The following is a 144,179-nucleotide window of genomic DNA, read 5'->3' as shown; positions in this document are numbered from 1 at the left end:
TTGGCAGCTTTGGATATTTTCATGAGTCTCTGGCTCCCCTGGGTGGCAAAGAGAATAAATTCACATTTCTAGGATTCCTACTCTGCATAAGCATTCTCATTTCTGCAATTCATTTACACTTCGACTCCTCTATATACTCTATAAGAGTATACTTGGGTTTACTCTTAGCCCACAAATGCTTTCACAGACTTCTTTTTCAGGGACCGTCTGCTCTCCCAGCTGTGGTGGTGCTGTGCCTGCAGAAACCCGGTCAGATCCCCTCACTGGTCCTGTTTGGAGTGGCCACTGGGTTTGGGTCAGTGGTAGAGCGAGTGGCCTGAGTCAGGGGCAGCGCGTCACCCTCTTCCAGAAGCAGGCAGGACACAAAGAACCATGTTGATATTATTAGAAGTTTTTGCCAACCAACTGTGCGAACCAGCCCAGACTCCATCATGCTTTTAAAAGCCCTGGCCATGTGAATTGGGCTCATCCAGATTACACTGAATGAGGAAACTGCAGAATTTAAAAACAATTCAAGCCGATAGGCATTTTCATTTTGCAGTTTGTAAGGACATATTTAAAAAAACAAAGGTTTGGCCATATTGTTTTTATTTTATGATGATCCACTTCCTGGAAAGCCATGGCTATTGCAAAAGTTAACAAGTCTTTGGATCCTTGCCAACCTTTTACTGCTCAGAGACAAACTGCAAACATATCTTTAGTATGTGCCACTCTGTTGGGCTTACATTTTTACATAATTGTTGCTCATTCCTTGTTTAGATCTTTGCACTTTGGAAACACTAACCTGCTGGTCCTTTCAGGTGTCCTTACAGGTTCATCTCCTGTGTATTTCCATACCCCGGCAGAAATATGGAGTGCCCTCCATCCTTCTCACCTCAGCTCAGGTGTCAACTCCTTATCCCCCCTCGGCCCAGGCTGGGGTAGGTGTCCCACTTCTGTTTCCAATAGGGTTCTCTGCATAGCATTATCATTATAATGACTACACTGGATAATTATCTGTTTATGGCTCGTGTTCCCTGCTAGACTTAGAAGCTTGAGGTGTGGTCTTTATCTCTTTTTTCTTTAAACCAAGTGCTTCCCAGCACACGGCTTGGCCCAAAGTTTATTAAATCAATATGTGAATTAAAAGGACAGGAGAAGATAAAATAGCATTTGTTGAGGACCTACTGACTTGATACCTTATAACACTGTGGTAAGAATTTAACAAGAGAGTATAAGTAAATGAGCTGGAGACGTAACTAGTACAAAGTGGACATGTTTGTTGAGTGAATGATGGTGGATCCACATTCTGAAGATGAAAATGCTGAGGCTCAGAGAGTTTAAGCTACCTCCTGGAGTCACAGAGTTACAGTGAGAGAGTTGACATTTGAGCACGGCTACCTCTGGTCCCTAAGCGCTTGGCTTCCCCTATACCTCTCTGTAGCCTTCCACTTGCACCTCTCTATATCCCTTGCCCCAGCAGGTAGGCATTTTTTTGTCGATAATCATCTTTGAATCAACTGTAACACTTTTACAGAATGGCCTTCCATGGGAGGAATCCCACAAATATTTGTTGGATGAATGGATGAATGACTAGATTTGGGGAAACCTTCAGTGCTGAACAAATAAACGTGGCTGACTAGTCCATTTAGCGCATGATACTGTATTATTCCTTTGGAAAATGTACTAATATCACTGTAGTGATCCACTAATCAGAAATATAATGTGTTATAAAATAACATTAGGGAAAGGGCCTTAAGAACAATGTAATAGAAATAAAGGTAAAGAAAATAAAGTTAATCTTTCCAGGACAGTGACAAAGTTAAAACCTGCGGTATTCAGAATATTCTTAAGAATCTCTCACAACAGAAAGGAGGCTTTTTTTTTCTTTTAAAGAAAAAATATGTTATTTTTCCTTTTTCTTCCCAAAGCCCCCCGGTACATAGTTGTATATTTTTAGTTGTGGGTCCTTCTAGTTGTGGCATGTGGGACGCCGCCTCAGCATGGCCTGATGAGCTGTGCCACATCCGTGCCCAGGATCCGAACAGGCAAAACCCTGGGCTGCCAAAGCCGAGTGCACAAACTTAACCACTCGGCCACAGGCCAGCCCCAGAAAGGAGGGATTTCAGCTTCCCTGCTAAAATTCAATCCTCTGATTTTGGATTACCTGCAAAGATATCAGCACAGATCCATCTAACATTCTGAAGTCTGCACAATCATGTAATACGAGCAGGACACTGTGAAAGATGAGGATAAGAAAACAGTTTCATGTTGTCTTACTGGGAGAGGATGATGAGGGGGATGAAGTTAATTGGAGTTGTCCTAGGTGACAGATTATGTAATCAAGGCAAGAACAATAACTGCTGCTTATTGTGCTCCCTTTTTGTGGTAGGCACTTTGCTTATGTCGTATCATTTAATTAATCGGTCTCCATAATACCACGATGCAGTAGGATTTCCTTTTCACCTTTAAGATTTCCCAGAGGTTAGGTAATTTGCCCGAGAGGTTGCAGATGCCAGGATTTACCCCCACATCCATCTGACTCCAGACACAGAGTCTAGTGCATGGTCTTCTAATTCTTACAGCAACACTGAATCCACAGCCCGGCTGGCCAGGCCCTGAACCCTGCTGTGGTTCTAAGAGCTGCTTCCCCTTCAGTTCCCTGAGGGCAAGAACATGGGCTCTTCCTTATCTTATCCCCAGGATGAGGCGAAGGCCTTGCACACAGAAGGTGCTCATCCACTGTAGATGAAGCCAAGGGCTACCCTGTATAAGCAAAGTGCAGAGTCGACTAGTTAAGAAAAAATACTGCATGATTTCACTCATATGTGGAAGATAAACAAACACATGGATAAAGAGAACAGATTAGTGGTTACCAGAGGGGAAGGGGGGTTGGGGGTGGGTGAAAGGGGTAAAGGGGCACATAGGTATGATGATGGATAAAAATTAGACTACCGGTGGTGATCACGATGCAGTCTATACAGAAACTGATAAATAGTAATGTACAGCCGAAATTACACAGTTATAAACCATTATGATCTCAATAAAATAACTGAAAGAAAAACCCCCCCAAAACACAAAAAAACTATTTCAAGCTGAAGGTTAATAGGCATTTCCCTTCTGTAATCTGTAAGAACAGCCAGCCCCAGTGGTCTAGTGGGCAAGATTCCATGCTCTTGGGACAGGCCGGTGGCGCAGCAGTTAAGTTTGCACATTCCACTTCGGTGGCCCGGGGTTCACTGGTTTGGATCCCAGGTACAGACATGGCACCACTTGGCAAGCCATGCTGTGGCAGGGATCCCACATATAAAAAAGTAGAGGAAGATGGGCACGGATGTTAGCTCAGGGCCAGCCTTCCTCAGCAAAAAGAGAAGGATTGGCAGCAGATGTTAGCTCAGGGCTAATCTTCCTCAAAAAAAAAAAAAAAAAGATTCTATGCTCTCATCACCGAGGCCCGAGTTTGTTACCTGGTCAGGGAACCACACCACTCATCTGTCAGTTGTCATACTGTGGTGGCTGCATGTTGCTGTAATGCTGAAAGCTATGCCACTGGGATTTCAAACGCCAGCAGGTCACCCATGTAGACAGCTTTCAGCCGAGCTTCCAGACTCAGACAGACTAGGAAGAAAGACCTGGCACCCACTTCCAGAAAACCCTGTGAATGGCAGCAGAGCATTGTCTGATATAGCACTTGAAGGTGAGAGGATGGCCCAAAAGATTGGGCAAGGTTCTGCCCTGCTGTACACGGGATAACTAGGAATCGAAATCGACTCAATGCCACTGAAAACAAAGTCTGTAAGGACATATTTAAAAGCACAAAGGTTTGATGATATTGGTTTTATTTTATCATGATTAATTTCCTAGAGACCCACTGCTATTGAAAAAAGTCAACAGGTACTTGAAATCCTTCTTGAAAACAGCCCAGGGTTCCTCAATACTAGTTTCCCTCCCCACCACTCCTGCCGAGCACCCCTACATTTCTTAACTCATGAACACACTTTACTCTGCCCAGGGAAGAGATCTGATTCTATTCAAGGACAAATGTGATCCTCAAGGACATGTCATAGGTTACAGTAGTAAGGGTGGGGCTGTACTATCAAGAAACAAAGTCCTTTTCTTTCATCTCTGCCAAGAGTAATAAGGCTAGAATACACTTGCTCCTCTTTAAGAAGCATCAATGCCATTGGAAGACCAAGCAAGGCCAGCGCATGGCCAGAGGTTTGCTCTAGGAGAGAGGGGCATTTTTTCACTTCCTTGCGGCTGATGATGTGTGGCAGGACTGGGGTTGCCTTCCACTGGTTAGGCCTCTCAGCCCTTGGAAAGCCAATGAGGAATCAGATAGGAACAGAATATGTGCACAGTGTGTAGGAACCTTAGCAGAGGTGGTCAGGGACTTGCATTCTGGGACATTTAGGAGACACAACCAGTAGCAAATGAGGAGGCTGGAGACAGGAAGAGAAAGGCAGAGGTCAGGAGCTAAAGATAGACTTTCCTGACTTTTTGTCCTGGGCTGACCCTGTTCTCTCCCTTCAGAGACAAAAAGGAAGAATTTATACTCTCAAAAACAAAAAAAGGTTGATAAATGGTGAACTCCTCAGAAGAGAGCCTTTGCAAGTATAAAATAAAATGCAACAACATATTTACGTATTTTTGTTACCGAGCCCTCAGGGATTGGTGACCGGCATGTGAGTCCTTTTGCCAGGAGCCGCTCGCGCCAATAGAAGAGACCAGGTTTGGAAAAGCAGAGCAGAAACGTTACTCGTCGATCAACAAACGGAGGAGGCAAAACTCGTGCTCTAAAACACCTCTCTGCAGGGAAGGTGAGCAGGGTTCTTAACGGGATGTGAAGGGGGCGGGGTCTCCACGTCATCGCTGGGGGCGGGGGCATCTGGGGCATGCACAGATCTTCCCTTCTCGCGCACGGCACCTTTTGCACACCTTTCCTTTTGTGCATGGCAGTTTTTGTGCATAGCACCCCATCGCCATCTTGGACCTCTGTGGTTTGGACCAGTTCTGCAGTTTGGCCTTCTGGCAGTGTTCTGCCTTGGTTTCTATTTAAGCCAGCACAACTTAAAAACAAAGAACTAGACATGGAAATTGTTTTACGGACTTCTCTGGGTGAAGCTTTTTTTTTTTTTTTTAATAATTTTATTTTTAAAGATTTTTTATTTTTTCCTTTTTCTCCCCAAAGCCCCCCCGGTACATAGTTGTGTATTCTTCGTTGTGGGTTCTTCTAGTTGTGGCATGTGGGACGCTGCCTCAGCGTGGTCTGATGAGCAGTGCCATGTCCGCGCCCAGGATTCGAACTAAGGAAACACTGGGCCGCCTGCAGCGGAGCGCGCGAACTTAACCACTCGGCCACGGGGCCAGCCCCTGGGTGAAGCTTTTTTTTAATGAAAATAATTTATAAACTTCCTCGGGAAAAACAGACTTAACATTTCACAATTTAAATACATAGCTGGTTTCAGGGCCATTAGTCAGCATTATCAGCTTCCTAACGGTAATTGTGTTTTTCCCTCTCCAGGAGGTCGAAGGGACACATCTTCTCCAATGCTTTACTCCTTTCTCCTAACATACCTTAAACCTTATGTTTGCTGATGTAGAAAGCATTTGGAAGGCATGTGCAATTATTTTGGAGTGCCTCATCATTCAGAATTGGCAAGAAATACCCTTTTCGCTGTTTCTCCTTTATGTTGGGGAATTAAATAAAGTAACTTTAATTTGCATGACTCTTAGTTCTCATGTCTCTCTTTTCCACATTATCTAGTTTCCCACCACTAGACAACTGAGCCTTTGTGATTATATCCGTCCCTGCCAAGATTTGACGTTGCAAGCAGGTAGACAGCTCTCTCGAAGTGTTTAGAAGGAGGGATTTCATTTCACTTGGCACAAATGAGGTAAGAACAGTCTGACTCGCCCAATAAAAATAAATCCTGAAAATCTTACTTATTATACCACTCTCACCCTCCTCAGTGGATTATTAATTCATTTGGGTAACTAAATACATCCTTCGTTCCAAGAACTTAAAGTGCCACCCAACGATGGCATCCATAATAATGCTAACATTTCTGGAGCTCAGATACATTCTGGTTTCACAATCCATCTGACTCATAAAAAATACACCGACACTTTGGTGGCTGTTTCCCCACTAAAATGAAGGTGCTTCCTTTCAACGTGGCAAATTCAAACAGTCTGTACTGAAATGACTCATCTTTATGCACAAGGACTTCGAATTTACCCCATTACAGTTCAGAACAGAGAAGTCACAGGAGACTAACTCTCCCTCCCTTTCCTTTTCCTCACATGTGCTGAAGAAACAAAGAAAAGAGGAATCTACTTCTGGCATACGAATTTAGTTTTTAGGGTGAAAAATCAGAATATTATGTAGGGCAACAGTGATCCTAGTTATCCAAATACTAAATTTCTTTCTTTTTTCTACTATAATAGAATGGTTAAGGTAACCATAAATGTAAGAATCAGTAATTTTCAATATCTGTGTATGCATTCTAATTAATAGTTCATAAATAAGGAAACTAATGCAAAGAAAAGTGGTTAGTTCTATATACATATCTGGAGGAAATAATTTATAATCATAAAAAGACTTCGCAACCACAGTTAAAATTAACTCCTTGGGATGGGCAGGACACATATCCACCATAGCAGGCATGTCCTGTAGCTAGATGAGAGACACGCCATCCCTCCTCACTTGTTGGATTGAACATAGGCTGGAGTTGTCTGACTCATTCATAGCTAGGTTATCTTTCTTCCCAGCTCTTAGCCTCCGTGGTTCAGAAATCAAACATTACTCTAACTTCTTTCCAAAACATGTCCTAAGACTATGCCCTTTTTATGCCCATTAAGCTTAAATAAAATCTTACAGATATTACAGCAGTCGTTCTCAATCAAGGACTTTTTTTTTTTTTCTTTTGCTGCTACTGGCATCTAGTTGGTAAAGACCTAGGGTGCTGCTAAACATCCTACCGTACACAGGACAACCTCCACACAAGAATTATCTGACCTAATGTGTCAACAGTGCCAAAGTTGAGAAACCCTGCATTAGAGGAAAGCTGATAAATGTCTCTTTTTCCCAAGAAGTTTATGATATAGTTTTATTATTTAATCATTCACCAAATATTTATTGAGCATCTGCAAGGCATGGTGAAGAAGAAAAACAAGGTCACCGCCTTCCTGAGCCATACAATTCCCAGAGAGGAAATAAGTAAGTAAGTAAATAAATAAATGAGCTAATTGCAGATTGCGGTATATATTGTAAAGGAAATAAATGGGTAACGTTAGAGAGTAACTGGGAAGTGCTTTAGATAATATGGTCAAGGAAGACTTACCTTTCCAAGGAAATCAGAATGTTTTTGGCAGCAATTAAACTCCCAATTCAAGCTGGCTTAAGCAGTAAGGAAATGTAAGGTTCACATAACTTAAATCTGGAGGTAGGATGGGTCTCAGCATTGGCTTAAGCCCTGGGCTCCAACTTCTCTTCAACTCTGAATGCCAGCTTTCTTTTCAGGATAGTAGCAAGCATGCTGTGCATTCTTGGTCTCATAAGGACAGTGTCCCCGAGGAAGCAGAAGGAGGTGGGAGGAGGGGGAAGGCAAGAGATGGTAACTCACATCCCAGCATTCTAAGTGACAGCGCTGAGAGTCACCTCTCTTTGATTGGGCTGCATAGGCCATGTGCCTACCCCTGAACCAATTACGTGGCCAAAGGGAATGGAATGTGCTGATTGGCTTAAGTCAAACAGTGATGACCCTTGGCCTTAGGTCTGGCACCAGCTACTCCTTGATAAGTGAAACAACCCTGGGTATATCTTTACGGAGGGTGATGTGCTCCCTGTTTGGCATCCAGAAACTTCCTCTTCGGGAGATGAGATTTAAACTGAGCCTTGAAGGATGAGAAGCAACTGGCCTAGCCAAGAGCCCAAGGAAGAGCTTTCTAGGCAGAGAGAACAAGCACAAAAGCCTTGGCGTGCCAAAGGAGGTCAGGGTGCTCCAGGGGAAGGGGTTCACAGTGAGCCTGGAGGGGTGGATATGAACATTATCTTATAATTTGAGTTTTTGATAATCACATTTGTTATAAACTATGATGACCCTTTTTAGGTTAGAAGGAAAAACATATAGTCTTTGTTTCCTTCAGGATTTTTCCATGCATTCCTATTTTTAGGTGATCATTCTTTCTAAGATAACTTAAAACCTGGACAAAACAGATTTTTAAATCAGAACGGATTAACTTTTAAAGAATAAATTTCAAGTTAATATACAAAAAGAAAAAAATCCTTTAGAAAGCAAATTTTGAAAGAGGCTCACATGGACAAGATTTCAGATATTTTAGCATTCAGATGTACTGGCATTATAGAGAAGGTATACAAAATACACCTTGATTTAGAAGAATTTTTATACCCCTTCTGTAACTTCTAGCACCCAGCACCATGCTGAATACAGAGAAGGCCACAAAAATACTGATTGACACCAGAAGTTGAAGGTCGTGAGCATTTTCATGTTTATTATTCTATCTACATGTCCACTCTTTTGCCCATCTCTTCTTTCCAAGGGAGCCTGCCACAGCTTTTTACATCTATTGCACATTATCTCTTTGAATGGCACTTTTTTTTTGGTGAGGAAGATTGGCCCTGAGCTAACATCTGTTGCCAATCTTCCTCTTTTTGCTTCAGGAAGATTGTCCTGGAGCTAGTACCTCTGCCCATCTTTCTCTATTTTGTTTGTGGGGCGTTGCCACAGCATGGCTTGAGGAGCAGTATGTAGGTCTGTGCCAGGGTCCAAACCTGTGAACTCCAGACCGCTGAGGCGGAGCATGTGAATTTAACCACTATGCCACAGGGCCAGCCCCTTGAATAGCATTTTTGTTTGGGCTTTTCTTATTTTTGCATTTTTGTTTTATTACTGTTGTTCTTTGGAAGCTGTCTTGGCTTCCAATTTTGAGGACTCTAAACAAGTATAGGGAAAAACCCAACAATTGCAATGGCAGCTTCTAGAAGACTTAGGATAGTCCTTAATTTCATTTTAAAATTTCTGACACCAAGATAAGTACTGTGAGAAACTGTGTCTGTATTAAAAATGTAATAATCAAAATAAAGTAATAAAATGTAATAAAGTACTGAAAATGATACGGATTCTAATTAGATAAATGCGGTAGTTCATATGACCCCCTACTCACTCACCTGTTCCAATAAATAGTTAAGGTGGACTGACTGAATAAAAGCGGGCTTCAAAAATGTACAACTCAGCATCCACAGCAGTTTGACTTGAGATAGAAGTTCTGGTACTGGCTTTTTCTTGAATGGTATCACTACAATTTATTGAATGTTTACTACCATACTAGATGTTTTATTTATATCTAATCCTTCCAAACTCCCAGCAAGATATGTATTAACTCCATTTTACAGATGAGGAAACTGAGGCCCAAAGAAGAATTTGAAGATTACACAGATATCACATAACAATGACATATGTTTAGTGCCTTTACATACATTTTCAATCATTACATACACCCTATGAAGTGGAACACAGGAAGCCTTAGTAATTATCTCAAGGTCACACACCTGGCAAATTAATAAGAAGTATATATGTATAGCCAAGATCAAGCCCATTAAGTCTAACTCGAGGATGCCTGGTGCTCTTACAAGCTGTGCTATAAACTATATTACTATTGCATCAGGATTTGAACCTGATCCAAATCTATCTGGCTTCAAAGACCAAGAACTATTCCTTTCTGCACAAGTTTCCTCGTATAAAACGTGAGAAGCAGACCAAAAACAATCTCAAAGTTCTATTTCTGTGCAAAAATGCTATGATTCCACGGATTTTAATATAGGGTTTTGATATACAAAAAAGCTGGGGGTAGGGAAGGGAAGAAGTTTTTGTAAGGCAAAACAAAAGTAACTATAGCTGACTATGTTTTCAAATTTAAGAATACGATCACCTTTAGATAGCTGCAATTATCGTGTCCATGTTACAGGCGAGTTAACTGAAGCATTTGAAGGTTAAATAGCTTGTCGCTGGGCCCGGCCAACCATCACAAAAAAAAAGCGCACACAATTTACCTTCCAGCCTTGTCTCTGTGTGAATCCCCTAAGAATTGCTATGGTCTTGAGGAGTTAGATTTTTGTTAACTTTGGGTCACGATTCCTAAGTTTTCCAGTTACCTCCGTTTGCACCGTGCTTGAATTTCCACGTGCCCAAGGGAGAGTGAGCAGGGAGACATCGGGCAAACTTAGAAAGGACACAGAGGGCACAAAAGCCCTGCTAACAGCGGCAGAGTTCCACCTTTTCTTCTTTTTATGCTTGTCCCTTTACTGAAAATAGGTTAATCTGGACATCGCCCTTCAGGGAAAGAAACAAAAGCTGCTTCCGATCAAACAAGCAGCAGAACTTATCTCATGATTTACGGCCAGGAGGTAGGAGGTCGGCTCGAGACAGACCTATCAAAAATAAGCAGAAAACAGGACCATAGAGAGCTTTCCACATGACGTCACCTCTAAAAGTCACTTTCTTAAAAAAAAAATCCTCAGACATTTTATTCCACAACATAATATCCTGTCGATGAATACAAGACCATTTAACACAAACTCTGTTTACCATTAGCGGTTTAAACGGAAATTCCTTCTCCTAATTCATAATTCACCAGTAGTGGGGTAATCTAGACAATAATACAGGCGAATACAAAACAAGCAAAGAAAGATAATAACGCCACCTCTAGAAAACGCGCGCGACAACGCTCGCGGGAACCCGGCCTCTCCCGCAAGTCCCCAAGACAAAGCCGGGTCCCAGCCCGCACTGCGGCCGGGACTACACATCCCAGCATGCACGGCGCACACGGCCTCCCAGAGGACTACGGTTCCCAGTATGCTCTCCTGCCCGCTGCTCGGCCTCCTCAGCGACCGGGGGTCTTGGATATGTGCGCTAGTGGGGTCTGTCTCTGTCTCCGCCTGCTCGATCTTTCTTTAGAGTCTAAGGGTTGGACACCATCGGCCACTAGTAAAGTATAAAGATTACGATTTTCCGAGTCATTCTTCGTTGCCCATTTTATTAGGACACCAAGGAGCCTCTGGCTGGGGCGGGCGGGGGCGTAGGCGGGTCAGCCTGGACTGCTTGAGCCAATAGCGCCAGAGCGGCTTTCCTGCCACCATGGCAACGGCGGCCGTCCCCAGAGGGACCAGCCACCCATTGGGTAGAATCTTTCGAGAAGGCTCGAGAAGAAGGAAGCGGAAGTGGCACGTGGAGGGGCCGGTGGAGGCGCCGGTGAGTAAATGCCGCAGATTCTGGAAAGTTCTGATCAGTGCGATACATAAGGCTGAGGAATTGGGACCTCCCCTTCTGGGTCGGTAGTCCTGCGCCGCCGGTGAGCGAGCGGCTGCACATCCAGGCAGTCCTCCGACCCGCGGAGCGCGCGCCGACACCGCGCCGCTTTCTCCCTTGGTTCCTCCGCTGCAAGTCGCCACTGTCCCCGGGAAGCCGGAGGCACGCCAGACCGGCCGACTGTCCGTGTGTCCGTCCGAGTGACAGAGGAGCGGTCGGACCCCGCGGGAGCCGCGCGTGGCCGGAGGAGCGGACGGGCGCCCGGAGGACGCAGACCAGACCCGAGGCGGAGCGGACCGAGAGCCGGCCATGTCGGTGGTGGGGCTGGACGTGGGCTCGCAGAGCTGCTACATCGCGGTGGCCCGGGCCGGGGGCATCGAGACCATCGCCAACGAGTTCAGCGACCGGTGCACCCCGTAAGTGGGGGCCCTGGGGGAGGTTCCGGAGCGAGCAGAGAAAGCCGGTGGGGCTGCGGAGCGTGGGGACCCCCGGCTTGCGGGCTGGCTCCGGAGCTCCGGGCGAATGGAGGGCGATGCTGGGAGCGGTGCGCACCTCCGGGGGGTCTGGGTACCGCCGCCCGGCGGGGCAGGACGCTTGCCCAGGAGTAGGGGCGGGGGCTTGCTGCCCCAAACCGGAGAGGGGATGTCTCCGGGATGCACGGGGCCAAGAGAAGTCTGAGACGAGTCTGCCAGGGTCGTCACTTTGGGCGTCCTTCCTACTGGGGACCCGGCTGTGGCCAAGCCCGCGACTTCGCCCCCTTTTCTTGGCAAGCTTCAGCTAGCTCCTAACTCGGCCGCCCCCGTTTCCCCACCCGGCTTCTCTAAGCTAGCTGAGCCGCCCCCAGCTTGTCCCCCTCCCTCCGAGCATATCTGCGCACCGCAGAGCCGGGGCTGCCGAGCTTGTTCTTCCGCATTGTGATTCTCGAAATGAACTGGAAGCTTCCAGACCTTGTGTGCTGCTGCTTGTCCACTGAGCAGGCGGACTGTTGTTAGCAACCACAGAATCAGTCCTTTCGTAGATGGATCTTCCTCTTACTAATTCTCCTGGTTGCTAACGTTGTTGGCTTTTGTGCCCGGGATCATTTGTGAAAAATGTAAACATCCTTGTTGCTCATTTTATGAGAGCCATGCAGGAGGAATCGTGCTCTAATTTCTTTATTAATTTTGCACAGTTTGAATAAAGGAGAGAAAATTAAAACTGCGTACTTTTGTGCTAGTACTCAAGAGGATGGGTGTTGTCACTGAGTTAAATGTTATATTTTACTACAGCGTCGGGTGGAGAAAGGCTAACATTTTATTTTAAAAGCAACTTTTTGGGGGGATTTATTTTCTGAAAATCGTAAACATACCTGAATGTGCATTGATGAAAACAACCGCTTCTCAAGGAAATTAATGTAGGTGTTAATTTATTTCTGGATGACTTAAACCCAAGATAAAAAGCATAGAATGAAACATTGAGCCCAAAGGTAAAATGACTGGGCTTATATCACTGTTTTAGTGTAGATGAACATTTATGAAAGTGAACGGAAAATCAGGAAATAAGCAAGTATTTGACAGTACCGGTAGCATTGGGAAGACTTATTCCCTGAGCATCCCGTCCGTTTACCTCTGTGCAAATCTGCAGTCTGTTCTTAGGAAGCTTGTGGAAAGGGGTCTGTATAGAGTATGGTAAGAAAGAAGACTGTATCTCAGGCTTTCATGCCTAGGTGCAGTTTACATCTTTGTTCTCTTTGATCCAATAAAAGAAAGAAAAACTGTTAAAAGGAGAGTAGGAAAAAATTGTATGCAGCTATAGTGACCACTGTGGAACTAAAGACAACAGGTATGGCTCTAAAACGTAAACTGAGGGCAGCATTGGAGTTCCCTTTAATATTTTTGATGAATAGATGTTTGTCTCAATTGCGTTGGCCTCTATTAATTTCTGTGTAGTGTAGTTAATTTGATTCTCCCCCTGGAAAATGAGTAAGTTCATTCTGCGAGTATATAGTTACTCAGAGCTTAGAATGATACTCTGTTTTTGGAAGGTCTCTTAAAGTTCTGGCCTTTGCCTGAATACTTCTCGGGCTTTTAGGAGGCTGTTTAGCACCTGCTCTGATCGTCTAGGTCTAAGACGTCTCTATTATAGCAAATTTAAACGTGATTCAGCCTGGTATTTAATGCACTCGGTATGTTCCCATTTTGTTCATCTCATTTGCCATTACTCCTACCTGCCCTCTAATCTAAAACCTGAGTCGCTTACCTCCTCCTATGAGATTTTTCCTATGCTTGTCTCTTTTGTGCTGCTTTTCCTTTTGTATTGTTGACAAGGCCGTCTCACAGTTACGAGTCACTTCTCATCTCTTCAAAGCTGACTTAATGTAACTGATTATTCACTCCTTCCCCTCAACATTTATACTCAGTACTTGTTCTCCGTCATTTTACTTGGCTTTCTCAAGTGGAGTCTTCCATATGGGACCCTCTTTTGTGCTTTTAACTGCAGCAGCATAACTTAGGCCCACTTCTTTGGGTTTATAGAAGAACTCCTTATCTTACAGAGGCAGCCGGTATATTAGGACAGCAGTAGTATGACGATGATATTTAGATTTATACGGAGTTGGTAACCGAGAAGTAGAGTTACACCGTACTTTTTGTTAATCATGTTAATAATACCATTTAACTGTTCAAAGCATTTTCAGAGTTAACGTCCACTTATTAATAATTGGGGACCTGAAGAATGATATTGGTACTTGAGGTTTTAGAACATGACCCCTGAGCCATGAGCAGACTTTTAGGGGGGTGGGACTGCCAGCTAGATTGGATTCTCAGAGTAGCAGTTAAAATGAACACCCTTGGAGTATCTGACCAAAACTTCAGACTCCAAAATTGTGCTACATTTGTGCCTGCACCCACAACCATGGGTAGGAAGTTTATATTAGAATTTTTCTCTTGTCAGTTAAAAATGTTCACGTTTGTGCTGTTTAACATTTTTGAAACATGTGGTTTGTATTCCAGATCGGTCATATCATTTGGATCAAAAAACAGAACAATTGGAGTTGCAGCCAAAAATCAGGTATGTCCTTTACAAGAATTCTGATCACCTTTTAAGGAGGAGGTTTTAAAAGTAAAATCTGAAGGACATACAAGAGTATGAAATATCTAAACCAATCTGTTTTTGAGTTTTAGAAGTGTAATACCAAGTGTTCTTTGTGAACTCCAAGATGGTTATTCTTTTCCTTCTGTTTCCTTCCTCTTGTTTAAGATCTACTTTAACTTTCTAATCTGCCAACGTTAATTGTTAATAATTTTGCCACTTTTTAATTTATCTAATTTTTAAAAACTATAAGTAAAAACACTTGAAGTTCTTTCATGTGAAGTTTCTCACGACACTCATTTAAGAGTTGAAGATTTCTTTTAGAAATTCTGTGTTTAAGTGTTTTCAGGTTACTTCACAGTTAAGATGTTTGTCTAGTCCTGTGCCGTTAGCTACATGTGGCTATCAAGCACTTGAATTGTGCCTAGGTTGAATCGAAATGTGAAGTAAGTATAAAATACACATGAGATTTTGAAGACTTAAAATGAAATAAGGTATCTCACGAGTATTTTATATTGAGTATGTGCTCATATGATAGTGTTTTAGATATATTAGGCTAAGTAAGTTATTAAAATTAGTTTCACCTGTTACTATGTAAAGTGACTAGAGTGTTTAAATATGTCACTCCCTAAAATTTAGGGCTCACATTGTAGCTGTTGAATTCTTGGGATTGGGGAGAAAAAAGTAAAAAAATATGAAATATGAAATCCCTTTTGAAAGGCTTTAAAAAAGAGACTGGAAAAATTATTTTAAATACAGAAAATAGTATTGCTAAAAAAGAAATAACTCTGGAATGCTATATTATAGCTAGATCGAAGAGATAGACGACAAAAGAGGAAAAAAACAGAAGAGAAACAGGTATACAGACTCAGTGTCATTCTCACGAGGAGAGAGGCACCTCAGTGAAGGAGTAATCTCCCTTTTAAATGTGGCCACTGAGAACACTGATATCCCAGACCTAAGAAGCTTCTGTTGCATTTTTGTAGTTATGTGAGGAGAATAAGTTGAGGCTCAGATCTAGCCTGTAGATTACCAGATAGACTACATCTCAGTTTTAGAATCACAAGGAATTTTAGAATATTAACATTCTTAAATTCCATATTGTTTGAAACTAGTACTGCCAAGCTGTATTCTTCCCTCTAAAAGAAGTAGATGAGAGAAAAAAGTAAATGATAAACTGTTTTGGTATCTTCAAGCTTGTAACTTTAAAAGTCTTAGTTTATAATCTTTGATTTATTTCTGTATTTTAAATAAGGTTCCCACTACTGACATCTTTAAATGAAATAGGCTATGGAGTGAGATTTTTTTTTCTTTTTTATTGAGGTCATAATAGTTTATAACATTGTGAAATTTCAGTTGTACATTCTATTTGTTAGTCACCATGTAAATGTGCCCCATACCCCTTTTGCCCACCCCCAACCCCCTTCCCCTGTGGTAACCACTGAGCTCTTCTCTTAGTCTGTGTGTTAATCTTCCACATATGAGTGAAATCATATGATGTTTGTCTTTCTCTATCTGGCTTATTTTCACTTAACATAATACCCTCAAGATCGATCCATGTTGCAAATGGGATGATTTTGTCTTTTTTTTTGGTGAGGAAGATTTGCCCTGAGCTAATATCTGTGCCAGCCTTCCTCCCTTTTGTATGTGGGATACCTCCACAGCATGGCTGATGAGTGGAGTAGGTCCACGCCCACGATCTGAACCCGCAAACCTGGGCCATCACGGCAGAGCGTGTGGAACTTTAACCATTTGGCTCCAGGGCCAACCCTCAATTTTGTCTTTTTATGGCTGGGTAGTATTCCATTGTGTATATATACCACGTCTTTATCCACTCATCAGTCGATGGGCACTTGGGTTGCTTTATAAAGTGGGACTTTTTAGGGGCTGGCCCCGTGGCCGAGTGGTTAAGTTCGCGCGCTCCGCTGCAGGCGGCCCAGTGTTTCGTTGGTTCGAATCCTGGGTGCGGACATGGCACTGCTCATCGGACCACGCTGAGGCGGCATCCCACATGCCACAGCTAGAAGAACCCACAACGAAGAATACACAACTATGTACCGGGGGGGCTTTGGGGAGAAAAAGGAAAAAATAAAATTAAAAAAAAAAAAAAAAGTGGGACTTTTTAATCAGAGCCTAATCATCAAAAATACATACATGCAGTTGAAAGCGTTATATCATTTAGAAGCTTTTTGAATTAACTTTGCCTTTTCTGCTTTTTGGTATAGATAATTAACCTTCCCTACTATTGGTAGGAAAAGCAGTCCATGTATTTTGTGGCACAAAGTGTTTATCCTGACCACTTTCAATTTATTAGACTATAACAATGAACATTTTAAAAAAAAAAAACGAATCTGACTGTAGTACTTCCAGATCTCCTTATTCATTCATTCATTCATTAGGTGTAAAATTTACAAGTTTAGTGAGGAAAAGGAATGAAATAAAGTCATGCAGTTCTTCATGGTTTGTTCACAGCTTTAGAGATAGTTTCACTGTCTTGAAGATTTTGAAATGTGTTAAAATTTGTAGTGACAGTATTGCCTGTTTCTACTCACTGCCTACCTTCTGGCATTTCTATAGGAAATGGAGAAAGAATAAAGTCTGTTCATTGATGGGGAAACACAGGGCTCCGAGGAAAGTTACCCATATCCTTATGGTTTGAGTTGTACAAGTGTCTATAAAATTCTGTAAGTACTGATAGGTATTGAAATCAGAAAAAAATTTAAAAGCTATCATTTCTTTTGCAGCAAATCACCCATGCAAACAATACAGTGTCTAACTTCAAGAGGTTTCATGGGCGAGCATTCAATGACCCCTTCATTCAAAAGGAGAAGGAAGACTTAAGTTATGATTTGGTTCCGATGAAAAATGGTGGAGTTGGGATAAAGGTAATATAATTGAGCAACCTTAGATTCTTTAATAGGAAACTAATTCATCATAGCAAAAAGTATTTAATTGTTAATAAATGTTTAACTCAAATTTCTTAATTGGACAAGATGGTCTTTTTATTCTTGTTTTTGTCTAGCTTCTTTTAAACTGTAGGTATATGTTTAAATTGTCTTTGAAAATTATTCAAATGGTATATACTGCTGTAACTTCATTTGTGTTTCTTGTAATTTCTTGGCAATTGTAAAATTTAGATTTATTTAGTGGTGTTTAAAAAAATCTAAATTGTGTTGTCATATCTGAAACAAGTCTGTTCCAATACAGTTCAGTTGTTTGGAGACCAAAAGTGTAATACAACCAGACAGCTTTTTTAAACTAGCAGAGGCATTCCTGTCTTAAGATCTACACGAAATAATATTTATTCCAGTGATTCATCTCTTTAGTTAGAGTAGAAATTGACTGCCTTCTATAATGTTTTGACGAGTACTTGGATAGGGGAAAAAGGTGCCCTGGCTTTTTTCTGCTCTTCACTTCTAGGAAAAAGTTCTTTCTGCCTTTTTTCTTTGCTTCCCTTTCTTTTTCCTATTCCCTTTCCTTTCCTCCTCCTTTCCTGTTTTTGGTGAGGAAGTTTGGCTCTGAGCTAACAACGGTTGCCAGTCCTCCTCTTTTTGCTGAGGAAGATTGGCCCTGAGCTAACATCCGTGCCAGTCTTCCTCTATTTTGTGTGTGGGATGCCACCACAGCATGGCTTGATGAGTGGTGTATAGGTCTGTTCCTGGGATTCGAACCTGCAACCCCAGGCCACCAAAGTGGAGCACACGAACTTAACAACTATGCCACTGGGCTGGCCTCCTCTCCTCCTCCTTTCCTAAACAGCTATAACAATAAAGATTTTTTGGAGGAGAGTATGTAGTAATATTTGGAAGTTAATAGTGGCTTGTAGCTTTAAGTACTACAGTGTTCAAAACGTTTTCTTTCCTCCATATAGGTAATGTACATGGATGAAGAACATCTGTTTAGCGTGGAGCAGATAACAGCCATGCTGTTGACTAAGTTAAAGGAAACTGCTGAAAACAATCTCAAAAAACCAGTAACAGATTGTGTTATTTCAGTAAGTAGAATTCAGCAAGGCAATGTTTTATTTTAATTTGCTTTCTTTGTTACTCTTAAGTATCAAGTGTGTGAAAGCTGTTCTATAACTAGAGGTTAAAATTCTGCGGGATTGTATTAACATAGTGTTCAGGAGCCTTTCAGAGTAGGTTTGAGCGGTGTTTTCAGTCAGAAGTTGCAAAGGTTCTTAACTGGAGGTGCAAATTAGATCTTCTGTGGGGCTTTTTACAGACTGACTCATTGAATCGGGATATTCTAGTGGAGGTAGTCAATGCACTGTTAGACAACTGGTGTACGGGAGCTTTCCAGAATTCCATTTCTTAGTTGAGAACCAGTGCGTTAGAAATTTTGAGGTATAACCTACCAGTAATGACGAAGTCTAGATTTTTAACACTGGCAAGCCCACTGCCTTCAATGGACAATTAATAGATGATCAAGGAGTAGTTAAAAAGGACAAAAGTCATCTTTTATTTCGACACTGAAAAGGTAGTTGTAAATTCCGCTCTCCCAAGTGTCTAGGGTTGCTTCTTGATCTGCTGTGGTTACACTCTGCACCAGGACCCCATCTATAACGGACTTACCTACCCCAGAGTCTTTGTATTATAACATGAACAGGGTGGCCTGCCCAGATCATCAGAAGCCTTTACGGCAATGTACCCTGGATATGAAAGAATAGAGGCAGAAGGGCTAACATTTCTAAAAGGTGTTCTACTAAAGGAGTATCTGGCTGTTGTTTGGAGAAACAATATTAATCTCTAGTAAAATTAAAGAATTGAGTTATAAGTCAGTGGTTCGTCATCCATCCTTCCCTTTTTTTGCCACAGAGTTTTTTTTTTTTTTTCTTTAAATAACCTAATATGGAACACTGGTGGAAGTGGTGTTCTACTTTGAAAGGTGAGCAGAGACTTACCTTTCTCTTGCCTTGGTCTCTTTCTGAAGCATCTACAAATACTTTGGGAAAAAATGTGAAAGCCACTGTACTGAGTTTTATCTTAGGTACTTTTCAGTTAACTGAGTCTATGAATGTATTGTTAGATGTTCTTCCTGAAGAGTGTCCTAGTTAAAATGCTGTCCTAGAAAGCAATCAGAAGAGTCTGGCTAGAAGCAGAAGTCAGCACCATAAGAAACTTCATCCGTTGAGCTGTTTTTTGCTCTTTTTCCTCTTAGGAAAATTAACAGGCTTTGCCAAAAAAATGTTTTTGTAATCTTAACAGGTCTGCTGAATTAGCAGGTAGTACATTGTCTATTAATTTTTGAACTCAATAGCAAAACTAAAGGGCAATGGCGTATGCTAAAATTAGCTCTGTATTATATTTAAGTTCCTGTAGTCTTTACCTATAGTTTAATTATATTTAACATTAAATGTTAACTTAGAATTATAATTTCCAAATGTCAGTAGAAATTTAAGACTTATTTGGAAATGATATTTCATCCGCTTAAATTTAAAGCTTTCTATTAGATTTAAGTTGCTGTCAATATGTGTTATAAATACTCCTGATTAAATTTTATTTCAGGTTGAAATTTCATAGTATAATTTTAGGGCAGTCTTTTCAAAAGTAGTTACTGTTCTGAAAGTTAAGGAACTTGTTAGAAACAGAGTCTAAAGTTCTACTCCTGTGTCATGACTTGGCTAGGCACCCCTTTACCCAGGCTGTTGTGGATTTATTACAAGTGGTTGTGAGGAATTTGTATGTATTTTGTGTTCCAGATAAGTTAAAATTCTTTCCTTTCTTGTTTGTAGGTCCCCTCCTTCTTCACAGATGCTGAGAGGCGATCTGTATTAGATGCTGCACAAATTGTTGGCCTGAACTGCTTAAGACTTATGAATGACATGACAGCTGGTAAGAAAAAAACTATTTTTGTGTAGAAGTGAATATATTATCAAAGCTAGAGTTAAAACACACCAGGTACCATTGCTAAAGACTTTTTCACTTAGATAGAGAAACGCAACCTACTAAAAAACATGTGTTAGATTTGAAAGCAAAAGTTCCAGCTCTTCAGATGATTATGTTTAGTGAGAAGTTGGCACTTTGTCAAATTTATGAATCTGTTTTCATTAGGAAATTCTTTTATATAAATTTCAACCCTCTGAATTGGTTGTGTTGGATTTAGTTTTTCATTTCCTTACATTGTTTTTATAGTTAAGAAAGAAATTTTCCCAAAACCTTACAATTTTAGGTTTTACGACTACCTTAAGTATAAGTATTGATTTAGTGTAAAATATTTTTCCTCATGTATTTCCCAAATATCTGTAGTTAGGTACTGGTCATTCATCTTCTATCAAATACTGATTTAAGCTGTACATTGTGAGGTGTTGTGTTAGGTGTGGATGTAGTGGTGAGCACAGCAGTGACTGTCATCTCCTAGAGCTTTTACCAGTTTATTAGGATTACAGACAAAAAGTTAGTTACAACTGAGTGTATTCAGGCAAAGTTAAATATGACTTTTTTCAGCATGTATGTCCAGCAGTTTTTTAAAAACACAAAGTATTGATGAAGCTGTGTCCTTAGGTATACATGTTTAGAAGTGTGGTGCTTTCAAAGTTTCAAAGCATTCTACACAGATACTTTAAGGTAGATCAGTTGTTTGCCTTGGATCTAGAAAAAAAATTGGTAGGAACTACAGTTGCTGTAGCTGCATATTAAATTCTTAATTTTTTTGGATAAGCAGTCTCCTGGCAGGTTGTGGTTAAATGTAAGTACTGTGTAATGAGTCTGATATTGTTTGTGGTTACATTTCATTGTATTCACACCATGTGTGCTTTCTCCGTCACATCTCTTCATATATTGAAAAGTGATACAACATTGTTCTAAAATCAGAAAGAGAAAAAGTAATTGATGCCAAGAAAATTAATATGAAGTCAGCTATAAAAGGCATGTGTTCGCTGTTAATTGTTTGAAGTATAGTCAAAGTTTCCTGCACGTGTGATTATATTGGTAATAATGAAATTCCTAAGAAAATGTTAACCAAAAAATTGAAACATACTTTTTTTTTATAGTTGCTTTGAATTATGGAATTTATAAGCAGGATCTCCCAGGCCTGGATGAGAAACCTCGGATAGTGGTTTTTGTTGATATGGGACACTCAGCTTTTCAAGTGTCTGCCTGTGCCTTTAACAAGGGAAAATTGAAGGTAAAATCATAAGCTGGAACTAAGTTACCAAAACATATTAAATGTGTTATATTTATCATTACTTTAAGTCACTGAGCTGCTTGACTGTGTTCTTTTTGGAATGAAGAGTTTGGGTAGTGATAATAACAGGGACTTGTTCCCTGAGATTGATCTCCATAAAGATGATGTAATTGTCTTAGCATGCTCTTAGTATTCTTGCTTAGGAAAGAAAAGCTTTCTAAGATTATCTTCTGTGTAATCATTAAAAGGCAAAAATACCTTAGAGATTTTGCATTGCATTTGAATTTTGTAGTGACGTTTCTCCTAACTGATTTGGATTCTATGTTGTAATTTAAATAGAAGTCTTGAGTCTGTTAGTCTTCAGTTGTTTGAATAGCAATATTTAAGATTCTTGGTACAAATATGATTGAAAATAACCAGATTATTTGTTGTTTTAACTAAATTAGGTACTGGGAACAGCTTTTGATCCTTTCTTAGGAGGAAAAAACTTTGATGAAAAGTTAGTGGAACATTTTTGTGCAGAATTTAAAACTAAGTACAAGTTGGATGCAAAATCCAAAATTCGAGCGCTCCTCCGTCTGTATCAGGAGTGTGAAAAATTGAAAAAGCTAATGAGCTCCAACAGCACGGACCTACCGCTCAACATCGAGTGCTTTATGAATGACAAAGACGTTTCAGGAAAGATGAACAGGTATGTCTTGAATTCTTCCAGATTAAATGGAAGGAACTTCTTGCTGAAGCTGACAGCCCAGGTGTCAGTTCTAGCTGTGGTGGCGTGAGTCTTGGCCCACGTTTCAAGATCCTGTGGTACATGCTGGAAAGGCTGTTAGAACTAGGCCACTTCTGCAAAGAGGGTGTTAGAAAAAGCTTTGCTGAGAGCCTTCGTGATGAAGTCTTTTTAGTATTTTTCACTTTTTAGTCTTTCTTGGTTAGTAATTGAATAACGGTTTCACAAAATATTTTACAGAAATATTTTGGAGTGGAAATAAATATTTAGAGTAATGAGAATGAGATCACATAAAACGTTAAGGAGTAAAATGACAATCTTAGTATAAAAATTATTTCTTTTAGTAATACCAGTAATACTGACTTTTTTCTCCGTTCCCTTTCTGCATCTGTTTTGTATATTTATTAAAGAAAAACGTTATAAATTATAGTACAGTTAAACTTGGCCCATGTGAAATCCAGGGGGTGTGAAAAAAAATGAAATGCATTGGGTTGATGAGACTTTCTGTTAAAGAAAGAAATAAGATAAGATTTTGGCCTTAAGATAATTTTTCCGAAGATTTGTAAAGTGTTTCTCTTATTTGCCAAGGGCACAATTTGAAGAACTCTGTGCTGAACTTCTGCAGAAGATCGAGCTTCCCCTTTATTCATTGATGGAACAAACTCAGCTCAAAGTAGATGATGTGAGTGCTGTTGAGATAGTTGGAGGCACTACACGAATTCCAGCCGTGAAAGAAAAAATTGCCAAATTCTTTGGAAAAGACGTTAGCACAACGCTCAATGCAGATGAAGCAGTGGCCAGAGGCTGCGCGCTGCAGGTACTGCTTCCTCAGCCCTTCTTTCTCGTGGTGCTCGTTCCTTCACCTGTTTCTCCTCTGCTTCATTGTGGTGGGGTCGGAGAGCAGGCAGAGCCCTGTGCCCGATTAGAATCACAAGGGGGTTAACTTTTAAATAAATCAGTGAGGCTGTGGGGAGACAAAGATCTTCAAATCTGCAAGATCCAGGAAATTGAAGGTTAAAAGAACTATCGAGCTAGTGTTTCTCAAACTGGAGATTAGGAACAGGCATGATTCTAAGGGGGAATCACAAAAAAACACAGCTCTTAAAGCATTAATTCGCTGTGTGATGGTGACACTTGTTGCAAGGCACATAGGAGGGAATTAGAGTGGCAAAACTGGTGTGATAAGAAATTGATTTGGGGGGATGTTTGAAGGGTTAAGAACATTGGTTAACAGGAGGTTTTAGAAAATAGCTACTCACCCCTCCCAACTGATTTTAACGTGCTTATCAAGTAAGAACGCAGCACAGAGGTGTGAAGTTTGTTTGGCAAAGCAAAAGCACCAAACCTAGAAGTTACTGAGAAAAGAAAATTAATGTTAGTTTGTATTTAGGATATTATAGTAAAATAAATCCAAGTATTTTTAACTAAAGTTTCCAGTTAACATGTTTGAATTTTGATCTAGTTAGCAGTTTTTTAATCTAAAGTGAGATTCTGTAGACAAAGGTATTTAGACTGACTACACTTTAAAACTTAGAAGAGGAAGAATGTGTAGATACTGATTGTTGATGGTAATCCTTTCTATCATCAAGAGCCACCATGTTTCTTGGGGTTTTTGGTTTTGCTTTTTCCTTGGTAGTGCAATATGCCTCCTTAACTAACTCTAATTCCCCAAATGGTAGAAGTTTATGGATTCTTTAGAAGAAGAGCTGATTTTGGCCTTTCTTTTGACAAGTCCTCTGCTAATCAGAGGTTGACTTTCGGTCTATTTTGTCGTTTTGATGAGTGGTCTAAATCCACCTGTGTGTTGGTGGATTGGGATTGGGGATTTGGGCACCTGGATTTGGGTGTTATCTACACTAAATTTGAATTTACTGTTGCTTATTTTATTTATAAAATTACTTGAAAATATGAGCATTTTGGGATTTACTTTTTTCCAGCTCCTTAGACATTTGAAAGATGGTGTGGACAGAGCTGTTTGTGGGTGTGTATACAGTCTTGAGTCTTGCCTTGGTATCCACAGGGGATTGGTTTCAGGACACCCCTCTGATACCAAAATCTGTGGACACTCAAGTCCCTTATAGAAAATGGCTTAGTGCAATGAACATGGTTGGCCATTGTATCCACGGGTTCCATTCACTTCTTCTATATCCTCAAAATTTTGATCTGCAGTTGGTTGAATCCATTGATGGGAAACCCGGGGATGTGGAGCGCCGACTGTATACATTCAGGAGTGATACAGCTTGTAATTGGAATTGCTGTCAGCAAGGCATTTCTGGAAAGACCAGTACTTTTTCCTAAGCCCCTGTGAAACTTAATTAACAATTGCTAGTCTAAGATTCATTGTTACTTGTCTTTTTTTTTTTTTTTCCTTTTTTTGAAAATTAGCCCTGAGCTAACGTATGCCGCCAATCTGCCTCTTTTTGCTGAGGAAGACTGGCCCTGAGCTAACATCGATACCCATCTTCCTCTGTTTTACGTGAGGTGCCTGCCACAGCATGGCTTGACAAGCGGTCCGTAGGTCCACGCCCAGGATCCCAACTGGTGAACCCTGGGCTGCTGAATGGGAACATGTGCACTTAACTGCTGCACCACCAGGCTGGCCCCATTACTTGTCTTTTTATCTAGTGATTGGCATAGTATTTAGATGACAAATCATTTATGCTTAAGGTGATGTATAGTGTTAGCAGTTTTTGAATTTGAATTTAAACCTACCCATCACATTTGAATTCAGTCTTCTATTAAAAAGTAAGTGAAATTATTCATGTGCTCAGGATAATCATTTCTTTTTTTTTTTTTTTTCTTTTTTAAAGTGTGCAATCCTCTCACCAGCATTTAAAGTTAGAGAATTTTCCGTCACAGATGCAGTTCCTTTTCCAATATCTCTGATCTGGAACAACGATTCAGAAGATACTGAAGGGTATGTGGCAGAAAATAACTTTCAGATGTTGTGTTTTAATATAAAGAGGAGAAATTAACAAATGACTTATAGTAGAGTATCTGATTAACGGGGATCTTCCAACAGTCAAACCTATCAAAACATGTCTCATTTTGGTATTATAAATGGTGAGATAGAATTGATCGAGATTGTAGAATGTTCGTGTTCTCTTTATGTAGCACAGCAAGCTTACATACTTGAAATATTGAATGCCTTTTCCTTGCCTCTAGTGTTCACGAAGTGTTTAGTCGGAACCACGCGGCTCCTTTCTCCAAAGTTCTCACCTTCTTGAGGAGGGGGCCTTTTGAGCTGGAAGCTTTCTATTCTGATCCTCAAGGAGTCCCATATCCAGAAGCAAAAATAGGTAAGCAATGAATTATGCAGATTTACTCTTTTAAAGACTTAGTGTACAAACGTAGACTTTTTCTTGTTTGTAGCAATGTTGAGTGGAACGTAATTCCATATGAAGACATTTTTGATTTAGAATAATGGTGATGGAGAAATCTCTTCATGTTATGGATGAATAAACTGGCCTGTAGAAATGAAATGACCTGCTGGTGCTGCTGTTACATCCAAGCATTTATATCTAGGAACACTTTAGTATTTTTTCTGTTCTAATGTAGTTGCTACTTAAAAGATTATCATCTACTTTTAATATTAACCTTCACTTTAGTTAAAGTGAAATGTTACTTGCAGAATGTTACTTCCAATTTAAAAGCTGGCTCAGAGGGGCTGGCCCCGTGGCCGAGTGGTTAAGTTCGCGCGCTCCGCTGCAGGCGGCCCAGTGTTTTGTTGGTTCGAATCCTGGGCGCGGACATGGCACTGCTCATCAAACCACGCTGAGGCAGCGTCCCACATGCCACAACTAGAAGGACCCACAACAAAGAATATACAACTATGTACCGGGGGGGGGGGGCTTTGGGGAGAAAAAAGGGAAAAAAAAAAATCTTTAAAAAAAAAAAAAAAAAAGCTGGCTCAGAAACTGTTGAAACTGCTTCTCAAGTGTACCTTTGTATTGTTATCTTTTCGAAAGTACATCTTTTTTGGTGCATTTTTCTTTGAGAGGCTTAACACTCCATCTCTCTTGATCCATAGTGGCTCTGGAAATCTGGGAGAGCTGCAGGTCTCTTCTTGAGCGGCCACGTCTCTTTCCCAGGCTGTGGGTGGAATTTGCCTACACTGCTCCATCTTTTCAGGACTCGCCCTTGCCCCATAGCTTTTCCATAATGAAATGGTTTGAAGGAGTCAAACCTGGCCGGTTGTGCTTGCTTGCTTAGTACTTAAAACTAAAAATGTTCTGACGCAAGAGTTCTTTTTTTTTTTTTTTAACAGTTTTTATAAATTTATTAGGAAATTAGTTTAAGAAATCGTTTAATATAGTTTAAAATTTTGACAGGTTGGATTCTATGTGTTATGTCCCCATTGTGCAGAGAGTAAAATCCAAGCCAAGCCCTTTAGCATGGCATTGAATTTTTCATGTTATCAGCAAAACTGAAAAGCTTGCAGGTACTTAAAGAACCATCTTACATCTCTCTCTCCTGTGAGTCTTCTTGGATGTTCCAGACAGAGTAAATGCTGTTTCTTTAAGTGGGTCTTATGGCAATTATTTCCTGAACTAGTGATTTGATAATTGTTGAAGGTCGACACCTTTCACTAAGCTGGTAATTAAATTTGTAACTTATTATGTGTTTGTGTAGGCAGCTCCTTAAATAAGGCTGTTAAATCCTATATGGTGCTTTTCACATAATAGGTTCAAAATAACTTAATTTTGCTCTAGTGGTCTCTGGAATAACAATACTATTGGTGGAGATAATACTGACACCTAGTACTTGGCTCCATAGTTTTAAGTGCTCGTTGTAAACACTTATTAACTCAATCCACAGAAGGGTAGCTAGGTTAGGTAACTTGGAGCAGGTCACAGCCAGGATTCAAGCCTAGATACTCTGGGTCAGGGTCAGTTATCTTGACTACTACTCAGTAATGCTCTGGAACTACTCTGTTACGCATAATGATTTCAGGCTTTGATACAGGTTTTAGCTTACCTCCTTTTTAAGCATAGAAAAATGTTTTGATTATTCAATCAGAAAAACACTGTTCCCTGAAAGAGCCTGTAGGATTAAAATGCATCATGTAGTTGATCACATCTGCCTTACACTTGCTAACAGATGTTCATGTCTAGTTTGTGCTCACCCATCTGGAGAAATAGGGTAGGAGGAGGCAGGGACTACTTGTCATCAGTATCTTACACACAGTATCTGTGTCATAAGTGTTAAATAAAAACAGTCACAAGAGTACCCTCGCTTTTGAAGGTTTTTATGGCAAATTAAGACTAATCCCCAGTATTATAAGCATATATACTTATAAGTCTATTTTAGGAGGTTATGTTTATAGTATACATTAAAGGACTTAAATTTAATTCGGTTGGTAGAGAAAATGGGGAGATTTTTGAATAGCAGTACTTTCAAGCTGTATTTCTTAGCCTTTGTCTTCCTTTCAGAGATTTAGATTCAATTCTAAAATTGTCAGTTTCTTTTTGTTCTAGGCCGCTTTGTCGTTCAGAATGTTTCTGCACAGAAAGATGGAGAAAAATCCAGAGTGAAAGTCAAAGTGCGAGTCAATACCCATGGCATTTTCACCATCTCTACGGCATCTATGGTGGAGAAAGTCCCAGCGGAGGAGAATGAAGCATCTTCTGTTGAAGCAGACATGGAGTGTCAGAATCAGAGACCACCAGAAGACCCAGACACTGATGTAAGTTTGTGGATAAGCCTTGGAGTTTGAGTATATAGTTGACTGAATTCTAAGCTATAGGGAAGGGACAGGAAAAGTTAAAATATGTTTTTCTTAATTTGGTTAGTATTTTGGGTAATGGTAATAATAGTAATTGTTAGATGATGGTAATATGCACCCTGGAATTTGGTGAATTCTGATTAAATTCTGTGTGCCTTTATTTGAACTGACAATTTAATTAGAGTAGGTAAAGTTTCTCTGCATTGTTTTTTTAAAGACAGACCACATATCGAGAAGTCAAATGTTGACTGATGATTAAGAAAAAAGTATTACAAAAACTATTTGGTGAAATATATACCAAACATTAAAGCCGATTTTTTTTTGTTTAATTGTATGGCAAAATTGGCTTTGGTATTACAGAACTTAATTGCTTTTATTTACATACTTTGTTATATTGTGGGAGGAAGGAAGAGTATAGAAAGTTGTAGAGTATAGGAAGTTGTATATTCATGTTTTTAATTTAGACTTCAGTTAGCATGTGTGTTAGTTTACATGGTCAAGAGAAGAATTTTAAGAAACTTTTAAAAATAGATCAGTTATTATAGTTTGCTTCTGGGTAAAAATCACAAATAGCTAAAATGAAGCAGGCAGTATAGTATTTTAGTTAAGATGTGAGAAAGTGTGGTATCCTGTGGTCAGAGAACTCTGTTATCACTGTTACCATTCCTAGAACATTTAAGGAACATTAACATCTGAGCCTTACTTTTGTTCTCATCTAGGAAAACTTCAATGTAATGAGTTAAATGACCAGTGCCATCTACTTTCTTATTTGGCTACAGATATCATTTTTCCAATGCCTGTTATATCACTCTCTTTGTACCTTTTGAATATGTGTATCAGGAGTGCCTTGCTTCTAAATACTTCAGTGTCTGCCTTAGAATCTTGAAGCTCTAAAAGAAAAATACGAGAGACTTCAGGGTGGGCAGAAAACAGTTAATTAGAATGTTTCAGGCTTCTCCCAAAGATGAGAAAAGATCATAGCAAGCACTGCTTTATTGGCGGTTGAGGTCTACTAACATGTAGCATATATTCTTTATCCTGAGATCTTCTGAGCTGTAAATAGCTGGATCACAAAGAGAAAGTAGGGGCAGAGAGGGTCTTTTGTATCTATTAGCTAAAATGATGAACCTCCAAATAACTGATCGTTGGCTATTTTATATAACTGTTCAGTTCACTGAAATGGAGAAATATCAAGATGCGTGATGGCTGCTGGTGAATTTAGGTTTGGAAGCTTGTTTCTGAGAGAAAGGCCTGGAGTAAACCTATTTCCTATGCTTTTGAGAGTTAATTTCTGTTCAAGGCTAGGTGAAAGTTTCTTAAAGGAGAGTTCTTGATGGTCATCGCATCAGTCAAAATGGCTACTACTTGTTTTATTTAACTATATTAACTGTCATTCAAAGAATTTCTTACAGGTTTAAAATTTCTGAGAAGTTTTCAAGTATTTTGTGTTCATTTTGCTTGTATCCAGTATCTTTTCCCCTCACCTATTAAGATTTCAGAAATTGAGTGTACTGTCTTTGGTGCCCTATAACCTTTTAAATTTATACAAGTACACCTGCTTTCTACATCCTTTGTGCCTGGGCTTTCATTTCAGAAAAATATCCAGCAAGACAACAGTGAAGCTGGAACACAGCCCCAGGTACAAACTGATGGTCAACAAACCTCACAGTCTCCCCCTTCACCTGAACTTACCTCAGAAGAAAACAAAATCCCAGATGCTGACAAAGTGAGTGACTCTTCTAGTTCATTCCATTAGACAATGTTGCATCATGTGATCATTAATGATATCATTAAATCTGCAGTTTCAAGAGCAAGCACCAAGTTACCTGATTTTATGTAGGACTTTTTTCTGTTAATTTTCTGTGTGTTTTTCAACTAAAACCAGTTAGAGGTACTCAATCTCAACTAAGGGAATTGAATATCCTGCTTTAGACCTGAGAGCTTCTCTTGATTAACTGCCACTCCAAGCAGTAAGAGGCGAATGCGTAGCATTTGTCGTCTTCTCTAGAGGCAGAGGTATCTGCTAATGTGAGGAGCAGACATAGATACATCCCAGTGCTGTGTGGTTAGTTTTCACTTGAATTGGTCTGATGATAAATACATGGGCTATAGGAGTCTAGTAAACCTTTTTCTCCTCTCAAATCACCTGTCACATTTACATAACTTAATTATGATGATCTTGTAATAACCAGATCTCACTTCAAAGTAATTATTCTTCTGCCCTGATTCCACAGTATGTATTGGAAGCTAAATTAAATGCTTGTGTTGTGTCCCTTGAAAAATGACTGCTTGAATCAAGCTCAAAATTGATGATCAGATGGATACTGAGAAATTTCCGTTGTTACTCCAGGTCACTCTGTGTTTTGCAGAACTTCATTCTTTGTGCAAGTTGCATGTAAATTATTAACCTTTCAGTAGCGGTTTTTGGCTTTCTCTTGCATTCTGATAGAATTCTTTACCTTCAGACGAATTACGGAATTGTTCATTGGGATCAAAATACACTTCACACTTTGTAAGAGTTTCCAGTTTTTAATCTCCATGCCCTGTTTGATCCACTGGATGTCCTAATATGAGCTATAGGTCCTGATTCTGAATTCTGAAAGCTGCCTTCTTTTTCTACTGTTAAAGACTTATATGATGATGGTGTAGCAGTATTGCTTTATTTGCAGTAATAGCTCCTTAATTTCAGTGTCACTCCATTTAGTGTTGAGCACTAATTGACTCATGCTGTTAGTCTCAGTACCTGTCTAGAACGTGACATTGGGTACCATCTCATGTTCTCAGTTGTGGGTGAGACCACTAGTGTCAAGCCCTTCGGAACATTATCACACACCCCCTTGGAGGGTTTCTCATCCATGCCGTGTCAAATGCCATTTTGTGGTCTATCGGTTTTGTCAGTAGGTGGTTTCATGTACTTCCAGATAGTCTTAGCTCGACTTAACTGCCACATATGTACTGTCATCCATTTGTTTCCAAATATATGTTACACTCCTGTGTTTTTCTAGGTGTAGGTGTCATCTGATTCATTTTTTTTCTTGTGGTTTACGTCCCCAGAGCAAGCACAATATATTGGAGGATTCTCATGTGCACTGGAGGGAAGGAATAGGGACTGCAGGCTGATTGACTAGATCATTGCTAGTGATACAGCTTACAGCCCTTCACAGACATGTGATTTCTAAGGAACACTGAAATAGAAGTCTGGGAAACACGCATTCTTGTCCCATCTCTGTCTTTGTAATTTTAGGCAATCCACTGAACCTCTTTCAGTCCCTGTGTCTTCTGTAAAGTGCCTACAATTTTAACATCCCTTATAGCTTCCCGGATTATCCAGTGACGGTGCTGGTTGTGCCTCATGGGCTAGTCTCTTCCCGTTTAACCATCCCAGCCAATCGGTACATGTGACACACCTCTCGGTTATCTTTTAATCTGTCATATAGCTGAGTTTCCTAAATTATATTCTTTGTCATTTGTGCTAGTACACACCTGCAGAAATGGAAATACATGGAGAAGGCTTAGAAAATTAAAGGCCCTAGGAGATACTTACTTCTTTAGCCCTGTATTTACATATTTTGAAAAACCTGTGGTAAGCTGTTAGCATTTGCTGCATCATTCCATTTGCTATTTTAAGATTCTCATCTCTTTTTACCTTGCCGAGTTGCTTATGAGAGATGGTATGACTCAAAGGCAGATAGTAGGAATAAGGAGAGAGATTATATATATATATATATATATATGTATGATCTCCAAATTCGGTAGGGCATTTTAAAAGGCACTCAACAATGTACTGCTAATTGTAATGAAATCAAGTATAATACTGGGACATAGAGACTCATATATTCTAGGAATAGAGTTGACGCTAACGATGTTTAGAGTTGGTCAAAGTCTATCTTAGGTTATTATTAGATTCTAGACTATAAAGATGTGGTACTTTAATAATAATATTTTGACTTTTCAGTCACAAACACTGCTTAACGGGATTAGAAAGTAAACACCTATGAAGAAGGGCTTTAGCAGGAGAGGTTAAATTTAAGTTTAGTATGAAAAGAGAAAAATATCCTGTTGGACTCTCAAAGGAAAGCGTTGCATGTTTGAGTATAACTGCAGCCCAGATTTAAAATGAGCAGGTGGGAATTAGATGATCTTAAACACTCTCCGAACTTTATAATTTTAGGGATTTTATTTTTGCCTAAGTCATCGGTATGATAGGGAGATTTTTTTTGTTTTTCAAGGATTAAGAATTTTCTCCTTTTTTTCCCCCCCTTCCCAAGGCAAATGAAAAGAAAGTTGACCAGCCTCCAGAAGCTAAAAAACCCAAAATAAAGGTGGTGAATGTTGAACTGCCGATTGAAGCCAATTTGGTCTGGCAGTTAGGGAAAGACCTTCTTAACATGTATATTGAAACAGAGGTAAGACTTGAAGTAAATATTTTTGTTTTAGAATATGTTAATTTGTCTGGCCCTATTACTCATATTTCCAATAGATAAATGGCTATAATTCTTTCCCATACCAATTTTTATGCAATTTTAAGGATAAGATGAAAGCAAAACTAATGGTTTTTACAGTTTAATTTTTTTAAATCAGTTTTTTTTATATTTTTGCATCCTTATTAAAGTGCTCTTATATCATTTAGATAGTTCTTCTTGGTATAAAATTGATTGCCCACGTTCTTGTGAAGAAGTTCAATGCCAGTATGTCTTTGCACAAAGCACTGTCTCTGGGCACACTAAATATTTCTGTGAAAATGCCTTATGCTTCTTGGTAGTCTAGAATATGTAAAATAATTGAGATTGAGTTGTTGGTTTTTGTGGTTTGTTTTGTGAGAAAGATTGGCTCTAAGCTAACATCTGTGCCAATCTTCCTCTATTTGTATGTGGGATGCTGCCACAGCATGGCTTAATGAGTGGTGTGTAGGCCTGCACCTGGGATCCAAACCTGTGAACTGCAGGCCACTGAAGCGGAGTGCGTGAACTTAACCACTATGCCACCGGGTCAGCCTTGAGATTCAGTTTTTCTTTACTGAGATGGGAACATTGTGTTTAGAAATTTATTTACCAATAAATTATACTCCTTTTATTTGTATGTGACAGATAAGTGAACTATAAGTAAATTTATTTATCCTTGGTTTAAAAATGTGGTGGTAAAGTGGTATGACCATTATACATTGGCCATTATTAATCCTGATATGAGACAACCATATATCTACATAAAAGAAAACAAAATTCTATAAAAACATTAGATTTTTTTCCCTAGCGTTAAATCTGAAATGTGAAAGCTATGTAATTTATTACATAATATTAAAAAAACCACAACAACCTGTTATGTGTATTTAGAAAATGAAGGACTTTGTAGGATTTGTTGAAAGAGTTTTATGAGGTATAAATTAGAACTGCTAACACTAATTTTTTTGGTACAGTTGTTGGTTTTGTTAACACCAGAGTCTAAGTAGTTAAAATATAGTTACAGATAACAGAAGACTAGAATTAACCTTTTCTGTTTTCTCACAGGGTAAGATGATAATGCAGGATAAATTGGAAAAGGAAAGAAACGATGCTAAAAATGCAGTGGAGGAATATGTGTATGAGTTCAGGGACAAGCTTTGTGGACCATATGAAAAATTTATATGTGAGCAGGTAAGTTCAGAGCTCTTTTTTATTCAGATAATCTTATTTAAAGTGTTTAATATCAAGTTTGACATTTAAATCTCTATTAGATTATATAAATTGAGCTTTTTGAAAACAGAAAACGACATAGAAATTGTATAAGCAAAGTCATGGAGAGAGAGGCTCACTAGTGGTGTAAAGTTTTATTCTATTCTAGTTTGTCCCAATGAGTTTTTAGTTTTTACTGTCCAGAAGAAAGAGCCTATCACACATTTATTCAGAGTCTGCGACATCATAGTTATGGGAGTTAGAAAGCTAAATGAGAGGAAATCCTTGCCTTCAGAGACCTTAGACTTTGTTTTTTTTAATCACTCTGGTCCCTTTGTTGCTGTCTGTCATTGTTTTATGCCATAAGTCTTGTTCATCCAGTCATTCCGAAGTTTATGAGGCACCGTTATTCCCCTTAGCCCCGCTTCTAAACTCCCAGAGTCAGTATGGCTCTGAGTAAGTCCCAGAAGCACATCACACGACTGTGAAAGCTGGGGCTTGGAAAGAAATTGGCTAGGTAGAAATTGAGGATGTGTTAGGGATAGATTCTGAAGTTAAAAGAATTTAAACCCAGCAGTCTGTTTTCGTCCTAAGATCCTTGGGCTCCCTTGTAATATATTTCAGTTCTCGGCCCTCCCTGACATTTCCTGGGTTTCTTATGTATGGTTGAGATTCTGAAGTAGTGATGACCCAAAACAGGCTAGACCTCCTGAGGCTAGAGTAGAAATACGTACTTTATATGAATTGGTTAGGAGTGATTTTCTCAGCTGTTCAGTGATTGCCTTGTCAACTTGTCTAGTTTCCTTTTCAGTGTTTGATAGCTGTGGAAGTGAGTAGAAAGCTCCTAATCAAGACCTAATTGTTTTGGAGAGAAGGAAGATAATTGCTCTTCCATAACCCCTCTTCAGTGTGTAGATTGTTCAGTATTGGACTTCTAAGAGACAGCGTTGTAAGTCAGTAAGAGCAGTTTGCAAAAAACTCTGAAATGTCTCTGTGCGAAAAACAGAGAAGCCAAAGAATAACTGTCAGTCCCTCGTGTAAAACACTGTGCGGAGCTGACGGTAGCCTGTTTATTGCTCCTTGATGTTTTTCGGTGAAGAGAATCCCGCTGATCAGGGTGCCTTCCTAGAAATAAAAGTACTGCTTAGTGCTTAACACTTGGGAAGGTGGCTGTTTGTTGTGAAAACTTGTAAAGTGAGATTGCCACTGATGCTGACCCTCACGTTTCATATATAGGATCATCAGAATTTTTTGAGACTGCTCACAGAGACTGAAAACTGGCTCTATGAAGAAGGAGAGGACCAAGCTAAACAAGCGTATGTGGACAAGTTGGAAGAATTAATGGTAGGCCCTTCTCTCCACCTAGGAAGCTGCACCTGTGTTTTAGGCTATAGACTTTTAAACTGTAATGATGACATATTAATTTATTACATTTTGTTTTAGAAAATTGGCACTCCAGTTAACATGCGGTTTCAGGAAGCTGAGGAGCGGCCGAAAATGTTTGAAGAACTAGGACAGAGGCTGCAGCACTATGCCAAGATAGCTGCTGACTTTAGGGATAACGTAAGTCTTTTTGTACATAGTGAGGAAATTACCTGAGACTTTAATAAGCTAATGTTTAAGTTGAGGAACCTTCATTGTGAACAAATGTTCTTAAATGAAAAATTTGTTTTTAATATTTGAGACCAGAGGTAGATTTGGACTTCATGGAAAATTGAGTCAAATTAGATTTTACTGTTAAATACTTAATTCTATAGAATGACCATGCTTTTTCCATTCAGGATGAGAAATATAACCATATTGATGAGTCTGAAATGAAAAAGGTTGAGAAGTCTGTTAATGAAGTGATGGAGTGGATGAATAATGTCATGAATGCTCAGGCTAAAAAGAGTCTTGATCAGGATCCAGTTGTACGTGCTCAGGAAATTAAAGCAAAAATAAAGGTGAGTGTTCCTGTCGAATGTTACTGCTGTGCTTTCTTAGGGACTCATGTTGCAATCATTTCAACCTTAAACCATAACCATTTTCCCTACAGATCTTTAGCTTATCCTTACTGAGACCAGATTCATGTCACAAAAATAGAAGACCTTACAAGTTTCTGTTAAATTTCTATGTATTCATTCACTTTAACAAATAGATTTGTTGAGGCCCAAATATGTGCCTGCCATTGTTCTAGGGGTTGAACTTTTCGGTGTACACGGCAAGCCCCCAGCCCTGTGGAGGTCACCTGCTAGTGTGAGGAAGACTTGACAGTAAATGAGTACAGAAATATATCAGATGGTGTTAACTGCTGAGCGTAAAAAGAGAGTCGAGTCCAAAGGGCTTAGGAAATTCTGGGCAATGGAGAGGACCCAGGTTGGTGTTTGATCAGGGAAGGCCTGGCTGAGGGCGTGAATCTTAAAGGGAAGTTGGGAAGAAAACCAAGGAACTGCTTTCTGTCTGGAAGGATATTCAAACACAGTGAAGGTTAGGGAAACATGAGCCTTTGAAGTCAGTGGGCTGGAAGCTTGAATTCCAGCTCTTTGCTCGCTAGTTTTTCTGAACTTAAGGTTAAGTTACTTAACCTCTCTGAACCATTTTCTCTTCCATAGGTTGGGATCATAATTCCTACCTTTTAATGTTGTCGTGAGGATTAAGTGAGGCAATAATATGTGAATACTAACAAGTCCTGACACATCATAAAAGAATATTCACTTCTCTTTTGATCAAGCTTCATTCTGTAGTTTTGGGCAAATATGATGAGTAAATGGAATTCTTTGAGATATGTAATTGGAGCTGGTGGAAAAATAATTGGTTCAGTTGTGTAGGAAAGCAATTGAAAATGAACTGGATGGATCTGAGTTAATCTGATGACTAGTTTTGTTTTTCCTTCTTAGGAGTTGAATAACACTTGTGAACCTGTCGTAACACAACCCAAACCAAAAATTGAATCACCCAAACTGGAAAGAACTCCAAATGGCCCAAATACTGATAAAAAGGAAGAAGATTTAGAAGGCAAAAATAATTTTGGTGCTGAACCTCCACATCAGAATGGTGAATGTTACCCTAATGAGAAGAGTTCCATTAATATGGACTTGGACTAGATAACACTAAATTGGCTTAGTCCTTCAATTAATAAAATATTTTTGCCATAGTATGTGATTCTACATAACATACTGAGACTATTTATATTTTCTTTTTTAAGGATGTTTAGAAATTTTGTGTATTATATGGAAAAAGAAAAAGCTTAAGTCTGTAGTCTTTATGATCCTAAAAGGGAAACTTGCCTTGGTAACTTCAGATTCCTGTGGAATTGTGAATTCATACTAAGCTTCTGTGCAGTCTTACCATTTGTATCACTGAGGATGAAATTGACTTTTGTCTTTTGGAGGGGGAAAAAAAACAGTACTGCTTGTTCAAGAGGACTGTGATTAAAATCATTGTGTTTGTTCCTGCCAAGGTAGTTTTCTTGCATTTTGCTCTCCATTTCAGCATGTGTGTGAGTGTGGATGTTTGTAAACAAGACTAAGTCTGACTTCATGATGGCTTTCTAAAACTAATTCTGTCCAGTAAAATAGGACTTTTTGCTTTGATATTAAAAATCCTACGAGTAAAGCAAAAGCTAGTGAAATGTGTTAGCAGCATGCAGAACAAAAACATTAAAATATATCTCTCGTTATACAGTACATTGTCACGTGAAGGTGTAAAATGGAAGAAATGTTGATTCTGTTTGTAACTGATATTGTGAAGCCTTTTATGAGCTTTAAAATAAAGTTCATGTTATGGTGTCATTTCTAAACGGTTTTGTCACTAACTTAAAAAAGAGATTGGGGGAGAATGATATAAACTATTGTAGCAAAAATGAAGTTATTTTGTGTGCAAATCCAGTTTTTCTTTTTTGCTTCTACTTATATATGCTAGCACTTTCCTAAGTGAAAATGACATTCTCCTGATAGAAAAGTGGCATATGTTACTACGTTTAAATTTTTTTGAATATAAAGTTGACTATAACTTAGAATCCCCCACCCAGAAAGAAACGTTAACTCTTGTTTCACATCCTTCAAGCCTGTTCCTCCTAAGCGTGGGGGTGTGTGTGTCAGTATGGGTATAAGTGTTACAGTGTTGTGTAGGCTTTTTTTTTTTTTGAGGAAGATTAGCCCTGACCCAACATCCGCTGCCAATCCTCCTCTTTTTGCTGAGGAAGACTGGCCCTGAGCTAACATCCGTGCCCATCTGCCTCTACTTTATGTGGGATACCTGCTACAGTGTGGCTTGACAAACGGCACGTAGGTCCATGCCCGGAATCCAAACCGGCGAACCCCAGGTGCCAAAGCGTGAACTTAACCACTGGGCCAGCCCCCAGGCTGTTTTTCAAAACTGTCTACACCAGGGAAATAAGTTACTATAGTCAGGTGTTACATTTCCACTGCTATACTGAGTTCCATTATGAAGACATACATAAAAATATTTTAACCCATCTTAGTCTTGGTGGACTTAGGTGTTTCTGGAGTTTGTGCTGTTCTAAATAATGCTGCATTGAATCTTGTCTATCTGGTTATTTTCTAAGGACAAAATTGAAGTAGAGGCAGGGGTAGGGAGGGGAGAAGACATGCACACAGGGTAGATGACAGTAACCACACCATCCACTCAGGTGCCACAGTTTGTGCACCTTAATGAGAGTGGGTAGCCCTCACCAAGAGAGGACTAATCTGACTGGGGCCAGTCTATGGTAATACCTACTGTTTAACTACTACGTACTGAGTACTTCACGTAGTTTAGTCACTGAAACAACCCAAGCGGTTAAGTAATTTACAACATCACACAGGAAGTAGAGCTGGGACCAAACCTGGGCACTCAGGTTACTCAAATTTTAAAGCCCACCCTCCAAACAGCCCTTTTGCTGTATCTTGTCTTCATTTGTGTGTGTGGTGTGTACTTCAACATTTTAAATTTGTTTCCCTGTTTGTATTTCATGAATTGAATATTCTCATTTGTAATGTTTGTTGATTTTATAGAAAACATTCAGTATGTTAACTGTTTGTCAGGTAGTCAACATTGTCCCATTTGGTAATTTCTTTTAACTTTTACTGTTAGAAACCTTAAATTTTTATGTAATTTGTGTCTTTTATGGTTTTTATGGTTTTTCTTCTCTCTTAATGAACACTGATACATGCTCACTGGATATGTTTCCTGTTTGAGAGGTGAAGGTGGGTTAGTGTTCTGTGTACAATTGGGAAGCTCATAAAAAGCAAAAGGCAAAGATTTTTAAAAATATGAGTGGGAAAACGTTTTTCTTTTTTCCTACTTACTCCAGAATAGTATCTGATGATAACAGGGGAAGCACCAGTCTGGCCAAAATCAGTTTGTTTTTAGTAAAGGTTAGAAATTGTCTGTAGCATTGCGTTTCTGTAAAGACGAAGCAGTATTTCAAAAAATGACTCTACTGTCTATAGTTTGCAGACTTCAGAATTGCATTTTTGGATATGGGAAGAAAACTGTCACATTGACTGTGTTATAATACATATTAATGTCATTGACTCACACAGTTGTGATGCATACCTAGTAACCACCTGGAATCCTCAGGACAGTTTGGATAAATGCTCTGTTTAACAAAGGATTGAATTTTATATTTCATTTTCACTTAAATTGTCACTTTATGACAACATTTCTAAAAATGTCTGGTTGTTTTGGTAGTCGAACCTTGAGAATGGAATCTTGAGTCAAGTTCATCGTGAACGTTGGTTATGTCTGAGCAATGATTAACTTACTTTCTTGGGTTAAATCCCCAATGCTTACTTGATTTTTTTTGTCCTTGATTTCTCATCAAAAAGAAGTGTTAATATGACTCTACAAAGTTAGCCTATTACTTTTTGAAAGGCCAAAAAAAAAAAAAAAGAAGAAAACTTTAGCTACTGTGATCAATGAGTTACTTTTATCAGTGGCATTCAAGATACTTCTTGGACGTTATGACTTCTCAGTTTACATCCAGACTTCTATCTTGCCTGTGGTATTTGCTGTGGAGGAGTATCTCACTATCTATATGTAATCATAGCACAAAACAATTATGTCATACTTTTATGGGGAGCTTGAGTCTTAAAAAATATTGAGAGTGATTAACTTCCTCAAAGTACTGAGTGGTTTTGGTTTGGTGAAGCTCCTAGTGCAGGGGGGTGGAAAAGGTCCCCTGTGCTGTTGCTGCTGGCCGGCACGTGAGCTGTGGTTTTGTCGTAGTGGTCTAGCTTTGCTAGCCTTGGGTACGTCATGAGAGACAACCATTCAAAATTAGTTATTTTTGAGTCTATTTGCATGTGGTTTTGTAAACAATATAAGCGTGTGTGACATATTTGAAAGCTCTAGGATAATTAGCTTTTCCGGTCACTAGTGGTTTTATTTTCTCAAAGTTGTAGTATAGCATGGGCTCCTTAGCAAGTCTTACTCTACTGAAGGACAGATGGTGGTACGGTACGGTGGAGAGAGCGTCTTTTTGGGTAGAAAATGATTTGGTTTCACATCCAAGGGTTCAAACTGTGCTGCCCCCAGCCCCCCACCCCCCACCCCAAGCACTATAGTTTTTAGGCAGATCACCCAACTTTTCCAAATCTCCATTTCCTCATCCAAGCCTACAAAACATGTTTGGCTGGATCTGTCTCTGACGTGGACTCCTCTTGGCAGTTTTTCACCCTCGGCATGATTGATAATTGCTGGGGGGGCTGCCCTGTGTGTTGTAGAATGTTTAGCAGCGTCCCTGGCCTCTACCCCTAGATGCCCCTGTTGTGACAACCAAAAATGACCCCTGCCCCTTGAGAGCATCTGCCCTAGGAAAAGTGACTTCAAACTTCAAGATCCTGCAGAGAGAGAAGGCAGTAAACAGGCCCCTCCTGCATGCCGTCCAGTGACCCAGCATTGCACTGGGCGGCCTGCTCAGGCTTACCAACAGTCCTCTTGGGGTATCATTTCCCCTGTTTCATAGGTGGGAAAGTGGGGTGAAAGACAGCCTGACCAAGTTAAAAGGTTGATCAGAACTGAGATCTGACGGACACCAAAGCCCATGTCCTCTCTATGGCGGCAGGGTGATAAATGTTAGCATGACTGCACCCAGGCAGAGAAGGGGAGCAGCACTGTCGAAATACACGTTCAGCATTATTGAAAACGCTTCATGGGAGAACTCAAAATCTGGTCTCTGAAATTATCCATAAAATTCAACCATGTGAAGATTTGCTGTTTTTTCACAAGGCTGTTTCTAGTTTTCTAAACCCATGCTTATATGAAACACCAAAGCTTTTCTTTTCCAAATAGATATTCTTAATCCAGTGTTTTCAAACCTGGAAGAGACCAGTATTTTTCAAAAGAGAGAGGGAGGGGGAGAGAGAAGAGGAGAAGAAAGAGGAGGAGGAGGAAGAAGAGAAGGAGAAATGAAAGAAGAAAGAAAAAGAGAAAGAAAAAAACAGTGCATCAGAAGGAATCAAGGTGTGTCATTTCTTGATGCTTTTTTAAGCAATTCCAATTGTTCATTTAAAAAACAAGCTTGCCTTTTCATGGAATATCGGACTAGGAACAGTGATTCACAACTCTGGCTGTATATTAGAATTTCCCAGGGGCTTAAAACAAAATACACCCACCCTCAGAATGCAAACTGATGCAGCCACTATGGACAACAGTATGGAGATTGCTTAAAAAACTAAAAATAGAACTACCACACGACTCAGCTATCCTACTACTGGGTATCTACCCAAATCATTTGAAACCAACAATCCAAAGTAACGTATGCACCCCTATGTTCATTGCAGCACTATTCACAATAGCCAAGATGTGGAAAGAATCCAAGTGCCCATCGACCAATGATTGGATAAAGAAGATGTGGTTTATGTATACAATGGAATACTACTCAGCCAAAAAAAAAGACTAATTCATCCCATTTGCAATAACATGGAAGGACCTGGAGGGAATTATGCCAAGTGAAATAAGCCAGACTGAGAAAGACAAATACAAGATGATTTCACTCATATGTGGAATATAAACAAGTACACGGGCAAAGAAAACAGTTTAGTGGTTACCAGGGGAAGGGGCTGGGGGGTGGGCACGGGGTGAAGGGGAGCACTTAAGTGGTGACAGTCAAGAAACAATGTACAACTGAAATCTCACATGGATGTAAACTATTATGAACTCAATTAAAAAAAAATACACCCACCCTCAGAGTTTCTGATTTAATAGGTCTGAGATGGAACCCAGGCGTGGGGGTTTTAAAAGCTTCCCGGATGAGTCTAATGTAAAAGCTGAAGAACCACTGGGCTACCGACTATATGTGACAGGTCCTATGTGATAACTTGGACATCTCAGCCTTCAGCATTTGCAGTTTCATTTTCTGAGCATTGATGCTCTCAGCAATCTGTAGATAAACTGATATATGCTCATCCACTTGCATTTTTCGGTACTTAGCCTTTTCTCATTGGCTATAGATCTTCAGTTCTCACTTATGGTTACCCTAGTCTGTATACTTCTCCTTTTGCTTCTCACTAGAGGAATAGGGGATTGGTGGGTGTAAAATGGCTGCTGTGCCTTTCCATAGGTCTGTGTACATTATTTTATTGGCTTCTGTGTTCATCACTTAAGGCTTGAGTCATTTTGGGAATGAGCCCCTCTGCAGCCACCGAATGGCAGCAGTTAGTGGCACTGGTGCTTTTAGGGGGCCGTTCCCAGCGTCGCCACCAGGGCTCACCCACCTTCCTCTGCACACACACGTGCTCTATCCCAGAGGATTCCTACAACTGTGTTGCTTTCAGATGCTTTCGTCTTTGTTATTAAAAACAAGGTATGTAAAGAACAGAGAATCAGGAAACAAACCCCGTAGTACCGGTCCTGGCTCCAGCTGAGTTAGGGAGCAGTGCTGGATGGTAAATTAAGTGCTTGCATGATTTTTAAGTCAAACATACTTGGGTTTACATTCTGGCTCACGTTTTACAATCAGCACGGCCTTGACCTTGACCTCCCTCAGCCAATTTCCTCTATAAGAGCAGTTTCTCCCTCCGCAAAGTGGTTGTGAGGATTGAAGGAATTTGTACACGTGCACCGTTTGGTGATCTTGGCACTGAGCAGGCAGCCAGTGAAGGTTTCCCAGTACCATGAGCGCAGGCCGCCCCCTCTTCCATCTCCTCCTGCTAGTTTTCTTCTCCAATATCAGCATATACTGTTTACTCCTCACCTCCCACCACTGCACACACACAAACACAGCGATTTTTTTTTCCCTGTCTTTCATGTTTTATGTGAAAATTGTGGCTCTTTAAATAGACATAGTGTGTCAGAGCGTTCCTTTCCTCTTGCTCGGTGAACCAACCAGCCACAGAGGGGTTAGTGGACACTCAGGGCCTTCTTATAATTGCCGGGTGCTCAGGGTTTCCTCTTTGCTAACCACTTCCAGGCTTGGGAATGTTCTGACAGCCAGACAGCGCTAAAAACATCTCTGGAGAGTCACGACTTTACCGTCCAACCGCAAAGGACAATATTTTCCCAGCTGCAAAGATGTGATTGTCAGAATTTGTGAATTGTCTTGTTTACTAATATGAAAACTTTGGGGCCGGCCCAGTGGTGCACCGGTTAAGTGCATACGTTCTGCTTCAGTGGCCCTGGGTTGCGGGTTCTGATCCCAGGTGCAGACATGGCACTGCTTGTCAAGCCGTGCTGTGGCAGGCATCCCACATACAAAGTATAGGAAGATGGGCATGCATGTTAGCTCAGGGCCAGTCTTCCTCAGCAAAAAGAAGAGGATTGGTGGCAGATGTTAGCTCAGGGCTAATCTTCCTCAAAAAAACCCACAAAACTTTCTCTGAAAGAGTTGCTTAATAACATTCCTTTTGCTTCAAACAACAATACTAGAGTAGCATTCTTATTTTAATCCCTCCACATTTTTTATTTAGAAAAATTGAAAGAATGGAGCAGTGAACACTCGACTGGTCACCCCTGATCTTCACTATGCCCCTTCTGAGAACAGGGACCTCCTCTCCCCAAACCCCCCGCCCATTATCACACCCAAGAAAGTCCTCATGGCCACAGTAGTGTTATCAGGTCAGGTCTCCCCAAAACGTCCTTTACAGCTACTTTTTGGATCCAGGGTACAATTAAGGATTATACACTTCCTTTGGTTGCCATAATCAGCCCAACACTTTTTAAATGATGTAAGTTTTTCTGGAGAATTTTGGACATTTTACAGCTATACTATACATAAGTGTTTTACCTAAAGGATAGGTTTGTTAGAGGAATTAGAAGATGGTTCTTTATTAGTCAAATAATTCTCCGTGTCCACTCATATCAGAAAGCAGCATTAAATGTGGCCCATCAACCAAAAGGTTTATATAAATTCTGTGGCGTGTATTTGTTAAACTACATCTTTAGAAACGCTGTTGGGGTGATGTAGTGATTAGGGTCATAAATGCTCCTTCATTAGTAGATAATGCACGTCCAGGAGGAAACAGTCCCACTGCTTAACAGCCACAAACAGAAAAGCTGGACTAGCTGACTTCTACTTTACAATCACTGTTTTAACGGAACATAGGAGTGTGTCCTGCATGCAACCAGTCGACATATTTCCCACACACGGCTGACATGTTCCGGCCACGCTCACCACAAGTGCTTCCCTGTCCAGATCCCTCTGCGCAGGGTTCAGCCCTGGGGCCTCAGAAGGCGTCACTGCCTTCACTGTGAGAATCAGGCCTCTCAGTTGTCAAATGTAAGAAACCCAACTTAAAGTCCTCTGGTTCAAAGAGGGAGTTTTATAGGAAGAGTGATTGCATGTGATTAAAAAACCATTGGATAACCAGCCTGTGGATAATTTTGGGTGGCTGGGTTTCCAGAACACTGGGACTGGTGGGGCGAGCATAACACATCTCTCCACTGTCCTTGCTGATGTCTGCTGTCCCCCAGCAAACTTGCTTCCTGGGCAGGGCAGGAAGTCTCTCAGCAGACAGTCCTGACATGCACCTCCCTATGTCAAGGAGTCAGGGAAAAACTCGTGAGGAGTGCCCTCCTAGGGACTGCACTATGCCCAGGAGTGAGCTCTGTAAGAATGTGGCCATTCCTACTCAAGCCACGGGTGGAGTGGAGGGAGGGGCACTTCTCAGAACAGGGGCAGCTGCTCCCAGACGCATCGAAGGATGCTTGGCACACCCAGCTAGAGATGTGTGCCTGCGTGTAACGCTTTTACCTGGTTCTCCCCAGCATCCCAGAGCATAGGCAGTACCCCACTCAGCATGGAGGAAACTGGACAGGAAGTGATTCTTCAATGCTTGGTCCATGGCCTTAGGAGTCCATGGGTCACAGGTAGTCCCCAGAGTTGCACAAAATGAGGATGGACTGAGACGCCGAGAACCTCCCAGATCCCATGAAGGGAAGCGGGGAGTTCTTATTCCTTTCCCATCACTGGAAGTCATCACAAATAACCTGAGCAATTCACAAACCCCTTTCTCTGAGCACGGCTCTCTGGCCCTCATAGTTTGCCCCAGAAGGCTCGCCACCCCTGAGTCTCAAAGTTCTCATCTGTCACTTCAGCTCCTCTCTGCCCTGCGTGGTGTGGGCTCCAGATGAAGGGCAGGCGAGGGAGAGGGGTGTGGGAGAGTCCAGGCTGACTCCCAGGTCTCTCTGACTTTGGTCTTGGAGTGAAAAGTGGTGCCATCCCTCGAAGGAGAACCCACAAGAGGAGAGAGGGAGGCAAGGGAGAGCCGAGTTTACCTTGGCGTATGTTGAGTTTGAGGTGTCTGCAGAGAGCCAGCGAGCACTGGGCTGCTGGGTGTGGAAGTCAGGAGAGCAATCCGAGCTGAAACACAGCCTGCCAACCAGAGTGGAGACAGTGCCCCGAGCTCTGGGTGTAGACAAAAAAGTGGGTTGTGCACAGAGGGCCTGTATGCATCCCACAAGAGCCTGGAGGCGGAGGCCCAGAGCTGGGTGTTCTGTGGGTCACAGGAAGAGGGTTTTCTCCTTGTTCCCTGATCTTGGTCTTCATACGCTTGTCTTTTGTCCCATTGGGTAAACAGGCCCTGGGAATTAGAGGTACGTGTTTCCGCCACCAGCATCAAAACCAGAAAGAACCAGCGAGTGTCCTGGGGCCTCGCTTCTGTCCATCTGGTGTTGCCAGTTCTGGCCCCATTGCCCCACCCTGTTTCCTACTTGGGAGCCTCCTTGAATCAACTGCAGCCGAGAATTGACTTCCTCCCCCTTCACATGCTATCCAGGGTTTCAGCCAACAGTGGGTGTCAAACCCCATTCCTCACAGAAACTGTAAAGTTGCATGACACAAAGACCTGTTTAGAATAATAGCATTGGAAAAGAAGTCCACATGTGGCCAGTTCTGATTTTGGTTTGTTTTATGGTGGCACAGGTGGGCCTGCACGGGGCTGAGGGCTGCCACTGGCCACTGGGACCAACTCTGGACTGAAGATCATGCTCCTAACATCTCTGGACTGAAGATCATGCTCCTAACATGGTGCGTCATTTCCTACACGAGCTAATAAATCCTCACTTTCTTTGAAGAGGAGAGGTTGGGGTCTTATAGCCAGTTTTGTCAACCAAGGAGAGCAGTAACTCAGTCTGAGGCTGTTCTGCAGTTGGTTGGGGAAGCCCTGGGCTTGTCAAAGAGGGTCCCTAAGACAGTGAATAGCCCCTCCTCAGAGGCCATAGAGATGTTGGAGCAGAGCTGTGGCTTCCAGTGGGGAAGGAGTGACCCCAAGGGACACTCTGTGCCCCATACCCTGTTTCCCTGGCCCCAGTAGCCCTGCCCACCATCCCCCCAACTTCCCACCCTCAGGTGTACATACATGTGCACACACAATCACACACAGCTCAGCTCCCACTACGTACAACACACACACACAAACACACATTGCACCACACATACCACCCAGCCCCACCTCCCATCGCCCCTCACCTGTCAATCTCCCCTTGCCCAGGCCTTCCTCTCCCCAGGAATCCTAGCCAAACCTCCTGACAATGTCCTGTTAACTCCTCACGGGAAGTTCCTTTTGTGCCTCTTCTGTTGTTGACCCAATAAGGTCACATTCGAACGTTCTGGGGATTAGAACTTGCCATCTTTGGGTGGCCATTACTCAGTCCACTATAGTGCTCCACAGGGATGAGAAGAATATTGCCTACATCTTTTTGGAAATGTTTTCCTGTCTCTGCCTCACCAGAGAGAAGTCTCCCAGATGAAATGTACTTGCTTTGTTGTTATCTAGGAAAATTAAACCAGTAATTAAAATTCTTAAGCCTTTAGTAATACCTCTGATGATAATAAAGGTGCACACAAATGACATCTTTCTTCGTGAGAGTGGCCATGACAAGAGGTAGAAGCGAAGGAGGAGGCTGGAAGGTGCTTTTCAGGATGGGAGGGACGGGAAGGTGTGATGTGTCAAACCAGTCAAATTATTTCAGACTAGCATGTAAACTGCGAAATATTCTCTTTGGGATCTTGAGACTGAGGGCAAGGGGAGGGTGGGCCCAGGTTTACCCTGATCAGCAGAGGTGGGGGGTGGTACGAGGGATGGAGGGTAGAAGACGGCCCCAGGGAGGGGCTCAGAGCAGTCAGGATTCAGGTTGGTGAGAGTGGCCTCCAGGGTCTAGAAGAATGATCCTACCCCCATCCTGAATCTCAGAGGGGCCTGATCAAGCTTCCAGGAGCTGTAGCCAGCCTCTCCTGAGAAAATGGAGTAGAGAAAAGACCACAGGCCCTCCTTGATGGGCCCCTACCTTCTACCAAAGCATCCTAAAAAGGCAAACAAATTGTGCTCTGAGGCTTAGCCAAGCAGTGCTAGTTTGGGTTGTCCTAGACAGGAAGAGAGAAGACAGACCCCTTCCTCTAATAGCACTGATTAGAGACCAAGATCCTGATTAGACTCCATTATTCATGGTGGGATTACTCACACCAGTGTCTTCAGCTCACCAAAGTCTGGTGGTAAGATTTGGGTAGGAGGAGGGAAGGCCCTGCTCTGGCTCTGAGTCTGTAATAAATCCCCAGTTCAGCTTGCAGGAGCACTCTATCTGAGAGACTGACAATAATCTCAGCTAACAATAAAATGGCACCTTGGTTCCATTTTCCCTTGTTCCTTGTTGTGTGGCTCCCTCTGGGATCTCAATGGGAGAGGAGGTTATTGGCAGGGAAGATTCAGACTGTCCTGGGCCCCTGCTCAAATGCCAGCCATCAGCATCCCAAATCCCATCCAGTCCCATCCTTCCTGCCAACTTCCCACCCATATTCTCCCAGCCTGATGTCTGATGATACCTCATGCTGTCCTTTATGTACAAAGAGGATAGACACAGGAATCCAGTGACATTGGGCCCAGACTTGGCTCTGCCACCTTCTTGCTTATGAACTCGAACAAGTTACCTCCCTGTTGTAGACTGAACATTGGTGTACCACCCAAATCCATATGTTGAAGCCTTAACCCCAATACAGTGGTATTTGGAGTAGGGGATTTGGGAGGTGATCAGATTTGGATGGAGTCATGAGGGTAAAGTCCCCATGGTGGGATTAGTGCCCTTAAAAGAAGAGGAGAAGACACCAGAGCTTCCTCTCTCTGCCATGTGAGGACACAGCAAGCAGGCTGCTGTCTGCAAGCCAGGAAGAGAGCCCTCACCAAGAACCGAATTTGCCAGCATCTTGATCTCAGACTTCTATGCTCCAGAATTGTGAGAAATAAATGTCTGTTGTTGAAGCCACCCAATCTGTGGTATGTTGTTATAGCAGCCTGACCTGACTAAGACACTCTCTGTGCCTCAGTTTCCTTGTATGTTCATCAGGAGTCATCAGATGTACCTAGCCAGCTTTCAGGCTTCCCAGGGCTGAGACTGGGACTAGGAGACCCTCCTGAGCTCCAGTTTCCTCAGCTGTAAATTTTGAGAAATAGTATTTGTCTCACAGGATTGTTGGGAGGGAGAGTTGAAAGAAGAGATGTGGAAGCTCTTTAAAAATTTTAAAGCAAAAGAAGTTGACAATTAGATACAAAAAGTTTACATATAAGAGGCTGAATGGAGCATACCTTCATAAGATGGTTGCAGTTCAAGCAAACAGCATTTCCCAAAGTATATACCTTGGAACACTCATCTCACAAGATGCATCTTGAAAAGGGGGTTCCCTGGACAAGAGAGTTTGAGAAACTGTTCTTCTCCTGGGGATTTACCAGGCACTTGACAATATTAAGGGCTCGGAGAAGTACTGGGGTAAACGAACCCATGTAGCTGTCTTTAATCTGGTGTGTCTCAAACTTTTTTCTTCAGGGAACACCCCTCCCCCAACCCCACGAGCCCCCATTTAACACAGGGACCTGAGGGCAATGGTCGGCCTTGTCCCTGCTCCTGTTTTGATGGACACGGGGGCAGGTGGGAAAGCAGGATTCTGGCTGCAGAGGAAGGAAGGAGTGGAAGGGGGCAGAAAGAGGAGCTGGGGCAGAAAAAGTCAGATGTTTCACTGTTGCCAACAAGGCCAGACCAGTACTGGAGGTACTGGAACCCTGCTTGGCACGATTTATAAGACAGGTTTTGTTCTGGACACCGCTGACTTCGTATAATGGCATTATTTCCTCAAGTGATTAGGTAATGGAGGGAACACTGCCCTCAGCAAAACAGCGTTAACACAGAGCTCTCAACTTAAAATAGTACCAGGTAGGCAGGCCAGGATCACGGGGATTAAACTCTAAGTGTGATGGTCCAAAAATCAAGGATTAAAAATGAATGCTTCATTAAAATAGAAAGAAACCCACTGTTTAGAGGTTTATAAAAAGCAGAGTGGGAGAAGAGGTCTTGGATGAGTTAGGCTGATTGCTTAGGAGGCTTAAAGATTCTGAAACAGAGGGGCAAACCTGTTTGGGGGTCAAACTGCTCCTCCCTCCTTTTTTAACAGCTGAGGACATTAAGGCGCAGGGATAAAGTAATAAGATGCTCTGGCCCATCAGCAAGCTGGTGGCAGAGCTTGGACCAGGGCCTCTCTGTGCCTCTGGAGCCTGGAGTCAGTTGGAACGAGAAACCTCAGGATTCAAACCAGGTCAAGAAGGAAGGAGGGAAGGAAGAAAAGAAGGAGAGAAGTCAGCAAGGAAGGCAGGCAGCCAAGCAGACGGACAGGCATAGTCTGATAATCAGAAGCAGTGGAAATCAATAGTCCAGCGTTTCGGAGACACGCAGAAGATCATCTGTTTACCCTGCATCCTTCTCTTCTCCTGGTGACAGCAGGTCTTTTGCATCCCTGTGGCTCTACGAGACCAGCCATTTTTAGAGGAACCAGCCCCCAGCCCTCAGTTGGTTGAGCTGAGGTAAGTGCTGACCCAAGATCCATCAGCAAGTGCCCTTGCTGGGGACTTGGGACTTGAAACCCAAGAGAACCTGAAGTCAGACTGACCTCGGACTTGTGGAGTCAGGCTGGCTTGTGGAGCTAAAGCTGCAAATTAAACCTAGAGAAAGTGGTGGCCATGTTTCCTGCAATGAGGACAGAACTGGTCTTCAGAGAGAGGACAGACAGCACCACAGGGGCAAGAGATGGAAGGACAGTCCTGATGGTATTTTTAATTTCCTGGTCATAGTTTTTCCTGCAGGTCCATGAGCGAATGAATTTCTCATTTTGCCTAATCTTGTTGACTTAGCTCTCCTCATGGGGAATCAAGAGTCCTTGCTGACGTGAGGGTTCTCCACCAGCACCAGCTGGAGGTGCCGAAGGCTGGATCCCCCGCTGGTTGGGTCAGAAATATCTCGGGGGACAATCAGGCAACTTAACTGGAAAGCAGAGCAGCATCTCTCCAAGAGCTGCTGGAAATCCTGCTGTGTGGAATGTCAGTCACGGTGAGGGTGGGGGTGGGGCTCCTAGAAAGTGCTCAGTGAGGCCCCAGCATTCTTGGCAGGGGCGGTCTGTCAAGAGGGAAATGAGCCCATGGGGCCTTGGGGAGTGGGATTAGAGGAGTCTGAGAAGCGAAAGGGAAGTCAGGGGCAGACTCAGCCCTAATATTTGGGGGGTCCAGGACACGAGACCGAATGGAGGACTGGTTTTTAAAAATTAAATATCAACTTAAGAAACTGTTAAGGGGCCGGCCCTGTGGCCAAATGGTTAAGTTTGCAAGCTCTGCTTCAGCGGCCCAGGGTTTTGCTGGTTTGGATCCTGGGCGTGGACCTAGCACCGCTCATCAGGCCATGCTGAAGCGGCATCCCACATAGCACAGCCAGAAGGACCCACAACTAGAATGTACAGCTATGTACTGGGGGGCTCTGGGGAGAAGAAGAAGAAGAAAAAAAACAAGATTGGCAACAGATGTTAGCTCAGGTGCCAATCTTTAAAAAAAAAAAGAAAAGAAACTGTTAAATACAATATTTAACAGATGGTGAGTGTTCTAATGTCCTAGCTTGGTCACTCCATAAGGCCCTGGAGGGCAGCTTGGATGTCGAATTCTTGGAGTCCTAATAGTTCTGTGGCGAGTGTGGAAATGCAGGGAGAGCCAGCTTCTGGCTCCCAGCTTGCCCTTCTCCCTCCACCTTCCCGCACTACGAGGGGCCTTAGTGCGCATATGCATGGGCACCCCAGCCAGCATGTCTGCATCCCAGCAAAGACCCTCCCCTTAGGCACCTCACTGGGCTGCGACTGTGTGGTCCCTCCGTGGATGGATGGATTCGGAAGGATGCTGCACAGGCTTTGGACATGGACTTGGGGCTATCTGGGTATGGAAGTTCCAGATCCCAGGACCCGCAGTGTGGTCTAGAAGGGGTTGCAGCCTTTGGGTGGCCACTTCTCCTTGGTCCTGCAGACCCCTTGCCCTATGGGGAGGGGCATGTCCAGGAAGGCACCCCTCTTGCCGCTCTGAGAAGAGTACTGGTCATTGGCTGACCAAAGAGCAAGTGAGCGGGAACTGGAAGTGCTGGACTCGTGGAGGAGGGTCAAGAGACTTCCTGGCTTTGCCGTGGTGGGGTCTCTGCACCTCAATGTTGTCATCTGCAAAATGATGGCTTTGAATTAGAGGTAGAGATTTATAGTCTAGTGTTTGCCAAACTAAGGTTTGAATTTTGAATTTTTTGACTATGTGACTTTGGGCAAAATCCTTAATCTCTCTGAGAATCAGTTTTCTCATCTGTAAAGCGGGGTACACTGTCACTAGGTTACCGCAAGGATTAAACGATGTCCCTGAAGAGGTTAGCAGAGTAAGTGCTCTGTAACTGTCAGCTGTGTGGTTATTGTTCTCCTCCTACTGTTGGGATCTGAGGTGGTTTATAGCTTTAAAACGGCTGCTCCAGGACCACGCTTGGAAAGGAGAGGCAACTGGCCTTCTGATTCTATGCCCAGAGCTTGTTCACCTCTTCTCAAGCATCAGTATTGTGGGTAGTTAGGAGGATGGGCTCTGGTGCCATTTACTTAACTGTTAACCATCGGCAAGTCACTTAACTTCTTGGAGCCTCAGTGTCCTTGTGGATGAAATGGGATAATAACAGCATCTATCCACGGGGGTGTTATTAGGAATAAATGAGGTTATACATCTAAGCTCTTAACCAAGGTTTACCTGGCGCAAAGCAAACTTTCAAAAGTGCTAGCTATTTTTTACCAACAGCCTCCCTTCTCCCTCCTGCTGTCCTCAGCCCTTCCGTGGGCAGTCGCTGTCAGCGATATTTGGGGACTGTAGTGGAACTGCTTTGGGAGGCTTGGCTGGAGCCCATCAGCTCTGTGCTCCCTTCACTCAATGGAATAATGGCTTTCGAGGAAGAAAAACCTTGAATCCGATTTGTTTGCTTAAATTCAAGCTCTAATTGCGTTGGGAGGAAGCCCACATTGGCCGAAATCATTCCTTGTTTGGTTCATCCTTGCCCCTGTTGGGCAGAGCTTAATCTCAGCCAAACCTCTTGATTAACTGGGGAAGGAGAATTGGCCAAGAAAAGAAAACAGCAGCCTAGTCTCTTCCGGTCTCAAACAAGGAGACTGCTATGTGATCAGTGCTCCTTCTGGGCAGCCTCATTTCCTTCTTTTTCCTGTGTAAGAAAATTTAAATTGAACAAATCTGAGCCAATAATAGACAAATCAGGCTTCTCCTTGAGAGCTAACACGCAGGCGACCTCATGGTACCGGAGGCTCTGGAAAATGCTGGGTCCCCCCAGCTCCGGCGCTCTCTAGGAAGGCTTGTTCTGTTCCAGCCACAGCCTAGAGGAAAAGAACCAGGAGAGTAAGCAGATTCACGGGGGCCTGGTGGCTCGCTGCTGCCTCCTGCTTAAATGCAAGCCCCTAAATTGAGCCCAGTGGTACCTCTCATCCTAGCACGTTTTCCATTAGCAAAAACATATATGTCGATCCCTTCTGCTTGACCCTCTAGCCCAACTCTTTCCTCCCTCCTGTTCATTTCTAAACAGCTCAGAAAGCATCTACTTCCACCCTCAAGCTCCTTCTCTCCATCCCGTCCTTGCCACTGTTGCAGCCTCCACACTGTGCCAGCCACACTGAACCGCTCACAGTTCCCAGAGCTCCCGTTGCCCTCTTGCCCAGGGGCCTGGCCTCATACTCTTCTCTCTCTCCCTCTCTTTAATTTCTAATTGTGGTAAGATACACAGGACATAAAGTTTGCCATTTTTAAGTGTCCAATTCTGTGGCATTAAGTCCATTGATTCCTGTCGTGCCACCATTACCAGCATCCATCTCCAGAACTCTGTTCATCTTGAAGAACTGAACCTCTGTACTCATTAAACACCAACTCGCCATTTCTCCTGTCCCCAGCCCCTGGCAACCACCATTCTACTTTCTGTCTCTATGAATTGTGACTACTCTAAGTACCTCATGTAAGTGGAAATGATCATATAGTATTTGTCTTTTTGTGACTTAGCTTAATGTTCTCAAAGTTCATCTGTGTTGTGGTAGCTCTTTCTTCCCCTAAGGTCTCCTCTCCAACAGCTATGTCCCATTCATCCTTCAGGCCTCAGTATGAATTCCTTTCCTCTAGGAAGCTCCCCAGTGACCTCCCAAGCTAGTGCTCCCATAATGCTTTGCACCACTCCTGCCAGGGGAGAGCGGAGCACTAAAGGGTCGGAGCCTGGAGAGCCCTGTTCCTCCCACTGGCGTGTAAGCCCCTTCAGGGCACAGACTCCTCTCCATTCCTAGTTGTATCCCCAGTGTTGCATCTCAGCACCATGCGTGGCACAGAGTTGTGCTCAGCAAATAGTGTAGAGTGAATGTTGAACAAACTTTCCCGGAAGTATCCATGGACAACTGCCAGCAAAAACCTTGAGACCAAATCTGAACGTCCTTGATCTGTCAGGAGCACAACGTATACTTACCCACCTCTGCTGGAGCTTGGCTTGTCTCTACAGCGCTATTCTCCATCTGTTCACTGGATTCTATGGCCTGTGCTCCATCTCTGCTCCATTAGCACCTCCTCCCTCTCTGTGAGAGCCCAAAGGTAGTCTATACCCTCTTTGCTCCATGCGAATTCCCATCCATTTGTCTCCTGGTACGGTTTTTCTGGAAATGACTTCCCAGTCTGCCTCTCCTGGCCATACTTCACCCTGCACATGCTGGGAAGCTCCTACTCCTGGCCACCTTTCTACCCCTTTCGATTAAGCGAACCCTGGCCGTTGTGTGTCTCAGCCAGTTAACGCTAGCACCATCATCGAGGCCTGTGTTTTGGGAAGGGTACTTGATTCCACAATAATCTACCCATTACCAATAGCTTCTCCTCAGTGTTTGGACCATATTAAAGCTACACCCTTCCTTTCTGTGCTCATATAAATACCTTTTCTGTGAAACGCTCCAGTGAAAGCCCTTGGTCTTTTCTCTGTGGGGTACTGGACAGAGCAACGGGATCATGTTCCTGCCTTACCACGGAAGACTGGTTTGACTTTGGGCAAATCACATGTCTTCCCTAAGCCTCAGTTTCCTCATCTGTAAGTGGAGACAACAAATAGTACATCTCCAGAGATGTTGTAAGAACAAAACAAAGCAATTTGGTAATTTCCTACCTCAGTGTCAGAGATGGCCCTGGGTGGAAGATCCTCAACATTTTTTTATTTTTTTGAGATTGGCACCTGAGCTATCTTTTTTTTTCTTTTCCTTCTTTTTCTCCTCAAAGCACCCCCAGTACATAGTTGTATATTCTAGTTGTAGGTCCTTCTAGTTGTGTTATGTGGGACGCTGCCTCAGCATGGCTTGATGAGTAGTGCCATGTCTACGCCCAGGATCCGAACTGGTGAAACTCTGGGCCGCCGAAGCGGAGCATGCGAACTTAACCACTTGGCCATGGAGCCGGCCCCAATCCTCGACACTTTTTGACATTGAATAAGGTGTGTGCTTTGAGAAGGTTGGGCTCCACTAAGATAACGTAGGTGAAGTATCTTGTAAAACTAACATGGGTAGACTAACAACAGGGTCATTGCCTTCTTCTTTCCCGTGTTCTCTCTCCCCATCCTCAGTGACACAGCCAAGCTGTTCAGGGAAAGCATTGATTTGATTTCTAGGGAATCCTTGTTGCTCGAAGGATCACATGCAGTAGACACTCTCTTAACTGAACTGATAGATTAACTGACTCTCCGTAAACAGCTGCCAAATGCCCACAGCCCTCGGCTCGTTCACGTCTGGTGGATGGCACTTCTACCCCCAATAGTTGAGGGCTGAGTTGTGTGCTTCATAAGAATCAGCTGTATTTGTTCCAAAACCTGGGTATGCCAGTTGTACATTTTATTGTGAAGACAAATTTATTTAAGCAAAATGAAAATTGATAAAACTAGTGTAAAAAACTTTGTGAAAACTCAAATGAATAGTTTGAAAAGACTAGACGAGGGTGAGGGTGATACTGAATTGAAGATGGATGAGACGATGCTTAAAGCTTGGGGAAAATTATAAAAATCTAGGAGGCTACTGTGCTCATATTGCTTTGCAAATATCTTTAAGTTCTTGTTCTATTTTAAAAAATTGGAAACTGAAAATCATATATAATGCATTTACTGTATGAAAGACTGTGCTGAACTCGTCTCTTACTTGAAGAACAAGCCCTGGCCCTACATCAAAAGATCAGGGGATGAATGTACTTCTTACTGTTGCAAATTGAAATAAAACGTTTACAGGATGTACATATCATTTTTTAATGGTTCCCTGACTTAAAAATCTTTCAAAAATTAATCCAACAACCACTGGTGTCGATCCTGCTGCATGAGAGGGTTTCCGCTGTTCCATCTCCAGGTGGCAACACTCCAAGCAGCCCCTCTCTCCTTGCTTTCTTTCACTGATCACATCTCTCACTTTCTGTCCCACCCACTTGGCCATTCAACAAAGATTGGTAGAGAATCTGAACCAGATCTGAGTTTGGAGCTGACTCTCCGTGCTGCCTCTGCTTGGAGTGGACTGAAGCAAGAGCATATGAGCATCTTACCATGGCAACCCTCTGTGTGCATGAGCTGTCTATTTATGTTGTTTGAAAACCTTTTCCCACCTCACACCCCACAGCAATTTCAGTGATACGGACTGAATCGTGTTGCCCAAAATTCATATTTGGAAGCCCTAACCCCCAATGTGACAACTTTTGGAGATGGGGCCTTGGGGAGGTAATTACGGTTGATGAGGTCATGAGGGTGGGGCCCTTATAACAGGATGAGTGGCTTTTAAGAAGAGGAAGAGAGGGAGATTACTCTCTCTCTCTCTCTACCATGTGAGGACACCGTGAGAAAGTGGCTGCCTGCAAGTCAAGAAGAAGGCCCTCATATGGAACTGGATTGGCCAGAACTTCCAGCCTCCAGAACTGTGAGGAATAAATGTCTGGTGCTTAAGCCACCCAGGCTGTGGTACTGTGTTATAGCAGCCCGAGGTGACTAATTCTCCAAGGAGCCCGGCAACTAAACCCAAAGCAGGGCCTGTGAAGGGCTTTAAAGAATGGTGCTGCTTCTGCTGCTGCCGCTAATGATGATGATGGTGCTGATGATGCCAAACCCCATGCCAAACCAAACCTCCTCTGTGGACAGAGAAGCCCCCTTCCTTTCCAGTCTCCACTGTACCATTCACCATCTCATTAGATTCCAGATCCACCTGGGAGATCTCCAGGTGCACAAAGAGGAAGTTTAAATGACTTGTCTGAGGTCACACTGTTTACAAAGACAGGCCTAGGACTATAACTCAAGTCCACATCATTTTCTAACAAGCCAACTATGTGCCATGACCAAATTTCAGATTCATGGCTCTGGGCCATTTTCTGGCAAGATATGGATGATGGGTAGAGTTTCTATGTATGATAGCCTCCAATTCTGACAGCATCTGAAGCATTTTACTAAGTGACCTGCTGGAACAGAGATTGCTAGTTGTCTACCAAAAACCCTTTCTCGCCTTCCTCCTTAGTCAGAGAGCTCTCAGTTTCTTTTGTGGCTAGATGTGGCCATGTGACTAAGTTCTGGCCAAAAAGATGTAAGCAGGAGTGTGCAGGACCTCCTGGAAAAGTCCATAAGGGAAGCTGATCTGGCTGGAAGACTCACCCATTTAGCCCTGAAATCCCCCTCTCCACACCCCTGTTTATTTCGCACTGCCTAGAGTGTGGGTGGAAGGCGAGTGGCCCCAGCAGCCATCTGTACCATAAGGTGATGGCGAGAACAGAAGCCAGAGCTAAGATAGTGGGGAAGAAGTTCGAAGAAGGGGCCTGGGTTCTTGAAGACTATGAGCCACTGCACCAAGGAGCTGGGTGGTATCATACCCGTGTCGCCCCGTGGCCTAGATCTAAATCCCATGATGAGAGGAGCAGCAGGTGACACTGAAGGGACTGTTTGTTTAGGTCTCTTAGTGATTGGGACCCAAGAAGGCTAGTGGGGGGTCTGGGGAACAAAACACCTTACAGAAGTAGAGAGAGAGGCGTTCACTCATTTGCCTACTTCTCTGCAGAACCCAGGCACGTCCCGTTGCAGAGAGACCTGGAGGGCACGCAGGGCCTCTGCGGTACCCCAGGCTTTCACAGGCTTGGGAAGCCCCCACCCCACGCCCTCAGGAGGTCAGAGTGGCTGCACAGGGCTCCTGCGGGAGGAAGGGTGAGGTGGTCCTGCCTCAAGTGGCCTTGCAGGCAGCAACATCAGCCATAGAACTTGAAGTGAAGAACCTGAGAGGGTGACCCGTGACCACACGAGATGACCAGACAAAACTGGGGCTCCTCAGAGTGTCCTGAGTCATGTGGATAGGACATTTAACTGGTGATATTTGAGCTGTGACCTCGTTATACTCACAGGCTGGGGGCCTTAGGGACAAGTGACTCATACCGATGACAGGGCAGCCTGGGATGCCTCAGCCAGGAAAGGCTGCCTTATTTCAGGATGGCCCTTGCTGTGACCCGAGCGTTTCTTTCAGGCTGACCTGCGATTGCAAAATGCATACCATCGATTTATGTCTTCTTTCGTTTCACCTTCAAGGATGGAGTCTTCTGGAGAGTGAGGGTTAGACATCTTTTCATGCTGGAATAAAAAGGAGCAGATATGGGAATGGGAACCCATGATCACACCGGTGCGAGGGAACGAGGATAACTTGTCAGTTACATGGATTTCCCATGCTAGGATGAGATCCAGGCTGTCTGAATCTGTTAGATAACAAGAGCATTTTCCCCTGAGCTTTCAGCCGATTTTCCAACTACATACCCATATGTGACATTTTCCAGGTGAGTGATTTTCTGCATCCAGTTAACTTATTTTAGTCGTGGTTGTATTTGATATGCTGGCATTCTGGAAGAATTGCTACTGACATCCAGAATGCAGTCAATATGATCAGTTTTGCAAAACAGACGTTCAGAGAAACATAACATTTTTAGGGTTGGTATGAAACTTTAAGATCAGCTGATCCCACCCCTCGTTTTATAAATCCGTGGAAGCGATGGCTGGAGGGCACACGATTCATGCAGGTGAACTTGAGAGCAGAACTCAGCTAACCCTAACTCGTAAGCAGTGCTGCGAGCCCTTCATTCTGTCATTTCACAGTCTGGATTCCCACCAACTGGCCCAGGTACACTATAGAAGGGCTTAGGTTCTTTTTTCACCCCTGCATTTTTCTTGAAAAGAATTTACAGACTCTTTCCTGAGGTACTTGCAGTCAAACTGGACAGAATAATAAACACAGAAGCACCTAACGGTTTCCTTACACAAGATCAAGCTCACTCACCAGGTCTGTGCCTCACTCTCTCTCAACCTTGGAGAGCAAACACCATACAAGTTACATGTTTTGATCTTGTCCAACTGAGAATCCTCCTCCTCTCCCCCGGCCCTTTCCCCTTCTCCTCCTTTCTCCCCTCTTCCTCCCACCTCGCTCGCTCAGCTCCTTCCTCCCTGCACCTGAACTGGCAGTCTGATTTCTCTGGGTCTGGTGAGGAGCGGAGCATCCAACACCCAGCTCGTGTGCGTGTCTGCAGTTGTCCCCATCTGCTCTTTTTCCTTCCTGTCTTCCTCCCTCTCCCTGGCTTTTATTTTCCACATTCTGGGTCTATCAAATTAATGAACTCACTTATTTTCTCTGTATCAAACGCACACTGAAATTGTTGCATTTCTAAATAGGCCGAGAGTGCCGCGTAGCATACGTGGAGTCTCCTGAGCCGCCACAGCATCTCCTCCTAACCTTGAGAAGGCTTGTGACACAAGACGGCGGAAGGCGAGCCGCCTCCGACAAGACAGAAGGCTTTCTTGATCTACGCCTTCCCGCTCCCTTTATTTCCTGTTTCGAACATGTTTGGGGCTCTAAAGCAGATGAAGTCTGTGTCGATTCTACTGTGTGATCAGTATTCCAGGAGGCTGCCAAGGAAAAACCGAAGACACATTATTTTGCTGGGAGAGCAGGTGTCCTGCTTTGAGTTGTAACATAACCAGTGAGCAATAGCTCATGAAATGACCTGCTTTTCAATTTATTAAAGGGTGAGCATTTCTTGGAAATCCATATATTTCCCCGAGCCCTAAATCAAGGCTGCATCTTCCAGGGCCCTCTCAAAATCTCCTGCTCCAGTTTTGGCTTTCATAGATCATAAGCTGATCATTTCTTCCCTTCACTCGTTAGGAAGCCCAGCTTTTAAATATATTTCCTAATGGTGAAAGTGTGCCGTGGGCTGAATTTTCAGTGTCTGTCTCTCTCAGATGTGACAGTTGGGTTGAGCACGGTGCTGAGTCTCCTTGCATCCCAAGGCCATGGATGACAGCCTTTTGTTGGTCAAAAGGAGAAAAAAGCCAAGTGATGCTGGGAGATCAGCTCCAACTCTCCCCGAGATGGACCACACCCTCCTGGCCCTGGTCTGTAACATGATCTTGGGACACACTTTTATTCTGGCCATGCCTGGACTCCCTCAGACAGCAGTTTGTATTCCCTGCTTGATCTGTGTGGAAGCTACAAAGAAAACACAGATGAATAGGATGTGCCAGAACCAACCTTAGCCCTGGCCTTTCCCTCCACTGCATTCTCCTGCTCCTCCTTTCCCAGGTGCGTTGCAGGAACATCCCCTTCCAGCACTGGGTGAGCAGGCATGCTCTGGGCATCTGTCAAAATTTCATAGGGGACTCTAGGGTGGCTCCAGGAGGCAGGAGTGAAAACATCCGAGGGGCTACACTGCCCAAAGGTCCCTGGAAGAGTAGAGATAAATTAACAAATAATAAACATAGGATGGAAGGTAGCTTGTCTTCTGATCAGAGTGAAGCTTTGCTGGGTCTCCTTAATCCTGGTTAACTTAATCAAATTCACTTCTGCTTCTGTATTTCCATAAGAAACAATTACAGGGCCACTTGCCCAGGAGACTCAAGCCTAGAATGCCTCCCACAAAATATATCACATGGGGGAATAAGCTACTCAATAAGATACTAAGAGCTTGCAGGATAAATTCAAAATAGTTCTAGCACCTGCCTCAAAAAATATCAGCCAGGGAGGCAAGTTAACCTGCTGAAACAGGTGCAGAGGCTCTCTGAGCCGGAAGTCGGGTTACTGTCAGGACGGCCCACTCAGGCGGGGCCTTTCTCCACACTCAGCTCCCCATCCTGAATTGTTCCTGCCCAGACATGACCTTATGATAACACTTTTCCTTACCAAACTCGCTGCCGTATCTAGCTGAGTTCTCTAAGTTTAAAGGTCTTTGATTTTGTTAATTTTTGTGAACGTAAGTTGACTTTATGGTATGGACTGAATTGTGTCCCCCTCAAATTCATATGCTGAACCCCTAACTCCCCATGTGACTGTATTTGGAGATAGGGCCTAGAAGGAAGTAGTTAAAGGTTAAATGAGGTCAAAAGGGTAGGGCCTGATCCGATAGGATTTGAGTCCTTATAAGAAGAGACACCAGAGAGCTCTCTCTTTCTCGGTCATGTGAGGACACAGCGAGAAGGTGGCAGTCTGAAATCCAGGAACAGGGCACTCACCAGAACCAGACCATGCTGGCGCCCTGATCTCAGACTTCCATCTCCAGAACTGCTCCCATGAGAGAAATAAAGTTCTGCTGCCTAAGCTCCCAGTCTGTGGTCTTTTGTTATGGCAGCCTGCGCTGATCAGTACACTTTACCTCAGAGAATTCATGACTCAGTGGAGGCTCCATCTGAGGCCCTGCACTGGGACTGAGGCGGTGGCCAGGTGGACATTCCATACCTGTGTACTCCCCATCCATGCTCCACAGGCGCACAGTGCGGTCGAGGGAGGATGACAGCAGAAACTTTTCTTCTTCTATCAGCTCCAAACTAATGAGAGAAAAGGGGAGGAGAGATGCTCCAGGGCTGTTACAGCATGAAAGGGACACTAGCTCAACATGTCAATACTCCATTAACTAAAGTTGGGATATAGAAGCCAGGTTAATCTCCTGAATTATTCTGGGTACCATTCTCTCCCTGCCTCCTGCCACATCACACCCCCTCCCACAAATTCCCTAACTCCAGCCCCAAGATATCAAACAAGATATGATGGAAACCATCTTGTGGATGATGGGTCTGGGGAGAAGACCAAGAGATTGGAAAGAACCATCTGGCCAGAGCTCAGGTCCCACCTCTAGCACCGATTCCTTTCAACTCCAGTGAAACAAATCTTAAACTTACTAAGCTTCTAAACTTACACTAAAACACCAGATCAATTCAAGGAAAACAATCATCCATTTACAAGAGAAATGAAGACTTCCAATCTCTTCCTTTATTCCGTGTAGGCAATATGTACATCTTGTTTTCACCAACAGCAGAATGTAACGCTGCTTTCCTCTTTTGACTAATTCAGAGGGCTTCTGGGAGGATCAACTTGATCACAGCTGTGAAATTATTTTAACTCTTTTACAGATTCTTGAACTCTAAAATGGATGGAACTCACGATGTCACCATGCTGACATGGGCCTTCCAGAAAGTCACATCTAAATCAAAGGGAAAACATATCTGAGTATAGAGGGAGAGTTCACCACCATGATGCTAGATGCCGTCCGTATAATGGTTCCTGCAGGACGGGTCAGATCTGGATGCGGGTCCAACAGGGAGAGAGGTACTGGACTCATTGGTCTTGCTACATTAGTTTGATAAGTGTTCATCGAGTACCTACTGTGTGTGAGACCCTGTGCCAGGTCCAAAGACACAGAAAATGGGACCCATGCAAGGCACTTATGGTTTGGCAGCCTGCAGGAACATGCAAGTACTCAAAAGTGATTTTTAAAATAGGCTGGTACCTGGTACCTGGAGTGAAGACCAATGCAAGGCAAATCACTCTTACTTCCAAATTCCGATTTCTCTTACTTTAGCGTTTAAACTTCTCCTGTGGTAGAACAAGAAAAGGTGACTAAAGGGAAGTTTGTGAATATTTACCTCTACATTGGCTTTACAGAAATGTGTTTAATAGAATATTATATAGCCATTTAAATATGCTAAATAAAACTAAATATGCTTATTTGGAAAGTTGTCTAAGAGATGCAAAGAAAAAAAGTTGTCTAAGAGATAAAAGAAAAAAAAGTTCTGAAAATTATGTCTTGTGTATGTGCCCCTGTATATATATGCATAGAAACTTCCTGGAAGGAAGTTCGAATGCATTAGCAGTGTTAGGAGCACGTAGAAATGGCAGGTCAGGTGACAGAGCAGGTCAGAGAACAGCTAGTACTTTTTATTTTTCATTCTTTTGTGCTGTTTGATTTTTTTCTAAACATGAACACTTTTACAATTGTATGAAAGAGTTTTAAAATTTTAAACATATACTTTGTTATTACCAAAGCAACATGTATCCAGAAATACTAGAAAAGACAGATTTGTAAAAAGAGGAAAACAGAACAGAAACAAAGAAAACAAAACCTCATCTACAAAGAGATAACATTTGTTAAGCCCTTGGTGCATATCTATCCATATTTTTAATTTCCATATGCTTCTTTGCTTTAACAAAGATAGATTCATCCTGTAATATTGTTTTGCAATCTGATTTTTTTCATTTAATAATTTATCATGGATATTTTTCCTGTAAGCACATTTTCATATTACAGCATCATTTAACAACTAAAGATATTTCAATGCATTATACCATCATGTATTTAATCAATCCCCCTTATGTTGGACATCTAGGTTGCCTATATTTATTTTTCTCTCCTTCTTAAAAACAACATGTTGATTCAGAACCTTATAACTAAATGTTTGTGCATATTTCTTATTCTTTCTTTTAATCAAATCCTTAGAAGTAGAATTGCTGATTTGAAGCTTTAGACACATATTGTCAACCTGCCCTGCAGAGAGTAAACACCAATTTACCCTCCATCAAAAAGTGTATGAGTGCTCATTTTCTAGCATCCTTGCCAACAATGAATACTTTCATGAAAATATTTTTCTCTAAATCCATTCTTAAAGAGTTTTAAGAGGCCCCTCTTCACTGGCACAATTTAATTTTACCAACTAGAGTGCTAACCTAAGACTGAAGCTGTGCTTGTCACACTATTTAACATGAGGAATTCATTGCCTACTCTTGGGAGGCCGCAACTCTGGTCCCCACAGGCTGTACTCCTTGATGTCATAGACCCGCACAAAGCTTTCCTGGTCAGCCACACAGGCGAGAGCATCTCCTGCTGTCACCACCATGCTGCTGACCCAAGCTTTGTCTCTAGACTGAAAGACACACCCACAGTGCCCATCACAGATACATTCACACAGGGCCCATCACAGACACACCCACAGGGTCCATCACAGACACATCTGCAGGGTCCATCACAGACACACCCACAGGGCCATCACAGCACATCTACAGGGCCCATCACAGATACACCCACAGGGCCCAACGCAGACACACTCACACAGGGCCCATCAAGACACACAGGGCCCATCACAGACACACAGGGCCCATCACAGATAAAGCTTACCTGTCAGACAACGGCAAGTGAAATGCTGTATCCCATATCCACGAACTAGGCACTCTGGCTGTATCACTCTTCCAGCGACAAGAAAATGCCGTGTAGTTGAATAAAGCTAAGGATTTCGAGCCTGACAGAGCTTCTGCATTACACAGTCAGGCTTGTGTCAAAAAAAACCAAACCCGAAGCAGGGAAGTTTCTGCTGAACGACTGCCCAACTTACAGGAGTGAAGTTTGCAATGGGACAGGCCCCCCCCCCAAACAGCCTCCAGAAGGTGACAGAGCCTGCAAGGAGGGAAGCGGTAGCAGGGCACCTTGGCGTTTGCGCTTTGCCCACAGCTGAGTTGCTGAGCCCCGCAGGGCTGAGGCTCTGAGCCCCTGCTGACCGCAAGAAGCCTCAAAACACGAGGGCACTTTTCCTCTTTCCCTTGGCTTATTTGGATCAGTTAGAATTATTGCTGTATATTGGGGAAAGGGGTTTCTTGGTGGGTTTGGATTAAATGGCTCGACAGCCTTTCCCTTCTCCACTAATCAGGGCAGCTTTCCTGACAGAGGAGGGCTCTGGTGTTGGCTGTGGAGGATAGGTACAGAAGTTTGTGCTATGGCAATCACTGATGTCTGTGTGTGTAAGCACTTACTTTAAATCCTCTATGGGACTTGCCTAATGGAGGGATGCTCTGGGGGTTCCTCTAGGCCTATGGGTCACGATTCTTGACTGTTTTGTATGTGGGTGTCCATGTAGCAAGCCTTGTGAAGTGGGGACCCCATGCATGTCGCTTCCCCTAGGGAGCTCCCTAAACCACTAGATTGCAAAGCTTCCTCTCCTCTCTGGGGAGGCCAGGCTCTATGCTCACACCAGTAAAGCGGAAGCCGTGGCTGCCCCAGGTGGAGGTGGAGAGGGGCCTCCTAGGGCACCTGGCGCCCCGAAGGCCTGAAGCTTTGGGGCGGCCCGTGAACCAGCAGCGGGGGCAGGCAGCGTCGCTTGCTAGAGAGGGGAACATGACCAGATACCCCGGGGCCAACACACACAACATGAGCCTCCCCTTGCAACCAGAATAACACAGTGGGCTGCTTTTAACTGGAGATTTTAATTAAAATCCCAGCGCTTTGGAGCAGGACTTGTGCCCACTCACTACATTTTCCTGAAGCCTGAGGGCCCTATCATTTGTGTGATGTCACCTGACTGGCTAGAAGCAGATCTGGACTCAGAAGGCTTTCCTCCACCTCTTGGGGGGAGGGGTGGGGGGGGCGGGGCTGAGTTCCTCATCTCTAAAATGAGGGGTTCCAGGGCTATCTCCGTTGTATGATTCTTTGTCCTTCCTCTTCCGGCTCCTCTGTCAGGCTGCCCGTGCCTGCTGTGGCAGTGTCCTCCTTACAGGCTGTGCCTGGTACGTATGTAACCTAAGTGGCATCCTCTGGGCCCCACACTCCTCCAGGACCATTAGTGGCCCATTTCCCCTGCAGAGGCCCTCGGAGTGGGCAGCCGGGGGTGAGGGGGGGTGGGATTCAGAGGGAGTGGGAGCCGGGTCCTCACTCCTCAGGTGACCCCAGTCCTGGCTGGCAGGCGCACTGGGGGTCATCAGCCTGGGCTCCAAGGAGAGGGCAGGCCCGAGGGAAACGGCAGAGAGGCACTGGGGAGAGCAAGTGCTGAGGGTCCCTCCTGCCACACCCAGGCCGGAGGTCGAGTCTCAGGCCAGGGCCACCTGGCCCGCCTGCGGGCTCCCCTCTCACCTCGAGGCCCGCTGGCGACAAGGGAGGCAGACGTGGAGTCCAGGTTGGCAGCCCACGCGTCCTCAGGAAGGAGAGGCAGGAAACGCTTCGCTCCGGGCCTGGGGACAGGGAGAGCAGGTTTTGGTCGTGTCCCCCGCGTGCAGCTGGCAGCTCTGGCTTGCACCCTCTCCTGCAGCCGCCCTCTGTCCCGGAGCTGGCCGGGCAGGGCCTGAGGCTGGGGAGGTGGCCACGCGTGCAGGCCGCCTCGCTGGTGGGTGGAGTGAGGCAGATGGGACAGCTAAGGGCCCCTGGTGGCCCAGGGCACCCCGCCCAGCACTGCCCCAGGACCCCAGGACTTTCGGAGGGAGATGGGGATTGGGAAGTTGGCATGGGCTGGAGGGAGGGGCTGGGGGAGCTGAGAAACCAAGCAGGGGGCGCGTTCCAGGGGCTCGGAGGCCTGGGCCTCCAGGGCACTTCCCAAGAGGTTCCCACTCCCTAGGGATTCCTGGATGGGATTAATACTAAACAAACTCATGTCACCTTTTACATTTACCAACATGTAAAACTGTGAAATCACTTGGTACTGGATTTAGTCCCATGGTCAGATGAGGAAACAGAGACTTAGAAAAGTTAAAAGCTTGCTCAAGGCCATAAAGATGTTGGTTCTTTCATTCACTAGTTTGTTATCGACATCTGTTCGTCTCTGGCAGGGACTAGACATCATGCTGGGTGCTGTGGGAAGGAGGGAAGCAGAGAGCCCAGCCAAACCCAAAATAACTATGCCAGGAATGAACCAGCTGCTGGGGGCTTGTGCTGGAGGGGCATTTATGAGCGTGGAGAAGGGAGGGCCCGAGAAGGCTGCTGGGGGAAGCAGGTTTTATCTGGAATCTTGAAGGATGGAATGGCCCTGGGCAGAGAGGCTCTCTTGGGAGAGGCGGACGTCAAGCCCTGATCTTCACAGCACAGAGAAGTCGAAACAACCTCTAAACCCACCTCCTCCTTCCACAGGCTTCCATTTCTCTGCTAGACTCTAGGTACCAACACAGAGGCCACAGCTGTCTTTTTTTACCACTTATCTCTAACCCTCTCACAGTGCTTAGTACAGAGAACTCAAATATTTGCTGTTGAATAAAAGTCCTACAAACCTACTTAGATGCAAATCTCTAAGAGCCACAGAGAACACTGCTGCGTGGCTGCTGGGAGTGTGGGTGAGGACTCTATCTTACCATCCCTGACTCTGTGGGCTCTGGGGGTACATCATCCAGCCTGGAGGTGAGATGAATGGTCTCATGTAAATAAGGGGCTGTATAAATAACAGGGTTGGTGCTGGAGTTAAATACAAGAGGTGCTGCCCCCACGTCTCTCTACCATGGGTGGGGACACCCATGGCTCAGACCATCACTGGTTCAACAATATTTATTTTGGCCTGACGCTGAGCTCGGCACAGTCCTGTGCTTGGGAGACCACAGTGGACACGGCAGACTCAGGCCCTGCCTTCAAGTGGACAATGGTCACAGCTGGATTATCCACTTAACGGGCACTTTCTGTGTGCCAGGCACTGGCCTAAGCACTTCTCAACGTGACCATGATTAAGGATCAACAACCCTGCGTAGACGGTGTGCTCCAGGTTTCACAGGCATTTTACAGGTGAGACTGTGGTTTAGAAAGAACCATATTGCCTAAGGTACACGACTAACACATGGAGAGGCTGAGATTCAAACCCGATTGTGTTTGTATCCGAAGCCTGCGCCCTCCATATTGGGCTTTGGCATTGTCCTTGAGGGCTACAGATTCTCAGAGGCAGGAGGGATGGTCACGCACATGGCTGTGTGGCTCCTGCTCGGCTCCTCCTCAGTGTCCTCCCTGATGCTTGGGGTGCGCCTCTAGTGATTTGGGCTCAGCACTGCCTTGCTCTCAGGTTATAAGGCTCTCGGGGTATATAATGATATAGGGGCAGGGCGGTGGGAGGAGTGAAAAAAAAGGAGGCTTGGCAAAGATAAATTCCCTTCACCTTGCCACATCCATCCTGGGGGAGGGGTTTTGAAGTCCAGGGTATGAGCTTGCGTGCTGCTTCCCCACTTACCTGTGGGTGGTCTCCGGGAGCATTTCACTGCCCTAAACCTCAGTTGTCTCTATCTGTGATATGGAGACAATACTCCCTATTTCATAGAGTTTATCGAGGATTAAATGAGACGCTATGTGAATCGTGCTACATGACCTTGCTGTGTAGGCTGAATGGAGCCACTGAACCTGCAGTATCTGTCAGAGATGCTCAACAAACAGTAGCTGTGATATTCTTGTTACTTAACTCTTTAGCCTCAGTTTCCTCATCTATGAAAATGGGTATAATAGTACCTATCTCTCATGGTCACTGTCAGCCTGACATAAAATATTAAAAGCACTCAGGAAAATTACATATAAGATTAAACATATTATTTATATAAGTATTGTATTGATTATACTAATTATAATTATTATTAAACCTAAATACTGTTTAAATTGTTACATTTATTAAATATTATATTGTTATAATAAATAAATATGATTATTTATAAATAAGTAAATATTATTGTACTGTGTTCCTAGATAAAAAACCTTAGTTTCTAAGAACTAATAAATGAATTCAGCTAAGTAACAGGATACAAAGTCAACACAAAAATCAGTTGCATTTCTAGACACAAACAAGGAGCAATATGGAAAGGAAATTACCAAAAAAACTCCATCTAAAATAGCATTAAAAAGAATAAAATACTTAGGAATTAACTAAGGAGGTGAAAGACTTGTACAACGAAAACTACAAAACATTGCATAAGGAAATCGAAGACGTAAATAAACGAAAACACATCTCATATTCATGAACTGGCAGACAATAATGTTAAAATGTCACTACTTTCCAGAGCAATCTACAGAGTCAATGCGATCTCTATCAAAATCCCAATGACCGTTTTTGCAGAAATCGCAAAACGCATCCCATAATTCATATGGGATCTCAAGGGACACTGAATAGCCGAAACAATCTTGAAAAAGAAGAACAAAACTGGAAGACGTAGTTCCTGATTTAAAAACTTACTACCAAGCTACGGTAATCAAAACAGTGTGGTACTGGCATAAAGACAGAACGAATTGACCAATGGAATGAAATAGAGAGCCAAGATATAAACTCTCACCTGTAAGGTCAAGTGATTTTTAACCAGGGTGTTAAGACCATTCAATGGGGGAAATGACAGTTTTTTCAACAAACAGTGCTGGACAAACTGGGTATCTTCATGCAAAAAATGAAATTGGACCCTTACCTGACACCATATACAAAAATTAACTCAAAATGGATCATGGACTTAAATGTAAGACCTAAAACAATAAAACTCAGAAGAAAGCATAGAACGAAAACTTCATGACATTGGATTTGACAATGATTTCACGGATATGACAACAAAGGCACAGGCAACAATAGAAAAAAAAGACAAATTTGACTTCATGAAAATTTTAATTTTGTGCATCAAAAGACATATCCACAGAGTAAAGGCAAACCACAGGATGGGAGGAAATACTTGCAAATCGTATATCTGATAAGGGATTAATATCCAGACTATATAAAGAACTCCTAAAACTCAACAACAACAAAAAACCTGATTCAAAAATGGGCAAATGACTTGAATAGACATTTCTCCAAGGAAGATATAAAAATGGCCAATAAGCATATGAAAAGATGCTCAGCATCACTAATCATTAGGGAAATGCAAATCAAAACTATGTCGAGATACCACCATACTGCTGTTAGGATGGCTACTATCAAAAAAGCAGGAAATAGCGTTGGCAAGGATGTGGACCAATTGGAACCGTATACACTATTGGTGGGAATGTAAAATGGTGCAGACACTTTGGAAAACAGTATGGCAGTTCTTCAAACAATTTAAAAAATTGGGCCACCGCAGTAGCCTAGTGGTTAACTTCAGCACACTCGGCTTCAGTGGCCTGGGTTCAGTTCCTAGGCTCAGAAAGACACTGTTCTGTTAGCAGCCATGCTATGCTGGCAGCCCACATACTAAAAAATAGAGGAAGACTGGTATGGATGTTAGCTCAGGGAGAATCTTCCTCAGCAAAAAAAAAGTTAAAACTTAAAAATAGAAATGTCACATGATCCAGCAATTCCACTTCTGGACATATACTCAAAAGAATTGAAAGTAGGGTTGATGCGGGGTCGGTGAGCCGAGGAGTCGAAAGAAAGATTTCTTAGACTCTCAAGATCTGGCAGTAGTGCTCTTTTATTCAGAGAATAGAGATAGAGTAGCATGGGGACAGGACCCATGGGCAGTCAGAGCTTCTGCTGCTGCCCCGAACTGAGGGTTAGGGCCAAATTTAAGGCATAGGTATGTGAGTTATCTCTTTATTAGTGCCCGTTTGGTCTGGCCATTTGGCGATCCCACAACTTTTAGATAAGAATCAAACCGGATTGAGTAAATGGCAGAAGTCACTGCTTGAATTTTATCCTCGGCTAAAGATAAAAGGAGGATTTGTCGGGGGGAGGGTCAGTTACATGAGGTTGCCAGACAGTTTCCAGAGATAAGGCCATCCCCCCTTCCTCCTGGCTCAGAGAGGGAGGCATCTTCACAGATAGAGGTTTCCCTTAGAAATGTAAATGTTTCCCAACAAGGGGCAAACAAATTCCAGAGAGGGAGGCATGGAGATTTCCTTTACAAATGCAATTGTCTCTGATCAAAGGGCAAACAAATTCCACTCCTTGGAGCCTGCTTCTTATCTGTAGTTTTAAAAGTAACCAGCCTAAAAATCCTCATCATAAACCGTTTTAAAATTAAGCAGCCTAAAAATCCCCATCAGGGTCTCAAAGAGACATTTGTTCACCCATGTTCGTAGCAGCATTATTCACAACAGCTAAAACATGGAAGCAATCCGAGTGTCCACCAACCAATGAATGTATAAGCAAACTGGTCTATCCATACAATGGAGTATTATTCAGCCTTAAAAACAAGATTTGACACATGCTCCAACATGCATGAATGCTGAGGACGTTATGCTAAGTGAAATACGCCAGTTACAAGAAGACAAATACCGTATGGTTCCACTACATGAGGTACTTAGAGTAGACAAATTCATAGAGACAGAGAGCGTAATGGTGGTTGCCAGGGGCTGGGGGCGGGGAACATGGGGAGTTAATGTTTAATAGGTGTAGAGTTTCCGTTTTACAAGATGAAAAGAGTTATGGGGATGGATGGCAGTGACTGTTGCACCACAACGTGAATGTATTTAATACCACTGAACTGTACACTTAAAAATAATTAAGATGGTAAATTTTATGCTATGTGTATTTTACCGCAGTAAAGAAAAGAAAAAAAACAGCGTTAGTCTCTCGGTGAGCTCACTGATTTTCCTGGATTTTAGCCTGGCTGAAATCTCTTGGTCTCTCTCTTTCACTCTTGAATTCTTTTCTCTTTGATGTGAAGGAAGAAGTAACAATCCCCAATATAAGAAAGAATGAAGCTAAAATGTTGAAAAGTCAGCAGAAAGAATACATTTTCAGCTCACCCAGCCTGTCTTGCAAAATTCCCTTTGCCCCTTAGCTCCCCTCTCTGCTGAGGACGACTTCAGAAGAACAGTCCAGATGGTTTTCCAAATAAGATGGTCCCCTCTTAACAAATCTCATGTGAAGACCACTGTCTTCTGGCTTGACCTTCAAGAAGAGCCAGTCCTGCTCTTTCCTGGAAGGGTAGGGAACTTTCACATGTTTCCATCTCATTTTTGCTAATTTTGCAATGCAGAAACGTGAATTATTGTTTGCTGTAGCTGGCTTTGCATTTTTGGAGCAGAAGAGGAGTTTCTCAAAACCAGCAGTCACATAACTCTAAGCAATAAATGCTGCTGCAAACAGGGTTTTAAATTAGAAGTGCTGGCTGAAAGGTCAGCATTGCATTCTTGGCCAGTGACTTTATTTTCATTTTAATGGCAGTGAAAATAAACCTTTAGAAGGAAATGCCACTACTTTTCCCCAAAGATTTTTAAAACTCTCAGGCACTCTCAGAAAGAGCTTTGTAGAAGAATCTTTTTTGTATGTAGTAAAGGCGGGTAGAAATAGATAGGAATAGGATAATAAATCTACCGCTAAGAATTTCTTTTTAGTTTCGTGGTGTCCAGTGGTTTCGGGTTCTAACCGCTGCCCTCCAGAGTGTCTCTCAAGTCCCATGAGGCTGATTCTACTGCTTTCTCATTATTTTACCTGTTGGGCAGGCACGTCTTCTCTCTGAATTTAGACAGTGAGCCCCTTGAGGGCAGCATCAGGCCTTGGCTCTCTCTAGTCTGCTCTCCACATCTCTCACAGAGTTATGCCCACAGGAGCAGCTCGCGGATATTTTCTGATCGAATGAGTCATTGGAGCTCTTCTTCGGCTAGTGGATCAACAAATGCCCCAAGCAGGAGACTGTAATCTGGGGCTCATGGCTCGCTGAGGGTTTTCTGACTGGGCTTCAGGAGGTGCAAGAGCTCCCCAATTTTATGCAAAAATGCCCAATGTCCTGAGTCTCCCCTGTTGGGGCTCCAAGAGTGTGAGGCAGTGGGTCTGCTGGCTGTTGGCAGGTGAGTGTCTGCAGACTGCTGCTTGGGAAGGATGAGCCTGGATGCCAGAGGTGGGGACAGGAGTGGTGGGAAGCCCGTTTGGTTGTGGGTTCCAGCCAGTTTTCCAACCCAGCACAACCAGCAATGAGACTGGTAGATAAGTGGGTCCTCCGTTTGTCTCCCACACATATTTATCAAACGGTTTAGGACTTGGAGGGAGACGGATGTGATTACCAGCCCCGACACCCAGCACTGGGCCTGGCCCATAGCAGGAACTCATCAACATTTTTTGAATGAATGAGTGAATTAATGCATCTATAATCACATTAGTAGAAAGAGAAGGCCTTGAGGAAATGGAAGCAGGGCAGAAAAATTAGGGAGAGTAGGGAAAAGTTTTGCAATACGATATGCAAGTAGCAAGGACAGACCCACTGTGTAGGGGCCATGGGAAACATGAGGATGCTTGGATCTCAGGGGCCACCAGAGGGTGCTGATGGTGAGGGTGGCATAAAGCATGAGGGCTTACAGATGAGTGACCCATCTGGAGATGATGTCAGGGCCGCGCTGAGGGTGCAGAAGCCCGTGGAGAGTGGGATTGAAGGCAGAGGAGAAAACTGGTGCAGTAGTGATACCAGCTCAACACAAGGCTGACAAAAGGGAAGCCATATTGTAGAAAAGAAACCATATTGTAACTTTAAATGACCTCTGATTAACTAGCCTAGACATGCTCTGTAGATTTTGTGGTCCCTCCCACCTGCTTTAAGATGATAACTTTTGTTCTTTTGAGTTCCTTAGGAATGTGATGACCCCCGGGCAGAGAGCCTCTGCTGACAGCTATCATCAAGGACAAGTAAAAGATCAGGGTATAGGGTGTTGCTCCGTTCTCTGATGCATATCCAGTAAAACAAAGGACTATCAGGAACAGGAACCAGCTGCCTCCCCCACCTGGAGAGCAGCCCCGTATATAACTGGCCTGTAGTCTTTGTTCTGGGAGATGGTTCTTTGGGCATGAGTTGGCCACTTTCCCTCTTGCTAGCAAGCTGTAATGGAGTCCTTTCTCTCCTACCACCTTGTCTCCTGACTATTGGCATGTCTTGCAGTGAGCAGACGACCCACGTTGGGCAGTGACAGTAGGAGCTTTGTACCAACAAAACCTGAGGAGCTCATCAGGGGGGACAGTCTTTCAGGTGGGCAACAGATGAGAAAAGGGCTCCTCGGGGTGAGGGGCTGGCCTGGGAGATGGGCTTTGATGGACGATGCTGAGAGATGTTGGGGTGTGGACTGAGCAAGTTTAACTCTTATGCTCTCTCCTAGCTTTGGAAATCTCCATCTGACAAGTAAAACCTGAAAGCAGGCCAATCCCTTATAACTGGGAAGCAGTCCAGAGCTGAAATTCCTTTAGACAACTTGCGAGGAGTCCATGACTGCTGGAGCCCATGCAGAGTGGCCACGGAGCCCGTTCCCTCATCTACCTTCTTTGTCTTCTGGGTCATCAGAGGGGCTGGAAGTATTCAGTTTGCAGTATATGTGGCCCGAGATGACATTCCAAATGATAATCTCCCCATCATAGCTGGAGGTGGCAAGAAGAAAAGGTGGGCATTGAGCGACACAGAGGATGTCCTCCTTGTGCCCATGGCTCTGAGAAAGAGAGAGACAGAGAAGGTTAGAGTAAGAAATCAAATTCCCAGTCCCCCACCCCAGACTTCGTTCTTCAGTCCCTGTTGACAAAAATAATCCATAACCAACCCATAAATGAAAATTTGGGTGAGTTTATCCTGAGCTAAAATGTGAGGACCATGGCCTGGGGCCTTTCTTCCCGAAGGAATAAAGGGTACCAAAGAAGTGGGGTGTACAGAGTGGTTATATACCCCTAAAGAGGATGTTTCACATATGATTGAAATGTCCCTTTTACAATAGTTGCGTGACTGCTCCGCCGGCACAATGATTGATGGACACAGCAGGTAGGTCTGCTGTCTCAGTGGACACAGCAGGGTGGCAGGTCTGTTGTCCCGAGCTGGGTGGTCACAGGTGAGCTGGGTGGTCAAAGGTGAGTGCAGCAGTCAGTTCCTAGGCTAAGGAAAGATGCTTATCCTTAAGGAAATGCCAACGTGGAGGGAAGTTGCACCTTTATCTTAAGGGCATTTGTTCTTGCCATAGTAAATGTTTAAGCACATATACAAGGCGTGCTCAATGGCCACAGTCAGGCCCTTTTGGAAAAAACAAAGTTAGGCCGAATTAGGTTTACACCAAATGGCTTCCTCATATACTCCAATATATCCTATTGCTTGCCATTTCTATTTGTCATCCCTAAGACAGAGGATGTGGAGTGGTTCCTCCTCTGTGGTTGCCTACAGCAAGGACCTGCCTGGAGCCTGGGGCCCAGCCCAGAGGGTCAGAGGCATCTGTCCATGTAGGAGTCTATTGGCAGGTCAGCCAGAGTGGTGCTGAGTCTCCTTGGGTCAGTTCTGTCACCTTCCCCAGGGAAGTGCTACTCCTAGCAGCTTCCTTACCTCGCCACAGTGCTGGCAAGGAGATGACTTACAAGGAGCCCTCTTTGGGGCTGAAATTTTGATGGAAATGGGACAATGGAAGTGGACAAGGTGGTTTGGTTTCCCAAGTCTCAATTCCAGAGTGTAGTGTTCCTTGACTTGGTTTCTGCAGGGCTCCCAACTGCCCTCCACTGTGGGTTAGAAATTGAAGTCAACCACTCTCCTCAAAAGGAGGATTTTTGGATATGGACACTTAAGAAAGATAAAAAACTAAAATGGATTTTTCGAGACCAATGCTGCAGAGTTCAAAGTGTCCCTGGCCATCATCTTTCACCTTTCTCACTGGGGTGCAGTTTCCATGTGAAAAGAATTGGCCTCTCTTGGTGCGATAAAGATATTCTTTCTCCCTTGCCCTCATGTATTCCCCACAGAGTGCCCCCTGAGGACCTCTCCGTGATCATCTAAGGTGCCCCTTCTGCTCGAAAGCAGCTGGGAAGGTGGTGTCGTAAGACTTTTGGAAAGAGAAGTCAATGGCTCTCTCTCCACTGCTAAATCCTGCCTGCCTCCTCAATTTGTGAGCGCTTAGGTCTAGGCTCCTCCTTCCGTGGTCCCCCGCTGCCTACAGAAGAAGTTTACATGCCTTAGCCTGGCTTTCAAACTCTAGTTTAACTTTCCAACCTCATTTTCCTCCTGAACCTAATGCTCCAGCCCCTCAATCTTTTCATAGTTCTTCCAAACAATGTGCTTCTCACACTTCCAGTCTTGGCTCATGCCTTGCCCCTTTCTCCCATCTAGATTGCCTTTCCCTACCTTGGCCTCCTGGAAATATCCTAGTAATCTTGTAATATCCTATATGACATTAGAGCAAAGTTAGTAGTTTCCATCTCTGGGTTTCTCCAGCATTTTATACATTATTATATCTTCTGTCACACTGTATGATTATTATTTCCTTAGTTTATTTCCTTGCCAATCCGTGAGATTCTGGGCCAGGAATCACATTTTATTCACGTTTGTATATTCTGTGCCTATCCACAAGGACAGCACTATGAAAGTGCTTGGTAAACATGTGTTGAGTGAGTCGATAATTGAACAAATAAATATCTGAATGAACTAACACTCCACTGACTCTTCCATGACTTCTGCCCTTGCGATGCCAATGGCTTCCCTGGGGCATTTTCTGCATAACTTTGTTCTTTCACTCAACAATCACTAATCTTCAAGCTCCATGAAGGCAGGGACCATGTGAAGACCATTTTGCTCATCACTGCATCTCCAGTGAACAACACACACTTGGCGCACAACGGGCATTTGACACATGCTGATTGAATGAAAGCATATTAATTGGGCAGCTACTATAAACCAGGCACTGGTCTAAGTCCTGGGAATACCACAGTGAGGACAGACAAGGTTTGTATTCTAGCGACTTGTACCTTTTGGAATATTTACAGGGGCGTAAGGCAGGGTTGGGTGGTGGCAGATGGTGGGGCACAGTGACCTTTCTTTCTTAACAGTTGTCTTATTGGCTTGACATCCAGACAATTTTGAGGGAGGTCATTCAAGCCTGAGAAGCTGCAGAAAATTGGGGCCAGTTTGAGTTGTAATAAGAATCACAAGAAGTCCCCTAACAAGCCACAGGGCAACAGGAATGTCATCTCTTAGGCTCCCTGGCCACCCACGGATGGCACAGTGAATGCAAACAGTTTTGCATGCCAAGCAGAAGCAGGAAGTGGATGCTTCTTTAAGCAAAGTCACACCCACCACATCCTGGGCTGCCATTCCTGCACTACAGCACTCTTGGCTGAGCTCGTGGAGAGCTGCATGGATTTGCTCCTGTGGCCTCATGCCCCAACCTGAACACAGGTCCATCACTCTTCCTGGAGCAGAAGTGGCTGCCTGGAGCTCAGTGCTCTTGGCTCTACCTGGACCCCAATTATGAATGCCACCACAGCAGAGGCTTTTGAGATGCTTGTGACCTCCCTAGCCAGGCCCAGGAGACTCAGGGTGAGGCCCTGGAGTGAAGGAGATCCTCATCGTGTGCCACTGTTTGGGTCAAGAGCCAGACGGTGGTCCAGGGCTCACCAGGTCATCCTGCCAGTGTGGCTGTGGCTTCCAGAAGTGATGAAAATCATGTGCTGTGCCCTGTATCCAAAGCCAAACAGGAGCCGTTGTACAAGTAGTAAAACGAGCTGCCAACACACTCACAACTTCAGAGAGAAGGCGACGGCACGTTTTATAACCCTACCCCTCACCCAGCCAGTGATGTAGATTTTCAAAATGTCAAAGCAAATTCCCCTCGTGCCAGTGGGAATAAAAAGCAATCCATTCCTGACGTTTGGGTGATTGCATTTCAGCAAATCATATGTCAACTGACAAGCTCTCCTCAGATGGTCTGCATAACTTCACCTTCATAATAAGACCCATAGCTGTTGCACGCACTAAACAAAAGCCATCAGCCCAGGAACCTATAATACCAAAGGACAAATTCAACGCCAAGACTTCTCAGGTAGTCGTCTCTCAAATCATCCGAGGACGCAAGGCTTAGGCTGTGAAATACAGCACACTTTCAAATGCATAAAGAACTTACAATGTTTAAAGACACTCAGAAATCCATGACCGTCCAGCCTAGCAAGCAGAGGAAATAAAATGCCACAGGGAGATTTAGAACTTAGTTTTAGTCAGCATTTTCAGCTTCCTTTGTCTCTTAATCTCCTTCCTCATCTTTAAGCCATAAAAAAAGGACTCTTTGCACAGAGATGCTTATGGAGGACATTTCATCTCCTCCTTTCATTTAGAGAGGTACTAGGGCACAAAGCTGAGGTGGGAAGAAGAAGGAAGAACTAAAAGGCTGGACAGTGGACAGACTGGCTAACCTCCGAGGAGGGTGAGAGTGTGTGGGAAAAGCTGGAAGGCTCCGCATGCTGCGGGGAGCGAAGCCTGCCGGCCTGCACAGAGGGTGAGAAAACCAGGCCAGGTGTGGACGGCCAGGTGTGGACAGCCACGGCGGCCATGGGTGCTGAGGTACGGTCTGGTCTGGACTCCCAGGGACACCCCCACTGCCGCTCACAGCTTTTTTAGCTAGCACTTTGTGGTATTGTGATTTATAAGAAGATATATGTGTTTGGTCTTTGTCCCCATTTCTGGCACAGAGCTCTTAAAACCCTTGGAGTTCCCTAAGAGACGAGGGCATGGAAACTCCCTGCCCTTCCCCATACCTTGTGCCATGCATCTCTTCCATTTGGTTGTTCTTGAGTTATCTCCTTTTATAATAAACTGGCGATCTAGTAAGTAAAACTTTTCTCTGAGTTCTGAGAGCCACTCCAGAGGATTAATCAAACCCAAGGAGTGGTCGTTGGAACCTCCCATCTAGAGCCACTTGGTCAGAAGCCAGGTGACAACCTGGACCTGCAACTGGCACCTGAAGTTGAGGGGGAGGCAGTCTTGTGGAACTGAGCCCATAACCTGCGGAATCTGATGCTATTTCTGGGTAGGCAGTGTCAGAAGTGAGCTGAATTCTTGGACACTGGCTGATGTTGGGGAACTGCTTGTTGGTGTGGGACCCCCCTCCCCACCCAAGAATTGGGTGCAGAGTTGTTATACTTCTTCCCAGAGAAGAGAACCAGAGGGAAGAAACCGACACAAGTAAAAGGTTTTTTAAAGGAAAGGAAGAAGGAAAGATGAGAAGGACAAAGGAAGGGAGGGAGAAAACTCTTTTGTCTATATCATGGCTTGACGTGTACTGGAGAGCAGAGGCATAAAGAATTACTCCAAAATCTGTTTTCAAAGGGAAAAGAATCAATAGAGAAAGAGTGGAGAAGGATATCAGTCTGAAGCAGGTTATGATTAGAAATATCATAATTTTGTACATTTCACTTACAAAATACACGTTTATTCTTCTGTCCCATCCAACAGCTATGATACACCTAGAACAATAATAGAATATTACATTTTGATAATTAAGCTTATCATCTGCTTAATTTTCACAGGCGATCAATACTGTGGTTTAATTTTGCCATGTCCACGTGATAAACAAAGAGAGCAGCAAAATAATCTCTTCTGTTTTTTATGAAGAACTAGATTAAAAAATGTGATTTGATAAGTTAGGGTTAGTTTTTGAGCTAGTGCTTAAAGGATCAGGAAGCAGAAACAGGACACCATGTAATTTCCAAGGTCCACAGGCGCTAGTCCCTGAGCAGCTGCCTTCCTGAGGACCACATGATCCTAAGAGCATGGTCGAGCCATGGAGGCTAGGACACGAACAGAAATTGATTGATAACTTTTTTTACCTTTTTAGTGTTCGGGAGGGAATTTATTGGATTCTTATTCTTTGACTTATCACTGCTGAATTTAACTACTCTAGTCTGTGATTTATTCCCTAAGAAAGTGTTTGGTGGAGAGATACGGGGCTCCCTATCTCTACCACTAAGCAGTCATCAAAAGGTGCAGAGAATTGCTTCCAATATTCTGGAAGATCCTAGTTGCCTAAATTACCATCAGGGAGCAGCCAGGGTCAGGGAATTCTTTGACACATTTCCTTCTGGAAAATTCCATTCACTGTATTGGTGTCCCCCAGAGCAAATTTTGTATCAAAAAAGATGAAGATAACTCACTTATTTTGGTTCAGCTCCAAGCAGGTGCAATCACAAACTTCACTTTGCTTTTCATCTAGAAAGATAAGGTTATCAACTTATACTGAACATTTTTCTTTATTAGTTCTTGAATCGGCTGACACACATTGCCTTAATCCAACTGATGACGGAGGGAAACTTCAGTACTTTCTTCCTAGTGTTCAGACCTCAGGTAGGTGCTTTCAAGTATCTAAAGCACTGCTGACTTCCTGCCTGCCTCATTGCCCTAAAAGGTGGACTTTGTCCTTGCTCAGCTATGGGAAGAGCTCACCTTCTCCTGATGGGACCCGATACAGTGCCTGGCACTCACTGAGTGAGTGAATGAACGCATGCAGGTCAAATGCAGGACTAGGAATCACAAACTCAGTACTTGGAGTAATTTTTGTCTTTTTTACTTCGACTTCACTTATACTCTCTGATAATTGAAGAACATTTGCCTCTTATCTTCCTCACAGAAGCTTTTGCAGGCTTGAATTGTGAAAATTTTACCAAGAACATATACAGTAAATAAATAAATGGAGTAAGCAGCCTTGAAAAGAAATCGCAATAACACACAAAAGCGACTAACTTTTAGGTTGTTAATCTAGATTTGACTTACCTTTAAAATGTTTAGAAAATTTAAGCTCTTTTAAGAAATCAAGTCGATAGCAGACAATGATAGGACAAATGCATGAGGCATGGCTGGGAGCACATACATTTATATACAGTGTGTCCCTCCTAAATAGAAGTTTAGAGTCGTTGGTGAAACGAAATGCCAGAGAAAAGGGATGTAGGATTGTACAGGCATCTTAGAGTCTATCTCTTTGTATTTCTTCTGCACTTACTACAAATGCCTAATCTTACGTTATTATTTTATGGGGATGGGTGGTAGGAAGTGACTTGCCATGTTTCAGGGAGTGCAGACAATGCTCATTGTTGTAGCTCCATATTTTCAGACAGCCATCTCTGCCCCCAGTTATTAGCCTAAGAAACAGAGTCTATCATCAGGATTGCATGTCAGGGGTCACACTGCCTAATGGTTGAAGATACTGTGGAAGGCACATATCTTCTTCCACCGGAGTCAAAGGTCAGACAAGTGATCCCTGCATTGTCATGAGCCTCAGTAAATTCAGACAACAGTCTTCCTGTTTCAAAGTGCCATACTTTTCACCACCTGTATCAGGAAGTTGAAAAACAGTGACCTAGAGATACTGGCTATCAAACCAAAGAGAATTTGCATTTAGAGTCTAGTGTCATAGACATGAAAGAAAAAAGTGCTAAATAAATGGCAAGCAGTAGGATATTGGGGCATATGAAGAAGCCATTTGGTGTAAAACTAATTCGGCTTGAACTTGTTTTCCCAAAAGTGCCTGATGTGGTGGTTGAGCATGCACTGTATATCTGCTTTAAGTATTTGCTATGTCCTGAAGACGAGAACAATGCCCCTTAAGGTAAGGAAAGAAGTAACTTTCTCCACATCTGCATTTCCTTAAGCTTTAGCATCTCTCCCTAGGCTAGGGATTGATTGCTGACCTGCTGTGACCACCCAACTCAAGACCACAGACCTGCTACCTGCTTCGTTCATCAATTGCTGTGTGAATCACTGTGCCAGCTAGGCAATCTCGTGACTGTTGTAAAAGGGACGTTCCAATCATATGTGACACATGCTCTTTGACAGTATATAACCACTCTGCATACCCCTACTTCTTTGGAGTGCTCCCTTCCTTTGTGAAAGGACTCTTCTGGGCTATATTGTCCTCAGATGTGGCTCATAATAAACTCACCCCAATTTTGATTTATAGATTGGTTATGGATTATTTGTGTTGGCAAAAGTTTACCCCCAAACTATCTGCACCTCCAATACCAGTTGGCTTGCCTGAGCGTATTGGTCTGCTAGGGCTGCCACAACAGAATAACATAGACTGGGTGGCTTAAATGACAGAGATTTATTTCTCACTCTTCTGGAGGCTGAAAGTCCAAGATCAAGTTGCCAGCAGGGTTTGGTTTCTTCGGAGGCTTCTCTCCTTGGCTTGCAGATGGCTGCCTTCTCATTGTGTCCTCACATGGTCTTTCCTCTGTGCACGTGCACCCCAGTGTCTCTTCATGTGCCCATCTTCTCTTGTTATAAGGACACCAGTCATATGGGATTAGGGCCCATGCTAACAGCCTCATTTTAACTTAATCACCTCTTTTAAGGCTCTATCTCCAAATGCAGCCATATTCTGAGGTCCTGAGGGTTAGGACTTCAACACATGAATTTTGGGGAAACACAGTTCAGCCCATAACATTCAGTGAGAAGATTAGAAGATTTAGAAATCTTAGGATAAAAATCTCCTGACCATCCAGGCTCAGAGAAAACAGGTATGGATTGAATTTTGAACAGCAAAATTTATTCACCATCAAAGCACAGCTGAATGAGAAAGATGACCTGGGTTTTGGCAGGATATCTCTTCTAACCCCTCAGCTTTAAGATTTCACTCAGTCCAACTAGTTCCAGTCTCAAGGTTACTTTCTTTTAGCCCCATCCCTTGAGCAGTGTGGGGGATCAGAACTGGCCACCCCAAAATGTATCTCTTTGCCTTGCTTTGATTATTTTTAAGAACAAAAGACTCTGAAAGAAACTTTGACCTTCCCCCTAACTGCTTAATAAAAATTTAAGATAAAAGGCCTGTTGCCAGGACAGGGCATCACTGTAGATAACTCTGGGTAGCGATAGACTATGAGAGTCTTTGCTAAGCTCATTCGTATTAAAGTTCTGTTCACCAGACATTTGCTTTTGCATTTCCATGTGAACTGCCTTCCTCCCCTTTGAAGTCCCACTCCCTCCAACATCCTCCTTTGTCTTTAGCTGAGGATGGTATTTAAGATGAGAGCCTCAGCCATTCTGGCGAGTTAGTTTTCCTGGGTCTCTCCCATGTATACATGCTATAAAGCTTCGTTTGATTTTCTCCTGTTATTCTGTCTCATGTCAATTTAATTTGTAGCCCAGCCAGAAGGACCTAGAGTGGGTACAGGATTTGTCTTCCTCCCCTACAGCAGCCTTTGAATGAGAATCATCTTTAAAGGGAGTTGAGTGGCATCTGTCATGACTGGTTGAGGTAGGGGTCCAGGGCTTCCTCTGGGGCAGGTTTTCTGGAGGCTGCACACAAAGGCAGTGACAGTGTGGAGGAGAAACACCTGAGGACAGCACTTTTTCTCAGGACTGTCGAATGTTCCTTCTAATTTTCCACTTTCTAAAAGAGGCTGTTCCATTGACATTAGGGAAAGTTCTGGATCTCTAAACTGGAAACCAGAAGGCATCCTCTCACTGTTGTTGATTTCAAATTGCTGAGATCAGATTTTCAGTAGTGATACTTTACTTCCCTCCCTTTGTCCCCCTACAACAACAGGGGTGTCTACAGCTCAAGTGCATTCATCCGTTCTCCTTAACATTGCAATAGACTCCTAGCATCACTGGGTTTTACTTTGGTGGTTTCAATCATTTGCAAATATCCTGAAGTTCCACAAATGCAGTGATCTGTAATATGGTTGAGGTCCAGAACTGGATGAAGAAGCTGTTGGCATGGAAGAGTGAGCATAGAGGGCATGAGTTGAGCAGACAGCCCAGGATCCCTGTCCCCACCTCCCCAAGAGAGGCATCTTCCCTCTGGACCTGCCTTCCCCTTAAATACACACACCCATATTTTTTTTAAAATAAAATTCTCCCAAGAAAGTCACCTGCTACTGCTGGTAACAGAAGTGAAAAGGTTGAAGTGAGCAATGGAAATATCTTTAAAAATGACTAGAGCTCTATTCATAGAATCAAGAAAAGTGTAGAGGTGGTGTTGGTACTTTCCACGTGCACCTTACTTAGATTTTGGGGAGGGGATTTCATGCCACAGCAGGGTACCCTTCAGAACATCCTGCCCAAGCTGTTCTTCCTCTTGGAGATCCCATCCAATTCAACATATTAAAATACAACCACATTCCAAATTAAATATAATTTTGCTAGTAAAAATTTTGAAATAATTTAAAGGATATTTATAGTTTTAAGCTCTGTTGACAAAAACTTATTGTTATTCTTATAAACTTTCATATTATGTATAAGTGTGTAAGTTGCAGTTCATATGTAATATGCTGTAAACATTTAATTGAACATTTATTAATTTTCACTTTGCAGTTTTCAAGCATTTTCAGAGGCATTAAAAGTTGGTGGTCCCTAGCAGTCTACTAATACAACTGAATGGACAAAATGTGGTATAATGATAGTCATAGACTCAGGCTGCATGAAGAACTTGGGCTATCTTCTCTCCTCCACAAATATCAAGAGTGCAGTGTGGTTGACATGCTATGGATTGTGACAGTGGGCATAATGATGTTACAGATTTCACACAGCCACAGATTTGCAAGGTGAGCAAATACTCAAGGCAATAATTTAATCAGAAAGTTTCACAGAGTTTATCACCAGCCTGTGCCTGATACAGTGATAGCTGTGAGAGTATTTATATCTCAGTTCAACATCCACGGATCACCCACTGCCAGGGGAGATATGCATATCAGAAGCAACACGGCTCAGGGAGATGACTACGTTAGCATAGCATCAGAAGCCCAAATGCTAATGGAGCCATTCATCCTGCCTGGATGTGGGAGGGGATCTAGGAACATTTCTCAGAGGAGCTGACTTCTGCCTTGTGCCTTGAAGAATGAGAAGGGTTTTGACAGATCAAGAAGGAAAGAAGACAGGAACATAGATGCTCTGATCCCTGTCCTCAAGTGCGTGCTGAATTGTCAGAGAGGTGAGGCTCATGCATGTGAAACAGAGCAGAGCAAGTAAGAACACAATCCAGAACCACAGGGAAGGTACCAACGGTGGGTGGCCAGGAAGAGGGAGAGGCCTGTGTGAGCCAGGGCGGTGAAGACGAGTTTGGTGGAGGAGACAGGACTTGCGTTGGGCCTTGAAGGATTGCTAAGGTGTGAGTAGAAGAGGAGCAAGCAGGAAATTCCAGGGTGGAGATGGGGAGAGGTTGGACAGAGCCAGGGGCAGGAAGGTGCAGGATGGTGAGAGGTAAAAAGATTGGCTTGCCAGGAGTCATAGGTGATTCTGATAAATACAGAAGATAAATGCTTCTTTGCAAGTAAGAACCCAAACTATGTGGGAACCCACCTTCTTTGAGATGAGTTGGGACTGAATCATCATAAAAAAATTTTGGCCAACACATCTGGTAATCTATTTCTTTTAATACTTAATAACACCATGGTGATGACTAATCTCTGGAGTGGGAACTAGGTAGGAACATATGTGAAGACAACTGAGTCTCGCAGGGAGGGAAGCCGAAGTGAGTGTGAACAGGAAGAGGACATGACTGGGCTGCGATGCCCCCAGGCTGTGAATCCTCAAGACGGGCTGCACCAGGCTCTGGCAGGAAGAAGGAAAGAGGGCACGGCCAGATGGCCCCAGAAACTCACTCATGATGCCAGAGCCCAGGCCAATGATGCAGAAAGTGACTCAACTAACATTAGGAGATTTCAGAACATTTAAACATCATGAGTGCACCTAGGGTGTGCCCTTTCATTAGCTCAAGGACAAAAGTACACAAATTATGGGATGTGCATCTTTCTCTGCTCTTATCCTAATTCACTGAGCATTCACCCAGTCCCCTCCTGTGGGCTAGACACTATGCCACTCATCCAGGATGGGGCCAGCGTGGTCTTCATGAGCCCCTCAAAAAGGGGAGGTGGATGTGGAATGCTCTGTACCCTCAAACCCGCATTGGGGTTACAGTGTATTAGAGTTGTCTTAATCGATCGTACAAGAGAATCACAATGAAATAATACTGTTCCATGGTACCAGTTGGTCCTTCCACTATAAGTGTAGCTCACACTATAAGCCGCTGGAGAAACTGTGAGCTCTTCCACCAGCTTTCACAGGAACTCTTCCACACAATACTTGATGATTACCAGAGTAGAACTGAACCTTCCACTCTTGACTTCCAGGGACAGACCATCCCCCAAACGCTCTGCTCAGCTCCAAGGTGAGGATGGTGGGGCTAGGCCCACACTTGCAAACACATCATTGCTGATGAGAGCAAGGTTGACACTTACGGAGGCTTCTGAGCAGCTGACCACCTGCCAGAAGGCCGGGTCGTACCAGCAGCAGCCCACGGGCTCTTTGTGGGATAGCACCAGGTGAGGCTCGGGGGGTGATCTTGCTCACGAAAAACAGAGAGAGAATGAGAATCTGGACCAAGTGTCTGACATGGACACCCAGGATGAGGCAACAATCGCTTTATTAAAGAATGGTTAAGGGCCAGCCCTGGTGGCCTAGTGGTTAAATTTGGTGTGCTCCACTTGGGTGGCCCGGGTTCAATTCCAGGGCATGGACTGACACCACTTGTCTGTCAGTGGCCATGCTGTGACAGCGGCTCACATACAAAATAGAGGAAGCTTGCCAACAGACGTTAGCTCAGGGCAAATCTTCCTCAACAACAACAAAGAACAGTTAAGAGGATAGGCTTGAGTTCAAATGGTGGGTCTACAACTTTGGACAAGTTGCTTAGCTGCTCAAAACTCCAATATTCCTGTCTGCTAAATGGGGATAATGGTGTCTACTGTAAAGGGCTGTTTTGAGGATTGGAGGAGAAAACATAGACTGTCCTTAGCACAGACCTTTGCATCTATACCCGGCATGCAGTGAGCTGTGGCCGCTAACTGTGAACCCTGAGACCACGCCTCTCCTCCTCAGGGCAAGAGGAGTGTGACTTCCTGAGACTACAGACTGGACCTTCCCTATTAATTTGCATCTTACCCCTAAAAAATGCAAATGTGTTATTCCATTCTGAATCCTCAAGTCTGAAAGGCAGCACTTCTCGCTCACTGGATGAGGCCAGGCCAGATGCTGGGAGGCCCTGCAGCACACCTCTCCCGGGCAGCCAGGTGCAAAGGGCTCACCTGTGCCTGCGGGCCCGTGAGCTGTCTCTGAGAGGTCAGCACGCAGAACGGACAGCCCTCGGAGCTAAGCAACCCAACCCCTTTGCTCTAATTTCCTCATCTGTAAAATGGAATTCTTTGTAGAGATTTTGTGAGAAGTGAAAACAAGGATGTAAGACATCTGGAGGAGCTCAGCTGCCGTGGACACATAATGCACGAACGTTGGTCCCCTGCTCAGCTGCCCTGCCTTCTCTCTCTATGGTCCCTCTGACGCTCGGCCCCCAGGCTGAGCTGCTAATAGAGATTTGGTGGATCCGGGGCCTCAGACTTAGTGTCCAGGCTATTCTTGGCATGGGTAGAATTCTCTTCAAAGCAGAACAGCATTTGGAATAAGGATGATCAGAACTTTCCCATGATGGTCCCTGGGCTTCAGGATGTGGGGGTGGAGTCTGGCCCACGGGAGAGGAGGAGGGAAGGGCATGGAGCCCAGTCTCAAAGAGAAAGTGCTGGGCCTTGCAGCCAGGCCCTCCTTTCCCCCCTCTCCCTTTCTCAGCCCCAGGAGGAAGGAGCTGAGTCTCCCTGCTTCACAAATGAGGAAACCACCAGAAGGCTGAGCAGGGCCTGGTAACTTGGTCAAGATCACAAAGCTCCGGAGTGACAGCGCAGGGACTGGCAGACATTATCTGTCATCTCAATGCTGGCACTAGAGATTGAGGCTGTTTTGCAACAAGGTGAAATTTCAGTCACTTTGCTCCAAAAAAAATAAAATAAAATCAATCAGACAGGCTGTTTGTTCTCTGAAGCGATATCATGTAGAACGAACAGCAGTTTGATTGACTGAACTTCCCGTTTTTCGGCTGGTTGCCTTGGCATCTTGAGTGAAGAGCCCGGGCTTCCAGGCCTGGCTGTCATGATGGTTGGGCAGTTCCTCTGCCAGGGTTCTCCTTGTCCACACAGGCCTTTTCCACTTGGGCCTCAGTGGGCAAACTGGGAAGGGAGGATACAGACACTGGCAGCAGCCACACATTCTGGACTCCTCCATGTAGTTCTGATGCTGTGAAATCTGATCCCATTTCCATAAAGTTAATTCTTAACGCATGATGTAATCGCCGGGTACAATGCACTGTATTTAAGATTCTCCCTATGCAGATGTTAATTAAAAAATTTCGAGATTGTATGCCATCATTTTTGGCTCAGGAAATCCAGTCACAATTATCACATAGATAGGATTTGAAACCCGCAAACTACATATTCATTCTACGAGCTTTCCTGCATCCTTTCCCTCATCCTCACCGACTGCTGACTTGGGATTCGTAACACTGCTGAACATGAGGGGAAAAGCCGCAGAGGGAGGGAGGAACATATTTGTGGCAGTACAGCCAGGGCGGGTAATAGGGTGGGGGATGTTTGAACATTAATAGTGGGCCATGTTTGAACCATGAGCAGACTATAAGGATGGTCATACTTGTAGAACATAGAGGGCCTGTCAGTTCTCAAAGCATAGGTGGTGTGCCCCCCCAGCCCTGCCAGGTGGGCTGGGTAGAGCTCCTCCCCTGCCAAGGCAGAGACAGGGCGTGACTTACCCTAAGGTCCCTGGGCCCAGGGAGGCAGAGCCAGGTCCCTCGCTGCCCACAGGTGTCTCTCAGGACGATCTGAAAGGAGCCCTCTCTGCAGGCTCTGGAGAAGGAAGACTAGCCAAGGTGCATCCTATGGCCTGATTTTTTTTTTTTTTTTGAGCATAAATCTCCCGTCCACTTTGAAGTCTCAGAGAGAGTTATTCTCTTTCGGCGGGAGTAGCACAGTCCAGGGAGAAGGCGGCGGACCGTCTGCTCCTAACTCCCTGTGACCTTGGGCAATTCTTTCTCTTCTCTGGGCCTCTGTTTGCTCTTCTGTAAAACTCCAGGGTTGTCCTAGATGCCTTCTGGGTACCTGGGAGGCAGGACTCAAAACTCGTCAGTAAGACAGGACAGTCTCAGCCGAGGCAGGACAGAGACAGGCACCTGGAGCGGACGCTTAGCGCCGAGGGGAGGAGCATCTCAGTGGCCTCTCTGGGTGTGAAAGGAAAGGCAGTCTAGCACCCAATTTTCCTTGCTGAGGAGGCACGGTCATGTAGCAAAGGTGTGTCGAGGCAGCCAAGGTGGGCTCATTTGCAAAGGAATCAGGGGATGGGGTCTTCAAGGCATTCGAGCTCCCTGACACAGAGGCAGGAGGAGCCCACTGGAGGACCCTCCATAAGGACCTGTCTCATCATCTAGACATGTGCCATCCCGGAAAGGCTGCCCTGCTTAGGACAGGGTCTCAGACATGGGGCAGTGGGACTCATGTGGGGTCGCTGCCTTTGGACTGAATGAGCAGCCCCCAGGGCCTCTTGGACGGTTTACTCTAGGGGTAGGGCTGGTGGGTGGAATAGGGCTCAAGAGGTAGATTCCAGATCTTTGGACAATATAGAGAGGTGGTACTGGAACAACTAATGAGAAATGTTAACAAGAGCTCACCAAATGTACACCGTGAGCTAGGGACACGGGTATTCAGTTGGGGAGCTCACACAGAGACCTGAATGGTGGAGCACTAAGTAGGAAGTTGGAGCAGCTGCTCTGGGCTCTGCAGGACCTTCCAGAGAGCTGACTGCTGGGACCAAGTGGATCACCTCCTACCTCAGTCTCAGGTGCAGGAGTGCAGCAGTGTCAGAGGCCACCCACAGTGCTCTGGGGCCGGGCAGATAGAGGCAGGCTGCCAGCTCCCCCTTAAGACCGCTGGCTTGGAGGACACGGTAAATAAGGAGCTGTCTGTCTCCAGATCCCAGATCTGAGGAGGAAATGAGGAAAGAGGACTCAGAGGTCTCGAGCAGCCTGCTTTGCCATGCTTCCAAAGCTGTCACCTGTCGTGGGGGTCCAGCTGGGCTTGACTAAAGTTTAAACATTGCCCCACTCCCATCTCACTGAAAGGGGTTCCGTTGTTAAAAGGGGTTCCTTCTTTTTTTTTTTTTCACTTGAGATTCATAAAAGTTTACATCATTGTGAAATTTCAGTTGTATGTTATTTCATGTCTGTCGCCACACAAGTGCTCCCCTTGACCCCCTGTGCCCACCCTCCACCCCCCTTTCCCTGGTAACCACCGAACTATTTTCTTAGTCCATGTGTTTGTTCATATTCCACATATGAGCGAAATCATATGGTGTTTGCCTTTCTCAGTCTGGCTTATTTCATTTACCATAATACCCTCCACGTCCATCCATGTTGTTGCAAATGGGATGATTTTGTCTTTCTTCTGGCTGAGCAGTATTCCATTGTATATATATACCACATCTCCTTTATCCAATCGTTGGTCAATGGGCGCTTGGGTTGCTTCCATATCTTGGCTATTGTGAATAGTGCTGCAATGAACATAGGGGTGCATATGTTACTTTGGATTGTTGATTTCAAGTTTTTTGGGAGGATACCCAGTAGTGGGATAGCTGGGTCATATGGTATTTCTATTTTTAGTTTTGTGAGGAGTCTCCATACTGTTTTCCACAGTGGCTGCACCAGTTTGCATTCCCACCAGCAGTGTATGAGTGTTCCCTTTTTGCCACATCATCTCCAACATTTGTTGTTTTTGGTCTTGGTAATTACAGCCATTCTGACAGGTGTAAAATGATATCTCATTGTAGTTTTAATTTGCATTTCCCTAATGATTAGTGATGATGAGCATCTTTTAATGTGCCTGTTGGCCATCTGTATGTCTTCCTTTGAAAAACGCCTGTTCAGATCTTCTGCCTATTTTTTGGTCAGGTTGTTTGTTTCTTCTTTTGTTGAGTTGTGTGAGTTCTTTATATACTTTGGATATCAACTCCTTGTCTGATAAGTGATTTGCAAATATTTTCTCCCAGTTGGTGTGTTGTATTTCCATTTTGTTGATGGTTTCCTTTGCTTTGTAGAAGCTTTCTAGTCTGATGAAGTCCCACTTGTTTATTTTTTCTTTTGTTTCTCTTGTCCAAGTAGACATGGTATTCGAAAAGATCCTTTTAAGACTAATATCAAAGAGTGTACTGCCTATATTTTCTTCTAGAAGTTTTATGGTTTCAGGTCTTACCTTCAAGTGTTTGATCCTCTTTGAGCTAATTTTTGTGTGTGGTGAAGGATAATGGTCTACTTTCATTCTTTTACACGTGGCTTCCTAGTTTTCCCAGTACCATTTACTGAAGAGACTTTCTTTTCTCCATTGTATGTTCTTAGCTCCTTTGTCAAAGATTAGCTGTCCAGAGATGTGTGGTTTTATTTCTGGGCTTTCAATTCTGTTCCATTGATCTGTGTGTCTGTTTTTGTACCAGTACCATGCTGTTTTGATTACTATAGCTTTGTAGTACATTTTGAAGTCAGGTATTGTGATGCCTTCAACTTTGTTCTTGTTTCTCAGGATTGCTTTAGCTGTTCAGGGTCTTTTGTTGCTCCATATGAATTTTAGGATTCTTTGTTCTATTTCCGTGAAGAATGTCATTGGGACTCTTTTTGTGTGTGTCTGTGTGAGGAAGATGGCCCTGAGCTAACATCTGTTGCCAATCTTCCTTTTTCTTTAATTTTCTCCCCAAAGCCCCAGCTCATAGTTGTATATCCTAGTTGCAAGTCATTGTAGCCCTTCTATATGGCATGTCGCCAAAGTATGGCTTAATAAGCAGTGCATAGGTCCGTGCCCAGGATTGGAACCAGTGAACACTGGGCTACAGAAGAAGAGCACTCGAACTTAACCACTCAGCCACAAGGTCGGCCCTGTCACTGGGATTCTGAGTGGAACTGCATTGAATCTGTAGATTGCTTTACGTAGTATGGACATTTTAATTCTGTTTAATCTTCCAATCCCTGTGCATGGAATATCTTCCCATCTCTTTGTGTCATCATCAATTTCTTTCAGTAATGTCGTATAGTTTTCATTGTGTAAGTCCTTCACCTCCTTGGTTAAATTTATTCCAAGACAATTTATACTTTTTGTTGCGACTATAAATGGGATTATATTCTTGAGTTCTCTTTCTGTTAGTTCATTATTAGAGTATAGAAACACAAATGATTTCTGTAAGTTGATTTTGTACCTTGCCACTTTGCTATAATTATTGATTATTTCTAATAGTTTTCTGACTTGGATTCTTTTTTTTTTTAAAGATTTTATTTTTCCTTTTTCTCCCAAAGACCCCTGGTATGTAGTTGTGTATTTTCAGTTGTGGGTCCTTCTAGTTGTGGCATGTGGGATGCTGCCTCAGCATGGCCTGATGAGCAGTGCCATGTCTGCACCCAGGATCCGAACTGGAGAAACCCTGGGCTGCTGAAGCAGAGCATATGAACTTAACCACTCGGCCATGGGGCTGGCCCCTGATTTGGATTCTTTAGGGTTTTCTGTATATAAAATCATGTCATCTGCAAACACAGAGAGTTTCACTTCTTCACTGCCTCTTAGGATTCCTTTTCCTTCTTTTTCTTGCTTAATTGCTCTGGCTAAAACCTCCAGTACTATTTTGAATAGGAGTGGTGAGAGTGGGCACCCTTGTCTTGTTTCTGTTCTCAGAGGGATGGCTTTCAGTTTTCCCCATTGAGTATGATCTTGGCTGTGGGTTTGTCATATATGGCCTTTTACTATGTTGAGCTACTTTCCTTCTATACGCATTTTGATTGAGACTTTTAATCATAAATGGCTGTTGGATCTTGTCAAATGCTTTTTCTGCATCTATTGAGATGATCATGTGGTTTTTCTTCCTCATTTTGTTAATGTGGTGTATCACATTGATTGATTTGCTGATGTTGAACCATCTCCGTGTCCCTGGTATAAATCCCACTTGATCATGGTGTATGATCCTTTTAATGTATTGCTGTATTCAGTTTGCCAATATTTTTTGTTGAGGATTTTTGCATCCTTGTTCATCAACGATATTGGCCTGTAATTTTCCTTCTTTATATTATCTTTCTCTGGCTTTGATGTCACCAATCTGCCTTTTCATCTGTGGTTTAGGTTGTGGCATAGAAAGGGGGAGCAAAGAATGGAGGTGGCAATGGTGATCAAGGTAAAATAATCCTATGGAAAAGGTGACCCTAAGGGCTGCTTGTTCAAGAGGCACCTCCTCCCTTCAGGAGAGTTGATTTGTTTGAAGATGTTCATTTTCCTGGATAGGTAACAGGCACAGTTATCATCTGTCACTTATACTACAGTGGGAATCCATTTATCTGTTAATTTCTTCTCACTTCGTGACATAATGTTACTGAAAGAAAGGGAGTTTTGGTGAGAGGGAGGACAGAGGTGATTCTGGAATCCAGGAAGAGAGATCTCAGGTGGGATGCTATAGAGGGACCCTGTGAGGTCTGAGAAAGGGAAAGGTAGAGAGGAGCTCTTCATACTGATGTTGAGGTTGACTCGACAAGTTGGCATTAAATCACCCAAATATAAATAACTACAACAAATTAAGCATCGCTGCCTTATCTTGTCTGTCCAGCACCCTCCTGTCTTCTGTCAAGAGATTTGCCTCATTGACCACAAGCAATGGACACAGGACCCAAGCCTGGTCAATCTGTGTCCTTCCCTTGGACTTTTCTGGCTGGAGCTGGTAGTGAAACTGGAATTGGGATGTGAGTTCAAGGCTGTGGGCATCCATGGTCCCTGCCATTTGGAAGGAGAAAGCCTTTGTGCAGTAGGAGTGGATGAGACCGATGTGCACCAAGGAGCAGAAAGAAGAAGTGCAGGGAGAGGAGCACACAAACAACAGTGCCATCTCTGACCCAGCTGCCCATGAGGCCATCTGTCTGCTGAGCTGGTTTCAATTACCAGTAAATCCTCCCTTTTCAGCTTAAACTGTTTGAGTTAGATTTTTGTCTCTTAGGCTCAAAAGAGTCTTACCTAGTAAAACTACTCTGTGGCGAGCACACTTCACACATTATCTTTAATGAGCACAACAACCTGCAAGATGGGTCTTTCTCCCATTTTTTGCAGAAGGGTAAACAGATGTCCAAAAGAATTAAGTAACTTAGTTCCGAAGGACTGAATACTTCACCCAAGGTCAGCTCATTCGTGGTAGTTTCAGTGTCTCAGCTCAAGTCTGTATGTCTCCAAAGCCTTCTGTCCCCCCAAAATCCACACATCCCTGCCCACAGCGTAAAGTTGTTGCTGAGACATAGCTACCAGACTAAGGCATTTCCCACGTTCTCTTTCACCCAGGGTGTGAACTCAGCAGCAGAATGTGAGTGAAAGTGATGTGTCATTTACAGCTTGGATTTTTAGGAGGCAGATATTCTTATGCCTATAACACCTGGATGAAGAGGGTTCTGAGAACTCAGGCTGCGTGGGGCCCCCAGATGGAGACAGCCTCATTCTTGGATGGGAGAAAAAGTGTCTCTTACCAGGAGCACTGGTGTTGCGTTGTTACAGTAGACAGAAATAAACTCTATTGTTTCAACCTATGGAAAATACGGGGTTTATTTGTTACAGTGGCAAGCCTTACCTTAACTAATGCACCATGCCATCTTCCTTCCAAGAAATAACTTTCTTTGCATCCTAATTCCTGTTGACATGAAACAGCCCTCGGTGTGGTGTGAAATATTAAACTCACAGAAAATAAGAAGAGAAAACGGAAATCTACATCTGTCACTTTACTTTCCTTTAGAGAATGCCAGAAACCAGCAGACTCCTGAAACGTTTCGTGTGTCCCCATGATTTAGGGAAGTGAAATATTTGGGGTGAGAAATCAATTCAAAGAACGAAGTCTATCTAATCAGGCATGCTAGAAATTTAGCTGTGTGCTTCCTAGTTGATTAGTTTTTATTTGATAGGAATAATATATTCCGAAATAAATTACATACCATATTTCCAAGATAGGATTTCAATATATTTTAAACACACTTTGGGAAGTGATTCAATATGCCTGAATCATCACAGGCAAGATGCTAATCTTGTAATCATGAGTTTAGATTGGAAGAAAATGGAGAGGCACTAGGAAAAGAAAATAGGATAGAAGACGTGTCCTCACATACAGAATTATGATTATCTGATGGTGCCAAGTTTTGGAAAAAAAAGCTCATTAAAAATATGAAGTCGCCAACTTTGTGGCTTTGGAGGATGCGTTTGGATGAATTTGATTTTCAAAATAAATCAGAACTGAAGTCCATAAATCTTACCATTTTAATCAAATTTCCTCAGAGGACTGAATTGAGTTGGGTCCTGGCTGCATCACTGACTGTGATCTCAGCACCTACTTTTATAGAAAGTACCCTCCTCATTGCCATGGGATGGACTCTAAGCTCACTACACAGGAGCCATGTTGGCTCCCTCAAACGGTGAGGTGCCAGCACATCATAGTGCCCCTGTGCTCAGTCTTTGAAGATTTTCTCTCCTTTGCCTGCTCTCACTCCCTTTCAGATCTCATCCACTCACTCCAGGGCTTAAAATTCCATCTAAATGCTAATGATTGCCAAGCGTATATCTCCAGCCCTGGCATTGTCCCTCAACTCGGGATGACTCTGCCCAACACATCCACAACCGCGCTCCTGATCTCCCTTCTTTTCACCCCCATCTTCCTTCTCTCAGTTTCTGGCTCAGGCCAAAACCTTGGTGTCATCTTTGACTTCTCTCCCCCGAACTTTAAACAAAAAATAACAGCTTTGTTGGGATATAATTCACATATCACAAAATTTGAATTTTTAAAGTGTATAATTCAGTGGTTTTCAGCGTATTCACAGAGTTGTGCAACTGTCACCACTATCTAATTTCAAAACGTTTTCATTACACTAAAAAGAAATCCCATGTCCGTTAGTAGCCACCCCCTGTCCCCACCTCACCCCACTCCTTGGCCACCGCTAAACTTTCTAACTCTGTAGATTTGCCTATTCAGGACGTTTCATATGAATGGAATTACACAACACACGGCTTTCTGTCACTGGCTTTCACTTCACATAAGGTTTTCACGGTTCATCCATGATGTAACATTTATTGGTACTTCATTTCTTTTTTGTTGCTGAGTCATATTTCATTGCCTGGATATACTACATCTTGTTTATCCATTTACCAGTTCGTGGACATTTCGGTTGTTTCCACTTTTTGGCTACTATGAATAATGCTGCTGCAAATATTCATATGCAAGTGTTTGTGTGAACATGTGTTTTCAATTCTCTTGGGTATAAACTTAGGAGTGGAATTGCTAGATCATATGGTAACTCTGTGGTTAACATTTGAAGAACTGCCAAAATGTTTTCTAAAGTGGCTGCAACATTTTACACTCCCACCAGCAATGTATGAGGGTTCCAGTTTCCCCACATCCTTGCCAATGCTTGTCATTGTCTATCTTTTGATTTTGGCCATCCTAATGGGTGTGAAGTGGTATCTCATTGTGGTTTTGGTTTGGATTCCCCTAATGACTAATCATGTTGAGTATCTTGTCGTGTGTTTATTGGCCATTTGAATATTTTCTTTGAAGAAATTTCTGTTCCAGTCCTTTGCCTATTTTTAAATTGGGCTATTTGTGCTTTTAGAACTCTGCATTAAAAGTTCTTTATATTCTAGATGCACTTCCTTGTTATATATATGATTTGCAATCATTTTCTTCCATTCAGTAGGTTGTCTAATCACTTTCTTAATGGTGTCCTTTGAAGCACAAGTTTTTAATTTTGATGAAGTCCTTTCTATTTTTTCCTTTTTTCTCTTGTGCTTTTGATGTCTTATCTAAGAAATCATTGCCTAGTCCAAGGTCATGAAGATTTACTCTATGATTTCTCCTAAGAGTTTTGAAGTCATAGCTCTTCTTACATTTAGGTCTATGATTCGTTCTGAGTTAAGTTTTGTGTATGGTGTGAGGTAGAGGATGGAAGTCCAAGATCAAGGTGTGGATAGGTTTAGTTTCTTCTTAGGCTTCTCTCCTTTGCTTGCAGATGACCACTTCTTGCTGTGTCCTCACATGGTCACCCCTCAATCTATGTGTCCTGATCTCTTCTTATAAGGACACCAATCATATTGGATTAGGGCCCAGCAATATGACCTCATTTAACCTTAATTACTTCTTTAAAGGCCCTAACTCCAAATACAGTCATATTTTAAAGTACTGGAGGTTATGAATTTTGAGGGGATACAATTCAGACCATAACGTCTATCGGTCATTTATGATGTGAGTGGTCAGAGCTGGTTAATGTATCTCTGCAACACAGTGGTGCTGATCTCCTCCTGAGGTTTCAGCATTCCTCCGATTCAGAGTGTGCTAAACTCCTACCCTCTGGCCTGTGACAGTCCAGGAAAGAAGGTGGATGAATCATGAAAATTTGTCATATTCATTGGAAATGCATACGAAGTGATGGGTGAAGAAAATCAGTGAGATTTCTTTTTTTGTATAAAAATAGTGCATTATGAAGACCACAGGGTAACCGAAGTTTGAGGTGGACAGGATTTTAGTTATAAAGATGGGTGTGAAGGCAAACACAAAGAAGATGGTGATATGACTACCTCCAGCAGGGCCAGAAAGGTTTAGGTTCTAAGCCTTACAGGCAACATCAGAAAGGGCCCACCTGTCCTGTGTGTACTGCAAAATAAGATGATAGCCACTAGCGGCAAGGGGCTGCTGCCTCCCCTATGTCCCCATTCCGTCCCCCATTCTCCTTCTCCATCCTCCACCACACACTCTCACAGAGACTCTTTGGACAGAATGCGAGCAGTGGCCTGAATACTGTAAGGTTTACTCATCTCAATCAAAAACACCAGGTATTGAAAGGCTTCTCAGAGGCTACCCTTCAATTGCTTACATATCCTCCTTTCCAAAGCAAACTCACAAATGAAAACGCCATACGGTATCTGCTGATGCAGAGGCCCCCAAAGCTGCAGAGAGGGGAAAAGAAAACATGAAAGGAACCCCTTCTCTGTCTGAAACCACACTGGGTAACGCATCAGAACACCAAAGGGCAGAGACCTTGACTGCGTTGTCAGTGGACGTGGAAAATATTTTGTTATCCTCAGCAGACACCTGGATGTAGCTCACTGGAGCCGTGTGGCTTTTCAGCATACCTGTTGGTTTTCTAGAATGGAAAAAGAACAGATGAACACCCAGCAGGTCTATCTGTTATTTCTAAATAAAAATGCAAGACTAAACTTGGCCCGGATCTGGCAGTTCTATTCAGCCTGGAGGAGGGTTATGTCTCCCTCTGAAATTACACAAGTATATATCTTGTGTGATCAAAGCACTGTGGCAAATAATACCCACTTATAGCAACACAACTCAGTGTGCGATGAAGCCCTGGGCTTTGTTTCTCCAACTGCTGACAATGTCCCTATAAAAGGAATAGGCAAGGAAGAGCTCAGGCTGGGGTTGGAACAGATTCCATGGCAGGTTGCTGCTTTACGCAGTATTCAGATCTGGGAGGAACGTCTGTGAATATAAGTTTATTTTAAGGAGACTGGAGGGCTCACAGTGCCCTCAGGGTCTCAGGGCAGGGAGTGTAGTGGGAGGGGGACAGGTAGGAAGGAGGGAGGCAGGGCTGAGGTTGAAGCAGGGAGCACAACATCTTTTTTTTATAACCACGTCTCTGGAAAGTAAGTGACTGTGGGAAATTGTTCTCCATCAGCAGGCAGATGGGAGTCTAAGGTAATAGCAGAGGGGAGAAAATCACATCTCTTTCTTACTTACAGGCACACCTCGGAGACATTGCAGACTCAGTTCCAGACCGCCGCAATAAAGTGAATGTTGCAATTAAGCACGTCACATGAATCTTTTGGCTTCTCAGAGTATATAAAAGTTATGCTTACACTAAATCACAGTCTATTAAGTATGAAATAAATAATGTACATACCTTAACTAAACAACACTCTATTTTTGCTTAAAAAAAAAAAAATGCTAACCCATTCTCTGAGCCTTCAGCAAATCGTAATCATTTTGCCAGGGTGGAGGTCTTGTGAAAAATGCAGTATCTATGAAGCACATTAAAGTGAAGCGCAATATAGCAATGTACACCAGTACATTTGACATCATGCTGAGCTTGATACGTGGATGATCTCATTTGTAATCTCTGTTTCTACTCTAGGTGTGGGTTCTCTTGTTATCATTATTATAATAAGGAAACTGAGGCTGCAGCCTTGCTCGGGATCTCCCTGCTAGAAAGTGACAGGGGCGAGATAAGAGCCGGTGCGCTTCCCGCCCTGGAGTACTGACCCCGCTGCTGCCTGCTCTGCTGAGAGGGGTCATGCAGGTCCTCCACTGATGCCTGCATCAGGGGCTCAGCAAGGAACCATGGCACATCCTAGGTGACATGTTCTTATCCCCAACCCCCACTATCAACGCATGGGAAGACAACTCCCCGTTTCCCACTCTCCTTCCATCTTCAACACTTATCAATGGAAATGACTTTCAGAAGAGGCCAAACTGCATTTGAACCCTGATTCTGCCATTACTTCCAAAAAGTTATTTAACTCTGCTGAGCTTCAGTTTCTTCATCAGTAAATGGAGCTGATGTGAGGATTAGAGATAATGTGTATGATGCACGGTGCCTCAGACAAAGTAGGTGCTCAATAAAATGATAGCTGTTGTTATTACAAGGAAGTGCTTCCCAGCACTTGCTCTGGGGGGCTCACCATGAAAGGTTTGAGCCCTATTCTAAGGTGCACAGTGTTTACACATTGAGGGTATGATGACAACCTACTTTCAATGATTGAACTGTTTGCTACCTTGCTACCTCAGTCCCAGGCTTTCCAGAGAGTCCCTGTTTTCTTACGTCAATTCTTATGCCTTAGGGGTGGTAGAGTCATTATCAGATGAGGCTAAACAACTCCAGTGGAGATGCAATGTCAATTTAGGGCCGTGTGAGCGAGGTGCACCGAAAGTACATCGATTGCACAGCGAAATCCCTAATCGCTCTCTGCGACTGATCATGGTTCATTGTAGGGAGGACAGCAATCTGATTACAGGAAATCATTCTGAAAGGAGAGTGAATCATGGCTCCACACAGTCTCTTTGTTCTTGCAAAATATTTACATCTTAAGTGAGTTGCTTATTAATGTCAGAGAACAAATCTTTAATGGCCACAACAGAAGTTTCCTGGGCTGTGTGTGTGGAAGATCAGTTTTGGACAGGGGTTCTTAAATTATTCCAAAAGGGCATTAGCATCCCTAGTCCTGCTCTCTTGTACCTTACGAGATCAATGGCACTCTTGGAGAGAGAAAGAAAACTTACCTGGGCAGATAAGGATTCCACACTCTAATTATTCGATCCAGTCCACCTGTCAGCAGCAAGTTCCTTCTCTTACAGAATGAAAACGTCTTGACTCCTGTATAGATGCGAAAAACTGTTTGATCACATTCGGCTCGCCTTTGGGGCAAACCAAGGGCTGCTTGGCCTTTTCTCGCCTTGACATCTTTTCTAACATCCCTTATCTCTTTCATCTTTTGCTTGACATTTGTTGTTCCCATACCGTACCCTAAAAATATTCACAGAAAAGCAAAACACAGTTTCTTAATATGGTCAGTTAATGCGCGGACAAGTTGCTGATTTGTAAATGTCCCCGGTTCGCTTTCAGCAATGACTAGAGTTTTCTTCTTCTTTCTCCCCAGGTGTTCAACCATAGAGAGTCTGAAGAATGAAAACGATGTGTGTAGGAAAGGCAAGACCTTTTTTCCCTTCCCTCTCTAGAAAGAGGCAAGAAGGGTCATCTGGGAGCAAGAGGAAACATGAAGAGGCCATCTCATTCTGGGGAAACAAACTTACTAAATCTCTACCAGTGCCAGGCATTGTGCCAGGGCCTCTCCACACACGATCTTGTCTGAGTCTCACAGAAACTCAGAGGCAAGCACCTTTCCCTCCACCTTGCAGGTAAGAAAACTTACACCTGGAGAGGTTAAGAAACATGTCATCAAGAAAACTGTGGAGCTAAGCCTCAGACCCAGGGCTGTCTGACTCCTAAACCGGGGCTCATTGAGTCGACCTATCAATTTTATCAACCAACCAACCAATTTTGTCCCACAATTATGTTCAGTCAAATGACTTATTGGTTTATGAACCTCCTGAACAATGGAATCAAAATGGTAGCATCGTGCAGACGCAGTCAAGGGCCTTCCTGAAGGATTCAGACGTTAGTCTCACCAGAGGGTGATGAAGAAAATCCCCAATACACTCACCAGGGCATCTCACATCCACCCTGGCTGGCTTACCCTGACCTCCGACCTCAGCCTCATCCAAGGTAGCTGAAAGGGTGTTGGAGAAAGAAGGTGGAAGACCATTTAATCTGCAGCCTCCTCGTTCCCCCACCACCAAAGAAGAATTCTCTTTCATCATTTGTGACGTCAGCAATTAGCTGAGGGATAATTGGTTTTGTCTGGGTGTTGTGTCTGCTATCACAAGTTATGAGTTCAACTATTTTCCAGAAGAATTTGCTATTCAGAAAAGTTCAACTAAAGCCAATGCATGCTTCATCTTTGCGAGAGCGGGGCTTCTGCAATCCAACAGACCCTTGTGAAGTAGGATTCTGGCGCAGGTCTGTTGATTTTTCAAGAGAAGTGGGAAATCTCTATTTTCATTGGAAACATCCAGAATTTTAAATGCTGGTACTCAGTTTCAAAACATGTTTTAAATCTGTGGCTGCTTGGCCCACTGCTGCCTTTGGGGACTCCGGTTTAGGGCGCGTTGCTGCGGTGGAGAATGGGCAAGTGTCCAGGGAGGGGAAAGGGCCCTCATCGTCCTGCTTCTCCTGAGCTCATCTTCCTCAGAGTCACGTGACTGCTCTCCAGTCCACGAATTCCAATAGAGAAAGTGGAGTCATTTCTGAACGACTGGGCTATGTGATTTCCACGTAATTGGGGGCTGTAATCCGAGGCCTGGGCCACCCCTGGCTAGTTTATTGACAGTGAGTTGAGGTGACAGCTCTGCTCCCCATGGCTTCTTCCCACAGTGGGGAAGGGCTGCATTGGGTAGCTGGCTAGCCAGTCACTCTGGCCCCGTCCTTCTCTTCCTCCTTTAATATGCAGCAGGAAGGTAAACAGCCTTGAACTTGCAGCTCTTTCATCTGCCAGGCAGAAGGGAGGGGAGGGGAAGTGCTGAGTGTAGATAAGCACTTAAGACAGCAGAGTGAGCCTGCGTATCTGAGCGAGCACTTGAAGCGTCAAAGCAGCAAGCAAACTCTCCTCAGATGCCAGTTTGACACTTTCACCCTTCTTGTTATGAGCAGAGATCTGAAACTTCTAAGCAGGTGTGTCACTTTATTTTTATTTTTTTTTCAAGTGAAGGGAGCGCAGCCAGTTCATTTGCATGATCTCTAGCAGTTCTTTTCCAAGAGAGCCAGACAGAGATACATGTTTAAATGGTTGTCATGGAAACCAGAGAGCACAGCTCTCCCCCAAGGTCTGAAGGAAGGATGATGAAAAGTTTAAGCAATCACCATGGAAACCTAGCACAGATTCAAGGCAGGTTCAGATCCCCAGCAGACTAACTAGCAGATAAGTCTTAGGTGCTGGGGTCCTGGTGGAAGGGGAATTCTGCCTGTCCACTGAGGCGTCTATCATCAGGGCTGACTCAGAGGCCACGTCCACAGTCAGGAGCTCAGAGGATCCCATGGGGTCAGCAGCAGTGTGGGAGTATTCTCCCCAAACTCCGACTCTTACTCTTTCTGTTTCAAGGTGGATCCTGCGGCCTCTCCTGCCCACCCTTCCCTATATCTTATTCCTCCCTTCCATCAATTTCCTCAGTATGGTCGAGCCCACGGATCTGCTGTCACAAAATGGAAGCCTGTTCAGATTTGCAGAAGGGAAGACATTCAAGGCCCAGCCTTGGTTTCTCTATGGCCTTGAACAATATGTCCCCCTCCATGTTCATTAACAACCAAAATAAAGCCAGAGATTCCTGCCTTCCATCACCTTAAGTAAACAAATGCACTTGAAGGTGCTTCCCACACTGCAGAGCCCTCTATGCAATTGTTGGTTTCTTCTGTTATGGATTTTCCCTCTCATCTGAGGTGAGCCTATTTGGGAATAGATGGCTGACCTTAAGGTGAATTCTGAAGTCCAGAAGTATGTAAAGGGGGAACCTTAAGGGGCTGTGAAAGGACTCTTACCAGAAACGGAGACTAAACTAACTAAAAGGGAGTTGCGGAATGGGGTGAACCAGCTCACTTGTTTCCTGACAGGGTTATAACTCTAGCAGCCATTTAGGGAGGGGGGTGCTGGTGCTATAACACATAGTGGAGGAGTGTGTGTGTGTGTGTGTGTGTGTGTGTGTATAGACATGTACATACCCGACACAAAGCAGTCATGCGGGCATAGGATGCTATGGGGACATGTGGGGGGTTGATAGGGAGATGGAAGGAGAAGGGCACAGGAGAAAAACACTTGAAGAGCTCGTCACTACAGCATCCCAGTCTTCCTAGAGTGCTTCTGAGCACAGCTTTGGGAGCAAGAGGGATGTGGTTTGAATTTTGACTTCACCAATAAATTCACTCAACAACTATTTATGGAGCACCTGTTACGTGCCATGTATTCTAAGCACTTGGGACAAAACAGTGGACAAAACAGACAAACTCCCTACCTTTGTGGGGCTGACCTTTTGATGTGGGAAGACAGACCAGAAGCAACAAACATCATAGACAAACTAGATAGTACTCTAGAAGGTGCTTAGATGGACGGATTTAAACCGAGTTAGGACAGGTAAGGAGGACTGCGAATGCCAGGAGCAGGGGCTGGGCTGCTCCAGGACATAACAAAGTGGACAGAAGGGCCTCGTTGAGAAGTGACATTTGAGTAAAGACTTCAAGGAGGAGAGGGAGTGAGCGATGTAGACATTTGTGGGGAGAACTTTCCAGGCAGAGGGAAGAACCAGTGAAGATATCCTCATATATGCAAGGAGATTGGCATGACAGGAACAGAGACAGAGAGGGAGAGAAGTGGGAGACCAGCCCAGAGACGTAAGGATGGGGCTGACACACAGGGCCTGGAGGACTTCAACTTTTGCTCTGAGTGAGATAGGGGCCCACGGGAGGACTTGGACAGCTCTGACTTCTAATTCACAGGGTCTCTCTGGCTGCTGTGTGGAGAACAGACTATAGGGGCAGAGTGGAAGTAGGGAGAGGAGTTAGGCTCCTGCCGTGACCCAGGGAAGAGAAGATAGTGATTCTAGCTAGATGGAAGCAGTGGGGCTGGGGAGAAGAGGCCAGATTCCAGGAATAGGCAGGGTCAACAGCTTGGACATGGGTTGTGAGAAAGAGGAGTCGAGGGTGACTGTTAGATTTTGGCTAGAGCAACTGGAAAGATGGACTTACAGCCAATTAAGATTGGGAAGATGGTGTGAGGGAGAACTGGATTCAGGTTTGGACTTAATTTTGACAACTATGTGGTATTCAAGTGGAGATGTCCTTTAGAGATCCTAGGCAGTTGGAAATGCCGGACTGAAGTTCAGGGAGGGGCCAGGTTAGAGAGAGAAATTTGGGAATTGACAGCAGTGGTCCTGGAGGGGATCATCAAGGGAGTGATGCAGGTATGGGTGAGGAGAAGACCGAGGACTGAACTCTGCGGGCTCCAACGTTAAGTCACAGAGATGTGGAGGAATAAATAAGGGAGACGGGGGAGGACAACACGTGAGATGGAAAGAAAACCAAGAGAGGCTGTAGCCTGAAGCCGAGTGAGAGAAGCACGGGGAGGAAGTTGGAGTGATCTGCTGCTTCAAGTGCTGAGAGAGCAAGTGGGATGAGGATCCGTCACTGGATGTAGCAACATGGGGGCACGGACGACCCTTACAAGAGTGTTTTCGGTGGCACGGCAGGGACAAAGGTCAGGTTGGAGTGGTTTTAGGCAGGCTGGGGGGAGAGGCATTGGAAAGGGTGAGTATAGGCAACTCTTTCCAGGAGTTTTGCCCCGAAGGCTCTGAGCCTCAATACAGTTGTGTGTCGCTTAACAACTGGGATAAGTTCTGGGAAATGTGTCATTAGGCAATTTTGTTGTTGTGTGAACATCATAGAGTGTACTTACACAAACCTAGATGGTACATGTAGGCTGTGTGGTACTAATCTTATGGGACCACCATCAAATATGCAGTCTGTCATTGACCAAAAAGTCGTTATGTGGCGCATGACTATATTCTCATCTTTGCATCATGCCTGGAACATCATAAATACCCATCACAGAGAAATTACAATAATGTTCACCAGGGAGTGTGGAGGTGGGGGCGGGGGGCTGACTCTTTCTATAATAGAATTATCTAGATCTCTATAGATACTTAATAGTGGTTTAGAGCTGTAAGCAATTTCAGTGGGCCCTGCTGTCTGTAATGGGAGAAGGAAGATGGCATGGACAGGACACTTACAGTAGAATGAGGGATCTGTGAATTTGTGTTGGATAGATCCTTAGAGCTCCTGTCCAACTTTTTTACTGGACTGGAGAGGAAACTGAGGCCTGAGGTCACAGCTCCGTTAGCAGCAGAGCCGGAGCTGGAACTCAGAGTTCCTCATTGCGGATTCATTGTTTTTGTTCCACCCAGACACTGAATTTTGAGCTGTTCCAGTCTCTGAAAGCTGAATTTCAGTTTCTTAGGATTCATATCCATTATCATTTGAGAAAATCACAATTTCCTAGTTCCAAGAAAGTCTAATGAAAATTCCCAAGAAACTTCTTAACCACTGCACATCTCTTTCTAACATTTTGGTGATTTAAATGTCAGTGAATCAGAAATTTCTAAGGGAAGCTTTCCTTGAAAGACAATGTAAGCGTGAAGGCTATGAATCAGAAGTGGAAGGGGCCTCAGGGCAGATCTCCTCAAGAAGGAAGCAAGTATTTCCTGGGAGGCTGAGACCTCACACTTGACTGAGCACAGGTTTTCCATGCTGTTCAGCGGCAACTGGAACAGGACTCTAAAGGATTAAAAAAGAGGAAAAAACCCTAGAATTTCAGCTTTTCCAAAGCTCAGAAGTGCTCAGGCACATCTAGGCTGAAGGCATCATAAAAGAAATGGCTGTCGTCATTTCGTGGGTGGCTGACTTCTGAGTCGCTTAAAATGGTGTTAAAGATTGTATTCCTCACAAGTGCACTGCTTGGTGAGTTCAAACCAGGTCCTTAAAATCCAGGGGTGGGGCTAGGGATGGAGCTGGGAGGAGGAGGGAAAGAAGGTGGGGGACAGTTGGGAGGGCCAAGAGAAAAGGTGGAGGTAATCCCAGCAAATGAAATACCTGGAGAAGATCTGGTATAGAAAGAGACTCAAGTTATGACCATCCTCTTGGTGATAAACACACAACTCCTGCCTTCCCCAGCATTCCTCTCCTCCCTGTCCAGTGGCCCTGGTTGGGCAGGAGACATGAATGTCTGTGGACAAGCTCTTCACTGATTCATTTCTCAGGCTGCTGCTGCAGCCCAGGCATGCAGGGAGCCCCCCCAGAGATCACAAAGACCACCATAGGGAGCTTTTACTGGCTACGATTTTCCCACTACCCTAGGGTGAATGATAATATTTGTTTTCTCTGCAGTCAGAGAATTATGCTGCTCTGGGGTCAGAATCTCTATGAAAGTCCCAGGGCCTGAGAGATAGGGCTTAACCAACCCAAGTCTAGGAGATGGCAGGTGGAATACTGGTGTTGGGTTCAGCAAAACAGTAGTCAAGTCCCAATTCTACCTCTTCCAGCTAAGTGACCTGATGGGCATACTTTTCTAGGCTTATGTGTCCTCACCTATAAAATGGGACTAGACGCAATTCATACCTCACCTGGCTACTGTGAGGATCAAATAACAAATATAACGCATGTGAGTGGTTCTCAGCCTTGGCTGTAAATTAAAGTCACTGGAAAGTGTCTAAAAAATATAGATGCCTGGGCCTCACCCCCTTGAACAGTGGCTTCTAATCTTGGGAGTTTTTAAAAGTCTCAGTGCCCAGGCTTTATCCCAGATCGATTAAGTCACAATCTCCAATGGTAAGACCCAGCTAACCAGATTTCATCAAGTCTCCCAGATGATTTCAATGGGCAGCCAAGACTGAGAACCACTGACCAATGTGAGCGTTCTTTATAAATTAGTAAGTGCCAAACACATGTAAGGAATCCTCGTCAGTATCAGCTTGAAAATGAAATACGACAAGAGTGACGTTGAATAATTGGGTGGGGCTTTCCAACATACTCTCAAGAGCTTCATAAAATAAGTAAGAAGCACAATAACGTAACTGTGAAGAATTAGGAAGAAGGTCTTCGAGGGGCAAGCTATTAGAAAAAAGTTATAAAAATTAGTAGAATCATATAGAAAAGATAGGAAAATTATATTATTTTGATTAAAGGTTTATTAAGATTAAATTAGATAAATTTTGATTAAAGCTTCTCAGACTTGACATGTACACAAGTCAGCGCAGCTCTTTTTCAATGCAGACTCTGATTCAGTAGTTCTGAGGGGAGCCCGAGTTTTAGTTTAGTGCTTTAGTTTAGTTTACTCATCTGTAAGATGGGGCTAATAGTGGGATCGAATCATAAGGCTGTCATGGAGATTAAATAAAATAATACACAGAAGAAGCTTAGTCTAGTGCCTGACACTATGTAAATGTTCCAGTTAGAACGCTCCAGGGCCAGCCAGAGGTTGCATCTATTTCAGACCAAGAGCTGCTATCCAAGGAATGGTCCGTTGTAATCAGTCTGGATTCCTGGTTCAAATCTGGACCAACCAACCTCTTGAAGTTCACTCAGTGCCAAGATGAATGTCCTCAGTCCTGTCCAGACAAAATGACTCCCACATGAGTAGCATAGACTAGCCCTGCCACACTCCTTACTCCATAGACCCAAGATTAGCCTGGTGAAGTCCATGCCCAGACTAACTGTGCATTGGGCTCTGTAAGAGTGAGGGATGGATTGGGACCTGGGTTCTCCTTTGGCTTGTCTCTGAATTCACTTTGCCAAAGATCAGATTCCAGAAAATCCAATTGTTCTCAGGTTCTGGGTCTTCCCAGCGCCATCACTGAAAGCTGTTATACCCAATATACCTTTTGAATTCTTAAAAATTCCCAAATCCCACTTCTACAAATGCACCAAGACCACTGTCCTATGTCCATATTACTGTGTATTTATTATCATGTAGCACATTAGGAGTGCTCAAACAGTGTAGCCTGAGATTGCTTGCAGTGGATTTTGTTCGTATTTCAACTCAACAAATATTGATCGAGCTCTCAGTCTGTGCAAAGCCCTGCGATAGGACTGCCCGCCCCCCTCACTACGCCTCTGCAGCAGCCCAGGGTGAGGCTTCCAAAACTAAAGGCAAATTACACAGTGGAGTATGTCACATTTTGAGCTGCACCAGGCATTATTAGCAGAGTGTGGGATGCCTGTTGCAGTGCAGAAATGATAAAGGTGGGAGACATCCAAGGCTCTGACACACAGAATGAGAGCATCACCAACGTGAGAGGAGTGGAAGCGGTACCTATTACTAGAGTACTGGGCTCATGGTTGGAGCTTGAAATGACGGCTTTGATGGAATCGTAGTAGTTCAGCTGGAAATGACACAAAAAGAGAAAATGCTAATTAATATGAAGATCACACACCAGGTCAAGTGAGAATTTAACGATATCTAACGCATTCTTTCAACACATGCTTCAAGAGGGAGAAAGAAACCATTTGCTCAGAGGATAGGCACATTGAACAAAAAACCACATTTGCATTTGGGCAGAGGTGTGTAGGTGGCCCGGCGGAGTTTGGAGTGTGTGGGGGTTCTCTTCCCTTCACACTCGTTCAAGGCTAACACCAGAACCAGCAATTCCTGGTTATTCTGTCTGACAGAATGTGCTGAAGTTTCTGCTACCTATTTTGGATATTTCTGAGAAAATCACAATGTAGTCTGCATAGCCACAGGGCTTTCACGGGGAAAACAGTGTGTCCTTCACTATAAGTCTTATTTCAGTTGAAAGGTATGCTGAATGTCATCCTGGGAAGGGTAAGAGATGCCTTCCCCTGTCTTTGAAAATCAGGAGCCAGACTCTGAAACTGATGTGCTGGGAGTGGGGAATCAGGGCTTTTAGGCAGGACCCTGACCCAGGGCCGGGGCCAGTCTTGGGTGGAGAGGACCATATTTGGTGGGATTTGAGGCGTTCCTCTCCTCTCAGGTCACCTTCTTCCCCAGCAGAAGTCCTTGTTAAGAACATGAGCATGTCACTCGGATAAAGCCATCGTAGCATAGAAAGAGCAACACAGTAGTCATAGAGGACGATTCACTTATCATTTAGAGCCTCCAGGCACTATGCTAGTCTAGGGGGGCAGAATTTGCTGCCCCCAAATGTGTCTCTTTTGCTTGATTATTTTTAAGAATGAAAGCCTTGGGAAGAAACTTTGACCTTTCCCCCAACCACCTAAAAGATAGAAAGCCTGTTCCAGGATGGAGCTATCAGCATAGATGACTATAGCATAATAGAATCTAGGTGTGGCAGACAGGGAGGAGCCTAGCAAGGTCCCTTTGATCAAAGTCCTCTCCATGTCCCTTTGTCTCTGCACGGCATGGCAAACATTTGTTTATCAAACATTTGCTTTTCCATCTCCATGTGAATTGCCTTCCTCTCCACTGAAGTCCCAAACCACCACCCTCAACATCTTCTTTTTTTTCAACTAAAGATGATATTTAAAGTGGTAGCTTTGGCTATTTGGGCAAGTTACTCAGTTTTCCTGGGTTTTGCCCGTGTATACATGTTATTAACCTTTAGCTCCTGTTGATCTGTCTCACGTCAATTCAATTCTTAGACCAGCCAGAAAAACCTAGAAGGGTAGAGGGAAATTTCTTTCTCCTCTACACTAGGTTCAGAGGAGGATGCAGAGAAGATAATCCTTGGTTCTAACCCACAAGGAGTACAGAAACCAAAGACCCAAAGTCACAGGAAGAGGAAAAGTAAGTTTGAAGGGAAGAGAGAGTTTCCAATGGTTGGGGCATGGCCCAGGACAATAGGACTCAGTGGCCAGAGCAACCTACAGAGCTCAGAACTGTCCCCTGCCTTTTCTCTGCTGGAGTAAGCTCCCCCGAGGCTGTGCGTGTGGCTGACCTCTTAGGGAGGAAGGTCATGAACACTGCCCCCGAGAGAGTAGAGAACAGAAGGACACCAGACGCTGGGGAATTCTCCTACAGTCCGATTCCTCTCTGTAGGCTCCATTTCTGCACCACCGATGCCAGCAATGGCTTTGTTTGACCCCTCCACTAGCGGTCACCCCTTGGGCAGCGCTGGCTCTGGATCTCGGTATTGTTCCTTCTACCTCTCAAGGCACACAGGATGGAAGAGGGCAAGTTGGAGAAGGTGGGTTGTATAGGAGAGTGGAGTTTGGGGGCTGGCAATTCAAATGTCCACGCTCTACAAAAAGCACAGCTCCATTTTGCTAAGTGGAAGAAGCCAGGCACAAAAGGCGACATATTTTATGATTCCATTTACAAGAAATGGCCAGAAAAGGCAAATCTATAGAGACAGAAGGTAGATGCGTGGTTGCCTGGGGCCGGAGGTGGGAAGGGGCATTAACTGTCTATGGTTAAGAGGGATCTTGCTGGGGTGATGGGGTTGTTCTTAAACTGGATTATGGTGATAATCACACGACTCAGCAAATTTATCAACAATCATTAATTGTATACTTAAATGGGTGAATTTTACGCTATGTAAGTTGTACCTCAAAAAAGTTGAAACAAGAAAGAACCGTGCTCCAGTCACCTTTGAGAAACACAACATATTCCACAGCAATGTTACACGTGAGAGTTCGGTCAGATCGTTGTTTTCATTTTGTATCTAGCTTTCTTAATTCACATTTCCTTTCTACTGCAGGACTGGTATGTTATTTTCTTCTCTTCATGTTTGAAACTTTGTTGGTCTTAATTTTTTAGATAAATGCTATTTTCTTGGTCCAATTTTCTTCCCCTTTAATTTTCCTTTTCACTTAACAAATAAATTTGGTCGTTTTCCTTTCACCCAATAATATTGCCTACTTTTCTTTTCCTGCATAAGTCTTCTTTATGAAAAATCTTCTCTACCTAGGGTAAGCCTGATGTGTTTAGAAAGAGATAAGAGATGTTGGGACGATAAGAGACATCTCTGCTCCCCCAGCGGAGGATTCTCATCACTCCTGCTCCTCTGGACAGCAAGTCCACTCTGCATTTGGTTTCTGAGCTGTCTTAACATGAAGGACCATGTCTTGCTTTTCTATAACTTGAAAAGTGATTTAGCTTCTCAGAGCCAGAAGAAATCTCAGGGAAGCAACTCTCACCCCCACAGTCGTATTATTGGTCCCAGGACACTGGTGTCATGTGAGTTGGCTCTCCCTCCTATTATCTTCAAGTCCAAAGGAGACCTGGGGTGGAGACCCCCAAAACAAGCATGCCAGGAAGTTAAAATTGATTAATTTCACTAGCTTCTGGAAACCAGATAGTTATCCTTCCTTGTGGCATTCTAGGGCTCTCATGTGACGTTTATTTTTATTTGTTTTCAGCTAGGTTAGTAAAATTATCTCAGGACCAGTGGTGACTCATTAAAGAATATCAACTGTTATTTATTTGATTGCTTGGGTGAAACCCCTGGAGAGAGGGGGCAGACTGGCAAATTCCAATTTACTTTTACTTAAACATTTATTTTTTCTTTCTTTCTGTCTTTTTTTTTTTTCACCTGAGTAACCCAATCTCCATGCGCTTTCCAGCGGATGTAGTTTACATTTGGAGAGGTCATGCGTTATTAATGCTGATGTTTGACATGTTCTCGACTTTGGGCAGCTTCTTCCAAGTTCTAAGGAGAAAAAACATAAAAATTTCAAAAGAATAAGAATGAACATCCCTCCCACACCCTGCTCATCTCTAACAGGAGCCTTGTGTCAGGTAGTCCCTCTGATCAGGAATTCCTCACTTCTCTCTTTTGCTCGTATAAATTCTTCCCATTCTCTGAGGCCTTGATAAATCCTCCACCGGAACCTCTTTGAATATGCCAGACCATTTGATTGCTCCCTTTTCTGGACTCCAGGAAAGTTGGGCGTGTAACCGACAAGCCTGATGTGTGCTGATCTTGTTCTCTCATGCAGACGTGTACAACCTGAAGGCAAGGGTGCTTCCTTTAGAGCCCCACCAGCCCTGGTAGAGAGCAAGGACTCCACCAATTCTGACCCGCTGAAGACTCCAACTAGTCCCCTTGTGTGTTCCAGTTGGGGTTTGAGCCTTTTAGAAGAAGGTAGTGGGCTTTTGAAGTCAGTCTCACAAAGTGGACCTTGCTCTTATGTGTCACGCGTGAAGGCAGACAGGAAGAACTTAGAGGAGGCATCAGTGACCTGACACGTTCCAAAAGCTCTTTAATTATCAATTAATCCATATGAACTCTCTGAGAGACAGACTGTCCTTCCCACAGGCAAAGCAGGAACAAAGCAGCTGGTATAACAGGGGAGTGATTGACTGCGGAGGACCCGTGGTCGTCTACCCACCATTCTCCCCCTTCCTCCCTGCCAATGAAACTGAGGCAGAGATCCCTTAATTTCAGGGGTGTCATGTGACCCAGTTCTGGCCAATGAGATAAAGTGAAATCAGCAGAGGAGCTCTGGGAAAATGTTTTGCTCTTTCATAAAATGTGAAAATAGTATGAGAGAGTCTCCTTTTTTCTCTCTCTTTATTCTTTCTCATTTTTCCTCTCCCTTGGATGGTGTTTTTCCTTCTAATTTTAAACACTGTTGAGATGTGAAATATCTGGAGCTATCGCAGCCATTGGGAGACCATGAGGCCATAGGCTGAAGGACAAAAAGCCAACATACTAAAGATGGTGAGGTGACATGATGGAGACTGAAACCTCTGGGTGACACCATTGATAAGCTAAACTGATGTAGCAGCTATTACCGCCCAAGGGGGTCATCTGCCCACTGCAAGACATGCCAATAGTCGGGAGGCAAGGTGGTAGGAGAGAAAGGGTTTCTTTATTACAGCTTGCTAGCAAGAGGGAGGATGGTCTACCATTGTCCAAAAGAATCATCTTTTTTTTTAAAGATTGGCACCTGGCTAACATCTGTTGCCAATCTTTTTTTTTTTCTTCTTCTTCTCCCCAAAGCCCCCCAGTACATAGTTGTATATTCTAGTTGTAGGTCCTTCTGGTTGTGCTATGTGGGATGCCACCTCAGCATGGCTGATGAGCAATACCATGAACAGACCAGGATCTGAACTGACGAAACCCTGGGCCACTGAAGCTGAGTGCGTAAACTTAACTCCTCGGCCACTGGGCCAGCGCCCAAAAGAACCATCTCACAGAACAAAGATTACAGGCTAGTTATATAGGGGACTGGTCTCCGGGTGGAGGAGGCAGCTGATCTCCAGGTGGGGGCGACATCTGGTCCCAGTTCCTGATAGTCTTTTGTTTTACTGGATATGCATCAGAGAATGGAACAAAGCCCTATACCCCGATCTTTCAGTTGTCACTGATGATGGTTATCAGCATAGACTCTCTGCCTAGGGGTCATCATGTTCCTCAGGAACTGAAAAGAACAAAGTTATCAACTTGTAGCAGCTGGAGGGGCCATGAAATCTACAGAGCATGTCTGGGTTTGTTAATCAGAGGTCATTCAAAGACACAATACGGTTTCTTTTTACAATATGGCTTCCCTTATGTCAACCTTGTGTTGAGCCAGTATCACAACCACCTATATCCTGACATTTTTGTTAAAGAAGGAAAGATAAACTCCTATCCTGTTAGTCATTTTTTCTATTACTTAATAATAGCAAACATTTATTAACTTCTTACTATGTGTCAAGCACTGTTCTAAGCACTTTTCACTCCTCAACATAACCTTGTGAGATGGGCACTATTATTCTTCTCTTTTTAAGAATAAGAAAGCTGAGGCACAGAAAGATTAAATGACTTGCCAAAGTTAGCAAGTAACAGAGAGAGAATTCAAACCCAGGAAACCAGAATTGCAGCTTGAAGCATTCTTAATAGATAAATTAATGAGTTGTACACAACAGTCTACAACTGATGTTCTCATAGTTCAACCCATCACAGAATTGTGGGACTGTTTTAGAGGGATCCTTTGAGATGACCTTGAAAATATTAGAGTTGATGTAACTTGGAATGGTGATCTATGTATCAGTGAAGCCTGTAGGCAGGATGTTTTCATATATACTGCCAGAAATCATAGAAGTATATTGGCTTTCCCAAAGCAGTCCAGTATAGGATTTTTCCCCTAGTAATATTTTTTTTCATTTTATCAGTTATATCATAATAAAGGTCTCTTACTCTGCACTTTTTAATTGCTAGCATGGCAGTATATTTTTTCATTTAAATTGTTCATTACTTTTGGCTACTTTTCAAGTAATAAAGTGTATGTTTCAATCCACTCAAAAGTTATTTCTTGAGAATATTCTGTGAATACTGGTCCTATCTAACCCATGGAAGACACTCTAACTGACATTCACTCAGCATGCATTCTGGGTTGGTTATGACCCTTGCTGGTGTAGGGGACTGGAATTGGCCACCCCACGATATGTCTCTTTGGCATGAGGATTATTTTGGACTGGTTACTTTTTAAAAACTGCAGACAGCAAAGAAACTCTGAAAAGTAGAATTTACTTACCCTTTGTAAGAGATATTTACATTTGTAAAGGAAATCTCCATCTGTAAATGTGTCTTGACCTCATCTCTAGAAACTCTTAATCAATGCAGAAGGCAAGGACTTAAATCTGCATAATAATCTTACTCTTGTTTACTGCACTTGTCTGGTAACCTCCCCCAACATCCTCCTTTACCTTTAGCTGAAGATGACATTTAAGGTGGTGGCTTCAGCCATGTTGGCAAGTTGCTCAGTTTGCCTGAGCCTCTCCCATGTGTACATGTTATAAAGCTTTGTTTAATTTTCCCCTGTTATTCTGTCTCTTGTGAATTTAATTCATTGTCCGGCCAGAAGAACCCAGAGTGGGTAGAGGAAATGTCTTCCCTACGTGGCCATCAAGGCAACTGGGACCTCAAATCCCCTGCCCCTGCCCAGGACCACCTGAGAGGTGGTGTGGGGGCTCTATGTATGTATGTTTTCTCTCTCATTTTATAGAGAAAATCCTTCACTGGTTTCCTGAGAGGATATGTATATGAGACGAACATTTTTGAAACCTCATACGTTTGAAAATGACTTTACCCCCCAAATTTCAAAAATCATTTACCTGGGTACAGAATTCAACATTGGAGATAAATTCCCTTCAGATGTGTGAACGGATTGCTCCATTGCCTTCTAGCTTCTACTACTACTGTGGTGAAGTCCACATCCATTATGATTTCTGATCCTATGCACGGTGACTTGATTTTTCCTCCCTCTAGATACTTTTGGAATCTCTTTACTTTCAATATTTTAGGAAAAGTTCTCAAACTATTTATTTGATTATTTTCCTTCCTTTCTTTTCTCTTTTTCATATGTCTAGTATTTGGATATTGTATCTCCCAGATGGGTCCTATGGTTTTCTTATCTTTTCTCTTTTATTTCACACTTTTTGTCTTTTTGTTTGACTTTCTGGGAGAATATCTTCCAACCATTCTATTGAGTGAAAACATTTTTATCACAATTTTAGTTTCCAAGAATTCTTTTTATTCTCCGAATTTTCCTCTGTAATGGCATCTTCTTACTTAATGGATTTCATCTTGTCTCTCCAAAGATAATAGCAGCATTTTATTGTTATTTCTTGCCTAGAATGGGAAAGTATGGCTGTTGTCCATCTAGGAGGTAGTGCTGCCAATTCACGGGCCTGGGGGTGGGGGGGGGGGCAGGCTGGGGGTCTACTTTGTGAAATGAATTGGCTCTCAGCTTTTCCTACAGCTGACCTAAGCATTTAGAGTTTTTGGATTTCCTAAGTCACTTATCATTTGTTTATCTGCTTTTCAACTTCCAAATTTTACTGCTGCCGTTTCCTGTCATTCACCCCATCCTTATGGGGTTGTGTCTTCAGGGAAAAACACTCCCTTTCCTGTTGTATAGATGAGTTTTATTTAGGAGGGAGTAAAAATAGATGCATGTGTTCAACCTACTCTGTTTCCTGGAAATACGGAAAGCTTATTTGCAGTCACATTAGGGGCTTCTTTCTGATATTTGGAAATAATCCACATGTTTAGGGGCTGCCTTGTAAGACAGGGACTCTCTTTTCCTGGAGAAGTTTAGCCAATTTGGAATGTCTACTTCTCAGGGATGTGGTAAAGAGGCTTCAAGTTCTACTGGGCTGGTCATAAGCTAGACAAGATGAGTACCCAGGACCTGCCCACTCAGAATTCTCTGAATCTATCATTTAAACCTCTGACTATATTATGCTTGTTCCAGGCTTCAAGTAATGTTCAAATCGTATCCCTGAGAAAATGTGCTTTTGTTTTTGTTTCATTTCCCATGTAGCCTACTACATACTTTTGGGGAGGAATGGCCTTGGTGGAGAAGTGACACTTTTGGGGAGAGTTTGCTTCTTCTTGTTCTGTCATCAAAAGATTACAGGTGATGAGAAGTCCGTCTCTAGTCATTGTCAAGGAGCTGCTTCCTATGCCTCTCTGAAACAACAGGAGGTGGGGGAGAAATCCCCTTCTAGTCTAACACACATGGTCAACATGTTCCACAAAGTAAGAAAAGGAGACCCTGAAACCCAAACTGAACAAAGACAATGTTAGCATTGCCTAAATAGCTAAGATAAATACAGCCAGTGGTTACCATAGGTTAGCCTAAGGGGAGCCATCTTATAGAGAAGAACCATGTTGGAACTATAAATGACCCTGACCCACAAGACACCCCCTTTCCTTGTTAGCAATGCTTTAGTTTACATGTAGTCTAGATAAGTACGCACCTGCTTCTTGTGAGAAATATGCAGGCTCTGATATTTTCATAGCCTTAGCTTATATGTAGACCTCCCTACTGCAATAAGATGATAATTTTGTTCTTTAAGTTTTCCCAGGGTTGTAATGACCTCTGGAAAAGAGTCCTGCACTGGTATTCATCACCAGTGACAAGAGAAATGGATGATTTAGCATCTCAGGGACTACAAGACCAGATCTTCAACATTCTGAGATCCCTCCCCCCTTTCTTAGCCTGTTTGCCGTATAGAAGTGCTTCAAAATTTGTAGTTTTAAGATGGTTCTTTAGGACACTAGTCTGCCATCTTCCCCCTTGCTAGCAAGTTGTAATAAAAAGACCCTTTATCTCCTACCACCTTGCCTCTTGACTGTTGGCTTGTCTTTGTGGCAAGTAGAAGACCCCTTTTAGTGGTAACAAGAAGACTAAAAAAACGGATGAACTAGGAGATCTTTATGCAGTGAGAAAAGACTCCTCATGTTCTGAAAGGATACTCCTCAGTATTTTACCACACAGAAATCAACCATTTTCAGCTGAATGATGTATCTGACAGAGACTGGTAGGGAATGATGAATATTAAGTAACTTAAAGTTATGGCAGGAGCTATTGCTAATTGTATAGTATGTCAAGAAAATAAAGCACATCTGAAATTACACTTGGTCAACGGGAAAATAAGGTAGCATTTGCCAAAATTCCTCTTATACTCAACTTTCTAGTGTTGGGGCTCAGGGCAGGCTGCTCCCAAATATCCCACAATGGCATATTGATTATCTTGAATTAAAGTTACTTGTTTGACTTAAAGTTTTGACCCTCTGAAAGCAGGAAATAAATTTCCCACGTGAAAGGTACCCTCTCTATACCAGGAGATAGAGACATCCTTATCACAAGAGCTGGGGAATTCAGGGCCAAGAAGCCTGTATAAGCAAACCTTGTTACTCTTACTAATTTACTACCTCAAGCATAAACTCTACTCAGATTCATCACTAATTACATACTCCAAACCTAAGTTTCTTTGTCCTACCAAATCCTCACAAATTTATGGTTTCTTTGAGTACAAAGATATGTAAACTGCATGCTTTGTTCACTTTCTGAGCATCATTTTATGATCTCCTGTACATAAATATTAAATTTCTTTTCCCCTCTTGTTGATTTGGTCTTTTGTCAATTTTATTATTAGTCAAGCCATAAGAAAGGTAGAGGGGGTCATTCCTGCCTTCCCAATAGGTTTGGTGAGCCAGCCAGGAGAACTCACCAGCTGGAAAACTGCTTCCTCCCAGGGACTACTGCAGATGAAGATCCTGGGACGTCTGAAAGAAGGTGGCAAAAAGGTATTTCTTACATGTCAGCCTCCCAGATCTCTGTCTGCAAAATCCACTGGGGACAAATATGGTGGAAATCTTTTTTTCCTTTCTTTCTAAATTTAGATTAGCAGGCAAAAGTATTTGCAAAATTAGTTTCATGGGAAAAAACAAGTCTTGTAAAGATTTGAAAAGAATATTATTGTTTTCTGTTAGTCCCATTTCTCCCAGAGATGGTCATTGCTTTTTTTTTTTGTTTCTTCCAGCCAGAATAGGCATATGCAACTGGCAGGCAGCTGAGTGGACTGCAGATCGAAGCTTAGGGAATCTAAAAAATATTGGGTGAATTTTTGCTTGGTAAGTCATGCTATTCTACTCAAAAGTAGGGGAAACACATACTTCCCTATGTTTGGAATGGCTATTTAAAAACAGGGACTTCATAGTTACTACCTTTATTTTCTTAGGCTAATTCTGGGAACGAACTTTTTGGATCTTGCGAGGGCTGCATCCTTTGCACCATCCTTTGGGGATGTCTCTTGCATCCATGTTAAGTCCATATTTCACAGAAAAATAGAAATTAGAACATAAATTAAAGTCCACTCAGACCTCTTCCTAGTTGCCTTCAGACATTTGCAGATATTATAAAAATCAAGATATTGGAAGTACAATTATTCTGCACTTAAGCAAATAGCAATTACCCCAAAACTCCTAGAAAAAAAATTCTATTTTCTTCTCTGTCCTTTGAAATTGTACATTTTGCCATTTCTTTGGAATGTAAACACTCCAGGAGATAACAGTCAAAAATCACCTGAGACTGAGGCTGGCTAGCTCAGTAAGTAAAGCCCTGAGGTTAAGGGAAAAATGGCCCTTTTTAAAGTGAAGGCTGCTAGAAAGGCTTTCTTGCCCAAAATCTAATTCACAGCATCCTTAAGAATTACCTGTCTGGGGCAAATACAAATCTTAAAAATCTTCTCCACAGATAATGTTTTTAAAAGGTTTTAAGCAGGTAACTTTAACTTGTTTCATCTGCTAGACAGACAATGATTTATAAACTAGTGAGTTTTATATTGTACCAGATTCGTGGTTGAAATTTTAAAATAAAAGTTATAAGATCTCTGTTTGTGTCTGTCTCTATATGTACATTATAGACATGGTATTTTTCTAGTTCCAGATGATATTGGCAAATTTAGTTTCTAAAAGAGCTCTATTTGATTGGCTTAAAGTAAATGCTTATATAAATTATTTCTCAATGTAATAGAAACTAACCCAAATGTTTTTCAAGTTAACATGATATAAAATAATCTTTGACAAAAAAAGCTTGCATAAATGTGTTGGCTTAATCAAAATGGGCACCTCTTCAGAGTTATCAGCATTGTATATAATGCAGACACTCAATTTTTATTCTACTGGATTATTAATCAAACAAGCTCTTGCTATCTCTGTTAACAAAATTTATCAGCAAGAAAAAAATAACTTAAGATGACAGCTAACTGCTTTAATGTCTCATGAAATTTTTATGAATAATGTAAGTATGATTATTAAGAAGAAGTGAATTATATGGATGTAAATAAAATAAAAAATTTCAGGTGTAATAATTATGTTTTATGCTATGTATACGTAAAAACATAGCTTCCCCAAATCTTTTCAATAACTTCAAACTTTAGAGTCTTGTTAAGTTAAATTAAATGATGGGAAATTCATTGAATATTTAGATCATTTCCAGGTAAGATAAAATGGTAAAATGCTAATTACTGAACAGAAGTTTACCTACTTTTGGCTTTCTATTGAAGAGAAACTAAAGACAAATTTGAGTCTGTTCATAAACATGTTCTGTGCCACACTGGAAGATTGCAATACGAAGAAACATATGTTTCAAGGAATTGTAAAATGTATACATAAATTTGCCAGTCTAAAGAATATGGTTATACAGTTCACAATTGCTTACTACTTAGTTTTTACTAGAAATTAAGGTTTCTAAGGGTTAAGAATTCTAATTAATATATATAATTAAAGCTATGAAAAATAATAAGGAAAATATCTCTGTACACAAAAAAAATAAGGTGCATGTTTTTTGTAAGAAAATGTATAAGGGATGGAGATGCATTTTTGTTGAGAGATAGAAAAATAATTTTGTCCCAAAATAAAGCTGGTTATTTATGAATGAAAAAGAGAACAGGGGACAAACTGATATGGATGTAGAAAGTTATAGAAGGTTTACCAAAAAAAAATCTTTAGAAAGAGATTTTATGCATGGTTAGGGCCAGCTAAGGCTGGAATGCACTTGATTAAGTGAATAAGTTTTAAAAATCAAAGTAAGCTGCTACAAAATTAATATTTGTTTTTTCTCTCTGTTAAAAGGACAAATTAAATAAAAAGTGGGGAAGAAAGAAAAAAGAAAGAAAATCTTACCTTGTGTGGTCAAGTTCACTAAAATTACATTGTTAAGAGTTTTAAAAATAATCTTTACTATCAATATTGTACTTATGTAAAACTGGAACTTAATTTTCTTTTCATCTCTTAAAAGAACAAAGTTTTCTTGGAATATTGGTCTGTTCCTGATCAGAGATTATGAAGAATGAGCAAAGATTTTGTTTTATCAAAATAATTTTCTAGGCTTTATTAGATCTTTGATTACTTAAGAAAGCAGAATCTTCTCAATAGTAACAGCTAAGTTTTGCTAACAGCTCTGTAACCTTCTGTATTTGCCTTTAAAATCTTTTATTATCACTTTGGTTGAATAGATAACTAAGTATTGTTTCACAGTGACCTATCCTATTTGATCCTATTTGACCAGTGTTTCAAAATCTTTTTGATATTTTCAACAAATTTCTCAAAATGAAATTCTAAATGAAATCTTTTGAACTTCATTAAGTTTGAAGTTTTTTAGAGGGCCCCTAGAACATTTCAAAGGATGTGTTCTTTCTCCTTATAAAAAGGGAGATATTAAACTAATTAGGCCTATTTGACATGGTAAATTATATGGGAACCATAGTCAAACAAAAAGTAACATTAAGCCTTATTTTATATTTGCATAGGTTTTCTAGAAATTATATGAAATTCTTAAAAATCTGATTATATCTTAGTATAATGTTATCAGTCATAATTCTAGCTATTATCTTAAAATGTTGCATGTCACAGATATAACCAAATTTCTTTGTCAGTTGCATTATAATGAACCATTTTTAGTCTTTTGTCATTTATAGTTACTCTGATACTTTTGCAAAATGCTTCATAAAAAGAAAACTCATAAAACTGAACTGAGTCTCTGTCATCAAAAAGAACTGAATCTGAACATCAGGAAAACATCCTAGCTTACTTTCGTGCAAAGGCAGCAACAACAAAATCTATAAAGATTGTGGCACATGTTGATGAAGTCTATTCTCCTTCTGCAAAAAAATGACCCCTCATAGCCAAGATTTTGCCATCCTGATGTCCTTGTAACATGGCAACAGTCTGCTCCTCAAGCATAGAAATTAAGATCGGTAAACAATGGCTGTAAATTAAGCAAAGTTTAAGTTGGGGATATAGGAAACCCAAAATGGCCACTTGGTTCTTCCTGGTTTTTGCATTTCCTTATCCACTACAGGAAAAATTATTTTTGTCTCCAGAGGCCTCATAACTCCTGCCTCTGGGTCTTTTGAGCACCTGCAGCTGGACTTCATTCAACTACCACTTAGTATGCGTTATCAATATGTTCTTGTCATTGTATGTATGTTTTCCAGTTGTGTTGAAGTCTTCCCTTGCCACAAAGCTGATGCTCTCACTAGTGGCAAAGAAACTATTAAAAAATATGTCTCCAAGTTGGGGTATACTTTCTATAAACTCTGGTGATCAATGTACCCACTTCACTGGGCAAATCATATGAACCTTAAAGAAAACCTTGCAAACTTCTTGGAATTATTATTGTCCCTATCACCCTTAATCATCAGGCAAGGTCAAGAGAACTAGTGGAAAAAAAAAACAAACTAGATTCAAGCAGAACAAGAATTAATTACATGAGACTAAAGAACTTATGAGAATGATTATAACTTTTACAACCCTTTTTGTCTGAAATATTTTGTCTGAAATATTATTTTTGAAATCTTTTGTTCTTCCAGATTTAAGGAAATATTTTTTTTTCTTTTCTCTTAAGCTATCTATGACTTAGAGCAATTGCTGAATTATACCTTTGTAAGTGGAATTGAAACAATAACTTTTTCTCCCTTCCTGATCTCTCCAGAATTCTGAAACTCTGTCAGTATTCTTATTTTCATGACAATATATTTATTTGCATGAGTTTAGTAAGACTTATGTTTTCCTTGTAACAGGACACTATTGGAAATTTTGGTCATAGTACTAAGATTCTGACTGGAATGCTATGTTTGAGAGAGACATATGTAAACTCTGATATGATCAAATAGCTTTAAGGAACAACGTTTGACTCTACGAAGCCAATAAAGCCCCTTGGAAAAATAGCCTGGTACCTTACTCACAGGGTTCCCAACAGCCTAACCTGGTGAGTAAAGAAGTTCACTTTCTGGAAGATGCGGAAATCTCAAGATGTGTTGGGAACTTCAAGAAGAGAGCAATTCACCCACATCTATAGGTATTGCAGGTAGACTCTGATGGCAAGTATTTGGCTTGGTCTCTTAGCCTTGAGAGGCTATTAAAAGCTCAATCTGGAGATTCCTTATGAAAAGTTCCAGCAGAGCAAATTTAAAAGGCCTATATGATCAATTGCTATTATTGCTGTACTTATATAAATAACTAAGCCAAGTTTATTGAAATTAGACTTATTTTGCAAACAAATTAGTCTTAATTTGACTATCTTTAGTAAAAATTGAGGGTAATTTTAGAGAGAAAAATTATGTTTCAGTAGAAACTAGAATACACACTTGTGGATATTAGATTCTAGTGCTCTTAATTTTCCTCAAAGTTTTGTTACTTACCTAAATACTGGACTGGATCCTAAATTCTTCTAGTATCCTCCAATATTTGGCTACAAATCTCCAAACTAACATTTCCAATTTTTCTCCCAATTTTGACTTGGAACCATTGAGAACTAAAGCTGCCCTTTTCCCTGAAGCCCTGCAAACTGAAGCTGAAGGACTTGATATAAACTTAAGAGAGAGCACCACAATAGCCCATGTTTAGACAATCTTTATGCCTATTGCTGTGTAAGCCACTCAGAAAGTTTTCCTGGACACCTGATGACATCACCAGAGACATTTAAAACTGCAAAAGATTCTTCAACCTCGGCATCCAGAAATCTTGACTGGCTGCACCCTAAGCTCAGAAATGGGTTTATAATTTGATTCATCCATTAACCTTTGTTTTTCTTTGTTTCCATAGAAATGCCTCTTATTAAATACCTTATTGCTTGTGCCATACACCTAACTTTTGGAATTCACCTACAAGACATGCCTCCTGAAATGAGAAGCAAGTATTTAATTGAACTGACCTATTTTTTGATATAAAGATAGTCACCTGAGCTAACAACTATTGCCAATCTTTTTTTTTTCTGCTTTTTCCCCCCAAATGCCCCCAGTACATAGTTGTATATTTTAGTCATGGGTCCTTCTAGTTGTGGCATGTGGGACACTGCCTCATCATGGCCTAATGAGCAGTGCCATGTCCACTCCCAGGATCCAAACCAGCGAAACCCTGGGCCACCAAAGCAGAGTGTGCAAACTTAACCATTCAGCCATGGGGCTGGCCCCTGAATTGACCTACTTTTAAGACTAAAAAATTCAATGAAATAATGGAACAATCTACCAGCTCAACTTTTAATATGTGAAACTTCCAGAGAAGTTTCAGAGGAGGGAACTGTTGGAGCCCAGGGCAGGCCGCCCCAAAATATCCCACAAGGGCATATTGATTATTTTGAACTAAAGTTACTTGTTTGACTTAAAGTTTTGACCCTTCTCTCTCTGTTCTCCCTGAAAGCAGGAAATAAATCTTCCATGAGAAAGATACCCTCTCGGCACCAGGAGACAAAAACATCCTTATCAGGAGAGGTAGGGAATTTAGGCCAAACCTTGTTACTCTTACTAATTTACTACCTTGAGCCTAAACTCTGTTTAACTTCCTCACTAATTATGTTCCCCAAACCTAAGTTTCTTTATACTATCAAATCCTCACAAATTTATGGTTTCTTTGTGTAAAAAGATATATAAACTGCCTGTTTTGTTCACTCCCTGAGCATCATTTTTATGATCTCCTGTATGTACATATTAAATTGTTCTTTTTTTCTACAGTTAATCTGGTCTTGTGTCAATTTAATTATTCATCCAGCCACAAGCACCCAATAAGGGTAGAAAGGGAAATTTCCCCCTCCCCAACACCAGCAACACAACCATCATGTGAAATTGATGTGTACATATGCTCACAGGTAGTTATTTGAATATACTCTTTGAGCCATCTCCTGAATAATGGAGGAGTTAATGTCTTGCGGTTAGTTTTTAAGCATTTTGTAATGCTTAACTGATTTTAAACTAAAAGTAAATTCTCCTAAATTCAAGATCTGATGAAAGAGCCAGCATCTATCCATCCATCCAATGTCCACTAGGGACTCAGAAATAAAAGCTCTAGTTCCTGTCCTCTAGGATTTCCCAGCCCAGGGAGAGAGACAGACTGTGGACAGAATATTCTGCCTCAGGACTGTAATCCCAATCACTGAAGTATGTGTGGACTGCTTTGGGGATGTGTGGTTCAAAGAGGAGAGAAAGGGCTTTCTGTTCAGGCAGGGGAAGCCACCTACACAGATGTGTGGGACCATGCGAGAAGAGGATGCTTGTTAGAAGCCCACCTGCTTCAGAATATGTGAGCCATTGGGGTGTGAAAGTTTCAGGAAAAGATGAATCTGGAAAAAGAAGCAGGATCCCAATCCCGAAATGTTTTGTGGGTCACATTGAAGAGTTTAGATTTTATCTGAAAGCCAAGGGAAGTCACTGAAGGATTTTGAGCAGGACAGAGATATCACCACCTCTCACAATCTCTTCTGCTACCCCCAGGTGTGAATCATCATCATCACCAGAGCGATTATTTAATACAGAAGTCAGAGCATGTCACCTGCTACTTAAAACCCTGTAATGACTCCACCTCGCTAGAAAGCCCCACGTGACCTGGCTTCCCTTAGCTCTCTGACCTCACACCTCCCACTCTCCCCTGCACCTATTCTGCTCCAACCACACTGGCCTGCTTGCTATTCCTTGAACCTACCAGGCACACCCCATCCTAGAGCACTTCTCTGGTTGTTTTGTCTGCAAGGAATGTTCTTCCCCAGATATCCATATGGCTCACTCCCTCACCTCCTTTGAGAAAATGCCAACCTCTCAATAAGGTCTATCCTGGCCACCCTATTTAAAACCATACACACACACACACACACACACACACGCACACATGCACACTTGGCACTCTCAATCCCTTGTACTCTGCTCTGTGTTTTCCTCTCTCCACAGCATTATCACCTTCAAAGATATCACATAATTATTATGTTTATTGTCTTTCTCCTCCCATGAAACTCTAACTCTATGGACATGGATATCTTTGTTCTGTTCACTGATGTATCCCAAACACCTGGGGCACAGACTGGCACATAGGAGCTGCTTGTTAAATGCTTGTTGAATGAATAGGAGATTAGATTTGCTTTTTTTGCAAAAAACCGCTAAATAAAAATATGGAGAATGACATACAGAAATGCGATATTGTGGCTGGGAGGCCAGTTGGGAGTGTATTGCTGTGATGATGATGATGATGATGATGATGATGATGATGATGACAGGTTGCATGAGGGAAGTGGCTGTGGTGAGAGAAAGGAGGGCACAAGTCAGGGTTGTTACGGAGATAGAATTGTCAGGACTAGGAGACCGATTATTTGGATGTGGGAGCTATGTGGCTAGGATCACTGACCTGGGGGTCGGGGGACAACCAGGGGACTGTGGTACCCTTCGTGGATTCAGGAGGAAGAGAGATGAGAAGCTGATTTTTGGTGGATGGCAAAGTCATAATGAGCTTAGTTTCAGACATGCTATCCTTCAGCTCACTGTGGGACAACTGTGGATATATCATGTCTCTATATATTACAGAGTGAGTATTGATTTTACAATTTCTTTCTTTCACTTCCATAGACAGCCTCTGTGCAAACACATACAATTTACCTTACATTTTTTACCAAGATAGAAATAACTGATTGCAATAATTTACTGCTTATCCTAGAGTCACTGGCTTTCCTTATGGTCTTATTTGAGGCTTTAAAAAACCTCCCTATAAGGCACAACCAAACATCTTTCCATTCCTCCACCGTCCATTTTTACACTGACATCCAGAGATTAGGTGTCTAATCACTACGCTAGGACCTAACTCACTCAATCCAGGCCTTAGGGAAACCACCAGATTTTTTTTTAATAGCTGGCAAGGCTCTGGCTTCTCTCCAGTTCCTCAAAGCAGTAAGCTCCTCTCATGATAAACTGAACCCACTTGCTCAAAACTCAGCAACTTCGTTCTTCCCTTTCTTCTCGGCTCCCAGATGGCCGCCAGCTGGCCTGGGCTATTTCTTGCATTCTAATCCCTTTATGCGTCCTCTTGGTTTTCTTTCTGATCTCTGTACCTCTCCCCTCCTCCTCCTAACAGCCTCCATACTCCAGCCCTCTTTGGAAGCACATATTTTCTAAGAGAATTTGAGGATTTTTTTTGGAGCTTTACCTCTTTTTTTTTTTTCATTTTTGTACAGTAAGGAAAACCAGTTGCAGGCATGTGTGGGAGGAAAAGCATCTCTGAGGGGAGAACCAGGACCTCCTGTGGGAAAGAGGTCAGACAGACTTTGCTTCCTGACAAGCCCACATGGGGCGGGGGGGGGTGGGGGTGGACAAGTGGGCCCGCTGTGTTCCAGAAGCCAGACCTCAGTCTTGGAGCTGCACTCGCGGTTCTTCAAGGGTGGGGTCAAGAGATGTCTCTTCCCCATTCCTGGCTTTCTCATGGGCCGGCCGAGGCGATGTGAGAAGGCACCATTTGATCTCATTGGATCTCTTTTTTGTTCCATCCCCCCACGACCAGAGAGCGTTGCACCATATTTTCAGTTGTTTGCAATAAAGGACTTTTACTGATTTTCAAGGTTAGAGCTAGAAGATTGCCTGAGACGATAAATGGAAGAAATGAAGCTAAGGTGTCTGTGTGTGTCTTCCTCTGTGTTTGTTAGGCCTGTGAGTGTCTGTCTGTGCTCACGTGTGTCTGAGGGTGCTTCTGTGAGGGCTTGGTGGAGGCCACTGCAAGTGACAAGTTTCTAAGAGTCTATCTGTGTGGGTGGTGTTACCTGTGCAGGGAGGGAGTTGTCTCCCTCCCTATGTATGTATGTCTGAGTTGTGTCTGTCCTCGTGTATGCACAAGGATTTGTGTGTATGACTGACTGTGTCTCTGTGTGCACAGGCATGTGTGTATGTGCACAGGGATCTGCGTGTGTGACTGACCATCCCTGTGTGTACACAGGCATGTATGTGTGTGACTGACTGTGTCTGTGTGCACAAGATCTGTGTGTGACTGTGCACAGGGCATCAGTTTAAGGGAATGACTGTGTGTGCTCTGCATCTAGGCCTGGGAGTGGTATTTGGAGGTGACTGTGTGGTGTTCCTGTGCATGTCAGAGGGTATGATGGGGTGTTTTATAGGGGGTATCTGTGACTGTCTGTGTTGGGAGTTGTGAGGTGAAATTAGACGTGTCTGCACAAGTGTTGCAAGGGAAATCTGTAGAAGACATGCTGAAGGGTGTCTGTGAAGATTTGGGGGGTATATTTTGAGGTGTTTGTGGAGGATGTTTCGGAGTGTCTGTAAAAGTGTCTGTGTGGTGTCAGTGGGCTATGTGTGGGGTAGGGGGTGTGAGTGTGACTGTAGAGTATCTGTAGGGTGTCCATGGGGATGAACGGGAGGGTGTCTCTGGAGTATGTAGGGTTATCCATGGGGCACGTGGAGTGTCTGTGCATTTGCCTTTGGGAATATTTGTGGGGGTGGGTGGGTGTCGTGGGGTGTCTGTGAAGGTGTCGCTGGGTGTCTGGGGGTGTCTTCAGATCACTCTGTGTGTCTCTCTCTGAGTGTGTGTGTCCTTGGACTTACCGTACACGAAGGTGAGGCGACCTCTGAACATTCCAGCAGGAGCACAGCTCACCTTGGTGGTTTGCTGTGCGCAGAGTGTGGCTGAGACAGACCCAGTTCCCTGGCCATCTCTCCTCAAGGAGCCCAGTCACCAACAGTGATTTGCTGAAGCCTCTGCTGCAATGAACGGCCATTGATGGCACGGCTTGACGTGGGCGTCACCTCCTTTATGCATGGGGGACAAAGGTTCTCCAGTGGTTCTCACCCCCATTCCCAGGGCACCTCCTGACATTCCTATGGCTGCCTCAGGCAGTATAAGCACAGACTTGTCATCTCCAGGACTAACTGAAGCAGACTGAAGAAGGGGCATGCCCAGGACCCTTCCTTCCGGCCAGCTTCCGAAAACAATGGAAAAGAGCAAGAGACACTTGGATTTCAACCCACTTTGCCCCAAAGGGAATCATTGCTTTGGCCTAAGCGGAAATGAGGTGTTCTACAGATTGCACTTTTCGCTTTATCCAGCCAGCTCGAAATCAACCAATGATACGTCCATTCAGAGTGATCCGGGTCTCCCCATCAAGAGGCCACTGTGGGCAAGGCAGTACTTGCATGTAACATGTAGCGTTGGTGGTCAGTATTAGCAATTAAGTCCTTCTAGCTCCAGGATGTGGTTTGTATTTGCTCCCAGGTTTACAAACAGGGCAAGTGAAGCAGAAGGAGGTCACGCTCCTGCCCAAGCGCCTGCACAGCCTCGGAACCCAAAGATGCACTGTAGGCACGGGGCCTCCCCAGACCCGTTCTCAGGGAGCCTCCCAACACCCTTCTGTGGTCGCTCCCTGTTAAGGTGAGTAACATTCCAGGAGCGACCCCAGAGGTCCCAAGCAAAAGCAAAAGCTGCGAGGGGGCAGGTGAATGGCTTTAATTACACAGAGGTCCTGAGCGGTGCACCTGTGTTTGTCTGCAGGGGCGTTAAATGCTATTTTAAATACAGCTCTGAATTGCTGCCACAGAGTGAGTTTAGCCTGCTATTTCTGTTGTTTGAAAAAGGTACTCTTTTGCTAACTTCAAAGCCAAAACCCAGGGATGTTCATCGCTGGCTTACCCCGTCCTAGTCACTTCAGAGAAAACTTCAGTTTCCAAGAAGCAGTACAGGTGACGGCTCCTTCATCGCTGTGTCCAGCCGACACAGTGGATGGTCCTGTGTGGCCCCTGGCAGGTGTGGGGTGCCACCTGAGCCCATCCCCAGGACACCCTCTCTGTCAGATGAGCCTGGTGACCAGCCTTCCTTAGCCTCCTTCTGGATGCGCCTGAGTTACCTCATTCAAATCTCAACCCCCCTGGGATGAGAGGCGATGCAGTAGTACTGGCCTCAGGCACGATCTCAGGTAGGGATCTGGCTGTAGCCAAGCTGTAGGGAACACACGACAGGGACCACGGCTCTGAGCTGGCAAGTCACATTATCTCAGTCTCTCCCCTAGCAATCAGGTCTCCAGGGCCTGCTAGATGATAGGTGCCGTCTTCTCTAAGCGGTTCATTCTACTGAAAGACGAGGCATCTGTGAAACCTCAGAACAAGGTGCGGGATGAGAAAGACCCTCGGTGCAGTGCAGACAATGAGCGGGCGGAGGGAGGGCCGTGCGTGGTGACCAGGGAGACTGTACGGAAGAGACAGCAGATGATCCGAGCACTGAAGGTGGAAGTGGAATCTGAAAAGCCGGAATGGAGGGAAGGACACATTCCAGGTGTGAAGTTTGTAAGCCAAGACACCAAGGAAGGCAAGCACAAGGTTCTGAAGGAGGCCCATTCCCAGAGCTTGTGAGGGGATGGATTCAGCAGGCCAGGCAGTGGCAAAGAGGAAGGGAAAGAAGGGGCCAAGAAGAGAGACTTCCCTCGTGGCAGTGGGGGGGTGCCATGCCATCAGCAGAAATACAACCGGGACACATGTGTGTTGCTTCCTTGGCACCAAACATTTCAGGCTTTGTGGCAAAATCTGGCTGGTCATTCACTAGACGCACTTCCCTCTCTGTGCTCGTTCACCTCTCTGAGCTTCCCCTGCATTTAGGGTGGCCATGTGACTGACTCTTGGAATATGGGCAGAAGTGACCAACAGCACTTCCAGGCATAGCTCACAAGGTCCTCCAGCACAACCCCTTGCTCGGATCTCTTTCTCAAGATGCTGCCTGATGCAGAAGACCCAAGGCCCTAGGGGAGCCTGGGTCCCCAAATCAACACATGCAGGCCACTCACCAAAGGCATGCAGTGAACTGTCACATGAACAGGAATCACATTCCTATGGTGAGAAGCCCCTGAATTTGGGGGGATGTTTGTTACAGCAGCTTGCCTTCCCTGGCTAACGCAGGCTGATTATGTGCTATCTGATCCTCTAATACGTTACGTTTAGTTGAAACGTCCATCCTGACTTTTTCTCTGGCTGGTTTGATTTCACCGCTCTACCACCTGAACCAAGCAGAGTGATTTAATAGGTCCCCAGAGAAGACTTCTTGAATGAATGAATGAATGAATGCACCAACTTTGGAGGTCTGTTGTGGCATTGTAGCCATGACAGGGGACTATCAGAGCAGAGCAGGGAAACGACTAAGTACATCGGGGGTGGGAACCTGAAGATACAATCTGAGAGAATTAGGAAGGAGAAGGAAAAGCAAATCTATATGCTAAGCTGCCACCAGAGCCTTTTCTGGGTTATTTTTTTACCCCATGGCAATAGTTACATAAAGAGATTATGTCCTTGCTTAAAATATGTGTTATTTGAAATTAGATTTAAACTTTCATATTTACCTTACTAGTTCACCTACAGAAGCCAAAAACAGAATGTTCACACATCCCTGCAACACAGTTTAAAAAAGAAGAGAAAAATAAACCCCCTTCAGAAGAAAAAAGCCAACACATTCCACTTATTTCCCACACACTAAAAGCTTGTGCTCTCTCGGCAGAAACAAGCAGCAATATTTTTCCATTTAAAAGGGAGTGAATAGTTTTTCAGGCTTCTCTGTTTCTCTCCAAACAGATGGGCTTTCATAGTCAGCAAGGGGACCTGCCATAACCCTGAGTGGGACATGAGTTTAGCCAGACTGCATTGCCCAAAAGCTGGGACAGAGTTCACGGGGGGAGCTGCCCCCGGCATGTGACTATGCACTTGGAGGACCTTGATCACTCTGGGACATTTCTCACCGTGACCTCTCTTGGAACGGCATGTGATACAGAGAAAACACTGGCATCATAGCAAGTGTGTACAGCAGCAAAGCTTGCTGTCTCTCGTATGAAATAAATGCTTCTCGCCTGTTAGTGGGAGCCACAGCATTTTCTGGTATCAGCGTGACCAGAGAATATCTCCTTGAATAAGTGCCAGGCACTGCACTAACTAACCGCTTTCCATCATTATCCCATTAAATCTTCACAATAACCCCATGGGAGGGCAATTTTATTATTTCCATTTTACAGATGGGGAGACTGAGGCAGAAAGAGGTTGAATGACGTGCCCAAGGTAACAGAAGTTGTAAGTGACAGAAGCACTAGACTTGCTAAATTTCACGTGGTCTCTGAGCTCAGGTGGATCCTCACTGGATGGAGCTGTGGTCTTGGTACTCATAATACGTGGAGTTCACATCAGGTAATGTCTTTTTCTAGCTCAGTCTGGATACAAATAGAATCTCACTGGGCTGGTTTTTTAACCTCAGTATGACATATGCCAAAAATTCTGTCATGTGTTTTATGTAAGATTTTTCCAGTGCATAATCTAGTAATGAAAATTATATTAGGGTCATTGGGTCCTGTCACTTTTTCATGTGATTATAGTACCATTTAAAAACTCATCTTATTTCAAGAAATCACCGTATTCTGTTCCTCGCTCTCCACGTCTCTCCTCCTACTTAGCATGTCATTTTCTCACTCCACGCTCCCTGCAATCTGGCTTGTCTCCCTGTTCCTCCACTGACATTTTTCTCACCACTGGTTCCATTTCTAATAAATCGAATGGAATTTTCTCAGTCTCTCATCTTCCTCGAGTTCCCCGGATGTGCAGCTCCTAATCAGCTCGTCCTCCTGGGCATCCTCCTCCCCTCGCAGCTCCTTCCCTGTGCTCCTAAGGTTGGGGTCTCAGCCCTCCACTCTTCTCTTCCAATATACTCTCTCTCTCTGCTCGTTGAGTCTTACAGCTCAGCTGTCTTCCGGAAGCCAATGGCATTCATGTCTACAACTCTACCTTGAATCCCAAACTGGGACCTGCAGCTTCGTACCCCCAGGACCCTTGCACTTGGAAGATGCTGACTGTTCTAACGTCACTTCACTCTCAACATACGTGATACCACACCTATTAGCCCATCTGGCCAGAGCACAGCTCCCCCCTCTGAGTAGCTCCATCAGCTTCCAGGGCCTGCCATTCTCTCAGTGTCATAGGGACCTACGCTTGGAGCTAGATAAAATGAGCACGGTTGAGAAAGCATCTAGCCTAATGTCTGGCACGGAAAGGGTGCTCGATAAAGCCAGTTTCCCTTGTGTTTTCCTTTCTCCCTCCTGCCCGGTATTTATAACTGGCATTGGGTCTGTCTAGTGGGGATGGGAACACCAGCTTTATTCCATCCCATCCATCCTGTGGCCACCTCCACTTAACCCTTCTTCAATCAAGCCTGAAATAGTGCCTGGCCTTGGATCCCATCTCCTGGGCTGGAGTTTCTCCAGTTAACTGCCCCATTCCCTGGCACCAGATAAGTCTTTCTAACCCATGGCTCTTAGTCTGCCATTTTCCTGCTAAAAAATCACAAGGGTTTCCTATTTCCAATTAAATTAGGTTAAAACCCTTTAGCTTGAGTTTTAAGGTCCTCTATCAATGGGATCCCTCATTCATTCAACATTTCACACCTGCATCACAAAATGGGCGCTCATCTCTCCCATCCGCCCCACTGCCCCACCTCCGACTCTGCCCCCATCTCTGCGTTTTCGCTCACATCGTTTGCTTCATCAGATCCTCTTCCCAGTTTACATTTCCTTCAGGATCTAGCTAATCCTTAGAGATTGCCTCACTTTCCCCAGTCCAAAATGTTCTTTATTTCCTCTGGATTCCTCTAGTATTTATAGTCAAGATTGTGCACCCTTTAACCACAGATAGTAGGATTTGTTGAGTTCTTACAACATAAAGGATTGATTCGATCTCTCCTGAAAATAACTCCAAGAGATAAACATCCACTCAATTTTGCCGATGAGAAAACTGAGGTTTAGAAGGTGAATTTGCCCAAATTGCATCTGGGATTTGAACCCAGGAAGCCTGGCTCCAAAGCCCACATGTCCCACAACTGCACTGTGCTAACACTCCCATATTGGTTTCTTTTTGCCTCCCAAAGGATTTAATGGTAAAGATCATTTATTGTACTATTTTGTGTCTTTCCCAGAGGGCAGAGCACATGATATTTATTTAATAAACACCCACTTACTTTGGCTTCTGGCTTCCAGACTTAATGATACTGCGACCCCAGTGGAGTTAAACAGTTGATGAAACCAGTGGCCACACCAGGATAAATAACAGATAATAAGCAGTGCCAGGCCAAAGTGATCAGTGACATCCTGACAATAAACTACTTAGCCTCCGTGGTCCCTTTTCTTGCATTTCTTTGGGGAAAAAAAAGCCAAGGTAAAAAACCCGAGAGCTCATTGTTAGTCTGAAATCATTTTGCTTCCAACCCTTATTCAAATCATCTCAGGGGCTTTGTTGACATTATCTGCTGACGACTGTCATCCATCCTTCCAAATGGAGAGAGGCATGAGGCTGTCAATCAACACCCTTCTGTCCACAAAGATGTGACATCTGAGGTCACCTCCCGACTGTCAGGGCAAGCACTTGCTACCCGCCCAGCTGCCTGTGCCAGGCCCCTGGATGCATTTCTAAAGAGAAATATTTACAGCGCGGGGCACTGTGGAGCTTAATGGGATTCTTAATAAAGGCAGCTTTCATTAAGACAGGGAGCACAGGCAAGGTGCCCTTGCTTTTGAGGAAAGGACGACCCAGCACAAGACGGATGCTCCTCCTCAGCGTGGAAATCATGTGGGTCAAGTGCCTTGTCATGCATTAACAGCCTTTTAAAATTCCTAGGCAGATGGAGAGGAACGGCTTAGATAAATGAAGGAAGAGGAATCGTGCGATCTGTCTTGGTAGCATAAACGCTGAGACCCAGCAGCTGCATTTAAACAGAGCAATTTGCTAAATGAGTGGTTGGCCACGTTCCAGATGGCCAATGTGACACAGGGCTCGGATGAGTCCTTTATGCAATCATGCATCTGTCTAGACTGAGACATGAAAGGCCAGGTTATAGCCACTGCGACACCAACAGCAACAGCGGCGGAGGCTTTGAAAGCCTCACATAAAACATGCTCAAGTATCGCCCATGAGGCAGCTTGGCCGGACATCAGCTGGAGAGGACGCAGCGGCATGGCGTGCTGGAGGCAGTGAGGAAAGCCGGCTTCTCAGCTGAACAAGGGCCAGCTTGGAAGAGGGGCTCTCCCTGGGCATGCCCGCCTACTGTATCACTTACCCACCTACCAGGTGCATGGAGGCAGGTGATCTGAACAGGATGAAGCACCAGTACAAGGTCAGAATGCAGGAATATTGGTTGCGTTCCATGAGTTGTCTTTAAGTGCACTTTTAAATCACTTCACGTGTGTTTCGTTTTGATTTTTACGATTGGGTTATAAAATTCCCAAGGTAGATGAAACAATATTCTTAGCTTTTACCTGCAACCCTGCTCTGCTTTCCCTCCTCCCTGCCTCTAACACTTAATTCAGTCCCGCCTAGCGTACCTCTTTAGAGATGATATCTCAAAGACACTGGCTGAGGCTGCCAGAGGGTAGAGCAGTGACCACTCAGTTCTGGGGCCTCTGAGTCAATGAGACGTGTTGACTGACTGCTTTAAACTAGGTCAGGCAAAATGGAGCCACTCGATGGGCATCTTGCCCAACTTTAATAAAATAGGCAGCCACAGGACGTCGTGGGGCTGTAACGGAGACTTGCAGGAAGCAGCTGTGCTGACCTATTTCTCTGTAGTCAGTTATACCCAAGCCTATTTAATTTTATTATTGTACTCAAAAGTTTCTCCGGGTGAGGGTTTCGCTGTGTTCTTCAGCAGCCATGAGTTTCGTGGCTGGAACGTGCTGACCAGTTGGTAAACAAGCTGCTCCACCCCACCCCCAGAACCCTCTGGGCCTCCACACTGGACCGCAGCTTCTGTTTCTTTCTGACTCAGGAGGAAAAGTTTAACCTGATGAATCACCAGCAGCACTTCCTGTGCCTTTCTGGGGGAAAACTACAGTTTGCTTCTCAAGAACCCCGGAGTACTTCTCTTACTATGGTTTCTGATCTACACGAGGTAGAAAAATCTGAGTTCTGCCCTGTGCACCAAAAGCTCTCTCACCAACATTTTTCTCTCTTGGACGTTTCCCATCATCAGGACCATGTCTACCCTAACAGACAGCCCGAAATAAGCGAAGCCAATGAACAGGGCTGACCTAGAGGGATATAGCACCACCCCTACCAGTCTCACCCAGATTCCGCTCCTGCTGGGACCATCTGAGCCCAGGTTCCTCATCTGTACCTCAATGCACAGAAAATGACTCCAGGGGCTATTTTTCCAACGCTCCCAAGGATGGTACATAACTAGCACCATTCCAGATGCAGAGGTGAGAAGCTAACCCATCCGTACAAGGGGCGCCTTAGACTTTATCAATGGACGTCTTTATGGCAAGAGTCTAGGCTGTGGAAAGGGAGTTATTCTAGCATCTAGAATATTCTAGTAGTAGATATGCTGAAAGCGCAGAGCAATGAAGTCGCTGAACTCTGAGATAGTTACAAATCTGCTCAAGTCCTGGCAATGAGAAAATAGCTCAGAAAGTAGATTATTAACCTTCTCAAGAAACAGGTTTCTTGGTATGATGAATGCAACATGGACCGATATTATCAGATGATCTTTAACTGCAGGATCCTGAGCCAGATGCAACAGTCTAAGGAAGCCCAAGGGTAGTCACTCACCAAGGCAGCCTTTGTGGTATGCCGACGATGCACCAGGTTCCCTTGCCTTTGGCAGCTTATCACAAATGTGGCTTCCCCTATGCTGAGTGTGACTGGGCCCACCCCTCTACACCACTCTGTGACTCCAGGGCTGCATGGTCATCAAGGAGTATGCAAATTGTGAAGACCTTCAAAGTCACCAAAGGATGATTAGGTGACGTTTGTTCCGTGAAAAGACAGGCAGAGCCAGTGCCTCTGCCTTATAAATAAACTTCTTTCTCTCTCAGGCACAATCACGGCTTTGCTAGACAGCAACATGAGCTCCTTAATGCTACATCCACTTTGTGCCTTTTTCCAGCCTAAAGAAAATTTGACTTTTAAAATGAGTATCAAACAAAGGCTCAAACACGGAAAATGTAGGGACTTTTTAGCATTCAAGTTTAGCCCCAGAAAGAGTCAGCTATGATTGACATTTTGCTTTATTACAGTGCTGTTAATGAAGAACTACAGCCAGTAAGGGCAACCATTAAAGCAGGAGACCCGGAGAATCATTCCCTGAAAGAAAACGCAGCTCTGAACCTGAAATCAGAGGAGCACAGCATACTGGCTCATTCACATCTCCTCCACTAGGGGGCAGTGAACGATCGGGTTTCCACCAGGCGGCCTTTAATGACGGTTGCTATATATACACCTGAAGTGTGGCAGGCCTTTTACACAAAGTGAGCAGTGCCGCAGCGATGACAGGTTTAGGGAGCAGCCAGCTACTGCTACCAGCACAGTCTGTCAGAAGGACGAAGTGAAACGAATCATTTGCATTTTTACCAATGAACTTGCATTATAATGAACAGGCAGTGTCGTCCGGATGGGCCTGGCTTCGTCTCCCTGGCTTCTCCTGGACGGCCGCCGCCACAGTCCCCAGGCTGGACCGCGCCCAGGATCGCGGCCAGGTAGAGAGGCAGAGCCGGGGGGCCCCATTCACCAGTCGCTCAGGGCTGGTGACCATCGGGGCACGACCGACCGTGGGCAGGGCGGGTCTCCCTCTTCCCTCCATCCATCCCCGTGCCAGCGTCCACGTGAGGAATTCCAGGCCTGGAAGCCGCGCAGCACAAATCCAGGGGCGCCCTTCCTGTCATAGTCTGTGTGAATGGCGCCCCCCACCCCGCCAAGTTGGGCAGTGCGCAGATCATTCCCCGCTCCCACCACGTGGGGACCCCTGGTCTGTAGGTCTCTGTACAAGTGCCCATCTGCTCTCTCATGGCTCCTCGTTTTTAGAAAATCTGCATTAGGAGACTTTAGGGAAAATAAAGAGAAAGGCAGCACCCTGGCGAGTTCAGGAATTGGGCCCGGATGGATCTGAGGTCTGCCGCAGGGCCTGCCTTCTTCCTCTGTCCTGCTCCTTGGTTCAAGAATCTGGCGCCCTCCTGACACTCTGTCTTTGCCCTGTTCAAACGCGCTCTTCAGAAGGATTCTAGGCTATCAAACCATTCAGCTCTAGACGTGTTTACATCAGTCTCCTCTCCCACGGGAATTTGCACTTCAGCCTTATTTCTAATTGTGAAACAAAATACAGAGAAAGGATTCCTCCCTCCTGGCCCCTTTACCAAGAACCTCCGCTGCCTAAGGCGAGGCATATGGATGCGCCATTTCCCCCAGTGCTTCTGGCTGCAGTGCTTTCAGAGAGATTCCTCCGCTCCCAGCCCCGCTTCTTCATACGTTTACCTGGACCGTCTCTTTGGTTTTACTGGAAAGGCAGTACAGTACAATGGTTAAATGCACGGACAGATGGAACTGCTTGGGTTCAAATCCAGCTCTGCCATCTCCCGGCAGGATGTAACCGTGGGCACATTGTGTGACAGCACTGTGCCTCAGTTTCCCCATTCTCACAAATGGCAATAATAATCTCGCCTTGTGATGGTGGTGTGACGATTGGATGGAAAGCCCCGAGCACAGCCCCAGGCACCTGAGCGACACTCCGTACGTGCTTCCTCTCTTGGTATTTTATTTATTTGACATAACACTGTATTTCCTCTTCTGTTTTCCTCTTCATTTTGTCTCAGCTTTGAGACACAGATGCACCCCCCCTCCCCCTCGCTTCTCCTTGAAAGGATGGCAGATGGTCCCTGGCCCCTGCCTCAGTGTCTCCTGCTGTCCTTCCACCCGCACAGCTACCTGATCATCACCGTAGAGAATCAGGCACTTGTCAGGATCCTCGTAACTAAGGCAAAGAAGGTAAAAAGGAAACATCTTCAGACATCAAGAACAACAGGCTCGGGGGGAAATCTGACAAGCGTCCTTCGTGGCATGCCCGTGTGCTATTTGTGGAACAGTCTTGGAAATAGGCACTTGTTTACTTCGCCGAGATCAGAAACGATTTCAGATTCTCTTCATTTAATCATCTATTTCCACAGTGCAGGCTCATAATTAAAATAAGAACCTTATTTTAAAGCGAGTGCTGGAGCCGAGAGGTAACCATAAGGAGATGCTTCGGCTGATGGATCCTCTGTGAAGTTGACTCTAAACCACGTTGGAAGGAGTGGCAAGGACTCCCCTGACATGGCCAGGATATCTCCCATCACATGGGAGTTGGAGGGAGTGGGGGAAGGGGGACTGGCTCCCCGATCCTAGTGTCTGAGATGGAGAGGGAGGATATTCTTTCTAGAGAGAGGCAGGAATTTCATGGAGAAATGCTGCCACTGCCTGCTTTGGGTCGATGGTTGGCTCCGAGGGTGGGGGTGCCCACTGGCTGGTGCCAGGAGCGGAGGAAACAACTACCCGGATTGAGGAAGACTTGAGCCTGGGTGGAGCTGGCAGGGGGGGCAAGGGGGCAGGGAGGAGGGATGAAGGGGCCAGAAAGGGTAGGAGGAGGGGGTGGGAGAGTGAGCAGCAAAGTGGCAAGACCCTGAGTGTGTGACCTCTTCCAGTGACCCCCTCAAACATTCTGTAATGGCTACAAAAATCACAAAATGCTTGTGTGTTGGATTTCTTGGCAAAACCAGTGAAAGGGCTGAGTGGATGTGAGAAGTGGAGTCCCTGCCACTATCTGGGAAATGTCACTGTTATGACTACAGGGCTCGTTGGACATTATATGGCCATGTTAAATTTGGCAAATAATTCATCAGTTTGCACCAGATTTATTTATTGCTCTTTTATTTTCAGAGACAGAAGGGACCTACTAGAGACGTTTCTTTCTTGTGTAGGTCTCAGAAATGTGTATGTCCCTTAAACACCTTGTTCTTATAGACACTATGGAGCTGCCAATGGGTGTTGTTTCCTTCTTCTTTCTGGCTCCTAGGAAGCTCAGAGAGGAATATGTTGTTCATTTCTAAAAATCGTTTACGGTTTTATGGACTATATTTTGTTCATTGACTTTATCTTCCTATGTATATCTATTTTGTGTCTCACTCTCATTTGTGTGTGTGTGTATGATCTTTTACTCTAGTCGATATTCACTGCTGTAAGTGTCTCCAAATCTTCTTTTAGATAATGTGGTTATTAATAAACAAAAAACACAAATGAATACATTTTTGTCTATCCTGGAAATTCTCACACTTTAATCTTCTACTGCACAGGAATATTCCTTCAGTGTTGTTGTCAAATCTGTTCATTAATATGTTCTTAACTTCTATATTTAGACTCCCGCTTTGCAAGGCTTTTTTACGCTCTCATCACTAGTGAGAGGTTCTCTTCTATTTTCTTCTAGGATCTACTTTAAAAATATTTAGATCTTTATCTGGGATTTATTTTTATTTATATTGTGATATAAGAACTTATTTTTTCCCTAAATAAATAGCCAACAGTTATTGGTTAGACTGTTCTCCCACTAATTTGAAATGCTTGTCTTATCAAATACCCTTTCCATATAGACATGGGTCTGTCATCAATCTGTCTGTGTCTTCTTTGTACCAGTATCTGATTGCTTTCAATTACCATAATTTAATAGCACGCTTTGATATCTGGCAGTTCAAGTCTTTCCTCATTATTCTTTTTCAACATTTTCTTGGCCATTTTCACATATTTCCTTTTCCAGATGCACTTTAGAGTCAACTTGTTGAGCTCCAAAACAATCTCATAGAGATTTTGATCGAAATTCCATGGAATCTAACATTTAATTTGGGAAGAGATGACATCTTCACAATATTTAACTTTTCCCACCCAGGAACATAATTGCTTCCTATTTATTTGGGTTTTCTTTTATGTTTTTGGAAAGGTTGTTATCTTTCTAGATATATCCCACACATTTCTTGTTAAGGTTATTTCTGGGAATAGTCAATTATCTACTCGTCAATTTCTTCCTCAGACAGAAAGGGAATGAGTCAAGTTCCCCACGGCCACATGTCCCTGTCATGCAGCCATATTCACCTGCAAAGACTTGACATACGTTTTCCCAGCAAAGATCAGTTCACATATGATGTTGGAAATACTGGCAAATAATGGTTGGCCAGTTGAGTAAATCACAAAAAAAAAGAAGAAAATCATACTTATCCCTGAAGAAGACAAAGATCTGAGACTCTCTGCTAAGTTATCAAAAAGACCTGTTTGCACCAAAAAGTTTTCGCTATACCCCATATTTTTATAGAAGATTTAAAATATGGGAATTTAGCCCCTTGCACACTGTCATTCTCCCCAACACTACTCTTCATAATTCTTGGGATTCTGATATCAATCATAAATAATCTGTCCAGTCTACTGGCTTCTCATTTCCTTGACCTCCTACCTTCCATTGGTCTTGTCTTCTACCATACCACAGTCCCACACCGCCATGGTCACACCCTAGAATTTGTCATTGGTAATCACTCGAACCCCTCCAGAATCTCAATTTCAAACATTCTACCTCCAGACTTTCCGGTTTTTCCACTTTATACTCCAGCTCTAAATTTGGGACTTTCAATCCATCGATCCTAACACATTTTCGCTGTCCCTGACCCTTTCATGCCTCATTTTCCTTCCTTACATGGTTAAAATTCCATGGTCAATTATAACCACTTCCTCAAAAATACCCTCAACTCTCTCTTTTGTTGTCGTCATTGTTCTTTCTTGAGAAAAGCACACCCCTGTTTCAATCTGACGTTCCACATTCTCCACGCGTGCATCATGTGAAAATGTGGCTGGAGACAAACCACACACTGTGCTGAGTGGTCTGACTTCACATTCGTGCCCACAAACCACAAGTTAAGTTCTTAGTGCTTCCTGTCAGCCGTCCCTCAGTTCCCAGTCTCCGAAACCATGTAACACTTCCTCCTTTATCTGAAACTCTCCACCTCCTCCCAATTCCCCTTCTCAGATGAAGATCGTGCTTCCGAAATCACTGAGAAAACGGAAGCCCTCACAACAGACCCTCCACCAGATCCCACCATATGTGCACACACTCACCTGCACACGGACCCACCCACTCGGCCTGCCCCTGGGTCCCTCTCAGGCCCCTCCTTAAGGTCAGTCCCTCACTCTGCACTGGATCCCATCCCCTCTTGTCTACCCAAGGCTATTGTTTGCGTTTCTCCCCTTTCTCTCCTGCGTCATCGATATTCCAGATCATTCCCATCAGCAGACAAACATGCTCTTATTTCTCTCATTGGGGAAAATAAAAAAGACTTGTCTTGATCCCCTTGCCCCTCCAACTGTCACCCCATTTCTCCTTCCATTTACAGAAAAGTTACTTGAGAGAGGGGTTCATTCTGCTGTCTCCATTTCTCTCTTTCTACTCCCACCTGAACGCTTTTGCCCCACCTTGCACAAAACTGCAGTGACTGCCATGTCTCTAAAGCCGGTGGAAATGCTGGGTCCTCACCTTGCTGGCAGCTGCACTGGACACTGGTCACCCCAGGTCTGAGGGCCCAGGACTTGGCCCTTTCTTTCTACACGTGCCAATGGCGAGTGCATCCCTCAGCCTCTTGGCTTCAACTCCATCTCTTTGTGCTAATGACTCTGACTCCCCCCAATACTCTGCCCCCTCCAGGTTCTGATGCCCTCACCTGGTCCTTGTTCCTTCCTAGCACATATCACTTTCTAACATCCCACACAATCACGTATTGTGTTAGTTGCTTATTGTCTAGAAGCCAGGCCCCACTAGGGCAGGGTTCTTGCCTATTTTATTTACTAACATATCTCAAGTGCCCAGAGCAGTGGTGGGGCCCACAAGAAGTTACACTGCCCATTGTTGCTGATGCATCCGTACACTCCAGGCTGGCCGCACTGAACTCCTTCCACCTGCCAGGTGTGCCCCGCCGCACAGCCTCCGGCCTTGCCTGGAAACTTTGTGGCTCGTTGTTGCTCTCCCTTCAAGCCCTACCCAGTGGTGCCTAGTGAGCTCTGCCTTGTCCCCCGACCCACAAGCTTTCTAGTCCCTTCTGTGCTATAATTGTTCTGCTTAGCCTTCCTCCCTAACCCACCACTTGTTGGTTTGCATGTTGCCTGTCTCCTTCCACCAGAATGGAAGTTCCCTGAGAACGTAGCTTTTATCTGTTTCTTTCACTGCTGCATCCTCAGCACTTATTTGTGGAAGGAACTTGCTTAGAGAGCACCTTCTATAAAGTTTTCTGTGATCAGCTTCCAGGACAGTGCTTCATTGTCGTGAGTGTGGACTGAGGACAGTCCAGCACCGCTGGACACACTGTGTCTGGCCTGCAGGCTGCACTCGATTCTTCAGGGTGGCCCTCATTCACCTTGGCTGCTCGGCCTCCAAGCCTCATGCTGTGGCCAGCCTCAGCCAATAACGCAGCCTGTCCTGGAGGCCACAGGGCTCCCCTCTCAGTCCCCAGTGCTCCCACAAGACACTCCCCGCTGCTATGGCCTCCTTGATTTCTGAGCCTCAGTCACCACCCAGCCAAACTGAGGGTGCCCACCTCGCCCAAGCTTGGCCTTGTCTTCCAGTTGAATTAATGTTGGTGTCTGGCACAATGTCTGTCCCAGTCTAGGCTCTCCCCAAACCCATTCATCCCTTCATTCTTCAAATATTTATTGCATATATACCACATGCCCAGTATTCTCCTAGGTCCTTGGATTATAATAGATAAAGTTCTTGCCATCAGGGCACTTTATGTGAGGGAGGCAGATCATAAATAAATAACCAAATAAATGTATCATATGTCAGGAGATGATGATAATAATTGCTATGGAGATAAATAAAGTGGGGTGAAGGCAATAAGGAATTCTGGGTTTGGGGTTTGGGCGTTGTGGACAGTATTTTCATGCAGGGGGTCAGAGAGGTCTCTCTGAGTGGGTGACCCTGGTCTGAGCAACAAGGATTTCAGAAGGGACGCTCCCAGAGACGATGATGGTGAATGCAAAGGCCCTGAGGTGCAAGTGTGTTGGGGTTTCAGAGAACAGCAAGGAGCCCGTGGTCTGAAGCAGCGTAGTGAGCAGGAGGTCCCAGGACGGGTGGAGAAAGCATAAAGGGAGGAGGATTTCCCCCAGAAATGAGAGAGAGCCTCACTAGGCTGAGGAGAGTCAGAAGAGGAGAAGAACCACAAGGGAGGGGCAGGAAGAGAGGACTGAGGGTCCTAGCAGTGGGTCCCCAGGCTCAGCTTCCCACCAGGGCTGCCAGGGGCAGAGGGTCCCCACGACTGTGAGAGAAGGGGCTGGGTGGAGCTCCAGGCAGACGGTGCCACCAGCAGCCTGTGTAGAGTCTTGTATACGAGGCAGGCGTGAGGTGGGATGGCTTCCCACCAACGAGCCCCCGAACCGTGGGGGAACCCCCAAAGTGACGGATATTATGGTAGGTGGTAAGAGCTCAAAAGAGAACTGAACTCGAGTTCTGGAAAATAAAGTAAGTTGTATTTCTTGCACATTGAAGTTACAGGCTGAGATCCACACTTGTTACATCATTCTGAGATCATTAAAGCGGGGGACTACATCGTGGTTGCATCCCTGGTTTAGCTTCCACAAATCTTTGCCCTTGGATGTTGGCATGTTTTTCTTCCAACAAGACTGCTGAAAAGAGGGAAAGAGTTGCCTTAAGTGGAGCTCTCCGCTCTGCTGCCGCCTACCCTGAAAGGAGCCCCCGAGCCTGCCCAGCCGTGAAATCACTGACTCTCCGAGGGAGAGACTCCAGTGGTGTTTCTGCCAAAAATCCCAGAAACATGTCCATCCCGCGTACCAGAGCCCAGAAACTATTCATATCACTGCAGCTCTGGCAAGAGACCAGATCCCTGGAATTCGAGGCATCTGAAGCACGTCACTGTGCAGCAGTAATGGCAAGAGACATGGGCGAGAACCGTCGAGAAAGACTGAGCTTTCCACAGAAGCTATCTTGGGCTTCCTTTTAAGAAGCAAAGAGGCCCAATTTAGGACTGATAATTTCCTTCCTTCTTCAGAAATTTTTCTAGCTAATCTGTATATTTTAATCTCAATAAGGAAGCAAATGCTGTCATTGTGTTTGGGAGTTAGGGGTAAAAAGAGGAATTTTAGCCAATGATCTGCAGCAGAGGGATTCCTGAGAGCATGGTGTCACATCTACCAACATGCAGCTTTCACACAGTGCTTAGGACGGGGCCCCAGACCCGGGGCCAACTCACCCACTGGAGAGAACAGGCCAGCAGGGAGCTGGAAGTACCTGGCAGTGTTAGGATTGTCTCCAGATTTTGGTTTCTTTGAACTTCTCTAAATTGAGAAGCATTATAAGTGAGTCAATTTCTGACAAGTCTTGGTATTCTAAGTCCTGATGAGCTTACTGTCTCCATATCCTTTTTTTCCTCTGCAACGCAGTAGGATGAAGCATAGAACAAATCTCCTGGTTTTCCCCTCCAAAATGGAGAGAATCATCAACTCTCAGTTATGAAAGGTCAGAGGGGAGATTGAGACCAATGACAACTGTCCACAGGGGACCAATCAGTACCATTTTTTAGGTGGCAAAAGAGAGAAAGACTAGTCAGATAATTGATCATACTGAAGGTGTCCCTAGTTATTGGTTTTAAATTCTTCTCCTCTGGACATCAGCCTTCCAGAAAGAAACAGATCATTGTAATTCTTAACCTTGTAACCCAGCTAAGGAAAGAATGCTTGACCTGAACAAGATTGAT

General features: G+C 43.7%; 2 protein-coding genes across 3 annotated transcripts; one reads left to right on the top strand and one right to left on the bottom strand.

Moving 5' to 3' along the window:
- Window positions 1–11,189: 11,189 nt before the first annotated feature.
- On the top strand, window positions 11,190–37,378 carry HSPH1 (heat shock protein family H (Hsp110) member 1). Of its 2 annotated transcripts, XM_014847971.3 has the most exons (18): window positions 11,190–11,722; window positions 14,297–14,354; window positions 17,120–17,260; window positions 18,247–18,369; window positions 20,110–20,209; window positions 21,367–21,500; window positions 21,947–22,191; window positions 22,816–23,044; window positions 25,038–25,144; window positions 25,393–25,526; window positions 27,705–27,913; window positions 29,547–29,678; window positions 32,221–32,358; window positions 33,457–33,582; window positions 34,837–34,944; window positions 35,044–35,163; window positions 35,382–35,543; window positions 36,477–37,378. In XM_014847971.3, the coding sequence occupies exons 1-18, from the start codon at window positions 11,616–11,618 to the stop codon at window positions 36,681–36,683; spliced, it is 2,580 nt and encodes an 859-aa protein (XP_014703457.1). In that variant the 5' UTR covers window positions 11,190–11,615; the 3' UTR covers window positions 36,684–37,378. The 2 variants fall into 2 exon arrangements, with proteins under 2 accessions (XP_014703457.1, XP_014703467.1); XM_014847981.3 differs by lacking the exon at window positions 29,547–29,678 and having other exon boundaries at window positions 11,201–11,722.
- Window positions 37,379–59,625: 22,247 nt separating this feature from the next.
- Window positions 59,626–127,210, bottom strand: LOC106835446 (cilia- and flagella-associated protein 337-like). Its single transcript, XM_070520228.1, is given in 23 exon segments — window positions 59,626–60,114; window positions 61,124–61,212; window positions 61,826–61,865; window positions 63,441–63,582; window positions 64,048–64,109; window positions 65,556–65,607; window positions 65,610–65,653; window positions 73,571–73,736; window positions 76,667–76,726; window positions 78,462–78,507; window positions 79,195–79,249; window positions 80,096–80,189; window positions 80,254–80,354; window positions 85,152–85,157; window positions 85,269–85,375; window positions 88,752–88,854; window positions 88,857–88,902; window positions 96,995–97,100; window positions 99,248–99,491; window positions 100,222–100,254; window positions 107,434–107,503; window positions 124,771–124,877; window positions 127,180–127,210. Coding segments are annotated over 23 exon segments (2,037 nt in total). The 3' UTR covers window positions 59,626–59,881.
- Between the last annotated feature and the right edge of the window lie 16,969 nt (window positions 127,211–144,179).

Source organism: Equus asinus, chromosome 11 (assembly GCF_041296235.1).
Source record: "Equus asinus isolate D_3611 breed Donkey chromosome 11, EquAss-T2T_v2, whole genome shotgun sequence".
Taxonomy (NCBI): Eukaryota; Metazoa; Chordata; class Mammalia; order Perissodactyla; family Equidae; genus Equus; species Equus asinus.
Note: the sequence above shows the minus strand (reverse complement) of the source record. Positions and strands in the feature narration are given on the sequence as shown.

Bases quoted from the DNA above. Each gene is read 5' to 3' on its own strand.
- HSPH1 (XM_014847971.3), top strand. From the start codon at position 11,616: ATGTCGGTGGTGGGGCTGGACGTGGGCTCGCAGAGCTGCTACATCGCG. The intron at 11,723-14,296 runs GTAAGTGGGGGC...TTTGTATTCCAG, and splicing joins TTCAGCGACCGGTGCACCCC to ATCGGTCATATCATTTGGAT. The intron at 35,164-35,381 runs GTAAGTCTTTTT...TTTTCCATTCAG, and splicing joins CTGCTGACTTTAGGGATAAC to GATGAGAAATATAACCATAT.